This window comes from Acomys russatus, chromosome 28 (assembly GCF_903995435.1).
Source record: "Acomys russatus chromosome 28, mAcoRus1.1, whole genome shotgun sequence".
NCBI classification, from domain to species: Eukaryota; Metazoa; Chordata; class Mammalia; order Rodentia; family Muridae; genus Acomys; species Acomys russatus.
The window spans coordinates 4,526,619-4,670,797 of NC_067164.1; the positions used below are offsets into that span (position 1 = coordinate 4,526,619).

General features: G+C 43.3%; 2 protein-coding genes across 2 annotated transcripts; both read left to right on the forward strand.

The window, feature by feature from the left end:
- Window positions 1–2,003: 2,003 nt before the first annotated feature.
- Exoc1 (exocyst complex component 1) lies at window positions 2,004–51,489 on the forward strand. The gene is made up of 21 exons (XM_051170174.1): window positions 2,004–2,152; window positions 6,950–7,083; window positions 10,153–10,283; window positions 13,913–14,072; window positions 16,922–16,942; window positions 18,431–18,618; window positions 19,498–19,725; window positions 19,924–20,056; window positions 21,232–21,341; window positions 22,025–22,078; window positions 25,506–25,655; window positions 33,102–33,207; window positions 37,007–37,051; window positions 38,432–38,595; window positions 39,126–39,233; window positions 42,572–42,648; window positions 43,482–43,710; window positions 45,798–45,981; window positions 47,970–48,169; window positions 49,386–49,580; window positions 51,214–51,489. The coding sequence occupies exons 2-21, from the start codon at window positions 6,960–6,962 to the stop codon at window positions 51,364–51,366; spliced, it is 2,760 nt and encodes a 919-aa protein (XP_051026131.1). The 5' UTR covers window positions 2,004–2,152; window positions 6,950–6,959; the 3' UTR covers window positions 51,367–51,489.
- Window positions 51,490–64,803: 13,314 nt separating this feature from the next.
- Cep135 (centrosomal protein 135) lies at window positions 64,804–118,794 on the forward strand. Its single transcript, XM_051170302.1, has 25 exons — window positions 64,804–64,902; window positions 68,112–68,269; window positions 69,787–69,977; window positions 70,633–70,800; window positions 72,236–72,377; window positions 74,284–74,368; window positions 76,906–77,034; window positions 79,374–79,589; window positions 82,480–82,545; window positions 85,201–85,339; window positions 86,653–86,876; window positions 91,464–91,616; window positions 92,692–92,841; window positions 95,853–95,930; window positions 99,370–99,521; window positions 104,873–104,988; window positions 105,062–105,216; window positions 105,624–105,679; window positions 106,486–106,654; window positions 107,869–107,979; window positions 108,310–108,495; window positions 114,262–114,471; window positions 115,230–115,432; window positions 116,145–116,249; window positions 118,682–118,794. The coding sequence occupies exons 2-25, from the start codon at window positions 68,157–68,159 to the stop codon at window positions 118,782–118,784; spliced, it is 3,420 nt and encodes a 1,139-aa protein (XP_051026259.1). The 5' UTR covers window positions 64,804–64,902; window positions 68,112–68,156; the 3' UTR covers window positions 118,785–118,794.
- The last annotated feature ends 25,385 nt before the right edge of the window (window positions 118,795–144,179 follow it).

The window sequence follows — 144,179 nt, forward strand, 5'->3', positions numbered from 1 at the left end:
CCCTCTGGGGTCAAATCCTCAAACAGATTATAGCACATGAAAAAATACAGAGGGGAGGAGAGGAAGGAGAATCAGTATAATAACAATGATTAAATATGATTAACAGATATAAATTTTATTTTACATAAATATTTTTATATAAAATAATTTATAATTTATACAAATATATTATCAAATTAATTATTAACATAATATGTTATTATCATTATTATTATTGCCTTTCAGTTATCCAAACAGAAATATCAGAAGTGGAGAAGTGAATACACAAATCTGGTGTTCAGAAGAAGACCCTGAGGAGAACTATAATAATATGTATATACATGTATATGTAATATATACATACATATACGCATGTACACACACACACACACACACACACACACACACACACACACAAAAGGACAACAAAACACACCCACATGCAATTGCCAGGTAAGGTGTCCAAGGCAAACATTCTGGAGCTCAGAAGGAGAGACCTAAGAAGTTTTTCATGCTGGGAACAAGCAAAAGAAACTTATTCTAAATACTACCATTTTGTTTTCAGACTGCCATTTAATCCGAGGGAGAAACTAAATTCAAGTTCCCAGGCCAGGGGAGCTGGGGACTTCCCAATAGCTGAACAGCACCTGTTGTAAGAAAACATATGTCTGATTGCAGCCATGTCAGAGACAGTTCTCCGTCTTTCTGGCAGGGTCAACTAAGTTCATGTTCCCAGGCCCAGGATGCTACAGCCCACTTTGCCCTCCTCGCTTTCCGGTTTCATCCTTTAAATATGCTGTACAACGTCCCTTCAGGGTTGTAGCTTAGCTCCAGGGAGTCTGTTCAGCAGCCCTGATTGATCAGTAGCGGCTTGCTTACAATAATTTTTGTCACCTCATTGACCTGGTGTTTGAGTTATGTTAGATTTAAGTGGACCCCACAACACTCCCAAATATAGAACTAGATACCGTGAAATTCATCCCAAGTAGTGTGACAATAATCTCAGCAGCAAACAGGTCCCTATTTATTATTTCTCCTAATCTTTACAACGTTCTGTCTTCAGATAAATGGTGCAATATGCTTTGCTTAAGTATCTGTCGTTTTCTTAACAAATCCATCCTGGCAGTATATGCTTTCCTGTCGCAATCACCCTGTCCAGTTCTACTTCACCGTGAACTTCTTCAGAATAGGCTTTAAGTTCCTAGCCCTCAAATCCTGTAAGAGATGTGGCCTAAATTATTCCCTTGTTACAGCGCCAAATCTTGGTATCATTCATGCCTCTCACACTGAGACAAGCATCATCTTAAAACGAAGATTCTGATTCGGTATCTGATGTGAGCCGGTGAGGGTGTACTTTCTAATAAGGCGCCCAAGAAGAAAGCCTGCGCAGTCCGGGAAGAGTGTGAAGTTCAGAAGTGTTTGTGGGAATTAAGTGGGAAGAAACTAAGAAAACTAATGATGTCTAGGTTCCTCTTCCAGAGATCCTGACTTAATTCACTGAAGTGCTCTCACAGGTCTAGAGTTTACAGGGTTTTGCAAAGGAGAAAACATTTAATGAGCTCTCAAATTAATTGCTGCAAGTACCAGAATGGGCAGTTCTAGAAAAAGGAGATAACACCATATCAGCTCCTCCAATCAAGCCTACGTCAGTGGTTCTCAACTTTCCTAATGCTGTGACCCTGTAATGCCTTCCTCAGGTTGCAGTGAGCCCAAGCATAAAATTATTTTCGATGCTACTTCCCAATTGTAATTTCACTACTGTTATGAATCGTAGTGTAAAATACCTGATATGCAGCATATCTCATATGTTACCGGCAACGGAAGTGTCGTTTGACCCACAAAGACCCACAGGTTGTGAACCACCAGCCCCTACGCATATAGGCCCCGCCCCTGACCTTTCCACGCCCACAATGTGGCCACGCCCACCCTCCAAGGGCGACGTCCCGCCTCCTCCACATCCATTGGCCAGTCCCTTTTTCTTCACCGCCTCCATTTCCTTCCCCACAGGGTCAACTTCCGGCGCAGAGCGGTCACGTGACTGGATACGGGAAGTGGCGGGTTCTGGCTGCTGCTTTTTCTTGCTCAATGAGAAGAGCTTCTTAGCGTCTTTCGCTGCCGGTTCCCTTCCATTGTCGGTTTCGGCGCACCCTCCTCGGCCTGGCCCGGCCTCGCGGTAAGCATCTGACCCGGGGCCTGCGGTAATGGAGGTGGTGGCCTAAGTGGAGGCTGTGCTCTGTCTTCCCCGGGTCGGCCACTTCCAGGTGACCCAACCCACCCACCCGGCTCTGTTCCCCCCTACACACCCGACACACACACACACACACACACCCCGGGTCTGTGGATCCGGCCCTTACCCTTCGGCTGTCCTCGGTGCTGGGAGAAGGCGGAGCTGGGAGACTCTCTCCCCACGGTTCCGTCCATCCCGGACAGATTTCATTTTGCCAAATTAGCGTGGCCTGGGAGAGGAGGACGTGACATGGCTTCCCCCGGTCCAAATCAACATAACATGCCCTTATAAATCTCATAAGTGTCCTGCCCAGCCTCTGAGCAGTTTTCTCCTCTGAATGACATCTCTCCCTCCGTTCTGAGATCTCTGCAGTAGATGGGCCCAACCCACTAACGCACTTGCATTGACAGTTTAATGATAGCCCTGCTGAGCTGAAGGAAACGAGACCCACTGTGAACGCTGGTTAGCTGCCTCTGTAACAGGCAGGCTTGAGGTTTTAGAAGGTGAAGATCCAAAGAGAACCCAAAGTGTGGGCATGGATTTTAGACTTGGGGAATAGCTGAGAAGGCGTCTATTGATTTAGTTGTTGGCATAATGAAAAGTTCTGGAGCGTTCATTACTAGCCCCAGAGATGACTGGCTGTCACGTAGCTACATCATCCCGTTCACGTCTGTCAGATTATCTACTATACCCCAGAGTGCTGCCTCACACTTAGCACATAGCAATATTTGTTGAATTATGTCTAATTCCTTTAGGACTTAATGAACAACCCTCTCCAGTTTTACCATGCACTGAGTCTTCAATATGCTGAACATTGGCCATTGTTAATTTTTTTTTTTTTTGGCCAGCTGTTATTGTTGCAGTAAAACAGGTTATTTGAAGAGGTTGTTGATAAGTACCCAACACACAAACCTATGATAGAGCACCCCTCTCCTCCTCCTCCTCCTCCTCCTTCCCCTCAGAGATGGCAATGGAGATCCAGGTGATGACACATACATCCCAATTAGATAGCAAGCCCTTGTGTAGTAAATGTAAGTGCTCTAGAAATTGAGATGAAAGATCAATGTGGATTGTGATCTTTATTGGATCAGCTTCATATGTCTTGCATGGCAAAGTGCTTGAGTGAAGGGAGCAAGCCAGAAATGGCAAGGTGCTTTGAATGAAAGGCTTGGCTTGAGAGCGTCGGACTACTCTTGAACAGGTGTGTGGTGTAGTGAGAAGTGCTCTAAAGTTATTTGCTAGTTTTTCAGGGTTGTGGAAGCCTAAAAAGAGATAACAGATGCTATTACTTAAAGGTAGTAGGTCTTGGCCGATGTGTTGGCAGCAAAGCAGAGGAAAAGTAAGTTGTCGATGGAGAAGTCGAAGAATATGTTAACAGATTTCACACTGACGTGGAGGAAGTGACTAATTATGACAGATTTTGAACCTGAGTAGTTGCTTACAGATGTGAAAGTTGGAAAGAGGCAACTTTGAGGGAACTATCCATGGTCTGTTACTGAGTGCTACATTGCTCCCTTAAATGTTCACTAAGCACCTACTATGTGCCTCTTGCCAATGCTAGGAACATAGACGGCTAGGATAAGGTCCTTGCCAACAGAGAACTACTTTTAATAAGGGCTAGAGTGCACTAGCTAAAAAACAAAATGTGGAAGGGCTGTTATCAAAGTAGAGGCGAGATTTTGAACAACAGAAAAGGAGTTTTTCTAGGAGAAAAGGCTTCAAAAAGAGGCAGTGTGTTTTATCAGTATCTTTGGTGGTGAGTTGGAATTTGATACAGTGACAAGAATTTCAGAAAAAGGAAAAAAGTGAACAAAAGCCCAGAGACAGAACAGTAAACTGGACAGTGTCCAGTTTGGATTGAGGATAAGATGGAATAGAGGTTTAATGTCACATCCAGGCCCTAGGACACATTAAGGGGAGTCCTGGCTGGTTTCATGTCAATGTGACAGAAGCTGGAATAGTCTGAAAGGAGGGGACCTCAGTTGAGAAGATGTCTCCGGAAGATTGGGCATTTTCTTAATTAGTGATTGGTGGGGGAGGGCCCAGCACATTGTGGGTGGTGTCATCCCTAGGCTGGTGGTCATAAGTTCTATAAGAAAGCAGGCTGAGCAAGTCAGTAAGCAACACTCCTTCCTCCATGGCCTCTGCATCAGCTCCTGCCTCCAGCTTCCTGCCTTGTTTGAGCTTCTGTCTTGACTTCTTCTGACGAACTGTGATGTAGAAGCACGAGCCAAATAAGCTCTTGCCTCTTCGTGTTGCTTTTGTGTTTCATCACAGGAATAGCCCTAGTGTGGGCAAGGAGTTAGGAGCATAGACACTCTGTGCTAGAGCGGAGGGTAGGACAGGCGAGTGTGCAGAGATGGAGAAGAGAGCACCAGGGAGAGAGTGAACTTCCTGTTTCCTCTCTGTGGGACAGGGGATGCCCTCCACAAAGGGAGGAGACTGATTCTAGAGTTGAGAATAGGAGAGCAGGAAGAAGGCCAACAGGAGTGATGGGACCGGGAAGGGTCGTCAGGGGTGGAGGTAAAGAACTGCTGGGCAGCTCGGACTGGGCTTAGGTGTCTGCAAGGATTGAGATTGATGTGGCTCTTTTAACTGCCTAGTGGCCATAGAGAAGTAGAAAACAAACCCAGTTTGTGAGATTGATAAACACGTGAGGTTAAACTGGCCTGCGTGTATGGTGAAATAATCAAGGCGGTGGGTTCTGTGGGTGAAGGGAAGGGAGCATTGCCTCCCGGCTAGGCTGGAGAAGAAGTTACGGCTAAGACTCAAACTGAGGGGAACGAGGGTGGAAATGAAAGGTGTCAGAGTACAGACAGAAGCTTCAGGAGTTAGTAAAATGTTGCAGAGACACAGTTTGTTAAGTTCTATAAAGAAGTCATTGTTCTAACAAAATATACTTAATTAAAGTTTGTTTCCTTCCTTTCCCATTAAAATAAGTGGTACTAGAAGAAATTAATGCCATAGGCATATTTTCCTTGGAAAACAGTAATAGATAAATACAGGAAACTATTTAAATTATTTTCATAAAAATTTGAAGGTTTTCACAAATTAATGTTTGAAGAAAGACTGAGTTAGATGAGAAGAAAGGAGAAGGAAAGCTCCCTTTGTTAAGGTTTGATGTGTAATTCACTTATAACACCCCCATCTCAAGCATCTCTTCATCAGTTAGTGTACTCACAACTGTTAGTGTACACACCGTCCCAGTGACTGCAGAACGTGGTCCTCCCCCCTTAGCAGCTGTTTGTATCCTTTATCTCCATCTCCTCACAACTCCTCATCTGTCTGGCCTCATGGAATTTTCCCTTTCTAGGCATTTGTTATCAATGTAATCTGATCGTATATGGTCTCTTGTACCTGATTGCTTTTGCTTAGCACAGTGTTTTACAGTTTGTCCATGTTGTGCCTGTATCCAGACTCCATCCCTGTTATTTTTCTCAGCCTAACTGTGTCACATTTCCCTTACCTCTCCATTGATGAACGTTTGGGTTGTTCCTGAACAAATGTAGTTCGCCTTCTGTGTCTGCTGGTTCTAGGTGCTTCCAACCAGCCACCAACTGAAGAAAATGGTTTTTGAATAACTATATAGCATTTGCATTGCACTTGGAATCAAAAGTAATCTCGATATTATACAAGTCTGTGTATCATATTTTATTAACAAAACTATAGCATCCTGTGTAGGGGGCTTGGACACTGTAGGTTTTGGTATCTAGGAAGCCTGGAGCTGGTGCCTTGCCACATAAACTGAAGTGTTATGTTTCTGTGAACACTCTCATGGGAGTTATTTATTTATTTGTTTTGTTTTGAGACAGGTTTAGCCGTGGGTGTCTTGGATTCGCTTTGTAGACCAGGTTGCCCTTGAACTCAGAGATCTGTCTGCCTCTGCCTCCCTAATTATGGGATTACAGGAGTGCACCACTGCGCCTGGCTACATGCAAGTTTTTTTGTGGCAATCTTTTTGTTTCTTTTGGGAGTAATATGCTGGATCATAATGGTAGTTGACTTTTTGAAGAAACTGCGGAACTGTTTCCTAAAGCAACTACCAGCTGTAATTCCACCAGCCATGTGGGAGAGTCTCCTCCGTTGGTGCTTGAGGCTGTGTGTCCTTTGGATGTGTAGCCTTCCTAGCAGGTGAAAGTAGTAGCTCTCTCACTGTGGATTTCATTTGCACTTCCCAAGTAGTTAATAATACGGAAAGCTTTTGGTTTTGATGTAAGTCTTTGCAAAAGCCAAAAGGCAGCTGCACATGTGTTTTCCTCAAGGCACCAGTCACACTCCTCCCTCTTTCCTTGGACACGGTCTCTCCCCAGACCAGCACTCCACAGATAGGTGAGGCTATCTGGTCAGTGAGCCTCTGCCACCCCAGCACTAGGGTAAAAGCAGGCCCCACCATGTGCTGCTTGTTATGTGAGCTCTCGAGCTTAACCGAGACTGGACTTGTGTCCTCGTGCCTACAGGGGAGTGCCTTACTACAGCCAGTGATCGCCCCAGCCCAGCACTGACTGAATGAACGAACTTTCTTTTTTGTATATTTATTGGCAGTTTGTACATGTCTGTATGGGCATGCATGTATGTGTATATGTGTGTGTGTGTGTGTTGTTGTTGTTGAACAATTAGAAAAATTTTGACTTTGGCAACACTGATTTCTCTGATTTTATTTCCAAACTTGAAGCCCCATGCTTTTATGATGTAGATATATTAATATATATTTTGACAATGAGCTTTATCACAAATTTTTTTCAGCTGAGGAAAGATGACAGCAATCAAGCATGCATTGCAGAGAGACATCTTCACACCAAATGATGAACGCCTGCTGAGCATTGTGAACGTCTGCAAAGCAGGCAAAAAGAAAAAGAACTGTTTTCTGTGTGCCACAGGTAGGTGTTTATTAAGCAAAAACACTTGTTTGATACTTCTTCATTCCTTAGGGTCACATTCTCTTTGTTTCTATAACTGGGAAAATTATTAAGTTAATTTTTAATTGTTATAAAATCGACAAGTTAATTTTAATTGTTTTATTGACTGTTGAGTGGGTATAAGAGAATTTTTATAACCTGTGTCTAAGGTGGATGACAAGTCAGGGAGAGCACCCTGCACACATTTGATTGCACCGTTGTTATCTTTGAGATATCATAGTGTCTTCCTCACCCCATTCCTGTCTGCTCGCCAGTAGCAGGCATCTGGTACCCTGAGTCTTACTGCTCCCCATGTGTAACTCAAACTATACTATTTAGTTTTACTTGACTGTAAACTTTTAATAAACTGATTTATAACTTTTTGTGACTCCCTCCTCCCATTTATCAGTATGTTCATGAGAATTTTGTTTTATTTTGGTGCTTTTTATTGTTTTGTTTTTGAGCTTGTGGTTTCAAATGCACTTTCCTAATTAAAGCTGAGGTTGTGCATCTGCTCATGAACTTTTTGGCCTCTTTTGTTCCTTATGAAATTTATCGTTTAAGTTTTTTGCTCATTTTCCTTTTGGGTCGGTTGTCCTTACACAGATTTTTACCATTTTTTAAAAAGAATATTATTATCTGTATAGATATTATCTATTAGCTGCATAGATATTTCTCTTATGTAGTTGTATACTTTCTGGTTTGTGGCTTTATCTTTGTACTTTTCATAGTTAGTTTTAATGAAATTTAATTGTCATTAAATAAAAATAATTTGATGCCTTATGGCTTCTACAGCATTGTTTTGTAAAGGTTTTGATTCACTGTGTCTTAAAGAGAGTGGTGTATTTGTATGTGTCTGTGTGTCTGTCTGTGCACGAACACGTGTGTATTTCATGATTTTTCTCTTACATCTCATTGTTGTTTTGTTTTGTTCCTTACTCTTTCACCCTAATTTTAGGATCAATTTCTTTTTTTTTAAAGATGTATTTATGTATTATGTATACAGTGCTCTGCCTGCATGTACACCTGCACACTAGAAGAGGGCACCAGATCCCATTATAGATGGTTATGAGCAGTACGTGGGTGCTGGGATTTGAACTCAGGACCTTTGGAAGAGCAGATGGCGCTCTTAACCTCTGAGCCATCGCTCCAGCTCTAGGACCAACTTCTTAAGTTCCAGATTTTGTTGCAGTTTTGATTGGAATTGTTTTTAAGCTATTGTTCAAGTTGTGGGGAACTTGCATTTTTAATGGTATGTTTATGTTCGTGACCATGCTGATGTTCTGTTTTTATACGCCTCACTGTTCTCTCTAATAGTTTTGCATGTTATATTTGCTACAAGTTATTTTTTCTTAGATCTCTGTGCTGTTACCAGTAATAGTGTAAGATTTGACAAAACAAAACGCAGTCTTTTGTAAATACCCTGTTTGCCAGTGTACTGGTTTATTGTCTGTGTGATTTTCCTCTTGTTACCTTGGGCTTGTTAACCAGTTATTAAAGAAATCAAGGCCCACCCCTTGCTTCTCACTAGAATACTTGTGTATTTGGAGTTATTCTTTCCTAGAACACTTGGCAGGAGATGCAGGTAGCACTCCTGGACTAGTGGGGGAGCAGAGATGATAACAGATTTTGCTTAGCAAATGCAGTTTAGTAGGTGTGTTTTCTGTCCAGTAGTTCTCAACTGTTTCAGGGTCTAATAAATGTTTATTATTAGCCCTATAATTATTATTACGGCAGTATTTTTTAACCCACTAGCAATCAATGAAAGCACAGACACTTGCTATATTTTAAAGTAGCCTTGGTTCACCTGGAGCAGGGCAGATACTAATCCCCTAAACTCCCTCCTATCTCTTCTATGTGCCCCAATCCCATGCCATCTGCTTCTAATAATTTCTCTTGAGCTGCCTCCCATCCAGAATCCTAAATACTTGCTAATTATTGTCATCTGGTCCAAATCTCCATCCACGTCGGCCATGTGCTTCTTACTGCACCTCACCCGTAGCTCCAGCTTTCCCTCCTCCTCTTCTTCTTTCTCTTCCTCCTCCTCCTCTTTTTCCTCCTCCTCCTCCTTCTCCTCCTCCTCAAGTCTCCTCCCAAAAACCTGAGAACCTTAGCGATGCCTATCCCATTTGCCCTGCCCAGGTGTGTTGGCTTGTATTGGTCCAACAGAAATAAGTTCTTAGGCAAGGTTACAAACATTTTGGAATACATGAGCCTGCTCATTTGGGTAGCAACCAGACCAATCCCCCAACACTCAACTTTTCCAAACAATAATAATGAACAAACACCTTCGACCATTTAAAATAATTCTTCGTATTGTGGTGACCACCATCCATAAAATTATATTTGTTGCTACTTCATAACTATAATTTTGCTACTGTTAAGAATCATTATGTAAATATCTCTGTTTTCTCGTCGTCGTTGATGACCCCGGTGAAAGGGCCGTTCAGCTCCCAGGTTGAGGACCTCTGTTCTACTCTGCTTGGTATATAAGATTCTGAAGAGTGTATTTAGGGGTTTGTTGTTGTTTTTTGTTTGTTCATTATTGCTGTTTGGAAAGCCATTTGCTTTTGAAATGTATCAGCATTCATTTCAAATCCAAACTCCACTCTGTTGCCAGTCATGTTTTGAAACTGGAGCATGCCACTTGTCCAGTTGCAGGCCTCTGCCTCGGCGTGCACCCTTGAAGAGCTGAGCACCCGGCCCTGGTGGTGGCTTCCTTTCCACCCACCTTGGATTACACTGTGCCTCCATGTTGAATCACTTACTGTTGCCCTGTGTGAAGACATTAGGCTCTGTCGGGACTCTCCGCACATGTATGTCAGTCACTAGATTTTTCTTCCAGCACCGTGTAAAAGAGGCCTGAAGCTTTCCCTCTCAGGGCCTCCAAGCCTTTAGGATTCTATGAACTCTTCAGGTGACTTATTACAAAACATTGCAATTATTTTAGTGTCACCATATCAGGCACCTAAAAGCCACATTTACAGTGAGAGAATGAAGAATGAGCAGGTGACTGGTATTGCTAACAGTCGTGTGTGCTCTGTTCAACAGTGACAACTGAACGCCCCGTGCAGGTGAAGGTGGTCAAAGTCAAGAAGTCTGACAAGGGAGATTTCTACAAAAGGCAGATTGCTTGGGCCCTCCGAGACCTTGCTGTGGTAGATGCTAAAGACGCCATCAAAGTAGGTTCCCCGTGGTCCTCTGACTTGATTCAGGAAGTGTCTTTCTTGTTATATAATCAGACTTGTTGTGTGGCTGTCGGTCGGCCATCTGTTAGTCTAAAATGCGTTAATCTCCACTTCTTCAGCCCTACTATTAGACTACCTAAAATAACTACATGCATAAGTCTGTCTCCGTTTTTTACTTTGTTCAAGTTATATTTGTGTTCAAGCTATAAACTAGAGCAAATTAACCTTAATACATGTAGTTCTTTATTGAAATTCTATAAACTAGTATGGACTTTAATATGTTGTATGAGTTAACTCTAAAACATAGTCATTGCTGTGGTAAGAGTTGGTTCAGAGGCATGTGTGACATACGTAGGGAGCGGTCCTTCTGTAACCATCCTGAATGAAGCGAAGGCTCAGCAGCCACCGCAGCCAATCTGGACATTTGATGTTTGCGGATCAAATAAAGGAAGTGATAGTGGTCACATACCTCACTTTGAGGTGATGAAATAACATTTTTATGGATGTAAATTTTTATACCTTTGAGTGCGCTCAAACTTGGACGACATAGAACAATTCAGAAATCACATTAAAGGACCATCTGTATTCCTGGCAGCTCATGGCGGTGCCCTGTGAGAGCAAGTAGAGCTCCCTCCCTTAGTTAATGGGTACTTCCTCCACCTCCCCTCCCGCCTTGTCGTCTGAGTGCCTCCAGAGCACAGCCACTGTATAGCCGGGACTCAGAGCAAGGCGTGCACTGACGCAGCTGTCAGACCTCTCCGGCAACTCTGGGAGTTGTGTCTGTTTATCAGGAAGATATGAGGAAGAACAAATGGCTTAGACATTTGTAAATTAGTCTGGTGAGAGAAAAGTCCAGGGCTTTGTTTGTTACTTTGAGACAGGACTTCCTGAAACCCATGTCGGCATCTAACTTACTGTGGTAGCCGCAGCTGTCTATAAACTCCTGCTTGTTACCCTCCGGCTCCCAAACACTTCACTTCAGCAGGCACCACCGCACCTGGCTGACACTCCGCTTTTACTCTTTCTGTGGCATAAACCTAGGCATTACAAAGCTGAGTAAAATGGAAGGCAATTGAGGCATGTACTAAGAAATAAAAGCAAGGGTAATTTTAGAAAATCCTTGCCAATCTATGTCAGATTTCTCCTAAATCAATCAATCCCCCCCCATCCCTGTGTGTGTGTGGGGGGTGGGTAGTATATTTTTGTAAGCTAGACTTTTCCTTTATTCCTAACAAGCACACAGGATTTAGGAAAATGTATAAAGTGGTTTGACAAATGTGGGGAGAGAGGGAGGAATATTTGGGAAAAGTAAAAGGTTTTTGGTTTTGTGGGGGATTTTTTTTGTTTTTATTTTTTTATTTTTTAGCTTCATTAAATAATTTCTGATACTGGGGTAGCAAGAGAAGGAAGCCTTTTGGAAAGTTTTAAGAGGAAGGATGTTGGCAGCTTTTCAGAAATACACAGGAGCAGGAGCATGGCCTTTGAAGTTCACACACACAGCCCAGTGCTTTCTCAGACAGACTCCCCTATGCTGACTTGCTTAATGGGTGGGGTTTTTTTTACTTTTTTTTTTTGGTTGTTTCATTTTGTGTAGGCACCTTGGTGTGTGTTTACTATAGATGGATATAAAATATGAAGATTTTCATTTAGTACCATGCATTGATTGCTGCTGCTGCTGGAGCACTCAGCCCATTATTGGCGTAATAGGAAGCACTCCCAGGGAAGTGACCATTTCCCATCAAGCTCGCACGCATTGCCAGTGCTCTAAGATGTGTTTATAAGTAGGAAAGAGATTACTTTTCAATCATAAATGCAAGTTTTCAATTAAAGTTAGTTATTATATTAATGAGGGGTTTCACATGTGCCATAGCATGCATGCGGTGTTTGGAGGACAGTTTGTGCATCTTTTCTCTCCTCCCATCGTGTGCAGGGCAGCTTGTTAGATTGGCAGCAGGTGCCTTTAACTGCTGAGCTGTCTCACCAGCTGAGGTTTTCAGTTTCTTGAGTGATTAGGCTCGGTTTATTTAAGATGTGAATTGAGCCAGGTTTGGTGGCGCACGCCTTCAATCCCAGCACTCAGGAGGCAGAGGCAGGTGGATCACTGTGAGTTTGAGGCCAGCCTGATCTTCAAAGTGAGTCCAGGACAGCCAAGGCTACACAGAGAAACCCTGTTTTGAAAAGCCAAAAAAAAGAGAAGATGTAAGTTGAACAAATTACTAATTGTATCCTACTGTTCTATGACTATCAAGGTAAAACTCAAGTGTTGCTCCTTAAAATACCCTGCTCTTCAAATAACTTCATCTAACTTTTCTTGCCTTGAAGGTCTACTAACATTTTGTTCCCCCTAACGAGTGCTTTAAATGAATAGACTTACTCTATACCCTGTAGAAGATTAATGTTTTGGAATGTATTACTACCCTATGCTGTGGTACATTTGAGTCTATTTTTTAATTATTTGGAAGTGGACAATAGTACATTCATATGATTTCATTTCAACATAAGAGTCAAGTAGTCCTATAGTCAAGAAAGAAATATTGCTATATGATGGAACTTCCATGAGGAAATGTGTCCCGCCATCAGATTGGCCTATAGGCGTGAGGAAATGTCTCCCGCCATCAGATTGGCCTATAGGCGTATCTCTATGGCATTTTCTTGGTTGTTGGCTCATGTGGGAAGGCCCAACCCAGTGTGGGCGGTGCCATCCCTGGGCAGGCCCTTGGAGGTATAATAAATGTAGGAGAGCATGGGAGCAGGCCAGCAAGCAGCTTTCCTTCATGGCTTCTGCCCTGACTTCCCTCTGCGATGCACAGTTACCCGGAAGTATAAGATGAAATAAACCCTTTCCTTCCCCAAGTTGGTTTGGTCGGTGTTTTATCACAGCCACAGAGAAGCAGACTAAGCACTGACCTGGAGACCTGTAGAAGACATAATGTGATCAGATTGCCTCAGTTTCTTAAATGCTTTGAAGGGTTACCGACATTTTTGTCTTTTGAGATGCCTGTAACAATTCTACATTTTCAAAACAGGGAACAGTAAGTGCATCCCTTATTTCTCACTTTGCTTGGTCTTAGAAAGTATACGAGGGTTTAGATTAAATTTTTCCCTCGTGATTTAATTAGGTATATTCCTTAGTAGGGTGTTAGTATCAAACCCCACATTGTCAAAGAAATATGTAACCAAAACCTCATAAGAAAATTAAAAAGAGAAAACGAGAGCCACATTAAAGCTAGACGCCATTGTCATGTTGCTGCAGGGAAGGAAGCTGAACGTAAAGCTGTCAGGTGTGTAGTGTGACCTGTCCTTTCACTCCTGGGTTTCAAGGCACAGAGGAGGTTGTTGCCTGCCCAGTTTCTCCTATACATTGTGTTCTCTAAGCACTTCCAATCATTTGGTTGGTGTTTGTGTGTGGTAATTGAAGACAGGCCCCTGAACATGTGGCGCAAGTGTAGACCTAGCCATTTATACTATTTTTAATGGTTTTGTTTTTGGTTTTGTTTGTTTGTTTGTTTGGTTTTGCCTCTCAAGAACAACTTCCATTCTTAATTTTTAAGAAGATTTTTATATTGGCAATGAAAAGTGATAGGATCAAAACCTATTTCTATATTTTTTTGTTGTTGTTCTAGGAAAATCCTGAATTTGATTTACATTTTGAGAAAATCTATAAGTGGGTTGCCAGCAGCACTGCTGAAAAGAATGCTTTCATTTGCTGCATTTGGAAATTGAATCAGCGTTATCTCCGCAAGAAAATCGATTTTGTTAATGTTAGCTCACAGCTTTTGGAAGGTAAAGCAAATGAAAATGTGTATGCATGATCATTTGTATCCTTAAATGACTTGGCATTATATAAACCATATATATTATGTAAACTATATATATTCTATATATAAAACTTGGCATTATTTAAAGTAATTAGGATACTGAATTTACCTTGCAATATATCATAAAAAACTTCAAAATAATTTTTCTTCTTGAAGGCATTATATGTGTATATTGTAAAATACTGGTATATTAAGTTTAAAAGTAAAATTGCTCATTATTCTGGGCTTAGTGGCACAGGCCAGTGGCTTCAGCTCCCTGGGAGGGTAAGGCATAAGGAGGACCACAAGTTCCAGACCCTGCTTCAGTTCCAGAGTGAGTTGCTTGGGCAACTTAGTGAGATCTGTCTAAAAATAAGCAGTGATGGCCTAGAGAGACAACTCATTGGTAGAGCACTTGCCTGGCATGTGCAGGGATACTGGATTCAATCTCAGAAGTTAAAAATATTCACATACAAATATTTTTACATGTGAAAATAACTTAGAGCTATTACTGTTGTAGATAGCTACTGTTAACATTTGGACATATACTCAAGGCCTTGTTTCTATGAATACTTAAATAGAGCAACTTACACTTTTGTTTCCTAATATTCTTTTTTTATATAATGAATTCAACACAAAATTTTTTTTTTAATGTTACTAAATACTTACTCCAAAATTTTATTAGCACCATAGTATTCCATTATCTGGCTATACTATTATTTATTTGTTTGTTAAATTTCTGTTCTTTCTTGTCTTAAACGGCTGTGGGATAAATGACCGTAGAGCCGTACTTTTATGCCTAAGACAGTTCTGATGTTAGGCTTTGCCAGCTACTGCCTGCCTTTATATAGTTAATGGCAGCCTCAGTTTCCCTTATTTCCAAAATAGAAGATGATGATAGTATCTCCCTATGGTTATTATAAACATCCCATTTCTTAGTATGTAAACATGATGCAAAGGATGTCAAGTTTATAGTAAATGTTCCACAAATCTCATCTCTTCTTGCTAGTAGAACCCTTGGACAAGAGGCTGTCGAGGGCATCTGTGATTTGTCTGCCTTTGCAAATGTTACTGTGGACTGTTTTGTGGGGCAAGACAACCTCTGCTCTGAAGTACTAAATGTTGAATGAGAGCTCTTTCTCTGGAAGTGTTTCCCTAAGGGTGAAGCGAAGCATGGGAATGGTTGGGAATGCCCTATGGATGCCATTTCTCTAGTTTCCTTTGTCTCAGAAGAAGAAGCCAACTGCCTATGAATCCCAGGTCAGCTCAGGCTGACTTTGAACTCATGGCAGGCCTCCTGCGCCTAACTTTCCTAGTGAGCCATCAAATCTGCCTTAAAACTTTATTCATGTGTTTCCTGGGAGGAGAACATGTGCATCCATGGCACCCGTGTGGGGGTCAGAGACAATGTTGGACTGTTGGTTCTTCCTTCCATCTTTATATGACTTTCAGGGATTGAATTTGGGTCGCCAGGCAAGCACCTGTACCCACCAAGCCAGTGCCTTCACTGTGGGGTGTGTGGAGGATATGACTCCCTAGAAATGTGCACTAATTTTTCTTGCCTTCAACTGCAGATTCATTTACTTTGAATGACTCTGGGGATTGTTGTTTTACCAATTGAGGCAAGAGTATTCTGATTAATTAGTCATTCATTGAAAAGCTTGCTATTCTGTTTTCAATATTATGTGTTTCTACATGTTATTTATTCCTAATATATATTTTAAGCTGATGTATTTCATTAGGCACACCATATTGAAAAATGCATACTTTATCTTTCACTAAAAAACAGTACCAAAAGAATGCAAAGACCATTGCTGATTTTAAGGATAGCATTGGCATTCTTTTATAGTACTTATTTTTTCAGGACATACAACAAAAGTGTAGATGTTTCAATGTTTATAAAGATTAACTCCAATTGAGATCAATCTTAAGGATGTTAAATCCTTCAGGATATCATTTTGGAAAGCATTTTCTGTTGATCAATAACCATTGGTTTAGTTTAGTATTCAGGGAAAAGCTTTATAAATATCTAAAAACTAGTTTTAATGGGCCCTAAAGTCACAGCCATTTATTCTCCCCCCCCCTTTTTTTTTAAAGAAGTAAATGTCTCTAGGCTTTGCATAATGTTAGAGGAAGGAAAAACAAAAAACAGAAAACAGGCAAACAGAAAACCTTCATTACTGCCTCATTTGAAGAGCTCAGTAATCACCTGAGTAAGCTGACACTGTTGCAGCGGCAGTTTTTGTAGTTTTATAAATGACAGTGAGATGTTGGCGTTTTAGAAATGGAACTTTTTTTTCCCCCTTCTTTTCTTTTTCATCCTTTGACTTGCAGCCAGATTTTTAAACAATCTTGCACTTGAATCTTTGAATGCCTGCTTGCACTGCTCTCTCCTGTGTTTGTTTCTTGCCTCAGCCTTATTCTTTGAAACAGTGTTTGTGACTAATCCTTTGTGAGGGAGTGTCCTGGCAAAGCTTTGGGCCTTGAGTGAAAATAACAACATTAAACGCATGAGTCACAACTGACCTAAAAATAATCCCCAGGAAATGATTTTGATTCCAGCTTTTTTTCTTCAAGGACTAGTCGGTACTGTTTCTGTGAGAGAAAATAGGGAAATACACTTTTAGACAATGAACAAACAACAAGCATGGAAGTTAGCGTCTTAGGGACCTTCCAACTGCGTAGTTGGCTTCGATGAGCCAGCTGAGAGCCCAAGTCTATCATAAAGTTCAAATGAGATACGGGTCATAGTTAAAGTTTTACATCTGTGACTTTTCTACCCAGCTAATATTCTGTGCTTACTTTCCTCTGCTTTTCTCATACCTTTCACTCCAGAACTGCCTAAAGTTACAGAAGGTGCGTAACACCTTTTCTTCTTTTTCTATTCCATGTGTATGTATTACTTGCCTCTGTTATATACCGTTGGTTGCATATATTATGGAGTTGTGTGCAAGGATACATTTATTACAAAATCCATATAGTAATAAAAGTAATAGTACTATTCATTAGTGGCTTCCAAAGTACTGTTTCAGGGAAAGAAAATACAACTAATAGAGTATGGATACCTAAAGCGCTTGTTTATTTGAAATGTTTACAGTAAGGCAGTGGTGGGTTATTTAGGCCGCCACTGCCCTCTAGTGGTTAATACGGAGTCACACCTGCTAGTTTAGCATTTTCACAATGACCCGGCATCATTGAAAAGACAAGGAACACGGCAGTGCCTCTCTAGAGACATTTCTAGAGTGTGAACTGCCTGAACCAGAAATTTTCATCTCCTTTTCCTCCTGGGATATAACAAAAGCTGCCTAACTTACTATCTTCTTTAGAACAAATCCCGTCTCACTTGGAATTACCAGGTTTTTGTTCTGAAACAAATAAATATATTTCAAGTCATGCTGACCGAAAATACTCATTTTCATGTAAAATAACAAACAGTAAGAGCATCCAGGCTTTGTGATTTAGTTCCCGTTACTGGCAGACTAGAAAAATCAGTAGATTGTTTTTTAGAGCTGTCATCAGAGCTAACAGTGGTTTTCATCTCACCTCTGCCAAACTCAGTCTTGTATAAAATGCTCGCGTTCTATGTGTGTTCTTTCCCCAAAGTGGATCGAGATGTTGACCTAGAAAGCACCTCAGACCTGACCTCTTACATTTGTTAGGCAGCATGGAAACTATCCGATTTTACATCAGATTGCCACACTGCTGTTCTCTCAGTAGAATTACTAAGGACACTTCTTTAGCTGTTTTATCTATACATGCGAAAAATTTAAAAAACAAAACAAAAAAATAGAAAATGCAGTTAATATTTTCATTATTCTCAATTTCTTATGAATAATACTCTCACTTCAATTACAAGTTATTTGCAAGGTGTTTGTCGGGGGTGGGTGGGTAGCAAAATCAGCAAGGGGAAATGTGGCCTGTAAAGAAATAAAAGAGCTGTTTTCCATGCTCACAGTTCAATGCTGTTGTGTTAGGGCAGCAGCCACCCCAGTGGGGAAAGAGGGATCAGGTCCACTTCCTCATGCTTTCTAGGTCAGTGGAATTCTGTCTTGAGAGACTGTGACTAAAGCCCATTTTAACACCCGGGAGTCAGGGAGCGTACTAGACTGCATGCTTTCTGTGGCTCTTAGGCCCTCACTTCAGTAGCATTGTTTATTCTGTATGAAAATAAGGTTTGAGGCTTTTTTTTTTTCATATATTTTGAATCGTTTTTTTCTACCCTTCAGCCACTAAGTGTGCCCTGTGCTTACCATCAGTCTTAACTGGCTGTCACTTCAAGTTCCATGTTACATTTCTTCCCATTTTTTGACAACGTTCTTTCCTTACGTTTTTACCTTCTTTAAGAGTCTGTTCCAAGTGGAGAGACTCAGAGTGTAACAGGCGGGGATGAGGAGGCAGGAGATGAGTACCAAGAGCTAAACGCAAGAGAAGAGCAGGATATTGAAACAATGATGGAAGGCTGCGAATGTGCCATCTCTAATGCTGAAGCCTTTGCCGAGAAGCTGTCCCGAGAGCTGCAGGTGCTCGACGGGGTAAGGATTCCTCATGAGCTGGCCTGAGCGGCACAGTGGATGGCAGAGGCTGGTGACGCTCATGTGTACTGCTGTCTTTGTAAGCTTGTTGTCAGCTGTTCCAAAGATAGAGCCAGGTGCTGAGGAGATGGTCTCCTGCAAGCTTGAGGACCAGAGTTCAGATCCCCACAACCCAAGTAAATACTGGGTGGGCATAGCAGCTCATCTGTTCCCAGTGCTTATAAGTTAGAGATGGCAGGTCCCTGGGGCAAGCTGACTGGACAAATCTGGGAGCTCTGGTTTAAATGACTGTCTCAAAAATAAGAGAGAGAGCAATTAAGGACGACACCTTACATTAAGTGTCCATGCTCGCTCACACACCTGCCCGTAGGTATTCACATGCACGCACGCGCCCCTCTCACACAAACCATTTCCAGTGAAGACATCTGCCTAAGATTTTAGATTTTGGAATGTTCTTAGTATGCAATGGTGGAAGAAAATTTTATACAACCAGGTGCTGTCTTAGGGCTAACTCCCCTAGGCTCTGAATAGTCCATTTCCAAAGAATAAGCATTTTTATTGTTTGTAAAATAATAACAAGTACAAATTAAAATAAGAGAAATGCAGCTGAAATAACCAAATCATTTACCAAGGAGAGAAGGATATGTGTGGAAGGAACAGGAAAGGATGTAGGGCTTGCTGCTGACCGGTTTTGGAACAGAGCCCTCTGATGATAGTCTCAAACCTTAATATAGAGGCAAGTAAGCCTTGCAAGACACTACATAGAAAGTGACCCAGAAACTAATTGAATAGCTGCAGAGAGCACTGGCAGCGTTTCACCTCTTTGCTCCTGCTCCCTTTATGCATTTAAAGGGCATGAACTTTTTCTTCACGCTGTAGGCCAACATCCAGTCAATCATGGCCTCGGAGAAGCAAGTGAACATCCTGATGCAGTTGCTGGATGAGGCCCTGAAGGAGGTGGATCAGATCGAACTGAAGCTGAGCAGTTACGAGGAAATGCTCCAGAGTGTGAAAGAGCAAATGGACCAGATCTCGGAAAGCAACCACCTGATTCACCTCAGCAACACGAACAACGTGAAGCTGCTGTCAGAGATAGAGTTCCTCGTGGTGAGTGGTCCCTAGATTACCAGCACAGCCCGGGCAGGGATCCTCTCGATGCTACGTAAAGTCATGTATAAGCCAACTTCCTTGTGAGGTCAGGATTTAAAGTAATTACAAGACGGAGTGATGGGATTGAATAGGTAGGTCCTGCCTGTATTTTCCCCACAATTACACGTGCAAGTGGTGTGTTTGAATGTGTTCCAGAACCACATGGACCTGGCCAAAGGTCACATAAAGGCCCTTCAGGAAGGAGACCTCGCTTCTTCCAGAGGCATTGAGGCCTGCACCAATGCTGCTGACGCCCTTCTGCAGTGCATGAGTGTCGCTCTTCGACCAGGTGTGTTCAGTAGCTGTGGTAAAATCTGACCAAGGGCTGAGACGAACACTGGAATTTTTGACAAGAAATAGCTCAGGCTCAGTGACTTAGGGTCACTTCCTTAGCTCTATGAGTGAGCTTCACAGATTCTCTGTAACTCCAAGACCCTTTGCATGTCAGTTCCTGCTAATGAATGGTATGTCATGGATTCTAACAGCTTTACCTTCACAAACTTATTACTATGGTTTGTCTAGTTTTTATTTCATTTAGTTTGGGTTTAGCATCTCACTGCATAGTCTAGGCTGGCCTCAATCCCACAATGCTCCTGCTTCCCAAGTGCTAAGAGTACAGGCAGACATCACAATGCAGTGCTTTCACCATAATCTTGTTCCAAAGTATAATTTTATGTATTATTGTATGTGTGTGCGCACATATGTGCACGTGCACACTGTGTATAACAGTGTACATGTTGAGGTCAGAGGACATCTTTGTAGATTCAGTTCTGTTCTTCCACCTTTCTGTGGGTCCCAGGGGTTGACCTCAGGCCACCGGGTTTGTGTGTGTGGCAAGCACTTCACCTGCGGAGCCATCTCGCTGCCCTGCCACAGTCCTTCAGTGTTTCCTTAGTAGAAGCCAGCACAAGTAAACATTAAGCTAGGGCAGCAGAGATAAGGTTTCTCCAGGCCATGACTCCAAGGCTTGAGCATGCATTCACATAACCTAGGGGGCTCATTAAAACAGAGCACCAGGCATGCCCACGTTCCATAGGTCTGAGCTAAGGCCCTGAAAGCCACATTTCTAGTGGTTGACATGTGATACTGAAGAAGAACTAGCGTATTGTATTATTTTTCCTCCTCCTTAAATTTTATAAAGCAAATAAATAAGCCATTGCAGCCTTGGATTCTTATCGGTCGGATTGTATAGATCTGAGCTGCAGCTCAGTGGGAGACTGTTTGCCTAGGTGCCTCGCGGAGTAGGGGGCAAATGGGTTTATTAAGTATGGAGGGAAGGCAAGCGAGACGGTCCACCCAGAAGAGGTGTTTGCTGTACCACTTGGTGCCCTGAGTTGGATCACTGGATGCCATGTAAAGATGGAGGCTGAGAACAGTCCCCACAGAATTGTCCTCTGACCTGCACACGCACACTGTGGCATGGTGTTCCTTGTTGGAACACGGAGGGCCTGTGTTCTGATGCAGGCCACGACATGCTCCTGGCCGTCAAGCAGCAGCAGCAGCGTTTCCGTGACCTGAGGGAGCACTTCGCCCGGAGACTGGCCAGCCATCTCAACAATGTTTTTGTTCAACAGGTAATTTTAATTTACTATTAAATATTGACATGTTTCCACAGGTCATTTATATGTTGCCCTAAACTTAAATTACCACAAAAAATTTATTTTCCTCATTTGGGGCTATATTCTTTCACACATTTCTGTGATTTTAAGATTTTGAAATATGTGCATAGTTCCTGTAGAAGTGCCTTGGATTTCTGGTAACCCTTTACACAGACAGCAAGGTCCTTGTAGCTGACACTGACACTAGGGATCAATCCGTAGCTACATTCATTAGTTAGAGGCACAATTGGCAGATGAGTGTTACGTGCTGTCGAGCCTCTTGTGTGTTTCAGTGCTCCCTAGGTTCTGTGTAGTCCAGTACATGGTGTCCGTGTAAGGAGACAACTAGCTCAACTGTGCATTTTAGTTGATTGGGTCCCCGTGTTACAAACTTGCCTTGTTTTTATGGAGAGAGATGCTATAATTAACGATATGATAGCAATATTTTAATAATGCCAAGGGCACCTTATAGGATTTGAACAGAAGATATTTTAATAGTTAATTATGTTCTCATGGGGGTTTTGTCTTTTACTTTATTACATATACTGAACAGAAAAATAATGAGAAATCTTAATAATCAGCAGATGCTCTCTGAAAACATTGGATTCTCTTTGCAGTGTTCTAAATGGCTGTCTTTGTTATGTCTTATTCCCGGCTAGTTTACTCAAGCCCTCCTACAGCTCTATAACAGGTCCTACTTTCTTTCGGTTCCTGTGAGTACATCCAATTGGCTCAAGCTTCTCTGATTTTTTTTTTAACATGTCTATAAAGTTAGCAATATTTATGCTTCCAGCTTAACTTACTGACTTGAGTTACCCGTTGACTATATTTATAATAGTTTTTAAATGTCCCATTTGGCCAAAAGGCCGTTCACCTCACTCTGCTTGCCTTTCTCCCTGTTTCCTCTCACCCTGATTGCTTAGCTACGCTCATCTGTGCTTGAGGTGCGTAGTAGGCGGTGCTTTGGGATAAAGGGGCAGACCCTGTCCAGGAGAAGCTCAGAGTCTGGGGAGGGAGACGGACAGATACACTTGGGAGTGCAGCTATGAAGGTGCCGTGAGCATTAAAGAAGAGGCCACCTCACTAATAAGCATGGGTGGTGTGATCAGGGCAGACGCCCTGAACATTTCACTGGGCCCGAAAAGCACAAAGAAGTCAACTGAAAAGTCACATGGAAACTCCCATTTTTCTTAGCTTATTAGTTTTAATGTTGGCTATGATGCTAGCCACATGTGGAGATGCTATCAAAAATATTAGTCAATGGTGGTCTTTTTGTATCCTTAACTACTGGTTATAATGCACAGTTATTCCTACTGTTTGCTTCTTTGCCTTATAAACTAATGGCTTCGTTTAAAATGAATGCCTCCCATTTCTGAAAATCTAATATGTACTGTTAACATGTGAATGATGCATGTTAAAAACCAGAATGTTGCATCAGCTTGCCATGTGTTGCCAAAGATGGAAAAGGATGTCTCAAGTATAAGAAAGAGAATGTCGCTGTTGAACTTAGTCATCAGGTCCGAGATTTGCACTCCAGATGAAGGGGAAATGCTGAGAGGTTTGACTACCACATGATGGTGAGCCTCTGCCAAGTCCCATCGTAGTTGCCTAATTTAATAATGGAGATAAGAAAAGTATCTAGTTCGCTTAGACAGAATTCTGTTATCAAACTGGATGTGGGGCACATGACTTTAATTCTGGTACTTGGGAAACAGAGACAGGCAGATTACTATGACTTTGAGGCTCACCTGCTCTACATAGAGAGTTCCAAGCTAGCCAAGGCTGCATAGTGAAACCCTGTTTCAAAAACAAAAATTACAGTATTTAATATATATATGCTGGTACAATCTTGTGGTTCACCAAGATTTTATATAATGTTTTTTAATTTGAATACCCTGTGAATTATGATAATCATAGAGTTGCCATTTTCGCAGATAGAGAAGTACATTGCAAGGTTATTTTAAAAATTCAAATTTATATATAAAAAGTAGCTAGGCAGTGAGCATTCAGTAATTCTGTAGTTGTTGGTAATCTGTTATTATGTATAATATAAACTTTTAAAATGCTTAATGTTTTTAAGCATATAAAGAAAAAATTCACATGTTTTGCATGTGATAATTTTTATACTATTAATCAAATTAAGCAACTTAAACAATTTTACAATTTGTTATCCTTATTATTGAACCATTTTATGTAAAAAGTAAATGTTTTCGTAACATTCAGGCTGTCTTGACAGTGATGGTTAAAGGTAATGATAATCAGCATGTGAAACACCACTTTCTCAGGTGTTTGTGACATGGAAATGCTAAGAAAATTTAGCATCATATCAGTGCAAGGAACTTTGTAAACTGAAAGGTCCTCCACACAATTGTTATTGATTAACTCTTCCACTTCCCTGAAGAGATTTTTTTCTTAATGATTTAAAAGCTTTCTCAACTTGAAATAATGCAACTTAACACATTAATAGACTGAATAAATAGTTGTACAAAACATACTTTTGTGTCTTGAGTCACTGAGAAAAGCTAATGGAGAAGAGTATTTTGGGTGATGAAAGCACTTGTGATGTTGCTCACTGGCACAGTATTTGGAACATTTGTGAAGCAGGAGACCTTCTTCCCTCTATCAGCACAGCTGGGTAAGAGACACCTGAAAGTGCAGCGTTTATCAACACCTGTGTGTCATGGGTGCGATTATGTAGAACCTTTGAGAAATGTGATGTTTTATGAACCTTGGAAAGGGTAGAGGTGGAGAGAGAGCGGAGATACACATAATAGAGCATGTAAACTGAAAGTGTAAGTCTTTCAACTTAAAATAATGTTCAGTCCTTAAACTCGGGTGCTCACTAGACTATTGATTTTCAACTAATATTATATACATTTAAGTGACTTTACCAGGAAATTACCCAACTCCCCTCCCCAATTCAGCAGCCTTTGTAAATTTAATAATTTCTATAAGATACTGAAACAGCCTCTGACTAGGCATCTCAAATGAATGAAAGTGACTTGAAGTAAAAGGGCTTGTGTTGGCTTTGCTTGCTCCTTGGGAACTTGTTTCAAGTGAGATCTGATCTGGCAGCTCCTCATCTCTGGGGCACTGACTTTAACTTCCATCACAGATGTTGACTGAAGAGCAAGAAAGCCAGATAGTTCAACAGAAGCCAGAGATGCGCGCGCGCACACACACACACACACACGCACACACACACTCATAATACATTTACGGAGAGATGCATGCACACACGTACACACACACTGAATCATGATACATTTATAGAGAGAGATGTGTGCACACACACACTCATTCACTCATGATACACTTATGGAGAGATGCACGCATGCACACACTCTTCTCCACACACTGTGAGCTAGTTGGCAGTTGCAGTTTTTAGTTCAAATGTTTTTAAAGGAAGACAGAAGGTAGAATCTTGGCTGAACATGATTCCAAATATAGCTCTCCTTCTGTGTGACCTGAGTAAGTCACTTAGCACCTGAGCCTGGGGTTCTTGTAGAAAATAGGGTTAATAGGTCAATAAGCCAGCAGTCTGTATTTTTCTAAAGCAAAAGTCAAGACATATGATCTAACTAAGACTATTTATTATTAATTTACTTACATAAATTGTCAAAATTTAAAATAGTCATAAATAAGTTTGACTAGCATATCACTTTAATGGAAAAAGTGGAATTGCATTGTTATTAGGGATTATCATGGAAAGCTAACTTTAAATCTTGTACATTTTTGTCTGTTGAAAAAAATATAGCTTCTAATGGAAATCCCTTTAAAGTGGGCAGTTTGTTTTGAAATGACTTCCCTCCAGTATGTTTCCTAACACAGTCTGTATGAAGAAGTCAATCTGCTTAGTAAGTTGTAGAGGGATGTAGAGAGACAGCTTATGCAGACTCTCTCAACTCTGCAAAGATGGAGTCAGTGCCGCTTTGTCAGTGCCACCTATGCGTGTTTGTGAGTAGTAATGGTGGTGTATTCCTTGGCTGTGCAGGATGATAAAATAGACAAGTACTCAGTTTTATTTTTCTGTATTAGGTTGGTGTTGCTTGATGACATTTGGTCATTGTCTAGAATTTCCTGTTGTAACTGTTCCCTTGAACATTCCATCATATTTATTTCCTTACTTACTCACCCTAGGGTCATGACCAGAGTTCAACTCTTGCGCAGCACTCTGTTGAGCTTACACTACCCAATCACCACCCATTTCATAGAGACCTGCTCCGCTATGCCAAGCTGATGGAGTGGCTAAAGAGCACAGATTACGGGAAATACGAGGGACTAACAAAGGTATGGATTTGATTTCAGCTACTCACTGGGCCAACAGTAGAGTCTTAAATTGTGTGTTTAGTTCCTTAAGTTTGAAATACTAAAGTATGTTTTTGACAAAGCAAAAGATAATTGAATTTCTGAGTGCTCATTTATTTACTTGGATAGAAGGAACTAAATTTTGAACTTCAGTGTAAAAATAAGATTAAGCCATACTGTAACTTGACATATTTGTCTGTTTAGTCAAATGCTCTCATGAGCACTGCTTTTTTCTTTTGTATGTGTCTGTATGTCTGTGTATGCACTTGTGTAGAGGCCAAGGAGGACATTGAGAGTCTTCCTCTGTTGCTGTCTGCCTTGTTCTGTTTAAATAGAGTCTCTCCCTGAACCTGGGACTTATTTTTAACCAGGCATGCTGGACAGCAGGTCCCAGAGATCCTCCTGTCTCTACTTGCCCCTTCCACTGGGTTACTTGGCCACACCTAGTTTTTTATGTAAAGATTTACTTTTAGCTCTGTGTTTGTGTGTGAGTATGTGTCCATGAGTGCCAGTGCCTATGGAGGTGAGAAGTGCTGGCTCCTAGTTGGAGTGCAAGCATTATGAGTCACCTGACATGTGTGCTGGGAACCAACCCCGCTTCCCTGGAAGAGCGGAGCATGCTCTGAACTGTTGAGCCATCTCTCCGTAGCATGGTGCTCGGATCGGACTTGGGTCCTTTTGCCTACATAGCAAGCACTTTACCCACTGAGCTATCTCCTGAGTCTCTCCTGGGTGATTCTTTATGTGCAGTAGAGACGATATAAATGTGTGTGAGCCGAGTATTACCTTCCTCGGAACTTATAACCTGTTGGGGTTTTTGTTTGTTCTAAAGAAGAGGGCCTGGGAACAAAGCTCCACACTGAAGAGCACTTGTCTCTCTTGCAAGGGGGCCCAGGTTCACTTTCCAGCACACACATGTTGGGTTAGAATCACCCATAACTCTAGTTCAGGGAAATCCAAGCACCTCTGCACCCTATACCACCCTCCCACACATGTGTGCCTCTAATTTCCTTGGATACCAGGCATGTACATGATACACAGACACACAGACAGGAAAAATACACATAAAATAATCTATTTTTAATAAAAATGAAGTTATCTGTTTATTAAGCAAACATTCTACTCACAGGCACCTGGAATGTAACATGCAAATCTCTATCTCCAAAGAGCTTTAAGAATGACTAGGAAGACATATTAAATAAACACTCAGCAAAAACCTAAGTACTGACCTGGAAATTGTTTACTACATGACAGTTTGGAGAAGCCAAGTCCAAGTTCTGGAGCTGTAGGGGAGACTTCTTGGGAGGTACCTACCAAGATTGAGTTTTAAAGAGTGAATGAACATGCCTGCCAGTGGGCCCGCTGCCCCTTACAATGAGCATTGTAACCTGTTCCCTTTAAATAAATAACAAGTAAGATTAGATAAACCGGAAATAAGAGGAAGGGCACATGGGGGTGTGCGCACAGTATGTACAGACAAAAGTGGTGACCATATATGTCCCTGTCACATGACAGCAGGGAAGATTAGCAGGACCAGAGTAGAGATCTCAGTCTCCAGGGCAGTGAGGAATGAGACTGAAGCAGATGAGTCACTGTACCCAGCAGCACTGCTCAGACACAGGCAACAGTGAGATGGGAATGGCCAACTGTGGCTGCTCACGCCCTCAGTCCCAGCACATAGGAGGCTTATGCAGGTGGGTTTCTCTGAGTTCCAGGCCAGCCAGGGCTACATGTGAGACACTTGTCTCAAACAAATTAATTATATGAATAAGAATAATAGGAGCCTTCCTTTGAGGCTGCCTGATACACATACCCTAAATAAAACATGGGAAAACCTATTCTGGATATAATATGATGATTCCGAGGAATGAAGGCTTCACTCGGGACGGTGATGGTGAAAATGTAACGTGAAAGCGTGGCTCCGGAGGCAGAGGAACTGGGATGACTCTAACTTGCCAGCATTGGTCATTACAACAGTGATGCACACAGCGACCCAGGTGTCTGAGTCATTGACAGCACATTTGGTACATTCTGTGCCAAGCGCTGGTGGTTTGGCAGTGAAGGACACAGGCAAGCACTTGCCAAGTCAGTGTGTGTCTTAAGAAAGACAAAGGAAGTTAGCTATATGTGTGAAAGAAGTGCTGTGAGTGCTCTGGAGAAATTCGGGGGAGGGGGAAGCCAGTGTTTGGAGAAGGGTTGGGTTTTAACTACCGTAGTGAGGCACAGAGTCATGAGAAAGTGGGGCGGGGGCACTTATCATAGAGCTAAGTGAGGAGTGAACAGTGAGAATTTCCTGTTGCAGTACAGGCCCGTGAACTGAGCATGCCCAATGTTCTTGAGAATCCACCAGGAGGCCACTGTGGTCCCAGCACTATGAACTGTGGGCGGGCAGATGTAGAGCACCAGAAGGGGGCAGTCTGTGTGACAGTGGAGAGGGAAGAGCCTTGGGTGTTAAGGAACAGAGTGATGTAATCCACCGTGGCCTTCATACTATCAGGGAGTGTAGCAAAAGCCAGTGGCATTTATGCATCACCGTTAGAAACTGAACACCAATGTCCATTTAAAAAGACAGAAAGAATTGTCACTCACCTATCTCAGACATAAATAGCTCATATACTCTGGATAGGCCAGGCTGAGAGAGCAGTTTAAATTATGAGAAACATTACAATTGTTCTGTCTTTAAGATTTTGTGAATTGAGAGCTGAAAATAAACTATTCAAATAATATATTAAATTCTTCTAGTAATTTAATAATTATGTATATAGTAGGGCACTAAAAGATACTGTGGAATTGAAATGAGAGGTTGTGTCTTTGTAGAGTAAGAATACTAAAATTGTTCATTAAACAAAACAAAACAGCAACTCCTAGCAGCTGCCTTAAATTTCTGCTTCAGAGGAGGCAGAGGGACAGGTGTGGATTCAAGAAAGAGGCGGACGGTGTACCTGGCTTGTGTTAGCTTACTATTTGATGGCAGCACATCTGTTTACATCAGTCCACACACACTTTCTCTTTGAAGTACCTTTGCTGATGTAAAGTAAATCTGGCTCCCTCGGCTCCTGACCTGCGGTGGGCTTTTTGTTTGCTTGCTCCTCCACCCCGCACACACCCCCAGCACACTCCTCTCATTAGTTTACTTTCTGGCTTTCGGTAGTTCTGTCTCTTCCTATTTCACTTCCCTCATGAATTGGCAAAGCACCCACTGCACCCCACCCTGGTGTGCTCTCATCAGACCCTCCTCTTCGCTCGGTGTTAGGTGGTTTTGCAGCTACTACAGCTAGGTGGGTTTTACTGGAGAAAAGGCATGTGATTAAATGGAGTCTGCTACGCTTCTTGTTGCAATTCATCTGGACTTACGTGCCATTTCTTTCTTTGTTTCTTTTTTTAATATAAGTATTTTCACTTGGTGGTGAACCATTTAAAACTTGTCCTGTAACTCAACCCTCTTTTGTTAATTGAAAAAGTTATTTGTCATACATTATATTTTGATCATGGTTTTCACTTTCCCAGCTCCTTCCAGGCCCTCCACACTTCACCACCCATCCTTACCCTTTCTGTCTCTCTTTAGAAACCAAACAGGAAAAAAAAAAAAAAAACACAACCCAGAATTATAAAGAGAGAGAGAAAACAAAAGAAACAGACCCCATACACACACACATTCAACTTATAAAAACACAAAATTAAAAACCATAATATACAAGCAAAAGACCAGGAGAACAACAACAACAAAAAAATGCTTAAGAGAAAACAATAGGACACAAATACCTTGTGACTTCATTGTATATTAGCCGTCTTCTGCTGGGCCTAGGGCCCACCCTTAAGGTGGTTAATAGAGTCACTGAGACTCAACTGGAGAAAACTAATTTTTCCATTGCAAATGGCTCACCATTTGGAGATAGCTTCTGGGTTAGGGCTGGGAACTCATCTCCTCTTGGGACCCATCTGGCTTGGACCTGTGCAGTCCCTACACATGCTGCCACCGTCTCTGTGAGTTCATTTGTGTGGCAGTCCTATTGTGTCTAGAAGACTTTGTTTCCTTGGAGTTTTCCATCGTCTCTGGCTCTTACCATCTTTCTTCCTCCCTTTCCCCACACTTCCCTTAGCCCTGAGGAGAGTGGTTTGATGAAGACATCCATTGAGGGCTGAGTGTTCTCTAGTCTATCCCTCTGTGTACACTGTTCAGTTGTGGGGCTCTGAGTTAGTCCTGCTCTGCTGTAAGAGGAAACTGATAAGGGCTGATAAAGGCAGAATATCATCAAAAGTCATTTTATTGCTATGTTCCTTTGGAAGAACAATAGTATTTGTCTTTTCCCTAAGCCCATGGCCTGTAGTCTCAGATTCTTCACCACCCAAACAGTGTCATGCATGGGTTCCGTTTTGTGGAGTGGACCTCAAGCCCAAGTAGAGCGTGGTTGATTACTCTCACACCGTTTGTGCCACTGTTGCACTGGCATCTCATGCAGGCAGGTCACCATTGTGACCGCAGCGTTGACCCTCCTCCTCTGGTAGTGTGCAGAGTATCTTCCTGCACTGTGAACACTAGTCAGTAAGGTGAAGGCTCCAGTTAGGCGCCAGCTTGACTTCTCCATAGTCAGTGAGATTTGGAAGTATTGTCTTCAGCAATAGGGCCTTACCATCATAAACTGAGATTTTAAGAAGGAGAAGATAATTAAAAGTGCCTCCTAAGGCCTGGTGAGATGGTTTAGCTAGTAAAGGTAACTGTTGCCAATCCCCAGGACCCACACAGTAGAAGGAGAAGACCAGTTCTCACAAGTTGTCTTCTAACACTTTCACCTGCTTTTGCATTCTCAACTTTTTGTCCACCCCGATCCCATACAAACACACACACACACACACACACACACACACACACACACACACACACACTACACATATACACACAGTGTGAGTGCACAAAATTTTTTTAAATGTTCTTCAGAACAAATTTTTATCCCCTGAAGTGTCTGTGTGACTCTTACCTGGCTTGCTAGTGTAGAGAAGGTTATTTTTGCTCCTAAGAATGAATCTATTGAGTGTTATAAAAATGCAGTTCTTCTGTTGTGTTATTCTGTTTTATTTCATTCAACAGAATTCTGATTTGGAGGTATGTTAAGTAAAAATATTTATAATACTCAAATTCTTTCCTTTTTGAAATTTTAGGATATCAATATTTTAAATAATCAAGTCTTCTTAATAGTCCCATGCCAACAAGTGCTTTGTCCCCTAGTGACTATTCAAATCGGTAATCAATAAGCTTTTTGCCTAATTGTGTTCTCAGAGTATTATTATCTTGTCTTTATATATTATGCAGTATTCGTGACTATAATCTAAAGTGAAGAAATAAGATGAGCACCAGCCTAGTGGTGACTTATGCATCATTCTCTGCTCAGAGAGTATTTGAATGACACTACTAATGAATGAATTAAATGAAATTGACATTTCCTAGGAATGTTACTTGATTCTTTGTTTTGAGCTTTTGGTACACACACACCTTATATAGCCAATAGTTGCTAAAATACTGTGGAAAATCAGGAATTATGCTTTAAAAGGTAGGAAAAATGACATAAAAACAAAAAGAACTCGAATAAACAAGCAACCCCATGTTTCTCTAAGCACCTGGTTGGGTGTACCCTGCTCACTCTTACGGAATGAATAGGAAAAGCCTGTTGTAGAACCCCGAGGCATGAGAAATTAGTCTTCGCCATCTCTCCCAGCTGTACTCGGGCTGAATGTACACAGAATCCTTATTTCTGTTTACATAATTAGAGCCCTTGGAAGGCAGGGGCTTTGGGTGTGTCTTCCATCTGCTCAGATCCCACCTCTCCCAGGACTCCAGCGGCTACCCGTGTTTCTGGGTTGTGCATATAGAAGATGATTGACTGATGATAAGGAGAGCCTTGAGCTTTCCTGTGCAGTAGCTGTCTGAGGCTGGCAGTCCTGAGGAGTCTCAAGCACATCTCCATCTTTGTTCCAGTGTCCAGTCCAGCAGAACATGCACTAAGATTGCAACAGCACCGCCCTATGTGGGTGCATAAGGCTCCGTGTTTGTGAAGTAGTCCATGTTTTTATGATGGAGAATCCTCCCATACTCAAAGATAGGCAGATTAACACTGTGAAAGTAGCTGTATTACTCCCAGTCTTAGCTCCACATCTGAGGACTGTGCCTGAGTGTGTAAGAAGAGGTGAAAGCATTAAAAGGTCTCTGGAAGACACCGTACAGCCAACAGGAAGCAAATGTGAAAAACCACCTAGGACAGCAGTATTTAAACACAAGATAAATTTCAAGTCAGATGTTAAAGGAATTAATTGTGTGGTGCATTTTCATTTTTAAGTCCTTTTGAGTTTATGCAGGGACCATCGAAAATAACCACTCAGTTGAGTGGGAGCTGTTCTTACAGATCTGCTCTACGCTGAAAAGGGGTGGCCCTAAAGTATGTGTAACCCAGCTCCTGTTTGTTATAGAGCCTGCTCTACAAAGTGATAGATTAATTTGAGATAAGAATCTTGAAGATAAAATTCCATCCCAAGTTTAAGAGAATGACTGTAATAATTTTCCTGCTGTCAGTTTCCTTAAATTAAGCTAAATTCTCTACTGCCATTTAACTCAGGACCTGGAAAGATAGGGGACTCTGACTAGTGAGGAGTCCTTACTGGGACCCTGAGTATTTCATGGAAGGATAAACAGGTGTGATTTAAAAATCAGTCTTTATGCTAAATAATAGATATCTTCATTTAAGGCTTAATTAATCAAATCTGTTTTAAGACAAATAATTTTGAATATTGTGCTGTATGTCTATTAATTCAATTCTGACCTCTGGGACTGTACCCAAGGCTGACAAGGGTTCAGAAATCAGAAGACCTCCTCCACTGGAACTGGCATTGTGCATTCCATTGGCACTGTTGGGTAACATGGCAGAGTGGAGGAAGAGGTGGTCTTCCAAGTGCAGCAGCATCAGCCTCATAAAGATTCTGTAATTCGCCCATAGGAAAGTCCCCAAGGACCCAGAAAGCTCACTGGGACATTGTCATAGCAAACACTGGACCAGCTTCAGTGTCCTTTGTTAGGGAATTCACTTGCAGGCCTGTGGGACACCCACTCACCCACACACTGCCATTACAGCAATACAGGAGAAGCACAGCTGCTCTTGTTCACATATCCTAGTCAGTGTGGTTGCAACCATAGTTACAATGTGCCAAGGTAACACTTAAAAGTGCAAATATAAGTGTGATTGTTTAACATGACATATGTAAAGTATAATGATACGTTACCTATTCATTTTGCTTTGTTTCTTTTTCAAAGAGAAAATAGCCCAACTTTTTATATTCTCTGAAATATACTAAGGTTTTACAAGCATGAAGGATTTAAGGGGAAGGTTAAGGAGAAAATTGTTAATTAGTTTACCAATAACTGCATGTTCCATTTATTTTAAGAATTACATGGATTATTTATCTCGACTATATGAAAGAGAAATCAAAGATTTCTTTGAAGTTGCAAAGATCAAGATGACTGGCACCACTAAAGAAAGCAAGAAGTTTGGTAAGCCTTGCTGTGGCTCAGCGCCTCCTACTAAGAGGGGTCTTACTCGCTGACAAGTAACTCTGAGGCCTTTAACAAGGTGGTAGAAAACACAAGACAAAGGAAGGCTAGCTAATATATTTAATTTACAGATGTTTCAAAGAAAATGTGCTTGAAAAGAAATGTGTATCTCTCTGTGTGTGTTTTTTACAAGCTAGGGTTATGTAGTGTATGAGTCTAGCAACAGTGGACACTCGTGCTGTGGTTTGGATGCCTCTGTTGATAGGGAAACGTAGCTGGGCAAGTACAGTGTAGCCTGGTAGGGAAGGGTTAGGCAGAGACTGCCGAGGGTCTGCTTTCTGACCCCAGAAGACTGTTTTGCAGGTGGGGGCAAGTCAACGCTCTCTACAGAGAAAGAGCGCACAGTCGCTCCTGGCTTTTTAACTTCTCACCGGCTACTTTGAACTCTAGGGGAAAGGTGATTCTCTTCTCTCTTGCCAATGGCATATAAAAATGTCACCAGAATCCCCAGTTGTACATGATTGTTGTAAAGCAATATATTTGGTGCATATTGCTTTTTATTTCCTAATATTTAAAGACATACATAAAACATTATTTGAAAGAAGAGCCAGTGAAAGTATCAAGCTAAGAAAGGATGTGCTGAGGCCACGTTCTGCTCTTGCATGTACCCATCTCTGGAGTTCTCTTTGGATGGAGTGTTGTGCCACTCAAGTCCAAACCTGGCCTTTAAGGGCTACAGTGTGCACTCCTCAGTGTGCCTGTGGAGTCCCTTGAGAGTACTGAGTTCAGCATTTACTGTTGAAAGGAGCCTGTGCCCTAAGTGAGTAAAGGAAGCAGACAGCAGCATTGACAATTGCTGGCTCCGGGGGCGTTCTTGTCTTTAGGACAGAGAACACTGGCCTATGTGTCTAATTGATGAATTGGAAGTGGTTTGGATTTGTCTATTAATGTGCTACACTTTGTAAAACACTGTCTTGGGGCAGTAGGCTTTTGAAAACAGAAATGCTAACTCATCCTAAAGGCTAATTGTTCTTAAACAGCAGTGTGTTTATATCTTTGTTGATGTTTCACTGTGGTTATGTTATGCCTATTTTGGGCAAAAAGCATAGTATTAATGCAGTTACATGTTTAATGTTTTCATTAAGTATATTTGTCATCACTTGTTAGTGTACCACTTAATGCTGAGAAATCTTTTTTGGTATATGAAAACAATGTTGGATACACATTAAGATAAATGAAATAAAAATACAACTTAAATAAAATACAATAGCACCTTTATATTATCATCAGATTAACCTCAAGCTTAATCCTTTTCTTTTCCTACTCTAAATTCTTAAATTATCTTGTTAAAAATCTTAATTTACATATTATAGGTTTAAAATGTATTTTATAATTTTAAAATAATGTCATAATAGGCCAGGCGTGGTGACGCACGCCTTTAATCCCAGCACTCAGGAGGCAGAGGCAGGCGGATCTCTGTGAGTTCGAGACCAACCTGGTCTACAAAGTGAGTCCAGGACAGCCACGGCTACACAGAGAAACCCTGTCTCAAAAAACCGAAAACAAAAACTAAAACAATGTCATAACAAAATGATAAATTTTCTATATCTGCTAAATATTGATGGATAGGAGTAATTTGTGCTAATCCATCACAGAAAATTACAGTATCACTTATTTTGTTATCAAATACAAGAGAAGAAAAACTCAATTCAGAAAATAACAGCAATTTGTTCATCTCTTAAGATTTGACTTGTTAACATTTTAAAAGTAAAATTCAAGTTAAACGTACATGACTTCAGAAATTCTGAATCGAGTAGGATAGAAAATTTTTCCCAAGAGAATTTTTTTCAATAATCCAGATTTTGTTTAAATTAATTTTAATAGTAATTATAATGAAAACTGAAACTCCCAAATTTGGAAAGTTAGCTTTTCAATGACTCAAGAATTGATTGTTTTAAATACAAGCTTCTGCTCTGAACTTGCTCTAGAAATCCTGTGTCACAGATCTCACAAAGGAAGAGCATGATGTTATGGACGTCATCAGGGCTTGTCTCTTTCTTCTTGAGAACTTGATTTTATCTTTATCATCACTGACTTCAAGAAAGTCAGGTTAAAGATGCCAAGAGGATATCTGTTCTTTGTGATAAGGTCTCTATGTAAATTATTTCATTTTTTGATGAATAGTTTTACCTTGATATTCTCAGGGCATAGGATTTCCTCCTGGGATTGGTACTTCAATGGAGTCCTCCATGGACTTAATGTGATGGAGGCAAAGGAAACAATGACTACTTTTACAATTATTATATTTACTGGTTTTTTCTTCCTCACTTAAAGACAGATGTGTCACTGGGTTGACGAGGTAGTGCTAACAGTTGAACTTTAGCCTTGGGTTTGGCATATAATATATGATATCATCTATATTATAGAAAAACAATTAAGTTATTTATAAAATATACATGAACTTTAGTTCATTCATATATATAGTTTTATAATTATAATGTTCCTGTTTAATATTGTAAAGCCTTTAAAGTATACCTGAAACCATCTTAATATTTCTTAATTAAACTAAGTAAGCTTTTGGTTCCAAAGGTAGTTGAATACAAGGCTGGATTCAAGGCTTGGTGGAAGACTAAGTTGTTTTATAAATGCTTATAAATCTCCACTATACACATAAACACAGTTCTGCACTGAAACGGCGCAGTGAACAAAGGCCCTATCCACACTTTACAGGAGAGTCTGCTGCTGAGAACGAATCTAGAATGTTCTGTAGTACGCAGGCAGTACTGGTGACTAGGCATGACCGGCTGCTGGAGGAAAAAAAACAAACACACACACACACAAAACCCTATGAATTAGACTTTACTGAGGGCAGGTGAGCAGACAGAATGACTGCCTTGGCTGAACTGCTAACTGCACTGCGGCCTTTGCTTCCTGTCCCACGTCCTCTTGAGCTTCAGCGGCTGAAGCTGGCAAGGTGCAGTAGCACTGGAGTGACCCATTTAGAGCTCTTCTCGGGCTCCTGCCTGGCTCCTGCCAATTGACACAGTGCTCTCTGCAGGATGCTCTTAGGTTGTAGTTTGTTCTTTAGTTCCAAGATATGATTAGTTCTTGTCTTTCACCTTAACTTCTGACTTTGAGTTCAGAATATTTCATAGCATAAGCTCTAAAACTGATCTATAGATATTATGTGGAGCAGAGTTTGAGAATAAAAGAAAGCCAGTGACCATGATAGAGTTCAGACTTGCCTAGCTGATCTGTCCTCAGCATTGCTCTGCCACACAGCTCCTGATTGCTGTTGACCTGCCTTTCAGTCTTGTATTCCTAGGCTAGTTACCAAGTAATGCAGTGTGATACTTGATTTTCACTTTAAAGTTATCTTAAGAGCCCCGCTTACATAATCTTAACAAAGTGGAAGTAGTGTGGCGGGGCTCCCCTCAGGGCCTCAGGAGATACAAGGTTGCTAGTGTCTGATCTTCGCTGAATGAAAGTGTACCAACTTCCTAAACCAAAACAACAAACCCCTACACTTAAAAGGTTGAGCGAGAAGGTTCAACACATATTTTATTTCTGAATATATAAGTAGAAACCCTACATTAAAGAACCGTAAAACTTCTCTTGCACTTTCTCAACAGTTGCTGACAACTACACGTGTGTTTGCGCCTCTTGTTAGTCAGTGCTCGTAGCTCTTTGCATGTGTCTTTTAAACTAGAGCTTTAACTGCCTCTTGTGCATGGTTTGTGCAAATTGCAGTTTATTAACTTGTCTTTGTCTTTGATGCTTGCAACCTAATCCATCACAGCTACACTGCCTCGAAAAGAAAGTGCTGTCAAACAGGAAACCGAGAGTGAGTATGCTTCTGTGCTAGCAGGCACCCTCAGTGCATGTTTGTTAATGTCTAGATGTTAGTTACTTGTCTTGAAAAACCTTAATACAGATATGTTGATTGCACCGAATCGCCAGGTATTGGAAAAAGAAACCCAGCATGGTGGTTGTGTGTACATCCAAGAAATAAGAGACGTGGTTACAGTTACACTGCAGGGAGAGAAAGCGTTGTTATCAGAAATTATGGGAAACCTTAACATCGTGCTTCTGTTACAGGCTGTGTTTAGAGGAGCCGTAGCTCTTACTGTAGGGCACTGGAGGGATGGCTCAGCAATTAAGGGCATGTACTACTCTTTGAGGGGCGTGAATACAGCTCCCAGCACCCACCCCAGGCAGCTCACAGCCACCTGTAACTCCAGCTCCAGTGGGGTACCATACCTCTGCCTTCTGCTGACACCTGCACTCACATGCACATACCCACATGTGCACACACACGTTTAAACTAATAAAAAAATTCACTCTTGAAAAAAAGTCTTAGAGGTCTGATAGTGGTTTGTATAATGAGGCCAAAGCTTGAATTGTCCCTGTTATGACTTTATTTTAACTTTCTGCCCATTAGTAAGTAGTGCAAGTTTGCGGAGCAGTATTCAAAAAGTGTAGGGTTTTTAAAAAATGTTTTATTGTTTATATTCTGAATCTAAATATTATATGTTCTAAGAGTGAACCATTAATTCTTCATGTATGGGAACTGTTGCCTTATGTTCTCATTGTCCCCATATCCATGGTGAATTTCTAAATTTTACCTAAGCACAAATGTCTTTTACTAGTATGGCTAGTGAAATGTTACATTTCTCTTATGTTTTTAAAGATACCAGATGCTCAGGATGTTTTCACTCATGTCTCTATTGTTAGCCAAGTCACCTACTCAGAAACACAAGAATTTCTAGACCCAGGAACATACTAAGTTTAATCATAAGTGATTGAGTTGTATGGGAAAATTTGTTACTAAGTGATAGTTGGATGTGGTTCAGCTTAACAGATTGGTGTTCAGAGATGATTAATACTCAGCTAAAGGTTTTCTTTAGGAATATCACCAAGCTGTGTCAGCTGTGCTGTTAGCGCAGTACTCAGTGACCCTCATCTGCTTTAGCTTAGAGAGCAGCAGATGGCTTTACCTCTAGGAAGAGAGCATCCTTTCCATCCTCGTCCACACACAGGTGTGGGGTTCCTTCCCCTATAGCAGTCTCTGCAGTAAGACCCAAGCGCTAATGAATGGCAAGGGCTCTGCAGACCAGGTAGTGGTGTACGAGTCCTGGAAGACCAGGACACACAAGGTAGCTCTGGGCAGACCGCAGGCCTTCCGCTCGTGAGACACAGCTTTCAACGTGCTCTTGTTTCTTAGGTCTCCATGGAAGCTCTGGGAAACTCACAGGATCGACGTCTAGTCTGAATAAACTGAGTGTGCAGAGCTCGGGCAACCGCAGGTCCCAGTCATCCTCCCTGCTGGACATGGGGAACATGTCCGCCTCTGACCTCGATGTTGCCGACAGAACCAAATTTGATAAGGTAAAATAGCAGCGGTTCTTAACATTAGCACTGTGGCTGCCTTAAACGTTTCCAGAGATGCGGGCTCTCGGGATGCCTTTTACAGTCATTACCACAACCTTCCAGTTCTGGCTGAAATCTGAAAAAAAATCCCAGTCAAAGGGGCAACTAAAACATGACGTGTCAGTTAAGTAATAGAAATGATTCATTAACATTTACTTGTTAGAAATATGATGTGCAAGTAAAATCACATGTAACTTGTTTGAGGAAAGACAGACTCGACAGGGAGTAACAGCTTCATTGTGGCTGCAGCGCCTCAAGTTTCAAAGTTTCTCTTCCTCCTTCCAGATCTGAAGTGAGGAACCGTGCCGTGGTACTGCATTACTCTCTCAGTCTTAGGAGCGTCTGTCTTCGGCATACTGGGGGAGTGTAGACTTAGGAGATTGTTCATACTACGATGTGTGTCCTTGCTGAAAAGTGAACTAACCATGCAGTGTTGTTTCAGTGATCCCTGTGGTGTTTTAATCCTTGGGTCATTTGGTTTCCTTCAGATCTTTGAACAGGTACTAAGTGAGCTGGAGCCGCTGTGTCTGGCAGAACAGGACTTCATCAGTAAATTTTTCAAACTACAGCAGCATCAGAACATGTCTGCGTCAATGGTATGGCTAGCATTTATTTGGTCAGTACTTACAGTTGGTGACATAATTAACCTCTTTACTATTCTAGCACAGTATGGGCAGTTTCAGTGTCCACACGGAAAAGGGAAGGACTTGCAGTGAGTCAGTGCTTAAGTGTTCTTGTTATTCACAACAAACTAACAGGAACGTGCTTGGCTTTGCATTTCTAGTATTCCAGAATGTTTTAAGCTCACAACCTCTAAATTAATACAAGACGAAATGTCTATGTTTATTATGTGGGGAGCATCATTCAAAAGGCAAGTTTAAGCAGGATGTGGTAGCTCATGTCTGTAATTCAAGCATTTGGGAAACTTAGGTGGGAAGGTTACATGAGTTTCAGGCCAGCCTGGGATACAGAGTATCAGATCTAAAAACCAGAAATGCTACCAATTTTAATATTTCAATGTTCTCAAAGAAAAAAAATCCAACCTAAAGGATAGTAATATACAGAGGAGAATTTGAGTCTGATTTTGTCTTGTGAACACTAGCTGCTACCCTGGTCCCCAGTCCCCCCGTGTAGTGTGAATATAGCCATTCCTCAGCATGCCTCAGGGCATAAGGGTAAAAGAATGAAATGATAGAATTTCTAGACTATTTTGAAGAACTCAAAACCACAGTTCAAATGAGAGTCATCTCAAAATGTTATGCCTCAGGCAACTAACGTAGAAAGCCATCATAAGATGAGTTAGAAGTTCATGATTGTTGAGTCTGCCGTTCTTGATAGTAAGACTGGTGGTAAACTTGCTTGCTCAGCTCCAGAAAGAATCCATAACAGCATTTATATGTTTATTATTTTATTTGTCTCCATGTTTTGTCTGCATGTTTGTCTGTGTCCCACATGTGGGCCTTGCCCAGGGAAGGCAGAAGAGGCTGTAGGATGCTCAGGAACCGGAGTTGCCGGTGGTTGTGAGCTATCCTGGGGTAGTTGCGGTTGGTTGTGAGCTATCCTGGGGTAGTTGCGGGTGGTTGTGAGCTATCATGGGGTAGTTGCGGGTGGTTGTGAGCTATCATGGGGTAGTTGCGGGTGGTTGTGAGCTATCATGGGGTAGTTGCGGGTAGTTGCGGCTATCATGGGGTAGTTGCGGGTGGTTGTGAGCTATCATGGGGGAGTTGCGGGTGGTTGTGAGCTATCATGGGGGAGTTGCGGGTGGTTGTGAGCTATCATGGGGGAGTTGCAGGTGGTTGTGAGCTATCATGGGGGAGTTGCAGGTGGTTGTGAGCTATCATGGGGTAGTTGTGGGTGGTTGTGAGCTATCCTGGGGTAGTTGCGGGTGGTTGTGAGCTATCATGGGGTAGTTGCGGGTAGTTGCGAGCTATCATGGGGTAGTTGCGGGTAGTTGCGAGCTATCATGGGGGAGTTGCAGGTGGTTGTGAGCTATCATGGGGTAGTTGCAGGTGGTTGTGAGCTATCATGGGGTAGTTGCGGGTAGTTGCGAGCTATCATGGGGTAGTTGCGGGTAGTTGCGAGCTATCATGGGGGAGTTGCAGGTGGTTGTGAGCTATCATGGGGTAGTTGCAGGTGGTTGTGAGCTATCATGGGGTAGTTGCGGGTAGTTGCGAGCTATCATGGGGTAGTTGCGGGTAGTTGCGAGCTATCATGGGGGAGTTGCAGGTGGTTGTGAGCTATCATGGGGTAGTTGCGGGTGGTTGTGAGCTATCATGGGGTAGTTGCAGGTGGTTGTGAGCTATCATGGGGTAGTTGCAGGTGGTTGTGAGCTATCATGGGGTAGTTGCAGGTGGTTGTGAGCTATCATGGGGTAGTTGCGGGTAGTTGCGAGCTATCATGGGGTAGTTGCAGGTGGTTGTGAGCTATCATGGGGTAGTTGCAGGTGGTTGTGAGCTATCATGGGGTAGTTGCGGGTGGTTGTGAGCTATCATGGGGTAGTTGCAGGTGGTTGTGAGCTATCATGGGGTAGTTGCAGGTGGTTGTGAGCTATCATGGGGTAGTTGCAGGTGGTTGTGAGCTATCATGGGGGAGTTGCGGGTGGTTGTGAGCTATCATGGGGGAGTTGCAGGTGGTTGTGAGCTATCATGGGGTAGTTGCGGGTGGTTGTGAGCTATCATGGGGTAGTTGCGGGTAGTTGCGAGCTATCATGGGGTAGTTGCGGGTGGTTGTGAGCTATCATGAGGGTGTTGCTGGTGGTTGTGAGCTATCATGGGGGAGTTGCGGGTGGTTGTGAGCTATCATGGGGGAGTTGCAGGTGGTTGTGAGCTATCATGGGGGAGTTGCAGGTGGTTGTGAGCTATCATGGGGTAGTTGTGGGTGGTTGTGAGCTATCCTGGGGTAGTTGCGGGTGGTTGTGAGCTATCATGAGGGTGTTGCTGGTGGTTGTGAGCTATCATGGGGGAGTTGCGGGTGGTTGTGAGCTATCATGGGGGAGTTGCGGGTGGTTGTGAGCTATCATGGGGGAGTTGTGGGTGGTTGTGAGCTATCATGGGGGAGTTGTGGGTGGTTGTGAGCTATCATGGGGGAGTTGTGGGTGGTTGTGAGCTATCATGGGGGTGTTGCGGGTGGTTGTGAGCTGTCATGGGGTAGTTGCGGGTGGTTGTGAGCTCTCATGGGGGAGTTGCGGGTGGTTGTGAGCTCTCATGGGGGAGTTGCGGGTGGTTGTGAGCTATCGTGGGTGGTTGTGAGCTATCATGGGGGTGTTGCGGGTGGTTGTGAGCTATCATGGGGGTGTTGGAAATCCAACCTGAGCCCTCTGGAAGAACAGCCTCTGCTCCAAACTGCTGAGCCATCTTCAGGCCTGACAGCATTTTTCAATGCTGAATTTTTCATTCTGGAATTGTGAGATGTTTTCGTGTGTGTGTGTGTGTGTGTGTGTGTGTGTGTGTACGTACACACATATGCACATGCACTAAACTCTGTTTACATTTGGCCTTGAGCATTCTCTCTTCCCCTTACAACCATTACCACAGTACACATACACAAATACAACTTTTTACGTTGCAGTAATTCTCAGGTGGTGGTTTGGGAGTGTTTAAAAACAGGCTGGTAGGATGGGTCAGTTGGTAGAGGTGCTTGCTGAGCAAACCTCATGACCTGACTTCAGTTCCTGGAGCCCAGGTAGGAGTGGAATGAAGAACAGACTCCCCAGTGGTCTCCTCTGCCCACCACACATGCGCCAGGGCACTTCTTTGTACACACACTTAGCAAATCAGTTTTTAAAAATCTAAGAACAATGCATATAATATTGTTGCTTTAATAATAATAAAAACTCTATTTTCCATTATGTATTTTTAAAGTAGCAGGCTTTTGATGTATAAACTTGTCACTATGTTGGTCTTTTATTATATAAAGTATGAGAATATCTTTTCAGACTGAATCCGAAGACCCGGATGGAGGTTTATTATCACGGCAGCATAGTTCTGGAACACTGCTGCCTGTCTCGTCTGAGTATGTATTTATTACTATCTATTGTTTGTTCTGGAAAAAATAAACTTTAAGTGAGACAAGGAGGTGTTTCTCGTTGAAACATCCGCCTGATTCTCAGTAGCCTTCTGGTACCCACACAGACCTGATGCTCTCCTACTTATGTTCCTGTTGCTATGATGGTGAAAAACCCTGATAAAAGCAAAGGGTGTGTTTTGGCTCTCAGTTCAGGTGGGGAAGTCAAGGCAGCAAGAACTTGAAGCATGTGGTCATGTTCCATCAGTTGTCAGGAAGAGGAGAGCAATGGACGCTTGTGCTTAGCTCACTTTCTCCTATAGACAGTCCAGAATCCAGCCCAGGGCATGGTGCCCACCACAGTAGGCAGATCTTCCCACCCTCCACTGACGTAATCAAGACAATCCCCACAGGTGTGTCCAGAGCAATATGGAGTCTTGCCTACTGTGTGTGACTCTGCATCCTGTCAAGGTGACACTTAGCACTAATCCATGTGCTCACTCTCTCACTAGGAACTGTACTGGTCCTGTTCTAGGACTCGTGAACTCTTCTGCATTTGCTGCTAGAAAGTAGCCTTCAAACTGGTGGATTTCTTAGATGGGAGAGCACAGTTCAGTGCCCAGCTTTATAAATGAAGCAAAGCTAATTGGAACGATGAACCTCACTGTCACTTGTCCATTTTTTATATTCAAAACTGCTATAGAATAGTTCAGCATAGTTTGACACTTTTAGTTGCAGTACCAATTTTAGCTATATTTTTATGTAGTAAATTACAGTTAAGTTAAACGTGAATTCACTTGAAGTTTATACTAACTATATATTTTTTCTTGGTTTCCCAACAGGAAAGATATGATTCGCCAAATGATGATCAAAATATTTCGTTGCATTGAACCAGAATTGAACAACCTAATTGCATTGGGAGACAAAATTGATAGCTTTAACTCTCTTTACATGCTAGTCAAAATGAGCCATCACGTGTGGACTGCGCAGAATGTAGACCCTGCCTCTTTCCTAAGTACTACATTGGGAAACGTTTTGGTGACCGTGAAGAGGAACTTTGACAAATGCATTGTAAGTTGTAAAACTTAACTCAAGAACAAGTTATTATGTAAAATGGCTAATTTATTTAACCCAGGGTCTAGGGTTCATGATCCCCCCCCCCCAAAATTGTGAAGTAGGGAGTTGGCATTCGCTCATTTGAACAGACTCAGCTGGAGGGTTCGTTGAGACAGACAAATTCTGCAGCATACAGCATAAGGACAGCTGCTGCCTCAGTGGCCTGCTGGGTTCCCGATGACTCGGTTTACTGATCTGTGACTTCTGATTTAATGAAACAATTGAAAGGTATTTGGATTTATTGTTATTTTCATATAGTCTAGTAAATTAACTTTCTTTAATTGATAGTTTGCATTGTTATAATTCATTTTAATTAATAGTATACGAAGTCTAGTAATCATACTTCTTTAAAAATCACTTGCTGCAGGGCATGATGGCGATGGCTTTAGTCCCAGCACTCCAAGGCAGAAGCCGGCAGATCTCTTGAGTTCGAGGCCAGCCTGGTCTTCCTATAGCGTTCCAGGACAGCCTGGATGACTTCTAGCAGTCATCATGTGTTGTGTGTCCCCTCCCTGCCCCCATAGAAGCAGTGTGAGCAGCTTTATTGCTTCCTGTTAGGGAGGGATGAATTGTGCAAGGCCTGGTTCTTTAAAACACTTTCATTTGTACTTTTGGAGTTTTGTTATTTGAATGTTTCTCCAATATAGCCTATAAATTATATCTAATTCTTAAATATCCATAGAATAACGGCAGGGGAAAATATTAAGGACAATTAAAGCCCGTGCCTTTTTTTTTTTTTTTTTTTTTTTTTTTTTAATTTAAGAAAATAGCACTCTCCGGGTTGGGGCATATTTCAGTGGCGCTTGGCTTGCCTGGCTCCTGCCCACCATCACACAAACAACACTTCTTACTACAGGAGGACACTAGATAAGAGAGAGCTGACAAAGGCTGGGATAACTAGTGAGCATCACGGCTGAAAGTCGTGGAGGCTCTGTTCACTCTGTCAGCACGTTCCCTGGCAGGGAACACCTAAGTGCTTCGGACTTGTGTAATTCACAGCAGTGTGGCATGGGCCTGAGCAGTTCACACAGTCCATCTGGTCAAGAGGCAGCAGATAAAAAGTGACCCAGGAGGCCGCTGGCAACTCTGTGTCCTCTACTACCCTCTGCATCTGACCTAACGCCACAGGCTTATTATGCTGATGAGGCAGAGCATTCGAAGGCTAAGCCCAAGTTGTTGACACGGTTCGCAGAGCTTTTTTTTTTTTTTTTTTTAAACAAAATGTTTATTCCAGTGAAATATAAAGCACATATTTCAAAATAGTACGTGTTTATCATCAACTGCTTCTGTTACAGAGCTTTCTACCCTAATATTTGCAGTCTAGAAACTACTATCTGATCCTCTGATCCGTATAGCATGTGGTTTTTCAGCTTATAGTCCCCAAACCTCAAGACTGAACTTTTAGGTAGAAATGGAAGGGATTTGACTGTGAAATTCTTTGTGAGTAGGCCTCGACCCCCTGAGAAGCAACGTAGAGCCATACTTGAGTCTGTAGATCTTTCTGGATGCTGAAGGCCGCTTTCTCAGGATGTACTGCACTCCATGGTAGAGCTTTGTGTCTTCCTCCTCTGCTCTTGTCTTGCTAACCCCCCACTCCAAGAATTTGTTTGTCTAAATAAAAGTTTTAGATAAGTAGGAATTAGAAGTGGTTACACTCTTCAACTTAGCCACATGGGCACCAAACAGAAATAAACTAGGGACATCCTACATGCCTTGGCCTCGGCTCTGCTCCAGCGCTAATGGGTCCCTGCCTTGTCCCTGACTTTCTGAAAAATAGAAATATGTACTGCTTCTAGTTTGAACACAGACTTGAAGTTCAAAATCCTTGATTGAAACAGCTTTTAAATAAATGTAATTGTCCTTTTCTAAATAAAGTACAGTATGGAGTGTTTGTCTAGAGGGTTGGTTTTCTTCGGTGCCCTTTTGTTGGCTGCAGTTCTGAGCAAGCACCCTCAGTGCTCTAGACACTGATGTGGCCATTTGGACATGTGTGGTTTCTAAGTCACTTGGCTTTTTCTCCCTTGCTTTCTCCCTAACTTTAGAGTAACCAAATAAGACAAATGGAAGAAGTAAAGATCTCGAAGAAGAGTAAAGTAGGAATTCTTCCATTTGTTGCCGAATTTGAAGAATTCGCTGGATTAGCAGAGTCAATCTTCAAAAACGCCGAACGCCGCGGTGATCTGGACAAAGCATACACCAAACTAATCAGAGGAGTGTTTGTTAACGGTGAGGTCATGTGGGTTTGTTCTAAAGCATGCTAGGACTCTTTCCTTTTTTCTGGGTGATGAAGCTGGGAGCAGACATGCTTGCTGTTTTCAGTAGTCTGCAGTCTTGTTGGGCTGTCTGAAAGTGAGCATCTCTCAATGTGAAGACTAAGCTGGTCCTAAGAAGACTGTTGGCCATTGAGAGCCGCTCCTGCCCCGGGCTCCCAGAGCTTTATTACAATGCAGACGTGAAAGGCATTTTTTAATTGTAGACCTCAGGGGGGAGGGGTACATTTGCATTTTAACAGGGGTCTTCTGAAGGGCCTAGGCAGGCCTGTGTGGGAGCCCACTCAATTAGAAACATCGAGACATTATTTAATTAAAATGTGTCTGATGCTTATACTCAATGATATCAAAAGCAACAATTGAATAGGAAGGGTGAATAGTGTCATATTGCGCATAACTTTTTTTTGTGAAAGCCAGCCTAGAGAAAGAATAGATAAATTTCATGACAGGGTGCTTGATATTTAAGTTTTAAATAGTTTAGTTGGAGGCTGGCAAGATGGCGTAGTGGTTCAGAGCATGTGCTGCCTTTGCAGGTTCAATTTCCAGTACCCACATCAGGTGGCTTTCAACTGTAACTCTAACTCAGGGTCTGATGCCCTCTTTTTGCCTACACAGGTGCTGTTACCTGTAGAAAACTGTACAATAGACAGAGACACATACATACACTTAATAAAAATAATTTTGTTTGTTTTATTTGATTCTAAAATTTTTAAAATGCTATTATACATTCACAAAGCTAGAAAATAGGCTATTTTAAATTGAGGGGGAAAGATAAAATTATTTGTAGCATTTAATGTTTCTACGTATATACTTTTCCATGCTCTTCTGTGTCTCTCATGAATACACATTTCATGTATATGGCTTTATAGTAGAAAAATTTTAGTTTGATTTTTCACTGGAACTGTTTAACTCCATAATCCTGTTGTCTTTCCCTGTCAGCTGATATAGATTTCTTAGTTTAGTTTTTCCTGCTGCTTTGATAAAATACTCTGATTAAAAGGCAACTTGAGAGAAATATTAAATTTTAGCTCACAGTTCAAGGTACAGTGCATCATGGCAGAGAAGTCAGGTCATGGGAAGCTGGAAGCAGGTGGTCACATTTACCCACAGTCAGAAGCAGGCAGCAATGAACGCATGCACATTAGTGTTCAGTTTCCTTTCTCTGTGCTTGTGCAGTCCAAGATCCCCTGCCCAGGGAATGGTGCCGCCTGCAGCGGGCAGTTCTGCCCACCTCAGCTAATGTAGTCAAGATACCCACAGCCAAGCTCCAAGGCCTGCTCTCTCATTATTCTGGACTCTCTCAAGCTGACAATACTAACATTTCTGTAACTATAATCATTTTAATGACCACATGGTCTTCCATATGTCACTGTTTACTTACTGAATATGCCATTAGTATCTTTCCAGCTACAGTCCAACTGGTGGTTTGAAGGTTTATGTATATATCAAGGTTTTGCTAAATCATGGTGCATAGAGCTTATGCCAGTTTAGTGCTCTGAGCATTTGGTGAAAATTTAATTGCTCTGTATATTCTACCATGCTGCAAATGACGACCTATTGTTAGTCTTTTTACCCCTCGGCAGAGCAGCAGGCCCTAGATGTCCTCCCTCGATACGCTGCACGGTGTGATTTTGCTCAGGGTGTCCTGTAGTTTTCAGATTGTGTCATTTTTTTTCAACTCGTGTGTTTGAGTCATTCTTCAGAAAATCAAGTCTATCCATGATGTGAATTATCTGGCTGTCCTCGCATACCAGTTATAATTCATAATTTCTCCACTGATTTGAAAATTCACCTTTACTCTATACTGAATTTCCATGTGTGCATGGTGTTTGAAGATGGCTTACTGTTTTGGGAGGCCATGAGGACCTTGTGATGCAGAATATTGTATTTAGTCCTAAACTATTTGACTCATATCCGAGAAGTTTTTTTCTGCTTTGATTTTAGTGGAGAAAGTAGCAAATGAGAGCCAGAAGACCCCGAGGGATGTGGTTATGATGGAAAACTTTCACCATATTTTTGCAACTCTTTCTCGTTTGAAAATCTCATGTCTGGAAGCTGAGAAAAAAGAAGCCAAGCAGAAGTACACTGATCACCTTCAGTCTTACGTCATCTACTCTCTAGGACAGCCGCTTGAGAAACTAAACGTAAATATGCTTTCATCCAGTGTTTTCTGGTCCTGACTCCATATGCACCAGTGTACATAAGAATAACACACAGATGCTTATCACAAATTTCTTGTGTAGTGGCACAGGGGCATGAGGATTAAGGACTTGCCTGACGAAGCTGCTAACGTGCCAGACCCTCATAGATGTTGTACGCCCCCAGTTTCTTTTAATTCCTGTAAACAGCGATGTACCAGGTGTGGGCGGCACTCCTGTTACCCTCACCACCTGGAAGGCTGAAGAAGGGGCCATCAGTGTGTTCAGTGCCTGCATGGGCAGCTGAGCAAAACTCTGTCTCAAAGTAAATAAATAATATATAAATTGTATTTATAAAATAAGATAAAAGAACAGGGGAAATAGTTCAGGGAGGAAGTGCTTGCTGAGTTTCTTTGTTTTACTAAGTTTTTCGAGACAGGGTTTCTCTGTGTAGCCTTGGCTGTCCTGGACTCACTTTGTAGACCAGGCTGGCCTCGAACTCACAGCAATCTGCCTGCCTTTGCCTACCAACTGTTGGGATTAAAGGCGTGCGCCACCATACTTGGCTTGCTTCTGAGTTTCTAATGCCCTCATAAAAGCATACCCTAGCCCCAGTTTGGGGACATACAGACAGGCAGATCCCAAGTGCTCACTGGCCAGCAAATATAGCCCAAACAGTGAGTTCCAGACTCAGTGAGAAATCTTCCTTCAAAAGGTAGAGAAGCAATTGAAGAAAGCATCCTGATGTCGACCTCTGGCATCTACACCCATACACACACACACACACACACACACACACACACACACACACACACACACACACACACACACACACACAGTTATTTTGCACATTGCCTTTCCTTTCTTTCCTGACTTGAGTTATCCTCCTGCATAAATGGTAAATAATAAAATTAAGACATGATGGTTTTGCCAGGTATAATGGTTTGTATTTGTAATCCCAATATGCAGGAGGCTGAAAGAGACAGAAACTCTGAGTCTGTAAGCATATTAAATGGAAAATGCAGGAAATACAGCATACGAGATTAAAGTTTTATATACCCACATTGGAGAAATAGAAGGAAGTCCAAAAGATTAGCAATAGCTGTCACTGAGTAGCCCGGAAATAAATGGCGTGTCAGCTCCCGTTCACTTCCATACTTCTGAACCTGGTTTTTAGGATATTCAAGTGTTAATAAAAGTGTTCATTTTCATTTCCCTGAAGCATTTCTTTGAAGGCGTTGAAGCCCGAGTAGCCCAGGGCATTCGGGAGGAGGAAGTGAGCTACCAGCTCGCATTCAACAAACAAGAGCTCCGCAAAGTCATTAAGGAGTACCCTGGCAAGGAGGTGAAGAAGGGTCTGGACAACCTCTACAAGAAGGTTGACAAGCACCTGTGTGAAGAGGAGAACCTGCTGCAGGTGGGCGCGGCCTCTTGACCACCTGGCTCGGAGGCGCCTGCCTCTCGCAACAGATGCTGCTGCGCGCGCTCTAGTCTTGGGGCCTGAGAAAAGTTCCCTAGCCAAGTGGTGTGCACGCCTGCAGCCCCAGCACTCGGGAGGCTGAGACACAAGGATGAAGAGATCATGGTCATCCTAGAGTATATAGTAAGCTTATGGCTAGCCTGGGCTACAGGAGACCCCGTCTCACAAAAGCAAAACAAAAGTAAAGACAAATGAAAATTCTATAAAGTACAGACTAGGGTGATGAGTTGTAAGGAGAAAAGGTGTCACTCTATAACTGTGATTATTTCTCCTTTAATTTTGTGTTCTCCTAAGGTGAGACATTGCTTTTCTGACTGAGTTTTTGTCCTATTGTTTTTGTATTTCTGGTGACTGTGAACGCAGTGTTGTTTCTGATGGTGCAGTGCCTCTGAGTGCAGGTTGGAGCTAGGAATGGGTCTGCAATCTAGAGCCACACTAAGCTGTGCAATTCAGGCCAAGCTACTTGAGTTCTGAGCTTCAAATGCCCGGATGTGACAGTTGATGCCTCTGTGGGCCCTACTATTGCGTCGTTTCATAGATGAGAAGAGTGAGCGTGGAGAGGTGGTAGTGAGCCTGCCTCATGTGCAGTGGGGCCAGGTCTGATGGACTAAAGCTGTCTTCTTTATAAACTATGTTGAAAGGCCCAGAGGTGAAGGAGAATAGTTCTAATGTAAGCATCATAGGAGCACTCACCGTGATGCTACATTTGTGTTTTCTTCCAAAGGACAACACCTGCTAGTGGGTGGCAGGTGTGATGCCTGGTGGAAGAAACAACACAAGCTAATGATGAGAAGAAAAAGTGTAATACTGTGGGAAGGGACTGGTCTTAAACGGACGGAGCAGAGAACGGGGAAGGGTCACAAAAAAAACTCCAGAAGAACACAGTCCCTTGGTTGACATGCTGGGATATGATCAAAGTTCCTGCCCTCACCAAGTCCTCAGGAGACTGTGCTGATGCAGCATATCGGCGAATTTAAGCCCTCGCATCATTGTGTGTATAGAAGTCTGTCTTGAGATTATCTACATGCCCGCCACCCCCTTCTGGTGGCCAGGTTATTACTCACATAGTTGCAGGCAGTGAGCCTGGATCATCTTGGGCTCCCTCCACAGCATCAAGCAATGTACAGAAGATATAAGTATGTCTGAAACAGAACTGAAATGTTAAGTATTGCACTTCCTGAATGGTGGTCTTGGTTCCACACATAATTCTGCAAAGCTGCACCTGTTAGTAGAGTTCATGAAATAACAGCTAACACATAATGGGGACGTGCTCGTGCCAGGCCTGTCCTAGTTAGTGTTCTACCTTAGTCCCTTGTTTAAACTAGGAGGACAGAGTATTACTCTCCACTCCCAGCTACAGACGGGAGCTTGCAGCGCACAGTACCAGGGGCATATTCTAGAGGCCATAAGTCTTTTAAGTAGGACTGAGGGTCCCGGCTTCAGAACGCATGCTCTTAACTACCAAGTTATACCAAATTCTTAGATTCTGCCTTGTACTGTGCTGTGCATGTGCGAGCATGTCGTCATTTCCGCTCACGGCTCCTGGCTTTCCCTTTGTGTTTTGTAACAGGTGGTGTGGCACTCCATGCAGGATGAATTCATACGTCAGTACAAGCACTTCGAGGGGTTGATAGCTCGCTGTTACCCTGGCTCTGGGGTCACAATGGAGTTCACTATTCAGGACATTCTGGATTACTGCTCCAGCATCGCACAGTCCCACTAAGTCTTACGACAGAGAGAAAGGAAGTGAGCAGGCATTCTCAGTGCACCAAGCACTACCTTTTAACAGTGAGGCGAGTGCTCTGAGAAGCCAGACTCAAGCGCTTGTGTCTAAGTGTCAAGTAATTGAGTGGCGCTCCGCTCAGGTGTTTGGGGCAGCAGCAGCCTGTGACTCGGTTTTCTGTGGCGCCAGGTGATGTACTTACTTACTTTAGCATTTATCGCATCGTGAAATGCCTTCAGCACTTCTCCGTGACAGGGCAGGACATTTTCCGCTACCACCAGCTTCTTGTGTTTGCGAGTGGCTGTCCTGAGGAGAGCAGTGGGAGTTCGTCAGCACTCACTATGTGCCAGTTGCTCACAAACGAGGGAACTATGAAAACATTGCACAGTGTTGTTTGTCCCCTTGTCCAACAGGTGTACGGATGGGAAAGGGAGCTGACATGGTAATCAGCTACCCGCCTGGATGCTGAGGGCTATGTGGCTCCGTATACTGAATAAAGAACATTTTTAAAGTTGCTGTTTGATCAAGGGCCTTCTACTGCTCCTCCTGGTCAGGCAAGCTGGGAGAGAGCTGCCTGTTTTCCTTCTTGAGACATCCCAGCTGCGTCCTCTTTCCCTAAGCTTGCAGGACTAACTTCTCCATTTCTCTGTAGACTTGACAGCTAACGTTCCCGTCCGTTAGCTCCTGTTGTTTCTTCCTCTCAGTAGTTTCCTTCTCCATCTTTTCCAAGGTCTGCTCAAGCATAGCTGAACAGAAAAGCAGCAGAAGACGCCTGAGCAGACCTTGGAAAAGATGGAGAAGGAAACTACTGAGAGGAAGAAACAACAGGAGCCAAAGGACAAGAGCCTGGAGCTGTCAAGGAAGCTAAGTGACAGCAACATCGACCCTGATGCTATGCAAAGCGAGAAAGAGAAACTAGAATGAGAACTCCTTCATGAGGAATGAGAACAGGTGAGCTACCTGGCTGCCAAAGATGCGCCTTCACACGCTCAGCGCCCTGGAGATGAACGAGCGGCTCGGCAGAGCTCAGGCCTTCACTATGGAAGCCCATGGTCTTGTACCCAAAAAAGTGCTCAAGAAAGTGACCAAGAAACTTTCAGAACGGCCCTGACTCTAGTCAGAAACAACAGAGTAGAAGATGTGTGCTGCAAATTACAAGCGCTGGAATCAAACATTTGCAACTACCACTACCACACCTGTCAAAATGTGTTTTATTTACTTGAAAAAGTCATTCATTTTTAGCTTCTATTTCTAGTAATATGTGTCAACAGTTGAGGATGTGGCAGGAGGATTGAGCTCAAAGCCTCTCGTAGGGAAAGGGGGAGGGAGCAGGGAAGAGGGATTATTTCTATCTAGATACTTCTCATTCACATTTTCTGTTCCTTTCTAGACACATAAAATGTATTATGTCTGGCCAGGTTGGTTGGTGGCGCACACCTTTATCCCAGCACTTGGGAGGCAGAGGCAGGCGGATCACTGTGAGTTCGAGGCCAGCCTGGTCTGCAAAGCCAGTCCAGGACAGCCAGGGCTACACAGAGAGACCCTGTCTTGAAAATATGTGGAGGATTTGTTGTTGTTGTTGTTTGTTTTCTTCCTCTAGCTAACCTGGAAATCCAGGTTGGCCTGGAACTAAGAGATCCTGCTGACTGACCTTTTCAAGTGCTGAGACTATGGGCCTGATGCGCTGTTTCCAGTCTATAAGTCTCTTAGTGACTACTTAGGAATTGTTGGGAAATATATGAGCTTGCAACTTTCTGACTTTTCAACTGAGTTTGTGTAACTGTAATAATAATAAGACTATTGTTAATCTCTTTAATATTTAAAAATAAAGTACTTTTTAAAGGAAAAAAGTTAATATTTGGTAATATTCTTAGGTTTTATATATCTTGCATATGAAAGCAAACTCTTACAAAATCTATGTATCAAAATTAATTGTAAGACTTCATACTACAAAACATGTAGAATTTTAACAGTAAGAAAGCTAATAGAATAATAAGAAAAAGCTATTTATAGTATCATCAAAGATATTTAATGTTTAGGCCTATTCTACTGCAACATGTACTCTGGACAGTGATATCAGCATGAAAATGGAGGTAAATGCCAGGAAAATACTGTCAGGTAAAAAGGCATTACCAGGAACATCTGTATGTGCTGGGATTTTTTTTTTTTTTTAATATAACATTTTAAAAACAAGACATTTTGGCTTAGGGTTCCAAGTAGATAACTGCACATTTCTGGTGTAATCATCAGTGAATCTGGCAGGAGCATAGAGGATTACAACGTCATGTGGTAGTGCGTGCCAGTCATCCCAGCACTTAAGAGGCTGAGGCAGAAGCATTGCTGAAAGCTCAAGGCCAACCTGAGCCTCATAGCAAGTCCCAGGCCAGCCAGGAGTGGATACACTGTCACACAGGTAGGGGTGAGGGGGGTCCACATGGTAGGGTTATTTTACTTACTCTGAGCAGAAGGAGCATACACGTATATGTATCCGCTTGTATCCTTTAGGTCTTCTGTCAGCTCAGCACTTAAAATTTTAAACATATTAATTTATGTGTATATCCACACACATACTTATTAATACAAAACTTGGACATGGAAGGATTAAAAATTTAGAGCCAATGGAGACTTAGTGATTTGAAGTGAAGTTCCTTATACCAAACTCTGCTTTCTCTACTGGTAGCAAGAATACGCAATACACATATATTATCAAACACAGCTAAAGACAAAACAGTATCTGAAAACCATATTAATGGGCAAAAGGGTAACTTTAACAGGTAGTTTGGCTTTTCTTTAAGTTAAAGCTCCCATCTGCTTGCTCTTTTTCCAGACCTTAAAGAACAGTACTATTATTTACCGGAAGGATATGGAGAAAGGAAAATAGAACTTTTAGACATGCACTTCAAAATCATGAGAGAATACTTGTATATGGATGAAAAAAATGAGTCAAAATAGCTGAGGAAGTTGCTATCTTATTTTATAAATTAATACATAATATCAGATTGACGTAAATGAGATGAGATTATGTGTCCCTCACTTTAGATCCTGGATACCAGTGCCTCAGCACATGGGGGCCATGATGAGCCAGCTGGGCATCCTTAGGCAGTAGGCTTTGTGTGGCCTAGGTCTGCAGTTCTAACCATCTCCTAAGCCATTTCAGGACTGCTGCTGCACTGCCCTCAGTCTGAGGGCACAGCTTTACTGGGCAGTGACCGTCTACCCCTACACAAGTCAGGACTACTTGCCCTTTCTTGAGGGACAGCTGGGTTTTTTTTACATGCAGTTTAAACAAGGTCCCCTTGTTATTTTTGACAAATTGTGATGATAGTGTTCATTTATCTAAATTCCTGAGTAAACATACTTCTAAGTGTATTTGGAGCAATCTTCATTTTTAAGAGGGGAGTCAGAAGGTGTTGGGGTAGGTGGAAATAGGTACTAGAGGCTACAACAGGCTGGCGAGCAGAAGAAAGCAGGACCAGTCTGTGAGCAGTGGATATGTCTGAGAAGGCAGCTTGAGAGCATCTCCGCAGCATCCCTGCCCATCTGGAACTCGTGCAACGTGGAGCCTTGAAGATAGGTCTTGTTCCTAAATGCCTAGAGGAGAAAGGAATTAGGAAGGAATTGGGAAACTGATGGGCTGGGCTCTAGTCTGCATTTTGTACTAATCTCCATTTGATTTCCCACAGCTTTTCCAGGTCCCTTTTCAATTTACATTGCCCCACCCCCTTCTCATAAGTAACTGTTGTCAACCTGCATGACTTGTCATTTTGAGACACGCTCATTTGGGATTCTTGCTCAGTTTACTTGTCATCTCTGCTGATGAGCTTGGCAGCAAGGGCCAAGGCTGCCCCATGAACTCTTGTCTCTAGCACTTAACTGCTTATTAACTCCTGAGGTAAAGAGCGAAAAGCAAACAGATACTAGTTCTTGGAGGGAAGAAAGCGTAATTGCGGATATCCTTAGTAGCCTGTGGGGTTGGACACAGCCACATCCACCACTGAGGTGCCAGGAGGCTCTAGGCCAACCCTGGCCTGCCAAAAATGCCATGCTTAATGAAGTATACGCTGAGCACTGTGGCATGTTCTCTCTCCCTCTCCATCTCTTTCTCCTCTTCCCTCCTTCCCTTTCCCTATCCCATACACAATGGTTCTCAACCTGTGGGTCAAGACCCCTTTGGCAAAAAATATTTGCATTGTGATTCAGAACAGTAGTAAAATGACATTTATGAAGTGGCAGTGAAACTAATTTTATGATTGGGGGTCACCACAGTACATGAGGAACTAACTGTATTAAAGGATGACAGCATTAGGAAGGCTGAGAACCACAGAGCTAGGAATTTTTGTAAAAAAATTGCCCTCAAGGAAAATAAGGTGGATCCATGTATTACAAATAAAGCTGCTATGAACATAGTTGAGCAAGTGTCCTTGTATGGTGGAGTGTCTTTTGGGTATATGCCCAGGAGTGGTATAGCTGGGTCTTGAGGTAGCACTATTCGCAGTTTTCTGAGAAAGCACCAGATTTGTTTCCAAAGTTGTACAAGCTTGCACTCCCAGCAGCAGGGGAGGAGTTCCCCTTGTTTCATGTCCTCACCAGCATGTGCTGCCACTTGAGTTTTTGTTCTTAGCCATTCTGACTTGTGAAGACTAAGGACTTGAGGGGGTTTTGTTGTTTTTTGGTTTTGGGGGTTTGGAGTTTTTTGTTTGGTTGGTTTTGTTTTTTGGTTTTGTTTTTTGTTTTTATATGGTTTTTTGCATTTTGTTTTTTTTTGGGGGGGGGGAGGTTATTTTTGTTTTGTTTTGTTTTTTAAGGCAGGGTTTCTCTTTGTAATAGGCTCTTTCTAGAGCAGGCTGGCCTGAACTCCAGAGATCATCTGCCTCTGCCTCTGCCTCTGCCTCCAGAGTGCTGGATTAAAGGCATGCACCACCACACCCGGCGCTTGAGCATTTCTTTAAGTGCCTCTCAGCCATTTGAGATTCCTCTGTTGAGAAGTCTCTGTTTAGCTCTGTATCCCATTTTTTATTGTATTATTTTGTTTGTTGGTATTTAATTTCTTGAGTTCTTTATATATTTTGGATATTAGCTCTCTGTTGGATTTAGGGTTGGTGAAGATCTTTTCCCAGTCTGTAGGCTGCCATTTTGCTCTATTGACTGTGACATTTGCCTTACAAAGCTTTTCAGTTTAATGAAGTTCAATTTATTAAATGTTGATCTTAGAGCCTGAGCTGTGGGTTCAGGAAGTTGTCTCCTATGTCAATGAGTTCAAAGCTATTTCCCACTTTCTCTTCTATTAGATTTAGTGTATCTGGTTTTAGGTTTTGATCCACATGGACTTGAGTTTTGTGCAGGGTGGTAAATATGGATCTATTTGCATTCTTCTACATGTAGACATCCAGTTAGGCCAACACCATATGTTGAAGATGATATCCTTTTTCCATTGTATAGTTTTGGCTTCTTTGTCAGAGACCAAATGTCTGTAGGTATGAATGGATGCAGAAAATGTAGTCTTGGCTGTCCTGGACTCATTTTGTTGACCAGGCTGGCCTCGAACTCACAGCGATCCGCCCGCCTCCGCCTCGCAAGGGCTAGGATTAAAGGCGTGCACCATGACGCCTGGTCCAAAGGCTTGGTTATTAAAGGGTTAGTTTCCAGGTGATGGGCTTTTAAGGAGTGATCAGCTCAGGAGGCTGCTGACCTAGGAAAATATCCCCTGATGGATTCATGTGACGGCATCACTGAGACGGGATGGGATGGAGCCCTTCCAAGACAGAGGAAGGAGGAAGTTGGCTACTGAGCTGTGTTCTTGAGGCCTCTAGCTTGTCCTGGACTCCTTCTGTTTCTGTCTGCTTTCTGGACACCATATGTGAGCATCGTCTTCTGCCACATGTGCCCACTGCCATCACAGTCTGAGGCTTCTGGAATTTCAAGTCAAAAATCAGTCTTCCCTCCTTGAAAGTGTTCCTCTCACGTATCTGTCACAGTGATGAAAAATGACAGACATGCATGGCCATCATTTTCAGGGGTTGAGTCTCTTGATATAATAGGCATTTTGCAAATTGTATTTTCATATTTTTGCCTATATTAAAATTATTTTTCTAATATATTCTGTTGTCATTTTATTATCAATTTGCAGAAATGAAATGTGTTTCAGTCTATGGTATTAGTTTTAAATATTTTTCTAGCTTGTTCTTTGTCATTTGGCATGAAATGTTCGACATTTGGCATTGCTCTTTTGTTAATTTTTTAATTCAGTAATATTTCTTGAGTTTTTCATTCCCTCAGAGCTTCCATACCTACCTCTATTCCTTCTCAATTCAAAAGGTGAAGAAAGACTGATTCTTGCACAAAAAAATTGAAATTAAAACATCCCAAGACTTTGAGGACATAAAATGAAATCACTATATCAAAGAGATGCTCTGGCCCTGAGCTCTTTAAGGTGATCATTTCCTGAGAGGAAGTTCCCACTGTCTTCTGCTAGAGAATAGTTTCTTGCAACACCTATTCATTTACACAGCGAAGACATCTTTTTGTTGCCAGGTCACTACAAATCCTGTCACTGGGCCCTAGATGGACTGGAACCACCACAACCATGTTCTTTGTCTGACAGTGATAATCATGTTGCCAGCCAAAGTATATAGCTTCAGCAACAGGACAATTGAGTCTCTGCTGTTTAAATAAAAGGAATTCAAGTAGCTGGCAGTATTGACATTTTAGCAGTATGTCTTACTCAGTGTTTTATTGCTGTGAAGAGGCACCATGACCACATCAACTCTTATAAACAGAAACATTTAGCTGGGGCTGGATTACAATTCAGAGGTTCAGTCCATTATCAGGGCATGAAGGCAGACATGGTGCAGGAGAGGGAGCTGATGGTTCTACATCTGCATCCGCAGGAAGAGAGAGTGACACTGGGCTTGGCTTGAGCATCTGAAATCTCAGAGTCTACCCCCAGGGACACACCTCCTCCAATAAAGCCAGTCCTACTCCAACAAGGCCACGCCCCCTAATAGTGCCACTCCCTATGAGCGTAAGGGGGGCCGTTTTCATTCAAACTACTGCGTGGTTTGGGATGCCAGAAGGAACATCCCCTGAAAGACCTGGACCAATCAATTCAATTCATATACCCCATCTTCTGTCAGGTGCCTGTCGCTTCACTTGGATTATACCTACAGAGAAAGGCACATTAGTCTCCTAAGGAGAGATACAGGGCAACCAGTGACTATACTGACCACAGCAAACACCCAAAGCCACATGTAAAGGTTTACTGGCTTCCGGTGATGCAGTGAATAAAATCTGACTCTGCAATCTCACATGCCGTGGGTCCTTTACAAACTCTTCTCTATCGGGATGCTTGCGCCTCACCCTGTCCAGGTCCTACCAGACAACCACGTTATCACCGACAGAAGTGTTTCTTCTCTATCTGTATCTTCCCGGTCACGTCGTCTTCTCTCTCCCCTTCCCTAGAGCTCCGTTCTTCATGAACTTGTGTGCGAGCTCTAGTTGTCTCAAGGTCCAAACCAAGTCCCGTGTGTTGAGGAACCTTGAAAAGCTACGCTAGTCCCTGCGTTTTCTTCCATCTCTGATTCCTGTTACTTATTCTGGGTAGCATCAGTTGATACTCGGACCCATCTGGAAGGCATGCAACTGACAACTGCCTGGCTTAAGCAACAGAGAGGCATCCCCTTACCATTCTGGAAGGTCAGACTCTAGGCCAAGGAGCCCACAGTGTTGTTTCCTTCTGAGGATCACCAGGAACCATCTTTTCTGTGCCTCTCTCCTACTGGCTCATGGTTTTCGGCAGCGATAATGTCATCCAGGGTGGTAGGAATATATTCCTTTCCCCATTGGTTTAAAGAATGAAAAGGCAAGAAAAGGTCTGAGCATTCAGATACACACACACACACACACACACACACACACACACACACACACACACCACTAACTGTAAAGCACTTAAAGAGACAGATTTCCAAAGTGGGAAGAGGATCTGGACTCAGAAACCAGGGTTAGTCTAATAGAGCCAAGACTTTTGTGTGTCTGGGCGTGAGGTGAGTTCACTTCGTCTCGCTGAATTGGCTGGTTGGGCTACCCCCAGAGGATTCAATAATCCAGTCAAAGAGAGGGCAGCTTGGCCTTCCACCACAGAAGTCCCTTTCCCCTTTGTGGGAGATTAGAAAGTCCTGTTCAACATGTCCCTCCAGTAGGTAAAAAGGCCACCAAGTCCTTGTCTTGGGAGGGTGAAGAAAGGGTTAAGTGAAAGTACACTAGCCCAATGCAGTTCCTCTTCCAGGCCTGCTTGCCTCCTAGCGCAGGGCCTCAGTGTGTTTGAACCTGGTCCCAGCTGTTGGAGCTGTTTCGGGAGTTGGTGAACATTTAGGAAGCAAGGGCTGCATGGCAGAGCTGGGTCACATGGGTAGGTCTGGGACTACTTCCTTTCCTGTCCTGGTTCTGCCTCCAGGCCCAGGCACTATGTGAAGAGCTCCCCTCCTGCTACTCCATCAAGCCTCCTAAGGTGGGTGGACTGCATACTCTGTGACATGGAAGCCAGGGCCGGCAAGATGGGCCAGAGAAAAAGAGCAGTTGTCACCACCAGCATGTCCTCTTCTGAATAATACAAGTTTAAAAATAAAAATAAAATAGTGAGTTGTTTCTGACAGGTATTTTGTTCAAGCAATGAAAACATAACTAATATAAACTGATTCACAAGCGCCACAGTTGGAAGCGGAGGCCATCTAGACAGGGCTATTCTGCCTACCATAATGCTAGTCTCTCCAATGCGGTCTTTTTAAAATATGAATTCTTGGAAAATATCATACAATCTATCTTATTTACCTTCCTCCCCCCCCTCAAACACATTCTTAGAAACTGTAAAATTATTATCTATATTTCTTAATGACTTTTTCATAGTTTATTTCTGTGCCGGTACTGAGATTCAAGTAAATTATATACATTCTTTTAATTGCATCAATTCCACAGTTTATCCCAGCTGATATTTTAATTGTCTGTCATGGTTATCCGTTTAGTTGTTTTGTGTGTGCATGGGTGTGTCGCAGAACAAGTGTGGTGGTCAGAGGAAAATTTTCAGGAGTTGGTTCCCTCATATCATGTGGAGCCCAAGGCTTGAACTCAGGTTGTCAGCCTTGGAGGCAAATGGCTTTACCTGTTAAGACATCTTGCCGGCCCGATATTTTAAAATTTTATAATTTAAAAAATATCCCTCTTCATAGACAATGGTTCTTATTTCATTCAGCAATTCTTATCCTTTTTATTGAGTTATTCCTTCGTCTATTTTAACCAATGATTCTCAAACAGGAGTGGTTTTGCCTCAAAGGACATTTGGAACGTCCTGAAGGCACTGTGTCATCTGGAGGGGAGGCTTCTGCAGTGTCCAATGTGGAGAGGCCAGGAAGGGTGCTAAACATTCCATAATATTCAGGCCAGGCTCCCCTCAGAAAAGAACTGCCCATACAAGTGTCAGAAGGGGCGAGCCTGAGAAACCCTGGTCTAGATCATTTAAAATATATCCACTAGACTCATTTCACCTGAAGAAAATTCAGGCTTTCATTTCAGATGGTTCGCTGTCTTTGCGAACATTAATCTTCACTGGGCTGGCATCTTGACTTGCAACCTCACAGCGTTAACTTCCCAAAATACTTTAAATTATCAGATCAAAGGGGAGGAAATGTTTACTTTGGAAGCTCCCACCTGTGGCTGGTTGGCTCTGTTGCTTTTAGACCTGTGGCCAAGCAGAACATCGTGGCTGGAGTGCACAGTACAATACAACTGTTTGCCTCATGATGGCCAAGGAGCAAAGAGACTGAAAGAGGCAGCGGGCACAATGCCCCCTTCTATGGCAGATGCTCGGTGAGCTAGCTTCCTAACCCATTTCTTAAAGCATCCACAGCTTCCCAGTAGTGCCATACTACCGAGCAGTCTAACACATTCACCTCTGGAGGACATCTGGCTTACCATGACCAAGATAACGTGCGACTCATGGTCCCAGGGAGTTAGAATCTGTGACCATCATGCCTGAATTTTAATTCAGAACATGGCTGCTTTAGCAAGAGATTGCATCCAAAGACCTTCTAGGTCTGTGTGATCCAGTAGGAATACAAACACGCTTTTAATCCAGGAGACAAAGGCAAACATCTGAGTTCAAGGCCAGCCTGGTATAGAGCAAGTATACCAGTAAAGAAAAGTTTAGGTCCAGGCGTGGTAGTACATGCCTTTCATCCCAAACAAAAATTAGTTTGTAGAAGGAAGCACCCATGTTTGAAAATAATTTCTAGTTGAATGGCAAAAAAAAAAAAAAAAAAAGGAAGTGATGAATCAGAGATTTGACAAAATAGGACATGCCCAACTCTCACAGGAAGAGGAAAGGGGAGCTACTTAAGGGGCAATGCAGAGCGAGAGAGAGAAGAGGCAGTTTTGCTGTGAGAGTTTTACAGAGAGAGAGAGAGTGAAAGAGAAAACAAGCTAGACACAGGTGAAGATGGAACAAGACAGAGAATTAGAAGGACCCAGAAGATTAGAAAAGATTGCTAGATTAGTTTGAGGGCAAACAGAGCAATTCAGAAGCTGAGAGAAAAGCCAGATTGAGGAAATCAGCTGAGAAAGTAGTTTGAGGCAGAATAGCTGAATTGAACTAGCCAGCTCAGTAAAAACAAGAAAGGATGAGCTAAGCTGGGCTTGGTGATACGAACTTTTAAGGGGGATTGCTTTGAGTTCAAGATCAGCCTGGTCTAAAAATTGAGTCTAGAACAGCCAGGGTGACACAGAGAAACTTTGTGTCAAAAAACAAACAAAACAGAAAGAAAGAAAGAGTGAGCTTATCAGCAGTAGTCTCAGAAGCTAAAAACATTCTAGGCCTAGATTAGATTATACAGAGGCTAGAAGCTTCCAGGACTAGGCCTAGCTTAGCAAATAGAGGGAGTAATCCTCCGAGACAACTATTGGAAAAGGCAAATAAAAGTTCCTTTTACAGGGAGCATGTCAGCAGGCAGGCAGGCATGGTGTTGGGTCAGTAGCTGAGAGCTCACATCTTGATCCACAAGCTCCAGGTAGAGAGAGCTAACTGGGAATGGCATGGGCTTTTGAAACCTCAAAGCCTGCCCCTGTTATGGGTCCGAAGTCATTTAGGGAGTCACCAATTTGACCGTTAATACATTCAACAAAGAAGAGGCTTTTATTCATATGGTGGCATGGAAACTCCACCTAGGCCTCCTGAACGCAGCCCAGTACCCACCCACCTCAGCAGGAGCACTTACATTCTGTCTATGTGCGTGCCGAAGGTCGTCTTGTGCAAAGCAAGCTTTTGCCTCCAGAAACAGAAACAACAATTTTGTTGACAAGACCAGACAATTTCAAAAATCAAGCCTTAAGCAGCCCTTCACATTTGGAAGGTCATTTTGGCTTTATATTTATGCACAGAAAGTTTAAACTTTGAAACATAAAGTTAGACACCAACATAATGTTAGCCATCACACCCCCAGTGACCACACCTCTTCCAACAAGGCCACACCTTCTAATCCTTCCCAAACAGTTCTCCAACTGCAGACCATGTTATTTAAATATATGAGCCTCTGGGGCCCATTCTCAGTCAGAGCACCACAGCATCCCAGCCCGGAGCTAAACTACAGCACCAGTTCTCAGGGAAGCTGACTCTTTCATCTTTACATCTGGCTTTCTTCCTCCCCACGTTCAGGATTCCCCCCTCATCCTAACTAAATCCCACTGGAGTACTTTGGGATTCCTGTTTGTGGTGATATTAGAAGTCTACAAAACCCAGAAAGCAGGCCCATCTTCTCCTACGAAGGTATTTCTGCCCCGCGGTTCACTTAGAGCTCTAGGGGTTGAGCTCAGACCTTGGAGGTCAGCAGTGAAATTGACTCTGGGTTATCAACGCCACTTGGAACAAAGCTTAATTGTGGCTTTCAGTCCCATTTGTCCCTTTGCATTTCTTCATTGAATTTTGTTGCTGTGTTTTGGGGTAAGGGAAGCCAACAATTCATCTTAACTAGATAGATATTGTTCAACCAACTTTTGATATTAATGGCTAGTGTGTGTGTGTGTGTGTGTGTGTGTGTGTGTGTGTGTGTGTGCAAGATGGTATAAAAAAAACTATACAGAATTCATTAGCTCCTTAAAAATCCCATTTAAGTCAGGTAGTGGTGGTGCAGGCCTTTAATCCCAGCACTTGGGAGACAGTGAGGTGGATCTCTGTGAGTTCGAGGCCAGCCTGGTCTACAGAGCAAATTCCAGGACAGCCAGAGCTGTTAAACTGAGAAATCCTGTCTTGAAAAACAAAACGAAAAATTCCATTTAAAAACGAACGAAGCATAAAACCATGAAAGCAATGAATGAATGGGCACAAAGTGATCCATACCCCACATTTACATGCTGAGCAACAACAAAGTACATTTTCAGAGGAAATCTGGCTTTGTAAGGAACAGAAGCAGAAAAAAAAACAAAAAACAAAAACACAAAACAAAACAAAAACCGAACAACAAAACCTTAGCTCTTAACCATCTAAAAAGTTTTTAGGGGAGTGATAGACTTCGGGTATTTGACCATGGTCTTTCCATCCGTGAGCAGGCTATTTATAAGCAATTTTCTTCAACTTAACATTTTCAAGTACTGTGGTAGATGCTTGAGAGTATAGCTGAACAAAATAATATTCCATGCATGAAGCCCACAGTTGGAGGCGGGAGGTGAGGTAGGTACATAAACAAGTATGTTTTGATGGTCAGATTCTATTCTGGGGGGTTTACATGGTTATGGGCAGTACGTGTCAGGTGGTAGCCACGAGAAGCTCCAAGGACAGTGATGTCCGGAGGGATTGCTGGGGGCTGCGCGGGAATTCACCGGGGAAAGGTCATCCCCTGGGGGCCGACTGGGTCAAGGGCACAGGACCATCAAAGCGGCCTGCTGAGTTGACAAGTCCCTTGGCCTCGCAAAGGCTCAGATTTTCCGCCAGGGGGCGCCGTGGCCACCGACCAGCCAGTCCGTTACGTTTCCGGGCACGGAGGCCGAGAGGCGCCATCACTGCCCCGCGCGCCCGCGCGCGCTCGCCGCCACTGTGGGCCGCTCCGGTTACCGGGGCAACTGCGGCGCTTCCTCCTTGTGGGCAGCTAGCATCTCTCCGCGCCATTTTCAAACTGCGCTAGTGCCCGAGCTTTTGGCCGCAGCGGGAGGAGCCACCGGGGACGGCGGGTCCCGAGGGCGATGCGCCCCGCGAGGGAGCGGCGGTGGCGGGAGCGGCGGTGAGGCGCGCCGAGGGGGGGAAGGCCGCGGGGGGCGGGCGGCGTCGCGAGGCCTCCGGGGCGCTCCTTACCTCCCCCACCCCGGGAGGGAGGCCCGGGCGCTGCCGGGAGGAAGTGGGGGAGGGCGGCGCGGGGACAGTCCCACTGTCCCACCGTCCGTCTGTCCGTCCTTCCGTCTGTCTCTCCTGCCCGGGAGAGCTGTGGCTCCACCTTCCAGGCTGAGCGGGGGAAGGACGGCGAGGCCTCCCTGGGCCACCCGCTTTGTGGTGCCCGCACCCCGGTGTATGTTTGTTTGTTTAAAACGCTTCTGCATCCACGCGTTGGATATTTCCGTAAAAGTAAGAAGTGCTCGCTGTAAGATAACAACGCCCCGGGGTTTAGTAGACCGCTGAGTTCTAAACGCGGAGCCCACCCTTTTATGTTGCTTTGATTTAAAAGTTGTCTTCCGGAACACAGGAAAAACTTAATACGCACATATTTTTTGTTTTGTTTTGTTTTGTTTTCCTGGGAGGACTTTACTTTTTTTGTGTGTGGCCCAGAGTGTTTTGATTCGTATTCTCATTCTGTTTTCATCATGAAGGATGGAGAGAGATGGTTTCCAGGTACCTGGAGTTGGCAGCTGTCAAGGAGGGCTTTGTCCTCTAGTTTATCTTGCCAGGCGTTTTTCTCGTGACTAGAAGAGTTTCTGTAAAACACTGGACATCAGTCAAGTCCCTCTTGTGGAAGGAACTAGAAGCTCCTAGGGGGAAGCCTCTCAAAGAAGAGCTTAGATTTGTAACCGGGAGTAATCAAGAGGAGGCACTAATTCAGAAGCAGCCCTGTGGTTTGGGAAGTAATTTTCTGGGTGCGGCCTTTATGCCCTTTATCCCTTAGCCGGTGTTCAGAGCATCAGGTTTTGCACAATTTGTGTGCACTTACATTTCCCGAGTGGTGAAAACCATAAGTTTTATTTGATTTAGAAATATGGGTCCTATGGCTACATTTATTTGGCAAAGATTAGAAAGGAGCACGTTTCTAAAAAGAGGACCTTTGCTTGCATGGTTCGATTTTAGGGCAGATTGAAAGAGAAAATAGTTGTAGATGTTTAAAAAGACAGGTACATATTATAGCTGGAGGCCTAGCCCAGTTGCAGAGTGCTTGCCTAGCATGCCAGAGGCTCTGCGTTTGATCCCCAACACTGTAAACAACAAAATAGACAAGTATAAAAATGTATACAGGAGTGCTTATATGTGTGTGTTACTTTTTTTAAAAATGGAAAAAGCTGTGTGTAGTGGTTCATACCTTTGTTCCCAGCACTTGGGAAGCAGAGGCAGGCAGATCTTCGTGAGTTCGAGACCAGCCTGGTCTACAAAATGAGTTCACGACAGCTAGGGCTATTACACAGAGAAACCCTGTCTCGAAAACAACAGCAAACCCCAAAACGAACGAACAAACAAACAACAACAACAAAAAGGAAGTAAAAGTGGGCATAGCATGCCAAAAGTAGAGAGAGAAGAAAAATTTGAGGGCACCTGCTCTACAGAGTAAGTTCTGGGACAGTTAGGACTTTATCAGGAGACTTCGTCTCAAAATGATAAAAAGAACAAAAATGGGAGTGAAATTTTTGCCACGAAATGCACAGACTCATTTGAAAACTTTCCATAAATGTCTGTGCCTGGTAACTTGCCCCAGTCAATATTTTTATCGCTCTGGGAAGAAAGCTTTTATCCTTTGCAGTCACTCCAGTTCTCTGTGAAGCTGCTTCTAGCCCCACGGTTTGATTTTTACCGATTGCTGAGCTTTCGTGAATGTAGTCACACATTCTGGCTTCTTTTGCCCAGATAGTATTTTGGGAGTCCTGCGTGTTGTCGATATGTAAGGACAGCTTCTTGCCTCCCTTATCTGAGTCCTGCTACCTGGTATAGGGTATGAGAGCTTGTTCATCCCTTTTCCTGCTATAAACACTTGTAGTTCCCTCGTGGACATTTGTGCCTGCCTGTTTTCTTTTGTAAATATGCAGGAATAGAATTAGTGGTATTGGCTAGGAGTGTGTTTAACTTTGTAAGAAACTGCCAAACTTGTTCCAAGATGGTTTTCTACTCGCTCGGTGTTGTGTGGGTTTCATTTGTTGGCAGCCTTTGCTGACACTGGCTATTGGCAGTCCTTTTAGTTTTTCTGTATAGGCAAAGTTGCACTGCGTTGTGCTTGCAATTTGTGTTTTCCTGGTAGCTAATGTTAAGCACATTTTCATATATTTCTCTTCAGATATCATTTGCAAGGTGCCTTTTCAAGTTTTTGTATAACTACAATTTCAGTTTTTAACACAGTTTGGTGAGATAATTAAGATTGGGTCTTGCTATGTAGCCCTGGCTGGCCCTGGACCTACTGTATACACCAGGCTGGTTTCAAATTGAGGGCAGTCTCCCTGTGTTTGCCTCCTGAGTGCTGGACTTTAGAAGCGTGTACGTCCCTGCCAGGTCAAGCCCCAATTTTCTTACTGGATTGTTGTATTATTAAGCGCCAAGAGCTTATTTTCTGTTCTATATGTAAATATTTTCTTAGCTCCTGTGAGTATTCCTGGGCACTGTTTTCATTTGTTCTCCCCACACCCCTCTCCTCTTTCTTGGTGTGACAGAGATCAAACCCAGGTTTCCCAATCCTAGGCAAGACCCACCATTGAGCCACACCCCAGTGCTGCCGTTCATTTTCCTTAACGGAGTGTTTTGATGAGTTGATGGTTTCCGCTTTCATGAGGTCCTACTTACCATGTTTTCTTTTATGTTTACTGCCTCTAAGGGGTTCCCTGTGGGTTGTGGACACATCCCAATGTAGGGCACATGCCTAGCACGAGCAAGACACCTCCTGCCACCCACAGTTCTCTCAGAAAGTGTAGTTTTTAGAGGATCCCCTGACTGCCTCTAGGAAATCTTTATTTTCTTCTAGAATCTTCATTGTTTTAACTTTCTTTGCGGGGGGGGGGGGGGGGGTTGGTGGTTTTGTTTTTGTTTTTTTTTTTTTTTTTTTTTTTTGGTTTTTGAGACAGGGTTTCTCTGTGTAGCCTTGGCCATCCTGGACTCACTTTGTAGACCAGGCTGGCCTCGAACTCACAGCGATCCTCCTGCCTCTGCCTCCCGAGTGCTGGGATTAAAGGCGTGCGCCACCACGCCCGGCTTTTGTTTTTGTTTTTTCAAGACAGGGTTTCTTTGTGTAGCCTTGACTGTCCTGAACTTGCTTTGCAGACCAGGCTGGCCGCGAACTGACAGCAATCCTCCTGCTTCTGCCTCCCAAGTGCTGGGATTACAGGCATGTGCCACCACGCCTGGCCCATTGTTTTAACTTTCACATTCAGGTTTATGAAGAAGTACATGTTTTAATGTAGCAATATAGAGATCATATGTATTGGGTTTAAATCAATGTTAATATTATAGAATACGGACTACCTGAAAGGAAACAAAATAATTCTTTCATATTAAAGGAAATTTTCTTACCGTGAACTTCCCTCTCTTTCAGGTCTTTTATTTTGGAGAGTGAATAAAACTGGTTGTGGAAGACAAGATGACTACGGCTGCAGAAAGAAAGTATGGTAACATTAGGAAAAGGCTGGACCAGCTGGGCTACCGCCAGACTCTGACAGTAGAGAGTCTGCCTCTGGTGGAGAAACTTTTCAGGTAAAGATAAAAATATAGTTACAAATGTGTATAATCCTTAATGCACTTACTGAGTTTGTGGCTGCTTTTCCCGCTTTGGGAAATCAGCAAGTGGACTTTGTGGACTCTGGAGAAGCCCCTGAGTCAGCTAAAGCGAGCCTGGTCAGTCCTAAGCCTGACACTCAGCACAGGCCCTTCCCAGTCACTGCGTCTGAGTTTCCCCGAATGGAATTACACTCTGAGGTTTCTGACAAAGGTCAGCGGTGCTTTCCCCTCCCTGTCTGGCCTGTTGTTCGTTTTTTTCCTTTTGCAGTGGTGAGGGCTGAACACCGCCTTTAGTATCCTGGGCAAGCGCTCTGTCATTGAGCTGTACTGCCCCCAACTGTCCCCTTAAGTTCTGTGTCTGCCAGGCTGGTCTTTAATTCTGTTAGTCAAGAAAGGCTCTAACTTGTTACTGTCACATGTCACCTAACTGAAAGGCTCTTTGTGGTGTCCCCTTCTTTCCAGTAGAGCTCTAGTGGGGAGGTTTGAGATTGGTGTAGGCTGCTTAGATTAGTAGGGCTACAGGTGCTGCTGGTGGAAAGCAGAGAATGCATGAAGATAACTTGTGGTCTTTGGTACAAGCCCCCAAACCTCTCATGGCCCGGGCCCTTCATTTGTTTTGAAGCTTCGTCTCTCACGTGTTGAATCACGCAACTCTCTTAGCCTTGCTGGCTTGTAACTATTCCTCTGCCTGTGGAGTGCCCTTTCTGTTCCTGCCCTGTGCCTTACCTTCTCCCTTTCTGTGCAGTGTAGGGCAGTCACATCTGTTACATTTTACAAACACTGTGCCTTGTCAGTGTCATCTTGGTTTTGTCCTCCTTCCATTGAAAATTTCATAAGACTGATGAGATCACTTTCAGCTACCGTCAATTGCTCACATAGTAAGCACAGAGATGTTTGGTTATCATGTACTATGATGCTTTTTAATAATTGTCAGCAGAATATGAGTTCTTCAGAAGTGCATTTGTGTGTATGTTTTCTCCTCACTAACTATTTAGTGAGTGAGTGTTGCGCTGATCTCTGTTCTTAGAGGTAAGAACACGATTCTGCTTTGTTGTCTCCCTGGCATCCCAGACAGTCAGAACTTATTTACTCAGTGAAAAGCCAGTTTCACAGGGTCCACGGACCTAGAGAGTGGCAGAGGCGGGAGACTGGATAGCGATTTGGTGTGGTGACTCCTTTTGTTGAGGCCCTAATTGCTTGTTTCTGAACAATGGGATTTTTAAACTAAAGGTAAACGTAGCAATGAAGGTGCTTTCAAAACTGAGGGCAGAAACAACCAATCAACAGTTTGGTGTGTTTATATTTTATAATTTATAGTTAGGCTTGTTTTGAGGACCTTTTGGTACCTTGGAAGAGCCCTACTGTTCATTCTTCTTACATTTTGATATTTAACATTGACATTATATTCAAGCCTTTTTAGAGCTGAATTTTAAGTTACTAAAAGACTAAGAGAATGATTCCTTATATTTGTCTTTTCTGTCTTTTAACTTTAGTGACTTAGTTCATACAACAGAAAGCCTGCGGCAGTGCAGGTTGTCCTCGGTAAAGGCGGAAAAGGAAAGTGCCAATTTTGATTTCGTTCTTGAACCTTATAAACTTGAAAATGCAAGACTGAGTAGGGAGAATAATGAGTTGTATTTGGAGTTAATGAAGCTGAGAGAATACTCAGACAAGCACATTAAAGGTACATGAAATTTTGATGATTTGTTTTTAATGCAGGATCCGTGCTCTCTTTGTTTTATAAGTGGAAAAGGCTAAAATCTCATTTTAAAATCCTTAATAAGAAAAATGGTAGTCCTACTAACAGTTTCCTACATACAGTACGGTATATTGAAGAATACCTGAGAGTGAAAATAAATGTTCATTCCATAGCCATGATAGTCTTCACTGTATATGGATTATGCCTTTTGGGTTTAAATTAGAATAGAGAATACTAAATGGCAGAACAGAAGGTATATTCTCGAAATAACTATTGTTTTTCTTACTGAAAAGTATGAATAAATGAAAGTCATGTACCACTTATTAAGTAGAGTTTGAACCAGGAAGTAGATTTCAGAGATGGAGGTAATTATTTGGTTATCTTACTATAAATTTTATATTCAGTAATTCTTTAGCTTAAACCTGACGTCCTGGATCAAAGCTATGGTACACATTGGGCATATGCAATAATAACAAAAAATAAAGTTCCCTTTGTGCTTAGTGAGTCATTTGCTGATTTGTTAGTGGTGGGAAGTGTATTTGGCTTCACAGCGCGCGTGTGTGAGGCTCAGGTGGCGCCTCTCAAATTGGTGTGGATGCTGTGACCCTTATAAGTGTGTTTTCATCTTTCTCACTTTAAGAGTTGAAAATGACATTGAAGAAAAATTCACGTGAGACAGCTGATCTGAAATTCCTGAATAACCAGTATGTTCATAAGCTCAAACTCCTGGAGAAAGAGAGCAAAGCTAAGAATGAAAAAATCCAACAGCTTCAAGAAAAGAATTTGCACGCTGTAGTACAGACTCCTGGTAACTCTTTGCTTTCCTTCTCAAACCAGCCAGCAGCTGAGAAAGTAAATGAGCTATGAGTTTTATACCACTTCGAGATCAGTCTGTCCATTTAAAATGTGTCTGCTACCAGCAAAGATAATTACAGAGGTGTTCACTGCCAGTTGAGATTACGCATGACCGTGTCACAGGTGGGAGGTGTTCACTGCCAGGTGAGATTATGCATGACCGTGTCACAGGTGGGAGGTGTTCACTGCCAGGTGAGATTACGCATGACCGTGTCACAGGTGGGAGGTGTTCACTGCCAGGTGAGATTACGCATGACCGTGTCAGAGGTGGGAGGTGTTCACTGCCAGGTGAGATTACGCGTGACCGTGTCACAGGTGGGAGGTGTTCACTGCCACTTGAGATTACGCGTGACTGTGTCACAGGTGGGAGGTGTTCACTGCCAGTTGAGATTACGCATGACCGTGTCACAGGTGGGAGGTGTTCACTGCCAGGTGAGATTACGCATGACCGTGTCACAGGTGGGAGGTGTTCACTGCCAGGTGAGATTACGCATGACCGTGTCAGAGGTGGGAGGTGTTCAGTGCCAGGTGAGATTACGCATGACCGTGTCAGAGGTGGGAGGTGTTCATTGCCAGGTGAGATTACGCGTGACTGTGTCACAGGTGGGAGGTGTTCACTGCCACTTGAGATTACGCGTGACTGTGTCACAGGTGGTGTCCATTACATTCTGCTGCACTCCTTACGAGTCCCAGCGCTCCCCTGTCTGTGTGCACAGTTGCTCTTTGTATGTTTGTGCAGCACGGTGTGCATGTGCATGTGTAGGCCAGGGGTAAGCTTCTGATTCCGTCCTCTGTTGCTTTCCCCCAGATAGTTTTAAGACAAGATTTTCACTGAATCTTGAGCTGGCCTATTAGGCCAGATAGACTCTGCCCAAGCCCCAGGAACCTTCCTGTCCCCTCCTCTCCAGCGCTGGGATTACAGGCATGGCACCAATACGAGGTCGCTAGGGATTGAATGACAAGCGCTTTACCATTTGTGCCATTTTCCAGCCCCCAGCTATCTGCTCTTTTGACATTGCTTAGTAAGCATGTGTATTGTGGTTCTTGCTGTCAGTGCTCCTCGTGGGACAGTTGTCTGATAGTGATACTTTAACTCAGGACATTGACCAGTGCAAGGCACCTCGGGTTTTAACCCTGGTGAATCTAATCTAGCCGAGGACAGCTTAAACCTGTGTGCACTCGCCAAGCTTACAGGCATAAAAAACTTGGATTATAGCCTTGTATTATTAAATGTTTCCGAAATGCGTTGTTTAGTCAGAGCTCGGGTGGGTAGTCACAGAGGTGCCTACTTCATATTAGAACGTTAGCCTGTGCTGTTTAGTGCTTAGGGAAGTGTTCTGCTTCTCTTTGGTTTTTAAGCTATACATCATCTGATTTTGCTTTCTTAGGTGGCAGGAAAAGAAACATTGCATTTAGGCGCCAGCGGATGCAAATTGATGAGCCAGCGCCACCCTCTGAAGTCAGTTCGTACCCAGTTCCACAGCCAGAAGACCCGTATGTCGCAGACCTGCTGCAAGTGGCTGACAACAGGTGTGTTGTGCACGTCCATTGCTGAGGCGGGTGTGGTAGAGGTGTGCCGAGAACCTCAGTTCAATTCCCAGCACCCAAATCATGGTTGTCGTCTTCATCTTTGTTGGCTTGATTAATCACTGGATGCATTGTAGGGTGTTTAGTGGGGCGCTTTGGGCTTGCTAACTGTTGTGTCCCCATGTCTAGTGCAGAACTTTGCACAGGCACCCAATAGGTATTTTTAGAATGATACAGAAATCTTTTTACTTGTTTAAAAACTTTGACTTCAAAAAACAAAAAACTTTGACTTCAGATAAGTCATGTAGCTGAGGTTTCTGACCATCTTGCTGTAAAGTAACTCATTGCTATTAAGAACCTACTTCAATAGAGCCACTGTAACATTTGGTTTCCTCTTTAAGTAGATTTATCTTTTACTGGAATCTCTGCTGCTTCAGATATAGCAAAATGCCAGCTGGACATGAGTAGATTCCTAACTTGATCTGAAATTCTTATCTCATGAATTCCTTAGCCCTGTATTTCTATAGGACTAAGGACTGTATGTGTGCATGTACACTATATGTGTATATGTGTATGTACTATATGTGTGTATGTGTGTATATGTAGTCGGATATAGATTCTGTTTAATTAAGCATTCATTAGGCCGGCAGGGCAAGGCCCTGAGCAAGTGCTCTGAGACCATCTGAGTAAGGTGCTGCTGCTGCTTGAAGATGCTTGCAGTCCAGCTGTCACTAAGAGAGTTACAGGGGTTAAGGGAAGAGAGACAGCTCCAGTGACACCATAGTGACATTGGGTGAGACATCCATACTGTGGGGCACACGGAGAGACAGTGCAGGTGAGGACTTTGTGGTTCATGTAGAGAATATGAGATTATCAGCCGATCGTATTATCTAGAAGAGCGCTGCCTGAGGTGTGCCTAAGATCACTTCAGTCATTTACTCTCTCCTGATCTCTTGTGCCTGTATTTATATGGCTACCTTGAGCTTTTGTGGTTTGCTCATCTGTAAAGTTATGGCCAGGTCTCCTGGTGGGTACTATTTAAAAATCCTTTACACTGTAGAAGTGCCGCTGGCCGCTTGTCTGCTTGCTTTGGTGTGCACCCACACTGTTTGCATACTGTTTTTTCTGCATTGATCTTAGAGTGCTTGCCTGCATGCTCTTGTTTGTAGCCTAGATTAGCAGAAACTTAGAGCTGCGGTAAGAGTTGGGGTGAGCTCTCTGCAACCTACTTATTGCAGCTCATGGAAAATTTCTCTTCCAAGCAAACCTGCTTCAGGCCTTTCCAGTCAAAAGTAGGTTATATGCCATACCAAGACCATAGAGTCCATGTAGAGTTCAGATGATCCGGACAGAGTCTGATTCGGTTAGAACTTACAGGTTCTAGGAAAAGTAGGCTTTTCTCAGTTTTCTCTCCAGGAGTATAAAGTAGTTTATTAGGCAACACAGGGTTGGTTAGGTTCAGAAGACACCCTTATTTCACTTAGTGATGCTGTGGACTTTGAGCTAGATCTTCAGTGTCCTGAACCTAAAAATTGGTAGCTGTCCCTCAGAGTTGTCCTAAGGACTCAACAGAACCATGGTGTGTTTTACTGCGTGGTGTATGTGAGTTTTAAATTACTTGCCTCTCAGTCTTGATGTGTGTGTCCGTGTCCGTGTGTGTGTGTGTGTGTGTGTGTGTGTGTGTCTTATATATCCTACATCTCCTATATATTTAGCTCTCTGAGGTGATGTGCTGCATTTATGCTGAGGCTCTAGGACCCTTCCTTCCCACACACTGCATCCCTCCCCCAGCAGGCAGCAGTGAGATTTTACGTAGCAACAATCATTTTCACGTTCTGTTATGTCGTCTTGTGTCTCTCTTAACTGAAGCCTCTGATCCATATGCTGACGTTAGTTATGCATATTTCAGGATCCAGGAACTGCAGGAGGAGGTCCACCAGCTGCAAGAGAAGTTAGCACTGATGGAGAACGGAGTGAGAGATTACAGCAAGCAGGTAGGTCTTCTGGGTATGTTCTAGAATTGTCTTATGCATTGACTTTACAGAATCATTTTAAGTGTGTGCAGTCTTTTTCTTTTCCAAAAAGCTTGTTAGTTGAGTTAATAAGTACAGTAGTTCTAGAGTGCCTGGTTTATTCCTTTATTTGTTGAGGTGAGCAGTAGTTACAGTTTTAGTCTTTCTTTTATTTGAAGCATCAATCTCCCTAAATCAAAAAAAAAAAAATTTTTTCCCAAAATAAAAATTATAAGTTGGTTACTATAGTTCATTTCAAGAACCATAGTATAACAGCATACTTTGATAATTATATTTGTTAGGAGGGCCAACCAGATGCCTCAGCAGGTAGAGGTGCTTGTGACCAGGCCTGACAAGCTGAGTTCGCTCTCTCGGACCCACATGGTGGTGGGAGAGAACAGACTACCCAAAGGTGCCCTCTGATGTCCACTTATGAGGCACACACACAGTATTTATTAGTAAATAACTTTTAAATCACAAAATAATCGCAGTGTGTTATTTTATTCATTTCTTTTTTCCTTTAATATAACCTTTGGAAGTCCGTCTTCTGGGTTGCTGTCTTCAGTGTGGTTCCTCTGGAAGCATTGCTGCAGCATGTACAGTTGTCTAAGAAGCAAGGGCTCGCAGATGCACAGTCAGGTCATAAGTATGGCAAGCCATAGCTCTTGCTCTGTGTTGTGTCTTGGCCAAACAGCACACTTGGTTTCCTACTGTGCTCACTGAAGTTTAAGTTGGGTAACATGGTTTTCATGTTCATGGCTGCATTTTTTTTTGCATGATCGGTACCTATAATTCTATATGTACCTTATATGTTGGTATAACTCTTAGTTTGTAAAGTACTCTGAAAATTATTTGTATTAGAAAGGAGTTAAAGGAAATTTTAATATTGTCAAATCAAAAACCCAAAACACCTTTATGAAGACACTAAAACCAGTGGTTCTCAACCTGTGGGTTACAACCCCTTTGGGGTCAGATATTTACAATTCATAACAGTAGCAATATTACAGTTATGAGATAGCAACAAAATAGTCTTGCAGCTGGGTCACCACAGCACGAGGATCTTATTGAAGGGTCCAGCATTAAGAAGGTTGAGATCCACTGCTCTGACGGTATCAGGTATTTACACTGGGATGGAGCTCAGAGGTAAGGAGCTTCCTAGCATAAGACTGGGTTCAGTTCTCAGAGTAGCAGAAAAAGAAAAAAAAGCAAAAATTGAATGTCATTGTTATTTTTTCAGTTTATAACGGCATATCTCCCAAGTACTTTATAAGCATAAACTGCCTCATCCTTGCCGTCTCTGGAGGACATTTTAACCAGTTGACTCTCCATCCTTCTTAGCTGAGTCCTCTGTGTTATTGGTTCTCTTGGCTTGAGTTTGTTTTTCTCAGAAGGTATCCAGGGTGTGAGGGGTAGGGGCATCTCAGTGTAGGCTGAACTGACAGCACTAACAGCACCCAGAGTTTGCCGATCCCAGCCTCTCCTGACACGGTCCCCACTTCCTCAGGGTGTTTCTACTCGGGGTCTCCTCCAAGGGTTGTTCTGGTTCAGTGCTCAACCCTTCACACTCCTCTCCAGCAATGCGCTTGCTTGTTGCACGTTACAGTGCGATCATGCCAAACCCTGTTTGCTGCCCTGGGCATTTCCTATGACTTTGTGCCTGGTGTCACTGCCTGGGCACATCTTTTCTTGATACAACATTGCTTTACCTTCTATGGACATTGTATATTTAGCATGGCCTTTGGTGAGTTTATAGGCATAGACAGAGGGGTCAGTTTATCCCTTAACTACTGCTATACAACATTTCCTTCGCTCTTCTCTTGACGCCCCTGTTAGCCAGTTTTCGCTTCCTGAAAGTCAGAGTCCATTGTTTTAATTCACCCTTAAACGGATCAGTGTGCGTTCAGTGTTTATTGTATTAAATCTTTGGGTTTTAAAAAAATTTTTTCTTTTTCTCTGTTTTGGGGGAAAAGAAAACAAAACAAAAAAAAAGGGTGTGTGTGTGTGTGTGCATTTTTCCAATTCTTGCATGTGAATTGGTGTCAATATATGGCTAATACTGGTCTTTTGGCTATATATGAAAAATAATTAATTAAATTCACCCTATTTTCATACCTTTTTAAAACTGAGTTAGATACCAACTCAGTTTCTACTCTTTTCCATTCATTCACTTACTCACTCTTTCCGTCCAGCACTGAAGTGTGTCAGCATTAGTCCAGTACTTGAACATGTGTATAATCTGTCAAGACATTTCTCTTCATATAAACAATTGCCTAATTTAAGAAGAGAAAAACAAACAAAAATTCAGTTAGAATCAATTCCATAGAAGTGCCGATGAGCTCTATGGCGGTGCTGTTGAGGTTGGTATGCTCTGTGTTTTGTACATGTGTGGGCTCCAGTGTAACCAGGAGCTGCTTGTGTGTGTTGTTGGGATGTAAGAAAGAGCATGTCTAAGGAAATATGTTACGGCTTTGCTTCACAACCTGATTTTACTAACTGAAAGCACAACTTTATGTCCTCAGATAGAGCTAAGAGAACGAGAAATAGAGCGAATGTCCCTTGCTTTGGATGGTGGTCGTTCCTGTGATGTCCTGTCTCTGGAGACTAAAAATAAAAGCAATGAGAAGCTTATTGCTCACCTAAATATTCAGGTAATGTCTCGTAGGGCTGTTTTGTTGAGTATATAAAAACCTGAGGTTTTATAATGTCTGTGGGCTTATAAAAGTGACAGGCTTGTTTACTGAAGTATTATTTATAAGGGATTTGTTTTGTTTTGTTTTTGAGGCAGGGTCTCACTGTGTAGCCTTGGCTGGCCTGAAACCATCTCTAAAGAACAATCTGGCCTTGAACTCACAGAGATCCCCCTGCTTGCGCCTCTCTAGAGCTTGGCTAAAGGTGTGTGTTGCCGTGCCTGGCTCTGGGGAGCTCTGATGGAAGGAAGGGCAGCTTTTGAGAAATGAGATGCTCGCTGGTACTGTAGGTCTTTGATACCATTGTGAACTGCAAGCCTCTGCTGCTTGTAGTTGAGCCCTAACACGTCTTTAATTCAAGGACTTCCTGTTTATTGTAAACAGGTAATTAAGGTGTTCAGCCAGCCTTATACACATTTTAATCTAAGAGCTTTTTGTACACAGGATTTAATAAAGTTAACCCTAGGTCAAGAGGCAGAGCAAGAAACTAGCTGACAGGGATTAAGGAGTAGGAGGGACTTTGAGTTGAGGGGTGTTTAAGGCAGTGTGGAGAAGAAGAAGGCCCTCCTGGGTCTTTAGTTCTTAGCTCTTCAGCTCCTTGGCCTTTGACCTCTTGGGCTTTTTGAGGTTTGAGCTAGCAAGCCTTTGGCCTTGGGTTTTTTGGCCTTTTCATCCTGGGCTGTCAGCTGAGCTATTGAGCCTTTTGGGCTTTTCCCTTTTGGGACATCAGCTGAGGAAGAAAGTCAGCTGGGTGCTTTCTCTGCCTCTCTGAGCCGGTCGGCTTTCGCTCCAGCATCTGGCTCCTGAGTCTGTTGCTAAAATAGAAAGATACTGGATTTGCATTTAGAATAACATCCTGAGGCAGGTAAGATAGATAGTTCTAATGTCACAAGCTTATGAGAAGACCATAAACCTCGGCAGTGCCTTCAGTTTCCTCTTAAAAACCCATGAATGAGTCAAGTGTGGTAGCATGGCACTGTAATCATGCACTTGGGAAGAAAAGAGGCAGGAAGATCAGTTTATAGCCAGCTCAGCCCCATAGTAAATTCCAGACTGCCATGCGTTACATGAGACCCTATCGCAAAAGAATAAGGAATATTTTTAAATATACTAACACAGCCTATTTTTGTATATTGGGGAATTATTTATGGCTCTGCATTAATGACTATTTTATTGTGTAAAAGATGGTTTTAAGGTATATATGTGTGTGTGTGTGTGTGTGTATACATGCTTATATAAACTATGTTATAGATTATATATACTGTCTATAATATATGCTATATGATTCACAGTATTATCCACTGTATACTTTACACACATATTATATCACATATATTAATATGTAATATATTAATGCAGTGAGAGTATAGTTTGGTAGTAAAAGGCTTGTGTAGCATATAAAGCCCAAGTCCAGTCTTTGCCACTGTTAAGCAATAGTAACATAAATAAAGCATGTGGTTATGTCTGCTTGCACCATGCTTTGATCTAAGAGTGAAAAAGCAGAAGAGCTCTGTAAAGTGTGACTCATGAACTTAGAAGTTTAAATATGCTAGTACACAGTGCATAAGCAGCTACCATTTATATCTGTGTCTGTACGTAGTCAGGTGAGGTTTATTCAAAGATAGAGGCAGTATTCAGATATCTCTGTCCAATGGAAATGTGAATCCAGACAGGTGGAATTAATTATAAATAATGTATTTATCCCAATATATCCAAAACCTCATTTCAACATCTAATATTTTTACTTTCCTAAAAAACAAAAAACAAACAAAACCCCCGGATTTTGAAACCTCAGGTGTTCTACATTTATAGCTGTTGTCATTGTGACAGTCTTGTTATATTTTTAGAACTCGGTTGGGAACAAGTTCACACAAATTTCTTATCCTTTCCTTCTGCATTTGAAAATCTATGCCAGGGGACTTATATGTTTTCATTCAAGTACACACTGTCAGTCGTGTCCCCCCCCCCCCCCCCCCCCCCCCCCCGCCAAAAGTATTTAGGATTGCACATACAAAAATAGCTGGATTTAACTTTTGTTTTTTTCTGAGACAGGGTTTCTGTGTAGCCCTGGCTCTCTTGGACTTGCTTTGTAGACCTGCTGGCCTCGAACTCAGAGATCTACCTGCTTCTGCCTCCCCAGCTGCTGGGACTACAGGCGTGCACCACCGTGCCCAGCGCTGCACTTAACTTTAGAGCACCTTTTAAAATGCGATGTTTAGAACTTTCTATTTGAAATTTCAGAATTTTGGATACTTTTCCAGTTTATAGTCTTAATCACTGAGGCTGACAATCGCGTTTAGGTTGACTTCCTTCAGCAAGCTAATAAAGAACTGGAGACGCGTATTCAAGAGCTCATGGAGACCAAGGAAACAGTGACAACTGAAGTCGTGGACCTAAGTAACAGAAATGAGAAGCTCTGCCAGGAGTTGACAGAAATTGACCAGTTAGCGCAGCAGCTGGAAAGGCACAAAGAGGAAGTGCTGGAGACAGCAGACAAGGAGCTCGGGGAGGCAAAGGTGATGCTGGGGCTGCAATGGGCCCTCAGTAGGCCTGAGCACAGTGAGCTGGGCCATGGAGAGCCGTGCTCAGCTTTCAGTTTGCCCAGCTGTGACACCATTCTGCCTTAGCAATCCATGGTTTTCTTAAGCATTGTTTGCACCCTCTAAAACATTGGTTTAGCTTTCCTGAAGCACGCCTCTTCACAGAATAAATGTCTAACCTCTGTCCTGATTTCCTCTGTGGCTTCCATCTCTGTCCTTTTATCAGTAAAGCTTGTCCTCTTGTCAGGGTTAGCTCAAGAATCCTACAAAGATTATATTGCAAGTGTGCGTGTGTTTATATCATGTGCATGCATGCATGTTCACCTGTGCAGACATGCATATATGCATGCGTGATCATGCCCATCTAACCATAAGCAGCTGACGTTGGGTGTCTGCCTCAACACTCTTTACTTTGTTGGCACTGGTTCTGTTCCTGAACTCAGAGCTCCCTGACTCAGGGACCTCGTCTCTGATTCTAGTGCTGGGATGGCTGCCATTCCTGCCCAGCTTTCCCAGGGCTTCTCAGGTCCGAGCTCTGGCCATTAAACCTGTGCAGTTTGTATTTTGTCCTGAGCCATCTTTCCAGCCCCTAAATGCATTTTCAGAATGTTTTCCTTGCTGATTTTATAATTGGTACCTACCTTTCTTCATCTTTCTGCTACAAACGATGCTTAGGGTGAAATTTCCTGTTTATAGTATTAATCTCTTAAAGCAAGTCTTACTGTTATTTAAGATACAGTCAGTGAGTCCAAATGACCTTTTCTCCTTGAAAATCTCACAAAAGTTTCCCAATTTTGACATTTTCTACCTGATGCCTTTTTATGATCAGTCTATCATACTGGCCTAGAATAAAAACATGTATGAATTGAATTTCTTTTAGTTCTTTGATTGTAAGGTTCAAAGTGTTAAAATATTCCTTCACAAGGAGTTATCAGTACCATTGTTAGTACTTACTAACTAGGTCAGAGTGACTGTGCAGATAAGTAAGCTTGTATTTGAAATACATCTCAGGAAAATGCGATGGGAGAAAAATAAAGCCTTCAGCCAGCCCCAGGCTAGCCTTACATGATCTTTGTATCTGATGCTTCAGAAGGTTTTTTTTTTTTTAATCTTGAAATAGTGTGCTTTTAAAACACGAATGAGATTTCTTTGAAGCAGAGTGCTAAAGGCAGCTGTGAAAGGGAGAGTAAGCATAGTGAACTCACACTTAGCTAGGCCAGAAGCAGGGGAGATCATCTTTAAGGAGCACCATGTGCCAGCTACGTCCCTGTGTGCAGGGAAGGGGGGCTCGGTGACAGCGCACTTGCTTAGTGTGTGCGTGCGCCTGGCCTCCATCTGCAGCACTACAGAACAAAGCAAAAGTGCTGGACCCGTAGCTTATGTCACAGTTGGGAGCTCTTCCTGCTGAGAGTAGATGGAGCCTGGGGTGACGAGCACTGTTCTGCATCACTGCGTTCCTGTCAGGCAGCGCTAACTCCATAGTTAGTGAATCAGAAGAAAACTATATCAACATAATACAGCTATTAATAAAAAGTCCACAGCAAACACAGAGTGTTGAAAGATTACAGTCTTCTACTCTACAATCAGGAACAAGTCTAGAATACTTTTGTTTCCGTTTGGCATAGTACTGGCCAGAAGTGGTGGCACATGCCTGGAAACCTCAGCATTGTAGGGAGACTGAAGCGCAAAGGCTGTGTGCTGGGCTAGCCTGGGGTAGTATGGAAGCCATAGCTTAGTGAAATTAAACTAAACTAAAACATAGTACTGAAGTCCTCAGCAATTAGACACAAAAGATAAAACAATAAAGGGCATACAATTTTCAAAGAAAGAGTGAAAATTCTTTGCTTATATGTGACATGTAGAAAATCCAAAGATTTGTACACAACGTATTAGAATAAGCAAGTTAACAAAATTGCATGTTAAAACACACACACACACACACACACACACAAATCAGGTGCAGTTCTGTATACTACTACTACTACTACTACTACTACTAATAATAATAGAAATTAATACAATTTGCAGCTACATCAAAAAGAATAAACCAGTGAGGTCAGAACTTTAGATATAATAGAACACAGTGAAAACTAAAGGCTGCGTAAGTGGCAAGGCATCCTGTGTGCCTGGATTAGGAGACTTAGATTGTGAAACTACATAGTCTGTGAATTCAACTCAAGTCCCATCAGGATGCAGGGCAAGTTTCTGCAAAAGTAAAATATAGTCCTGAAGTGTATATGGACTCTCAAGGGACCCTGCATAGCCCAACAGCCTTGGAGTGTGGGGTGGATCTCCAGAACTGGAGGTGGGGCGGGGTGGAGGATATGTAATTCATGTAGTTTTGATTCTGCTCTTCTGGTTCTAGCATATAACATTACTCCTCTCTCTCTTTCTTCTCTTTCTCTTCTCCTTTTGCTTCTTCGGTGCTTTTGCGTGCAATGCACTGAACATGGCTCCTTATGGCCTGTTGGCAAGACACACAGATGTCAACTTGGTGCAGCAACAGGTTGCTTTTGGGTCACACTATTTCAGTGGCACTCTGCACTCTCAGTTGTAGCGTGAGCGACCCAGGTTGGTAACAGCAGGGCGAGAGCAGCGAAGAGGGCGGTGAGGAAGTGACTACCATCATTTCCCAAAGCTGAGGCCCAAGGAGGGAGAGTTGAGGTGGTGCCTTACTGGATAAGTGAGGCCACACGAGCATTCGGGACAGCGGCACAGTATAAGCACGTGTGTTCGTTGGAGCTCAGCATTAGATCCAAGTCCCAGCCCTTATGGAGAGGGAGAATGCAAACCAGCTGCTCTCGCTCTTTATGCCACAGTGACGTATTGTTTTAGGAACTTACCTAATAGGCTTTTTTATTCCTAGAAAGAGATTAAAAGAAACCTCTGTGAAATGCGGAACCTTGAAGAAAAAATGTCAAAACTTCAACTGGTAAGTTGATGTCGCATCATCGCCAGTGTTCAGCATGGAATTGATGTCTGATTTTATAGGTCTATTGAGATGCAATGTATATGGATAATATTCAGCCTTTTAGTGGACTGTGTGGTTTTACCACAGTACAACCGCTACTGCTAATACCAGAACATTCATCACTCCAGAAAGAAATCTTACACCCATCTGCGTCACCCCATTGCCTTCTGCCTCGCCCCGACAGCCGCTCGCCTTTCCTCAGGTTGTGAAGTTCTCCTTCTGGCTGTTTCGTATAAACGGATCATGAGTTCTGTGGCCTTTTGAAGCAGGCTTCTTTCATGTAGGTCTTTTCATTTAGGGTCTTTTCATGGCTTGTGAGGTCATAGCACCAATGGGGACTTCACTCCTTTCTGTAGCTGAGCGATAAACACCGCACAATATGATTATGACATTTCATCGTTTTGTCATTCTCTAACTTTTATAGCGTAGTTTGTAGGCAACAATTTGAAAATTTGAGACCGTGTAAGGAATTGTATACTCCTCTAACTACCTTATGGTGTGGCTGCTAACTAATAGCAGTAACGCCAAAACTGGTGGCTGTTTATAGAAGTGTAATTCAAGCAGTTTTCCTAGGCACAGTGCTGTCCCTGTGGCCTTTTTGTGAGAAAGGCAGGCTTCATTCCAGACCCCCTGGATACAGGCACTCGGTGTGTGATGAGCAGAGTGCTTTACAAGGTGAAACTGGTGCTCATGCCAAGGTGCAGAGCTCTCTTCTCTGTCGCAGCCTGCTGTGTGGGAAGGGTTCCTGTAAGATTAGAAACCAAGACCAACAGTAATTGGCATCTCTTCATTATGTACAGTCGCTGCTCTGGATTCAGGTTACAAGCCATGTCTGTGTCATGGCGGCGTGTAGTCACTATCTGTAGATTTTTGCACACATACTATGCGCAGCACATGATGAGGCTTCCTTTGGCGCTGATCTTTGCAAGTCTTGAGTCTGGCATCGAATAGCTGTTAAGGAAGCCTGCTGGAGAAGCTCGCTCTCGAGTCTCCCAAAGCTCCCTCTCGGTCATAGCTGTGAAGGGGATGTGCTGAGGAAATTTTCTTTGGAACATGGCCTCTGAGTGTGCAAGACTGTTTGCTGCTGCTTCCTATTCTGGGAGTGCTGGAGATGATTGGCAGTGCTTGTCTCGGATCTGTGATCGATTTTCAATACTGTTGGCTGGCACTCACTTTCAGGACCCTCTTATATTCCCGTTAGGATGCTTGTGTTTTATGTATTTCTGAGATACTAATGATACTGATAGCTGGTGTTCACAAAGCACTTGCCATGGTAGAAGCGGTGACTGTGTCCCTGGGTCTGCTCTGCTGCCCTCTTTAAACATAGGTATTAAAAGTTTGTCTTGTGCTTATTCATCTAGAGAGAAGTAGGATAAATGCTGGACAAATGAGTAGCAAATAAAATGTTCCATTTCCCACAAAAGAACATTTTAGCATTTGGGCTTCATGGTATGTTTGGGTTTTGTTTGTTTTCCTTAGAATTTTTTTTAACATGAAAAAAGAAATATATATATATATATATTTTTTTTTTGGGGGGGGGGTTTTGAGACAAGGTTTCTCTGTGTAGCCTTAGCTGTCCTGGACTCACTTTGTAGACCAAGCTGGCCTCGAACTCTCAGCGATCCACCTGCCTCTGCCTACTGAGTGCTAGGATTAAAGGCATGCGCCACCATGCCCAGCCCTACATGCAATATATTTTGATCATATTTTCCCCTAACTCCTCCAAGATCTTCCCTACCCATCCAACTTTCATCCCCCACCCCCCGAAAATAAAAGCAAAGGTCAAAACAAACAAAACACCAGTAAGACAAAAACCACCAAAACAAAACAAAAAGCGCACATAAAAAACATGGAGTCCTTCTAGTGTTGGCCAACTTCTGGGGCTGCCCTGGAGTGTGGTTAATATACAGAGTGGTAAGCTATTGTAGAAAACTGCTTTTCCCTTTCCCAGCAGACGGCAAATGCATCTTGGCTAGGAGTGGGAGACATTTCCCTCTCTGGCACCCTGTCTGCCTTGACCCTGTGCTCGCCCTGTGCATGCTGCCACAGTCTTTGTGGGATGATCTGTGCCTCGGTCCTGCTGGGCCTTGAAGACGCTGTTTCCTGGGAGTCATCTACCATCTTTGGCTCTTGCAATCTTTCCAGATGCTCTACCACGTAGATCTTGAGGGGCGGGTATGATAAAGACATACCACTTAGAACTGAGCACTCAGGGCTCTCACTCCCTGCGCGTTGTCCTGTTATTGGTCTCAGTATCGCTTCCCGTCTCCCATGAGAAGAGACGTCTCCAGTGAGGCCTGAGTGTGCCAGTGACCTGAGCCCCAGCCCAGGCTGGCAGGCAGCTGTAGGTCCTTGGTAGAGAGCTGGTCTTTTAGAGTATGTCTGTCACAACTGAAGTGATTAAAAGTATATGCACACATGCGCACCAGTATGTACACACACACACATACACACACGAATTGCTGTGTGTGTGTATGTGTGTGTGTGTGTATATATATATATTTATAATATATATTATATATATATATGCCTACACAAGTATCCATTTTACCTCTAAGTGCTATAATGTTTAATAAAGGTAAAAGTGTACTTAATTATAGAATTATAATTTTTCAGGAATTAGACTTAAGTCATAAGGAAAAGGAAAGACTGAATGATGAACTCCTTCTAAAATCAGCCCTGGAGACTGTTGTCCAACAGCTTGAACAGGAGAAGCACAGACTTAGCAAAAAATTGGAAAGTTTTACAGTCACAGGTAAGATAAAAAAAGTGGTCTTGCTCTTGCTGTGCTGTTTGCGTTAGTAGATGACCACTCTTGTGTTTCTTTAATGACTATCTGTTGAGCATTTGCTGGGAGCCAGAAGCAACCAGGCAGTGTGGACATAGCAGGAACCCTCTCCTGGATTTCGACTGGCTGCTGCAGGAGACGCTGCTTGACTGTTTTGCAGTGGAATTGTATGCTTCTTAAAATATATTTATTTTTATTTTGTGTACATTGGTGTTTTGACTACATGTATGTCCGTGTTATGGTGTTGGATCCCCTGGAGCAGGAGTTCCAGATAGATGTGAGCTGCCTGGTGGATGCTGGGACTTGAACCTGGGTCCTCTAGGAGAGCAACCAGTGGTTTTAACCTCTGAGCCATCTCTCCAGCCCAAAAGTGTATGCTTCTTTGACACAGACTGAGAAGACCATTCTGAAATGGCAGAACACTGAAGCTGTTACATTGCCTTAACGTCTGCCCACAGTGTCTCTGTGTGATTGCCCTCTATCTGCAGCTCCGCATTCCGTGCAGGCAGCTTCTGTCCCCAGCTCACCCAAGAGCTGCCCTTCCAGTGCATTCCCTCCTGCGGCTGAACGTGGTCAGTTCTCTTCCCTCGTTAGCTTGTTACTTTCTAACAGTGAGCACAGCTGCTCAGTCCTTCTCACTTTCCTGTTTTCTTCTGGCCTCCCTGGTCATATTTCTTGGGGTGAAGTGGCCGCTCATGCGTTTTCTAACGTCAGAGATGAACCGGCTCCGTCTGGTGGGCTGTGTGTGATGAATGAAGAGGAGGGTGGCTGTGCACTGCATACCCCGTGCAAAGGACTCTTACGTCAGGGTCACGGCTCTCTGCTCTACGAGGCTGAACTCTGTGAAGTTACCAGTATAACAGCAGAAAAGTAACACTTGCGCTGAGTGGAAGAAAACTGTGAGCTGTTCAGTTTCTCTGTGCACATGTTGAATTCAGAGTCAGTGAAGTAGGCACCGCTGACACTGTGCTCTTTTAGCGTCCCCTGGAAGTCCTGCACCTAAATGCAGTGCTTTTGTTTATAGTATGAAATGGTATCCAGTGTGATGACACCAACAGAGGGTGACCTTCGCTTATTGGACAGTACTTAATCCTAACGCTTCGTGTGTGTTTTCTTCTCATTCTTCCTCAATATATACCCAGTATATCTGTTCCTTGTGGTTGACACACAGACCAGCTCATGATTGCTAATTGTTTGTCTTCTGTAAAAGTACTTATTTACTTGAGAAATTCACATTATATACGCAGCATTACTTTAAGGCTAACCACCGTAATTTGCAGAAAGGAAGCTGATTTTGGAGGTTGAGAGCATGAGGCTGGAGCACGGGATAAAGCGGCGGGACAAGTCGCCCTCTCGGTTAGACACGTTCCTAAAAGGCATCGAGGAAGAGCGCGATTACTACAGGAGAGAGCTGGAGAAACTGCAGCACCTCGTCCAGCGCAGATCTTGTCCTGTAAATCACTGTGCACGGGAAAAGTCCTCAATATTCAAAGGCTCAGAAAAAGTAAGACCCTTCATAAGTGTAATCAAAAGGGTGTGTGTTTGTGTGTGTGTGTGCGCGCGTGCGTGCTTGTGCTATAAACCTTTTTGTTTTATTGCTGTATTAAATATAACATCATTAATACATGCTTTAAAAGGCCCTAATCTTGACTTTTGTTTTATTCTGTTTCTGTAATGTGGGATCCTTCATTATTAGGAAAACTACCAGACAAGAAAGAGTAGCGTTTTGATTCCTGTAACTTTAGGTTGAGTAAGCTGAGTCAGGCGAGAGTCGTGTTGGCTTTTAGAAACTTGGACTCAGAGACTCCCAATACTGTACATGTCTGCTCTGTCCAGGATTTGTTGTGTGACAGTTGCACTTTGCCTCTGCTGATGGAGCAGCTCTGTGCTTGTGGCACACACAAGCCTTTGTGCCCTTCCCGGCTTTGTTGGTCCAGTCGGGAGCAGCATCACTTTCAACTGCCCAGGTCTTCTCTAGGCCTTTGCTGGGCTGGGGAGCACATCCGCAGTGCATGCTGAGTGGACTGTTCTGTTACCCGGCTGCAGCGAGTGGGTTGACAGTGCTCATTTGTAAGATTGTTCAAGGCAGTAATGAAGCACATGCGTGGCTGTGTTACCTTTGCCATGAAGAGCTTGTTTCCATTGTCTGCTAGTTCCGTGCCTTTGCTTTACTCTGCCTTTCAACCTCATTGGCTAATGGCTATAGTTTGCTGGCCAAATGAATCGGTGGAAACGACAGTGCAAGTTCATTTATGTTTCATTATGCTCTTATTTCTCAAGAAAAATAAGTCACTGGATTGTTCATTTTTATTATGTAAAAGAATCATAATGTGGCTGGGTGCGCTAGTGCACACCTGTAATCCCGGTACTCAGCGAGGCAGAGGCAGGTGGAGCTCCGTGAGTTCGAGGCCAGCCTGGTCTACAAAGTGAGACCAGGACAGCCGGGGCTACAGAGAAACCCTGTCTCCAAAAACAAACATACAAAAAAACCAAATAAATAAAAACCAAACCTAATAGAATCACAAAATGTATTAAATGGTATTGAATGTTGAGTAACTAAGTATCGATTCAGTTGCTTGGGTCACTGTGGGAAGACAAGCGAGATATTGCTGAGGTCATGGTATAGTTAGGAGATACTGTCCCTTCTTCAATTCATCTGCATTTTTAAGTGTTATGTTACCTGGCATAGAAAAGAATTCATTTTGTATACTTCAAAACTTTAGGATGTTCAGAATGTTTTATAGCGCCAATAATAAGCTTCAGGCATGGTGGGCAGCTGTGGGTAAGCATGAGTGAATGAGTGTGTGTGAGACAGTGGTGAGCCCCGAGACCTGTGTGTGAGACAGTGGTGAGCCCCGACACCTGTGTGTGAGACAGTGGTGAGCCCCGAGACCTGTGTGTGAGACAGTGGTGAGCCCTGAGACCTGTGTGTGAGACAGTGGTGAGCCCTGAGACCTGTGTGTGAGACAGTGGTGAGCCCCGAGACCTGTGTGTGAGACAGTGGTGAGCCCCGAGACCTGTGTGTGAGACAGTGGTGAGCCCCGAGACCTGTGTGTGAGACAGTGGTGAGCCCCGAGACCTGTGTGTGAGACAGTGGTGAGCCCCGACACCTGTGTGTGAGACAGTGGTGAGCCCCGACACCTGTGTGTGAGACAGTGGTGAGCCCCGAGACCTGAGTGTGAGACAGTGGTGAGCCCCGAGACCTGTGTGTGAGACAGTGGTGAGCCCCGACACCTGTGTGTGAGACAGTGGTGAGCCCCGACACCTGTGTGTGAGACAGTGGTGAGCCCCGAGACCTGAGTGTAGACAGTGGTGAGCCCCGAGACCTGTGTGTGAGACAGTGGTGAGCCCCGAGACCTGTGTGTGAGACAGTGGTGAGCCCCGACACCTGTGTGTGAGACAGTGGTGAGTCCCGACACCTGTGTGTGAGACAGTGGTGAGCCCCGAGACCTGTGTGTGAGACAGTGGTGAGTCCCGACACCTGTGTGTGAGACAGTGGTGAGCCCTGAGACCTGTGTGTGAGACAGTGGTGAGCCCTGAGACCCGGGGAGTTCATTTCCCACATAAGAGTAGGTATTTTAAACATTTAGTTGGCAGACAGCAAAGACTTCTCTCAAGCTGGACTTGGTACTTGGTGTGGCTGTCAGCTTCCTGCTTTATGGTAAGCTGTCAGACATAGTTTCTAGCGATTACAATAAATCAGAAAAAACTGGGCACTTGTATTATTAGTGATCTTCACTATTACAGCCCCACTGAGTTTCTCTTGTCTTTGCGGGGAGCATTTCCCCTTTGACCTTATATTTACTGTGTTTCCCAAACTGAGTTTGAGGTCAGCACAAAGCTTTGGAAGTGGAGGCTGGACACAAGTCCCAGCTTCTTGCACCAGCATCTGATAGACTCAGAGAAGCTGGCTTCATGCAGAGCTCACTCCTCGTGTGCAGACCCAGAAACCTAAGGGCCCTCCAGCATAGGGCTTAGTTCCCTCTAGGAAACAGTGTGTTTCTTATTGCTTGCTGCTTTAAAGCATCTCTGATCTGTGCAGAGGATTCAGTCCAGCAGATTGTGTGTGTGTGTGTGTGTGTGTGTGTGTGTGTGTGTGTGTTGTATGTTTTCTAGGAATGAAGCATGTACTGTAGAGATTATGGCAAGAAGATTGCCACAAATTCAAGGTCAGCTTGGCTACAAACAAGTTCCAGAGCAGTTGGGGCTCTGTAGTGAGACCCTGTCTCAAAACAAGAAAGGAGTTGTTGATGTTGCACCTTCAGCGCTGTGCATGCTGCTTGTTAATGTGTGTTTCAGAATAATAAACTGGAGAAAGGGAGGTAATTGTCATGCATCACAGCAATGCTAACTTAAGCATTACGTGTAAGGCATAGATACAGAAAAGGGTAGAATTCCAGGTCAAGCAGACTAGCCAGGAAACGTTCAGACATCATACCAGGTACTGAACACAGAATTACAGAAACAGGCCCCTCTTGTGTCTCTCACAGGAATTCAATTTAGTGACTTCCTGTTGCATTAAAAGCATCATGCAAATTTGAGGGATATATCTACCATTGAGCCATATCTACGACTGTTGTGTAACCTTTAAGAGCTCAATTCCATTAAGTGTTAATGAAGACCGACTAGAACAATTCAGAGCAGTTAAAGAGTTTTGCATACTCTGAAGTACATGAAGAATCTGGAAGGATTCCTTGTAGAAAATGACATTTAAGCTGAGGCATAGACCGTAATGACAACAGACTTGAATCTTTATTCATTACACTCCTTTTCTAGGATCTGTGCAGACTCCCTTCTGTAAGATGTTTTAAATGGTAGAGTTAGGTCACAGGTTTTCCAATATGGTCTTAAGCCTGTATTATCTTGAAATCCTGATCTGTTCTTGTGTAAACATCTTGCCCTTTAGTGTGTCCATGATACCCAATCTTGCCCATGCTTGTTTAACAAAAAGGATGTCTTTTTCCTAAGTGGAAGCACCTCACACATGTCTAGCGTTTACTGAGTCTTCACTGGTATTGTATATGCTCAGCAGATAGCAAATAATGCAAGCAAGCATAGCAGCAGGAACAACCGAGAGCTCACCTTTGGGTCCACACGCAGGAGACAGAGAGCACACTGGGAAAGGGACTCTTGACATTGTAAAGCCTGCCCCCAGTGACACTCCTCCAACAAGGCCACATACCCCTACTCTTCCCACGCAGTTCCACGAACTTGGGACCAACTATTCAGACATGTGAGCCTACAGGGGCCATTCTCGCTCTCACCGCCACAACAGTACAGCAGCTTACCAGAGTTTCTGTCTTTAGTTCCTTGACATTGACATGCTGTAAATTTACCATCCTCATTTTCATGATGGCAGCGAAGACTAAACCTACTGAATCATACTGTGATAGTAGATATATTCTTTAAAACATTGGCGTTGATTGCTTAGTCAGTGACTGTCCTAATACATAGTGCCTGGTAGCAATATCTGTGTCTGTGACATGGCAGATAGCCCTTGTGTGGGTATGCAGCTGGGGCAGTTGGGACTGCTGTACCTGAGAAGCTGACCTTAATGGTCAGTCATAGAAAGCGGGCACACACATACTTCCTGGACTCCTCCTTGGCAGAGTTATGAAGTAATGACTCTGCAGGCTTACCATGCATCAAGATAGCAGGGAAGGCCTGACAAAATGTCTTAATACCTTGCTCCCAAAGACTCTAGCATGGACCCTCAACTTCGTGTGTAGAACAGGTTTCAGGGTGCTGCTGATGTCCTGGTCTAGAGGTTATAGTTTAGGTGCCACTACCATGTTACAGGAACAGCTAAGCACAGCAGCTATGAAGCAGCTGTGCAGCTATGGTCTGCACAGGTGGTACTGTCGGTCGCCATGTGCCTTCCTGGGAACCTAAAAGCCAGGGAATTGGCATCGTCATTGCCAGTGCTTTCCTCTGCTCGCAAGAGTTGTTTAATTACGTTAAGAGAACTTCTGTTCCTTTGTCTGTTAGTCTGCTCCACCAGCCTCATCGCGAGTATGTTTGCGACAACCACACATAATTAATTTGTCATAATTACAACAAATGATAATGTGCATCTTGGTAATTGTTTCAGGGTGACTACAATTCAGACATTCACCTGATCACAAGAGAAAGGGATGAGCTCCAGCGCATGCTAGAAAGATTTGAAAAATACATGGAGGATATACAGTCCAACGTGAAACTGCTGACCGCAGAAAGGGATAGACTAAGTGCCTTGTATAAAGAAGTAAGAAGTTGCTTCTGATTCATCCAGCAGGCCATTTAGAATCTGTTACCTATAGCAGAATCACTGTGTCCTACAAGTTTTCATAGCACCTGCGACTCACGACTTTCCTTCCTAATTAAAATGATAAGTAGTGGTATTGACTGTCATCTTGTTCTCAAAACTGATATTTCTGTCTTTTTTGTTTTCATGGCTATTCCCTGTCATTTCTAGCTTATCAGCATGCCAGGTCAATTAGAGATAGCCTCTTTGTTCTGAACGTAACTAACAGATCTTAGCTGGCTCTGAGCCAAACTTTATCTTGGATTTAGATATGCAGTCACATGTCTGGGCCCCAGGGATGAGCTGGATGTGCACCCACTGTTTGAAATTGCCTGTCCATTAGCCTGAGTTAGAGTGCCTGCCGCACTGGCATGAGGATGAGGTCAGGTCCCTAACACCTAAAGCCAGCCATATGGCCCATCTGTGACCTCAGCACAGGGGTCAAGACGAGTAGGTCTCCAGGGCTTCCTGTTTGCTCAGTGTAGCCAGCCAATGGGAGCCGGTGGCACACTCTAAGTTAGCTCCTGGTGCAAAGCTGCCCTGGGAGGCCAGCAGCCTGGCCTGTTACAGAGTGTGACTTAGCGGAGGGTGAGTTACTCTACAGATCCTGGAGTCTGTGGCTGGTTTGCTCCAGGCCCACCCTCCTAAAGTCCCTTACTGCTTCGACAGGAGAGGAGGACACATCAGCTAAAAGAGACAGCTTTACTTCTGTGAGCTTCTCCAGAACTTGGCAGTGCACTAATTAAATGTATCCACTTCTGGAGTTTCCCCACAGTAGACGTAGCTCTCAGCTCCCATGTGTCAGCCTAGTTAAATCTTTTCAGTCAGTCTGCTTCTAGTTTCCAGTGTTTGGTGGCCACAGCCTCTCAATCTTCTAGTCTTTGAGACTTTAGTACCTAATTTTAATCTTTTCACTCTTATTTTTTTGGGGATTTGGGAAGAAAGGGAAAGTAACATGTATTCAGTATATCACTGTCCCACCCCTTTAAAAAATGGATTATAACATAAGGGTTTGCATACCTTGTAATTCTCCAAGGCAAAGGAAGAGCTATCTGCACTGAGACAGGAGTCCACGAATACAAAAGCCCCCAGCAATCTTGACTGTATAGAGAAGGAGAAAGAGCATGCATTATCTGAGTTAAGAAGAATCACAGCAGAAAAGGAAGTTCTGAAAGAAAAGCTGAAAGTAAGTGATACAGTTTACAACCTTTTGAAATGTAAGTTATTAGGTATTTGGGGGGAAAGTGAAAGTCGCGTGCATTCATTACACCCATCCCCACTGCCTCCCTTAATAACCGCGCTTTCTTGGGAAGTTACTATTCAGTGAAGTGGAGCTGGCATAGCAGCGTGCCAGCCCACCTGAACCTCCTTGTGTGTGTGGCAGCTGCTGAGATAGTCCACCATTGATGGTGTGGTCCACAGCTGTTTTCATACCACGGTGGCTGAGTTAGGAAGTCCACATTTGGGTCCCAAAGCCTAGGATATTCCTTATCGGTCCTTACAGAAACAGCCCACCACACCCTGAACTCAGTATTATTTTAGCTCAAGTGGCATCCTTTTCTTCTGTGTTAATGACTTTATAGATATTTTTCACCTAGCATAAAATTTACTCCCTTTTCTCCCTGTGTTTTATAATCTTCACCATAATTTATCTTAAGAAAACGCCTCACCACAGTAAGGAACCATGTATCCATTGTAACAGCTTCAGTTGAAGTTTTACATGCAAAGGCAGTGTAAGAATATTTTTGATTGGAGTCTTTTGGAATGTTGCCTTCTAAAAATTAAAAAAAAAAAAAAAGTTAAATTACCATAGAGAAAGCACCTGTGCAATATGGCACCGCTCAGCACACGTGTCTCACTTCCCTTTTCCCTTTTCCATATCTGTTGCAATGACCAGAAATGTAAAAATACAATTTTAGAACTCAGAAAGGCTGCGTTCAGATTACCAGAACCCTTCTGGGTTGTAGGAGGTGGGTTTTTGTGATTTTACAAGAGAACTTTTCCTTAAAAAACAGAATTACTCCTGTGCCACCTCCAACCTTCTGGAGTGTTTGCTGTTGGTCCCCTGGCTACCTCCTCTCCTGAGCAGCCATTATGACTAAGCTCTCCTTGAAAGCTCCTAGTCACAGCTGTCTGTCAGTGCTGCCTGTTGAACAAGAGCAACACACACACACACACACACACACACACACACACACACACACACACGTGAGAGCACTGTTCTGAGTGTGTTTGAAATATGAGCCATCACAGAAATCTTCAAAAAAGTCTTTTCTTATAGTTGCTGTTCACAGATGAGAGCCCTGGACTATAATTTACATAACTTGTCTAGCCTCCCCCGCCTGTGGCATACAGTCTCCCTGAGCTCCTTTCTTTCCAAGTGTGTACTCCTTTCTCTCCTGCCCCCATCCTGCTGTGGTGGTTATTCTCTCACGTGCCTCATTATAGTGGGGACCTCTGTGCTCTGATATGTGCTTAGTATTGATTACAGACTCATTTTTCAGAGATGTAAATGTCATGTTAACTCTAATAAAGCTTATTAGCTGTTTACAAGACCATTAGTGATAGCCCTCGCCTATTTTAAGGTCTGTCCTCATCTACCCACACTCCTTTTTGCTATTTATCACTCTTTTTTTTTTCTCAAGGCTCCTGGCTTAAGGGACCTCTCTTGCCACCAGTCTCTGCACAGACGGCTGTAAGAGTCCCTCACCTCTTCAAATGCCCTGCCTACTTATCCTTTAGTTCCACCTTAAACATCAGCTAGTGGACACAAGGCTCTAGATTCCTTCTGACGTATAGAAATAAAGCTCCTTGCCTAGAAAATATTCACGTATTTATATTAATTTGTTTTCCTTTATGCTTGAGAATTTCATACATGTATATAAAGAAAAGTGATCATATATATTCCTCTTAGCCCCTCCCAGCTCCCCTCATGTTCCAGTTTCTTTTGGTGGGGGTATCCACTCGGGCATAGGAATCCTATCAGGGACCATGTCTTTAAAATAGAGTGCTTTTCACTCAAATCCTAGGTCTGGCTCATTCCTCCTGGCACTTCTCAGTTGTCCTCTCCATGTGACTCCCTCCTTCTCTTCCTGCTGTTTCTCCTCCGTCACTGGACGAGAATGTCCCACCCTATTCTCTGTATTGCCTGGCATTGGCTAGTTGGCTTTTATTGGCACAGCAGAGAACAAATGGTGGCATGTTTACATGAACTTGAGACAGGAGATACTTAGAATAAACATCACAATTCAATGTCTGGATTGACACCAGATAGTAGGGTAGAGAGATTAGCATTTGAATGAACAAGGGTAAACTGTACACAGTCCACAAAAACATTATGCCAACACTAGAAAAACTCAGTGACTATTACATTTTGTATTTTTGGCTTGGCAACAGCTGAGACTTGAGAGAGGTAATATAGGCAGAAACTGGTTCTATTCTGACAAGCTAGTTCTTTTTTTTTTTTTTACTTTTTAAAAATTAATTTATTCATATTACATCTCGGTTGTTATCCCATCCCTTGTATCCTCCTGTTCCTCCCTCCCTCCCGCTTTCACCCTATTCTCCCCCCCTATGTCTGTGACTGAGGGGGACCTCCTCCCCCTCTATGTGATCATAGGCTATCAAGTCTCTTCTTGACAACCTGCTGTCCTTCCTCTGTGTGCCGCTGGGCCTCCCCATCCAGGGCACGTGTTGACCGCTAGTTGTTAAAACTGGTCTTGTACTTGTGTTACCTGTGTCTGATCATGTGTTTTCTTCTTTGTATCCTGTTCTTCTTGCCTCTGAGTTGTAGCTCAGCAATAGAGAACTAACCTAGCGTGAGGCTCCCAGTTCAGTCAGCAGCACTGTAAAAAAATAAGTGGGAAGGTGGGGCGGGGGTGGGGGGTCCTGACATCTGTTCTTGTGAACACACATTTGTGAACTTGTAACTTGGTGTGCTGTTCTCTCAGTGATGCCCTGTGTTAGCAAGGATCAATCTATGTAATCTTTATAAATGAGTCCACTCCATTTTCTCTTCTGTGTGACAAATGAAGGTAGAAATGTAACTTTTCTAACTGAATGTTTTTATAAAATATCTGACCTTTCTATAACATTCATAGATTCTATGAAATAGGAAACATAGCTCTGCAAACTTGCATTACTTACTTTTATGATTATTTGATACACATGAATGTTTTTTATAAATTTCTTTTTCAGAGTATCCAAGAAATAGATGTTTTTGAAAAATCAGAATTAGAGAAAACTATTGAACATTTGACATATATTAATCACCAGGTAATTATCAGAGGATTTGGGGAGTATTGCATTTGGGGAGTGACTGTGCTAGTTGTGATTTTAGAATACTGTATGGCTTTGAAAACTGCGCTGCGGAGAAGAGCAGTGTGTGCTTGGAGGCTTGGTACTTGCTTTGAATCCAGCTTCCTGTCTAGACCAATTTCTTGGCTCTTCTGTCTTTTAGCTTTTTCATTTATGATATGGTAGTGGTGTTTCTGTTTCTCGGAGTTTCTATGATAATGTAATAGATGACCAACACACAGGCCACGCCTAAGAAAGTCCTGGTATGTTACAGGCTTCGGTAGTGGCGAGCAGTGATTATTGTGGTCTGGTCTTAGAAAAGTAATTATATAATATAAACAGACCAAAAAGTGAGACTCACTGTTCATTTTCTTCATAGTTAGCCTCAGTGTATCTAGGCAATGCTTGCAGGATGCCTCAGATGGCTAATTCTCAAGAATCACGTTTATGTGTAAAATGGTATAATATTGCATATAACCTATACATTCTTTAAATCATATTTAGGCTTTTTATGGGACTTTTTATAATTACATAATACTTTATACAATGTAAATGTTTTATAAGCAGTTGTTATGCTGTGTTGTTTAGGAAATAATGACAAGAAAAACATTTGTATGTTCAATACAGATGCAACCTTTCTAGGCTAACTAGATATTATACATTTTATACACTTGGCTACTCTGAAATTCCAGAATTTATGCAGAAACAGCCAAAACTCAGATAAAAGTTTAAGGAACATGATACTGGGTTTTAGGACCATTATAATTAAGATAAGGACTAATAAAGACTGATGACACCAAATATAACAAACATAAAAAGAACTTAACATATGCAGAAACCCAGATCAGTGAGTAAATAATGATTATTTAGTAATTCTTTTCTGGATGAATGACAAAATATATTAAGATATAAAGAACAAGAATTTGGCCCCTCGTTGATTGCCTTTAAGTTACCTCTCCCAGGTTAATTAGTCCATCACCTCTTATCTCCAAGTGTGTGACATAGTCACAAGTCTCAGGGAACGACAGCATTTACATGTTTTGCCACAGTGTAACTAACACACTTGGCTTTTGGTCCTTTCCCCAGCATCCTTGTTCCCATCTGACACCTATGAGCCTGCGCCTTAGCCATCCACACTCCTGTCAGCATGGGATCTTCTCTCCTCCCATCCAACTAGCCTAAGCCCCTCACATGGTAACATTCTTAGTTTCGGTAGGTCACTTCTCCAAACTCTTTGAAACCACTTCTAGCAGCTAGTCCCAAAGATTTCTAAACTACATGGTCAAGGAGTCATCGCAGCCCACTTCTTTTTTGTTGATTTTTAGTGTTTGTCAGCCTTCAGTTTGTGTGAGAAGACGGCTTAAGGAAAGGTTTATCTGGGCTTACAGTTTCAGGGGTTGAACCCATGGCCACCTCCATTGCCTGGCTCTGAAGCAAAGCAGAACTTTGTAGTGGAGAGAGTCTAGCAGACTAGCACTGCTCACACAGCAGCCAGAAAGCAGAGACGATGAGAAGAGCAGGGCACACAAAGCATTATCCTCAGGCCATACCCCAGCAACCCCCTGGCTTTTACTAGGTCCTGCTTCCTACAGAGCCTACCACCTCCCCAAGAGTGCAGCCCAAGCCTTCAGTACTCGAGACTGTCCTGGACATTTCGTGTTCAGACCACAGCAGGCATGATCATAGCAACTGCATGCTTCAGCAGTTCATGTCTAGGTAGTTACTCTATGTTTAAGATCAGCAGACTACAGTTCCTGGGCCAGATACACCCATGGCTCTGTAGGTTGGGTTTTAGTGAAGGTGTTGACTGGCTCATTTGTTTGTGTTTGGTCTGCACCTGCTGTTTCAGTGGAGTGGTGGTGACTGACAAGAGGTTCCCACAGAGCCTAAACTATTTATTGGCACCAATATGTGATCATTAATCATAGAGTGAAGTGCTATTGAGCAGAAAAATGAAAGTTCTTAGCATCAACATGTATGACTGGTATAAATGCATGTTGTAAGTTGCTGAGGAAAGCGCATAGTGTGATTCTACTTATGAAAAGTTCAGAAACAAGGGAAAGTAAGCAGTGCATGACTCAGGAAGCAATGCTACTGCATGCACTGAGGAAAGCAAGATGCTTGGTGCCATGGTGCATACCTGCAGGTTCAGCCACATGGGAGGCTGAGGCAGGAGCATCATTTGAGCATAGGAATTCAAGGATAGCCCATGGAACACAGCAAGATCCCATCTAAATGACAAAACAGAAAAGAAATGAGGAACAGGATTCAGGATTGTGAGTCTGTGTGGCAGAAACAGGCTATGACTAAGGACTGCCCAAGGAGGGTAGATAATACTTTTTAAACCACAGAGGAGACACTCTTCCTGTGTTAGGACTTCCTCATATTGTAGGGAAGGTGGGTGTATTGATTGTCCGTTTCCACATGAAGCCCAGTTTTAGTTACAGGAGCTTTACTGTTTACTCTTATGGTAAGTTTATTTGCTTTCTCTAGGCCCCAGTTTTTGGGGTTTTTTGTTTGTTTGTTTTTCTCTTTTAAGTGAAGTTTAAGACTCCATCCTTATTAAAAGTAATTTTCTTAGGATTTGATTTTATTGGCATTTCATTGAATTTATACTTTAGTGAATTTTTGAATTTAAATTTATTTTATTTATTTGGTTTTTTGAGACATGTCCTGGACTCACTTGTAGACCAGGCTAGCCTCAAACTCACAGAGATCCACCTGCCTCTGCCTTCCAAGTGCTGTGATTAAAGGTGTGTGCCACCATGCCCAGTAATTTGGTGAAATTTTAACAAATTTAAAGTCTTATGTTCCTACCCAGAGAAGCATGGCAGTGTTTATTAAGTGAGGTCTTACTTTATGCATTCAAGGAGAGCTTCTACTTTGCTTCTCATATAACTCTTGACCATTTTGTGGTTACATTCTTTGCTCCCCTTTTTGTATAATTCCTGTCTACTCACTGCAGCTTTCAACGTGTTGTGCTTTTGTTTGTTTGTTTGTGGTGGTGGGGGTTGTTATCATCGATGTTGTTTGGGGATCGGGGGAGTCTGTTGGTTCTAAAACCTGGAAATGAACCATGCCGTGTGGGGTGGGTGGGGTGGAGTTTGAGTTTTAGGAAGTTCCTCAGATTTTTCATCCTGCTTATAGTTTCTCTGTTTCATTGCTGTTTTGGATTTATTCTTTTGTTTTGTTTTGTTTTGTTTTGTTTTGTTTACATGTCTTCTTTCATTGTGGTGATAGTGAGGAAAGGCAAATGGAAATACCACCCTGACATATAGGTGCTAGGTACCAATGACATTCACTGTTTTAGGAATCTAATATATTTCCTTAATTGTCTTCGAGAATATTATTAAAGAGTAGCTATGAAAAATAAGACATTACCATGTATGCTTATTAATTTTTTAAATTTAAATTATAGCTTGAAAATGAAAAATATGAATTGCAATCTAAAATATTAATAATGAAAGAAACAATGGAGTCATTAGAGAACAAATCCAAACTCCAAGCTCAAAAGCTTAACCATGTGACTGGCGACTCATGCCATCAGAAAACAGAGATGAACTCTCTCAGGTAAGTCTCCTAAAGCTGTCATTGTTTGACCTCTGGGACATGCTGCTGGTTATGCCAGATTCGTAACCATGGTGTTTTGGTCTGTGCCCTTGAACTGTGGTTTCTCAAGTTGGCCTCATGGCACGGTCCCCTGGGAGCTTCTAGGAAGGATGAGGGAGGCCTTTAGGAGCTCTGATTTCCTGAGTGAATCTAGAGAGATCTGGGCATCCATAGTTTTGAAACGTTCACAGGTTGACATGGTCATCAGGAAGCTCTCTGACCTATCTGTTTGTAAACTACACCTCAGATCATTGAGACGCTGTGCTCCGTAGGGATGCAGGGATCTTAGCACTGTCGCCATGTGGGCCATTTCTTTCTTTCTTTTTTTTTTCTCATCTTACTTATTATATATAAATCTCATATCTTTAAAAATAACATATAGTCCAAATGTTTTATGTCCTATGTTTAAGCCTTTCTGATTTAGAAACAGAAAAATTACCCGAGGAGTAGTGAAGCCAACTGACAGTACATAGCGCATGGGTTTAACGGGTCAGAAAGAAATCTTCAAATGTCAACAAAATCTCTATGCAACTCAGTCATGAAGCAGAAACATGTTGCGGTCAGGAAGGATGGTAGTGATAATGATTTTTTTAAGTGATAAGTTACAACTGAAAAGTTGTTGAGCAATAGATTGTCTACTCTAGAAACTGAGTTTGTAAAACAACAAATAAGTTCAAGAGTTTTCACCTGTAATTCAGAAGGCCAAAGAGAGGTGGTGAGACTAAAAGACACAGACCTCATTACAAAACCCAGGGGTCGCAAACAGAAGCAGCTGGGAAAAGGAAGGCCCAAGGGAAGATCCGCAGGGGCTCCTGGGTTATCGAGTGGCTTCAAGAAACAAGACCAAGAAACAAGACCAAGAATGCCCTTGCTGACTCGTCATTCAGCTTCGCTCCCCGATGCCTTCCTGCCATCTTTATCAGGAGGGCTTTAGAAAAGCTAAAAGGGCGCAGCTCTATCAAATCCATGTTTCTATGGAGGAGAGCAGTGTGAGCCTGCCCCTCTTCTGCTCTGTCCTCAGCGCCAAAGTCCTGGCAGGCACACTGCTGCATTTTGTCTTCAGAATTGCCACTTTACCCTTTGGTTTTGTATCCAGCTGAATGGAGCTGGCATTTAACCTCCTTCAGATCATAACCACACTACCACTTTATTTTTCTCACCGAAGACTCTGGAAACAACTGCTGTTGGCCTCTTTTGGGTGCCATAGACTGGTCTATAGCTCCTTTGCAGTTTTTGTTCTGATACTAATATCATTTTCTCTTTATGAGTTCAACCTGCTTCTGCCTTCACATATGTGCCATTCAATCACTGTGCAGTAGGAGAGGATTATGGGAATTGTTCTACCTTGCATATTGCGTCATCTTAGGACTGTTCATTGCACTGACCAAACCCCCCACCTCTGCCTTTCTCTCCCTCCCAGTGTGTGTGTGTGTCTGTGTGTGTAAGGGGGAGCTTATCCCTAAGGCCAGTGTATCTTCGAGATTCTGTTGGTAAACATTGGTAAAAACTTGAGTTCAAGCTCTCAGGTCTAAATTCAACACTAAACCTCGTACAAACCAAACCACAGCACACACCTTTTCTGAGCAGAAGATCATTGTCCAAACCTTATGCCATTTTCAGTGTGGTTCACAGAGCTCTGATCACGTGACAATACAAGAAGCTGCTTCTCGGAGGTGAGGTCACTCCTTCCTACCCCCAGGCCATCTTCTCTTTCTCTTCCTGTGTTACACATTTTTTCCACCAAATTTCCACACCTCCAAACAGGCCTTCTGGATCAGGCACAGCCCCTAGGTGTAGAAATAAAGGGTCTTGGTCTGGTCTCTCGGTCAGCATCAGAGCACAGTGTGAAAGCAGCCGTTGTGAAATGTTAATGACTCGTGTCTCTTAGGCCACATCATTTAATGATGTCTAGCAGCGCGCACCCTAACTCAGACCTTCACGATAGAATACAGAGATGTCTGTCCACAGGATGATGGCTTTTGATGCCTCTGCCTCTCTAGAACTGGGGTCAGCAAACTCACTGTCAGTACTCACTGTTAAAGACTATGTGGGCAGTTTCTGTCACACTTTTAAAAACCAACCTCTGAAATGCAGAAGTCATTGTGGGCAGTGTGAAGTGAACGAGTGTGGGGTGAACGGGCGTGAAGTGAACGAGTGTGGAGTGAACGAGTGTGGAGTGAACGGGTGTGGAGTGAATGCGTGTGGGGTGAACGCGTGTGGGGTGAACGGGTGTGGGGTGAACGCGTGTGGGGTGAATGGGTGTGGAGTGAACGTGTGTGGAGTGAATGAGTGTGGAGTGAACGCGTGGGGGTGAACGCGTGTGAGGTGAACGAGTGTGGAGTGAACGCGTGTGGGGTGAACGGGTGTGGGGTGAACGCGTGTGGGGTGAACGCGTGTGGGGTGAACGCGTGTGAGGTGAACGGGTGTGGGGTGAACGCGCGTGGGGTGAACGCATGTGGGGTGAACGGGCATGGGGTGAACGCGTGTGGGGTGAACGCGTGTGAGGTGAACGAATGTGGGGTGAACGCGTGTGGGGTGAACGCGTGTGAGGTGAACGAATGTGGGGTGAACGCGTGTGAGGTGAACGGGTGTGGGGTGAACGCGCGTGGGGTGAACGGGCGTGGGGTGAACGCGTATGGGGTGAACGCGTGTGGGGTGAACGCGTGTGGGGTGAACGTGTGTGGGGTGAATGGGCGTGGGTCTGCTCCACTACAGTTTTATTGATGGATACTGAATTTGGATTTCATTTAATTTTTATGTCACAGAATGTTTTCCTGTGGATTTTTTTCACTCAAGCATAAAAACTCTTTGCAGCTAGAAAGAAATAAACGATCAGCCATGGCTTTTCAACCCTTGTTCAAGGATAGCTGTTTCCCAGACCACTTAGATAACTGGCTTTGCGAATCGCTCTGTGGCAGACAGCTTTAATCTTTGTCACTGCTGGCAGTGAGGCTCCAAACGATGGCGCATCAGGTCACTTTAACTGCTTTTGTGGGGTTTCACTGTTGCCCAGACTTGACCTCAAATCTCTGCTCAAGAAAGTGGTCTTCCTCACTTAACATCTAGACTCCTGTGTGCACAGCCCTCTGCTAACTTAGTCTGCAGAACACCAATCAAAGCTGGGAGTGTTACAGATTAAAAATATTAGCTATATTCAGAAGTGTTAGCTATATCCAGCTATATCCAGCTAGTTTCTCTTGAAAACTATTTGCTAAGGCACCAGAACCCGTTTTGGATAAGGGAAAGAAGGCTCATAGAGTGCCCGGGGTGCCCGAGACTGCTTGGGCATCGCTACCGTAGTTCTTAGCGATAAGAACGAGAATGTTGCCGTGGAGGGACGCCAGCCGAGCTTATGGTGCTAGCGTTGAAACCGTCCCTGTCCTCTTTCTTTTTCTGGTGTACCACGTAATGTTATTTCTAGTCTTCAGAGTTAGTAATGGGCTCGGACCATGGGCTATTAGGAGAAGCTCCAAGAAAGCGATTACATTTCCAAGCCTGCCTCTCTTAGGTAGAACTTCATTTTAGGACTTGAAACATATTATGACTGAAAGAACCATTAAGAGATGTTTTTAAGGTGTTGTAGATACACTTTGCCATAAAAGGAAAGAATAATTTTGCCCCATAAAATGAGAGTATGCACCAGCCAGTGTAATGTAATGTAACAATGGACTTTGAGGCTGAGAGATGATTTGAGCCAGGCTCAGGTCTGTTAGCTGGAGAGCCAGAATTAAGTTCAATTTTATTCTTTTTTCTTTTTTTTCCCTCTGCTGGGAAGTCATCATCTCTATCCTCTGAAAGCTAAGACATTGGTTCATTTTTATTGACAACATGGTTTGCAAACTTCCCTTTCAAGTTTAGTGAGCAAAGTGGCGGTCAGTCAGGCTTTCCCTCCTAGCCAACGCCAAGAAGACTCTGGGCAGCAGTCAGTCAGGCTGTCTCTGGTCCCTGTCCTCTCTATACTGGAACAGAAGGGGCAGCACCTTTTCAGGACTCACCTAAGGGCTTCCTTGTATCAGTCGCAATGTTACCCTGGCTGCTTTTGTCAGCTCCACCCCAAGCATCAGCATGTCACCGTTCATAAAATTGCATGCAAAGAAGATGCTATTTCTGCCTAGATTTTGAAGCACGGCCAACCATTTGCTCCTCAGAAAGGCCTCTATGGGTCATTCCGTTTTCCTGTCACTTAAAGCAATGATTATAGACATGTGGGTTGCGACCCCTTTGTGGAGTCCAATGAACTTTTCACAGGGTTGCCTAAGACCATCCGAAAACACAGGTGCTTACAGTTCATAACAATAGCAATTACGGTTATGAAGTAGCAACAAAAATAATTTTATGGTTGGGGTCACCACAGCATGAGGAACTGTAGTGAGGGGTTACAGCATCAGGAAAGGTGAGAACCACTGCCTTTGACTTCGTGGCTTTATTGACTTTATTGGCGTTGTTCACAGAAAGCCGTATGAGACAGCCTAGGGTTGCGCCTTTGCCTCTGCCCTGGTAGTTTTGTGTGAACTAATGTGTATACAGTCCCTCCCCCTTATGCTGTCCTTGCACACTGTGGCTCTGGGTTTCAGGAGCAGCCACCTGGACTACAGATGCTTTTCTCAAGTCAAATTGTCCGAACCCGGCATCCTTCTGACTTGGTTCAGTGTAGAGTGCTAAGAAGTCAGTGCATCTCTGTGTCCTTCCTGCCTCTCAGGAGCCATCATTCACTTGCTGCGAGGAATCTCAGTGCCAGTGTCTTGTCTTTCAGATGCCCTAGTGTTCCTACAAAGCTTTGTTTCTATACAAGTGTCTTGTTTTACTCATCACTTTGGGAACTGTGGAGATTTAAAACTACCGAGAACCTTCTAGAAGAGAATATACAATTCATTTCATTTTTGTTTTAAAGATTTATTTATTTATTTATTATGTATGTATGCAGTACTCCACCTGTATGTACACCTACACTACATGCCAGAAGAGGGCACCAGATCTCACTATGTATGGCTGTGAGCCACCATGTGGCTACTGGGAATTGAACTCAGGACCTCTGGAAGTGTAGCCAGTGCTCTTAACCGCTGAGCCATCTCTCCAGCCCTTAATTTCGTTTTTATACCATGTTATTTTTAGGAAGATGGAACCATTTAGGAGACAAATGGTGGACAGCAAGAATAATTTGAATAATAGAGTGCCATTGAGTATACTGGAAGAGCTTTATAATAAGAAATAAAAGAAACTTAAATAAGAAATCAAAGTCTTTAGGCTCACTCATTTAACAGAGCTCTTTCTGTGAGAGATAAAGAATGCCGTTTGTCTGTCCACTAATCTAGGATAGTGAAAGAGCAGCTGCAGCGCTCACTTGATGACTCTCAGCACCGACTTGCCGTAAAAAGAGGTGAACTTGAATCAGCCCAAGAACAAATTAAAATTCTGGAGGAAAAACTAGGTGAGCCTTTTGAAAATTTGCTTTTGTGAACCTTAATTGCCTCCACCTGACAGACAGTCCCCTCTCTCTGTAGAGAAACTGACCCACAAGATGACGTCACAGAATGAAGAAGCGCACTCGATGAAGAAGACCATCGGGGTGATTGACAAGGAGAAGGACTTTCTCCAGGAGACTGTGGACGAGAAGACGGAGCAGATCGCCAGCCTGCAGGAGAGCCTCCTCAGTAAAGTATGTATGTGTCCTGTGTTGTCCCGAGTCTCTGCAGGGAGCTTAGTTTTCCTCCACTTAAAATACGCGCTTGCCCAGAGGGAATTCCTTAGACCCAGGGCTCTGTCTTTGACGTCGCTAGATTTCCTTCCATCCTAGTGATGGAATCGTTACGATGGGATTTTACCTATTTCTAAATGTGATTTTGTCTCACTAAAACACACTTTAAAGAAAGCACTGCAGTTCTTAGGCAGGTAGAGTCATGCTGAGATGTGACCTAGCGATGGGGATAGAGCTATGTTTACTTAGAGCTTCCTTTTATGTACAGTGTATGTACTGAACTGTGTATTTAACTGCTTTCTACCAAAATTTAGTTAGAGATGATTCGCTGTGAATGACAGATTCTTTTGTTTCTGCAATTTCTCCAGGAGAAAGTTATTGCCCAAATGAAGGTCACAGTCACGGAGTATGAAACATCTTTGAAGTAAGTAATCAATGAAATGGGGTTCTGAATTTGAGGAATTTCCAGCAAATAAGACCTTCCCTACTCAGCAGAATCTCCTGTGACACCCCTGGCTTTGCCGGTGGCAGGCTTGCTTCCTCAGCCCCTGCTCTGACTTGCCCCCTGTGCTGCTGTAGCCTCTGGCCTGTGCTTTTATCTGCTTGCTCTTTATACTTACGTAATCATCTCTTCAGTCCTGGTCATCCCAACTTAGATCGCTTTAGTGGCTAGCTTTTGCATTTGTTCTTGACTTAAGCCTAACAATTTTTATATTTTGTGACTGGAAGATTTTAAGCCATTTTTTTTAAAGTCACTAATTATATTTTACATGCCTTTATGTTTTATATAATGATGGAAATATAAACACTAAATAACCAAGTGTAGTAGCACACACCTTTAATCTCAGCACTCAGGAGGCAGAGATAGGTGGATCGCTGTGAGTTCGAGGCCAACCTGGTCTACAAAGTGAATCCAGAACAGCCAAGGCTACACAGAGAAACCCTGTCTCAAAAACCAAAAAAAAAAAAAAACAAAAACAAAAACCCACTTAATATTTAAAGTAGTTTTATATTGTATTTTATTTTGAACACTTGGGAATGTTACGTTTGCTTAACTTACGGAGTAATGTTTATTGTATGGCTTTATTTAAATACAATGACTGAGGGAAATCTAAAGCACCTGAGTATTTTTAGTTAGTGTCCAAAGGCAGCAGTTTTATCCTCTACTCATTCACTTACTGGGTGCTAAAGCCTCATTTTCAGTGAACGAGAGTTTCCCCTCTTCCACAGACAGCTTAAGGAAGTCTTGGCTAATCGGGACCGAGAGATAAGCAGCCTCCGACGCCAGCTTGACGCAGCTCACAAGGAGCTTGACGAAGTTGGGAAATCCAGAGAGATCTCTTTTAAGGAAAACAGGAGGTTACAAGATGACCTCGCCACCATGGCGAGGGAAAACCAGGTATGAAACCAGGCAGGGCTTCTTCATGAACTTACTTGTTTTCTAAGTATTAAACTTCTAAATATTTTCTTCTAAAAGGCAACAGTATTGAACGTATGCAGTGCACTTCCTTGAGGGGAGTGGCGCCTGTGAGGGCATTGGCACGGCTGGTCCTCAGAGTGCAGCCACCACAGGAGGGCTGACCAGCGCAGCTGCAGCCTCCCTTTCTGTCCGTCTGGAATTGCGCTTCCTCCTAGGATTTTGTATGTTTTAACACATAGCCCTAGCTGGCCTTGAACTCCCTGTGTAGCCAAGGCTGACCTGATCTTCTTTAGCCTCCTGAGTGTGGGAATGGCAGGTCGTTTCACCAGCCTGATAGCATTTGGCTTTTGTTGCTAGAGAGCATGGCTTTCCTTGTGCTAGCAGTCATGGTCACAGGATTGGGTAAGGACAGCAGCACCACTCTTAGGGCAAGTCTTCTTTATTTATAAGGGACCTGTGATAAGCAGCAGTGATACCTGCTTCCTTCTGTGGTCTTAGGTAAATGCCTGTCAGTCGAGACAAGGACATTTTAAATGGCAGATATTATAAGGTTTTATTTGTACTGGGTTATTTCAGGCTTATGATTTCTTTTATGTGTAAAGAATTACTTCAGTATTATTCAGTAGCAATTGTATTGTAGTTATCTCAACTTTTTAATGTCATCTACTAACCATAACTGGCCCTGATGTAAAATCAAATACAAGGTCAGACCTGTCATGGAAGTTTTATGGTAAAGTTGGCTAAAAAGTCAACATCAGAACTGGGTAAGAAAGAGTGCGTGGTGTGAGATGAAACTAGGGTGTTCTGAGTTCAAGTCCTTAGCACCTACGTGAAGCCTGGCATGGCTGCCTGGGACCCTAGACTTGGAGGTCACAGACGAGCAGATCCCAGGAGCGTGTCGGCCAGCCAGAAAGACCTGACTCAGGGGGGCGGGGCAGAGTGGTAGAGGAGGACAGCTGTGCACACCAGCCTGGGCACCCATACACATATGTGTATGCATGCACGCGCACGCGCGCACACACACACACATACACACGTGCATATACATACATGCACACATGTGCACATACACAGTGCACACGTACTGCATCACCAACCCCCAAAGGTCAGTCATAGAAAACTAACACGATAGAGGTTTTTCCGTTTTTCTTCTTCACTTCCAAAGGGGCTCTTTCTGCTTTGCTGACTTACAGGAAATCTCAATCGAATTGGAAGCAGCAGTGCAAGAGAAAGACGAAATGAAGAGCAGAGTCCACAAGTACATCACTGAGGTGTCGCGGTGGGAGACCCTAATGGCATCTAAGGTGAGGAGAACAGGGGTTAGCTCGCGTCTAAGACTGGCTTTCTCAGAACTCTCCTGTGCCTTTAATCCTGCCTGCAGCATTAGATAGCGGACATTTGAGATTAGATGGTAGGCATTTGACAGTAGAGGTCTTTCCTACTAACGTTGTATTTCCCCATGGATATTAGTAGGGTACTTGTACGCATATTCATGTTTCCTAAATTCACGCAGTTCCGTGTGTGTGTGTGTGTGTGTGTGTGTGTGTGTGTGTGTGTGTGTGTGTGTGTGTGTGTGATATAAATGTTCCATTGACAGTACTGACTTAGAAGTAATGTGATTGTTTGTAAACCAGGAACAAGAAAACAAAGACTTGCTGGATAGATTCCAGATGCTGCACAACCGTGCTGAGGACTGGGAGATCAAAGCCCAGCAGGCTGAAGGGGAGAACAGCTCGGTCCGCCTGGAGCTGCTGTCCATCGACACAGAGCGAAGACACCTGCGCGAGCGCGTGGAGCTCCTGGAGAAGGAGATCCAGGAGGTAATGGGCTGCCGGGCAGCAGCGGCGCCGCTCAGGAACTGGCACACTCAGAGGCTCCGCGTGCGGTGCGGCCGTGGCCACTGCCGAGCACCAGCTCAGAGCTAACTCTTTGCTACTGATCCCATAACTCACTGGTGCCCGCTGCCTTTCTCACAGTAATTAGAGACGGTGGCATAAGAGTTGCCGTTGAGCCACTCATAAGCGTGTGGTCCTGTGGCGTTAAGTACATTCTTAACACTGCACTGATCTCCACTTGTGGCGTGCTCTCATCTTCCTCAGGCTCACTTAATCTCAAAACATGTCTAAAAGCATGTTTTGTCCTTTTCCAAGGATGCACAGTACTACATTAACATGCCGTTTAGCCATTCACCTTTTGGTGAACTTTGTTTGTTTCTACATTTTGGATATTGACATGTATAACATGGTGTGCTACTTACTTTCATGGTTGCCGTGACAAAATGACTACCAAAGGGCTAAAGGAACGGCTCAGGAGTAGAGTTGAGAGCAATATACCTGGCCCAGCATTTAGACATAAATGAGCTTCCATCATAATGACAGGTGAAAACAATTTTTATTAATACAGTTTTGAGTTCAGTTAAATTAATAAGACCTATCAGTTTGATATAGATTGCCCGTTTGTTTTCTTGGTATAATTTTCTAATTCTCATCTTTCAGGAGAAAGTAATGACTGTACTGTATAGAGTTAGACTCTCCAGAAAAGATATGTATATATTTAGATCCTAAACTTTAGCCTCTTCTTTTGCAGTAGTGTCTTTGCAGATATAATCAAGTAAAATGAGGCTATGCCTGAGACTAAAACCCATATAAAACAAAGGTGATCTAGACAAGTACAGACAGTGAAGACGCCATGCAAAGATGGAGGCAGACATTGTTGGTGGCCGCTAGGCTGCAGGCAGGTGGTGGATTCTGAAGCAGAATCCCCAGAGGGACCCGACTCTGCTGTCATTTGCCATTTGCATTTCCAGCCTCTGGATCTGTGAGGAGGACGTTTCTGTCTTAAGCTACTAAAGTTGTGGCCACTTGTGTCGCAGCCTCAGAATACTGACCAGGTCTGGGCATTAAGCAGAGGTCACTGCTGTAGTCAGCACTGGAAAGTACAGACCTCTCAGGATTGGGGAATGAACAAAACTAGAACAGTGTTGAGGTGTGCGGTGGGAAAGGCCTGGATTGTCTTGAAGAGATATTTACAGAAGTATTAGCTCTGCTGGCGTCACAGATGGGAGAAGCTGACCTGTGATACAGCTCAGTTGGTAGAGAGGCTGCCCAGCATGCAGAAAGCTGGGACGTTGCACCCCACAACCACACAACCAGGGGTGGTGGCACATGCCTACTCTCCCAGCACCTGGAAGAGTGTAAGATCATCCTGATTTCCTTAGTGAATTCTAGGCCAGCATGAGCTGTAGGCGATGCTGTCTCTGAGAAGGTAAACTTGGGGTCTGGAGAGATGGCTCAGAGGTTAAGAGCACTGCGTGCTCTTCTAGAGGTCCTGAGTTCAATTCACAGCAACCACATGGTGAGATCTGGTGCCCTCTTCTGGAGTGCAGGTGTACATGCAGGCAGAACACTGTATACATAATAAATAAATAAATTAATTAAAAAAAAAAGAGAGAAGGTAAACTTTAAAAAGAGGAGATACAAGTTCTTTAGGTACAGAATGCATATGTTATTGTAAATGGAATGCTTCTAACAAGGTCTCAAATACAATTGAAGAGCGTATTACAGGACACTGGAAAAGAGCGACCCTGTGGCGAAATGATGGATAGTTTTGGGAAGTCAATAGAACATGTAAGGGAGGATGTTTAGCATTTGACTGAGTGTGAGAGGGAAGCCTCGTTTAAGAGAGGAAGCAGAAGGGCCTGTCCAGCAGAGGAACCTGAACCGAGTGGCTTTCAAAAGCATTTCAGCATGCCCACACAATGTCCCCTTAGGCAGGGTCAGTAGTGGGCTAGATTACCTTAAGGCGGAGATCACAGATGCAGGCAGCCATCTCAGCAGACACTGCGGCTTTGATTGAAAGACACATAAAATGCAAGGAAGACTTTTGGGCTTCTGGGGTCTTACTAGAGGAAGATGGGCCACTGTGGCTCCCTGTCACCGTTAAGAAAAGGGAAGAGCGACTCTAAGAGTGGCCCAGAAGCCACAGAGGAGCTCCACAGGGCAGTTCAGAGGCTGGTGGCTCTTCCACTGCCGTGAGAAGCCAGAAGACATGGACCTAGGCTTGGGGTAGAGATAGTGCTGCTGTCTGAGGATTAAGAATGTGAACATCCTGGTAGGCCAGGGGACAGTCACTAGCCACAGACAATTACCCGTAAGACTGAAATTGAATAGACATTGTTTTGGCTGATTCCAGATTTGCTTTGGACTAGGGTTATGGTTTGAATCTCACACGTCTCCTAAAGACTCGGTCACCAGCCTGTGATGTTACCTCAGGGAGTTGGAATCTAACAAGTGGAGCCTCACTGAGGAAGTTAGCTCACTGGGTGGATCTGAGGGGATACTGGGACCTTGGTCTTTCCTTTCCCCCTTTTTGCTTCCTGGCTGCAATGAGATGCGTGGACTCCCCTGGACAGATTTGCCCATGCACATCTGTCATGATGTATTTGCTGCCTCACCTCAACCCAGGAGCAGTGGGGCCAGGTGATTGTGAAATCTCTAGAGCTCTGAGCCAGAATCATCTTCTCCTTCTAGATGGTTCTTCAGTATTTTGTCATAGTAAGTGAAAGCCGACAAGCACCGCTGTTAGCCAGCTTCATTCCTCCTGCCCTCCTGTTGAGAATGAAGCCGTCTCCTCTGCTAACATACTGTTGTTTACTGGTAGCAGATAACTTGTTTTCTAGTATTAGAGGTTGGTAGGTAGGGAAAAATGTTACCCCAAAGTGTGCCAGAGTCGCATTTAGTTGGTGCACTGGTTAAAGGTACTTGTAAAGCTGGATATTTGACTTTTATTCCTAGATCCCACATGGTGGGAAGACAACACTGACTGCTGCAAGGTGTTCTTTGATCCCCACACATACTCCTCCAACCAGTAAACATATATTCAAAACATTAAACCCTATTTAATAAAAGACTTTGGCCACAGTGGAGGTGTTTCATGTTTGAGAAGGACCTAAACTTTGCAGGGTTCAGAGTTAGTAAAATTATGACTGCCGAAAAATGTCCTGGAATGCCTCACTACTTGTGACTGTGACCTGTCTGCAGACATGGTTAAGATTAGCTCAGGCTGGGTAAGTCAGTGAACAGCCCATGTGTCTCTAAGGTGGGGGCAGTTTGGGACACAGGAGAGTACTGTGAAATTGGAGGTAGAGATGTCTACAAGGCAAGCTGATTGCTACAACCAGCAAAGAGAGTTAGGAGAGGCACAGAGACTGTCTGCTTCAGTCTCCAGAAAGAGCTGGTCTAGAGAAATGGCTCAGTAATTGTTGAAGGATGATTAACATTTATGAATTATTTTAGTGAAATCAGCAGTTACTCCTTAACCAGCTCTATACCCAAATAACCACACAGAGAGACCAGGGTCTGTTTAATCAGCCTATAGCGCGGTGCTGTGCAGCAGTGACGCCATCCTAACCCTCCATGCTAGTAGAGTTTCTCCCGTTCAGACTTCCCACATTATACTTGCTTTTAAATCGTCTCCCGGGCCCAGGTCATTTCTCCTGATGTTTCCTGGTCTCCCCTCATGGCTCCATCCTCTCTTTCCTCCTCTTTCTCCACCCCCCACTCCCACTGGATCAGTATGTCCCACCCTATTCTCTGCTATTGCTCAGCATTGGCTAATTTGTTTTTATTGACCACACAAAGAACAAATGGTGACATGTTTACACAAACAGGAAAGGGTAAACTGAACACAGTCCACAGGAACATTATGCCACCCGTGGTTAAAAGCTCTGGCCGCTCTTAGAGAGGTCTTGGGCTTGATTCCTAGCACCTACATGGTGGCACACACAGCCAGTAGCTTCTGTTTTAGGGGATCTGATGCCCTCTTCTGGCCTCTGTGGGCACTGTATGCACATGGTGTATAGACTTGCAGGCAAAATACCCCTAACACATAAAAAGAAAATCTTTTTTTTAAAAAAAGGAATATTGGCTTGCAGCCTCCAGATCTGAAGGGGAAGTGATGACACTTGGTGTTATTAGTTATTTTTGTTGTTGTGATAAGGCACCGTGACCAAAAAGGACTTAGGGAAGAAAAAGTTTATTTTGCTTTCCGGATTCAGAGGGCAAATCCATAATAAGGGTTGAGAGAAACATGGCAGCTGGAGGCCGGAACAGGAAGCTGAGATCACACCTTCAGTCACACATAAGATACCACTAATTAGTTGAGCTACATGAGCCTATGGAGGACATTACTCAGTCAGACCACCACACACAATCTGCAGCAATCTAACTAGTAATGGCAGCTCCAAACTAGTAGAATAAGCCCACAGATGCTCTACTAAACACGTGCTTCTCTGCTTCTGATAGCTTCTTAGAGGCAACTTGTAAAAGTAAGTTTTACTCTTCTGATTTGATTGTCATCTCCGAGGCTTGCTACCTTCTTCTGCTTACCTAGGCCTAGTCCTGGAAGCTTCTAGCCTCAGTAAAATCTAATCTAGGCCTAGAATGTTATAGCCTCTGAGACTTACTGCTGAATAAGCTCACTCTTTCTGGCTCTTTCTGAGCTCTGGCTGGCTGTGAACGCAGAGACCTGCTTGCTCTGTCTCCTGGGATTGAAGGCGTGTCCGTATTCCAGCCAGACCACACAGATCAAGACAGTCATGTTCTGAATTAAAATTCCTCTACAGTGATTCCTTACTTTTTTATTCTTTATTATTGCTAATATTCTTATGTGATATATAAAATTAGTTTTTATATGTTTTTTGGTTTGTTTTGTAATGCTAAGGCTGGAGTGCTGGGCCTTGTTCTAGGGAAGTGTCCCACCAGTGAGCTACACTGTTAGCCTGGCTTTAGGTATTTATATTTAATTTATTTGGGGCAACTGCTGTTTGCTGAAGGTACTAACATTGGAAAATTCAAGTGTTTACTTTTCTGGAGCTATGATATCTAATAATCTTTATTGCACTATATATATATATATATATATATATATATATATATTTTTTTTTTTTTTTTTAATGATTGATTTCCGTGAACTCTGTTAAAGTCAATTTGCTTTTTAAAAGTGACTGTCTTCCTGAAACCCCAAAGTACAGTTTATGTAAATTCACAATTATCACATAAAATTTAAATAATAACTTTAAGATATGGTTTATTTAGGAAAATATTATATTATTTCAAATTTTGCTCATTATTTCAAAATTATTAGAATCTAATAAGGTTAGATAATAAACTAGACTAAATTTAAATGTAAATTCAGGTGCTTATTTTTGAGATTTAGAATTTAAAAGAATGATTTGTAAATATATACACATATATTTACATATTATTATTTATAACTATTTGATGAGAAAAAGCAGAATTATAACAGGGGACATTTATGAAGAAAAAACTTTAAAGATTACTCATTCACAACATTTTAGTATCGTTTTCATCTTTGTGTCTTCTAAATATATACATGAGATATTTAGTTGTTATGATTAATAGCTATATGCTACTTATTTTATGCATTAAGTAGGCCATCTTAAAATAGCAAGTTACTTCCTGAGAATATTTTAGCATGTGCAAAAATTGGCACTTGGTTTTCTGAAGTTCCTGAAGCCATCTTTGAAGGCTTGCACTTAAAAGACTGGGTTACTTTTCTTCTCTCAGCACATAAATGCGCATCATGCTTATGAGTCTCAGATCTCATCAATGGCAAAAGCCATGTCTCAGTTAGAAGAAGAGCTGCGACATCACGAAAGCGAGAAAGCAACAGTGTTAGGTGATCTGTCGTCTCTCCGAGAACTTTGCATCAAGCTTGACTCGGGCAAAGACCTCATGACCCAGCAGCTGACTTCCAAAAGCCTGGAGCTGGAGCGGGTAGGTGCTGCGAGGCTGCCGCGCACGCTGCTTTATGAGACCCTGCACGCGGGGGCTTTTTTTTACTTTACATTCTTTCGTGTGTTCCCTGTTAGTTCCCTCCTACTGCAAGATTTTATGAACTGGATTAGACTGCAGGCTCTGCCGGGACTTGTCTGCGGAGCCTGAAGATGAGGGGGTTGTAGTTAGAGACAGAATTCTTGCTTTCGTGCAAGAACCCTGGGTTTGGTCTCAGTTCTGCGAGAAAACAAAAAGAGGATACAGTTGCGTTGGGAAGAGATGGTACTTTGGAGATTAGGCATTTTCCAGCTGTGGATCAGGAACATTCATTATTTTTCTACTTAAAAGTAAAATTTGATTGAAAGATAAGCAGACTGAGCCATTCCTAAGTCAAGACATTACCTTGAACAAGCTGGTGCGCGCTCTCACATGAGCACGTCTCTACGTTTCTCTCGTCAGGTCATGTACTGGGGGGCGGGGGGGTTAGGACTATATTCTGTTGTCCTCTTGACGAGGAGGATGGCTGCTGGTCACTGCTGAGGCAGAGGATGCCTTAAAGCCAAGGAAGCCCTTGTAGAAGTAGCAAAGATGACATTTAAATTGTGATGCTTTTCTTACAACTAAAGAAATGTTTTGAAGTCTTCAGTTAGTACTCAAAAATGAAGTAATTGATGAGTCAATATCCATTATATTTGAGATAAGTAATTTCTTAGGCTAAGCCTAAATTTTCACTAAATTAATCTCTGTTTTTCCTGTAGGCGGTAGCAGAATTAGAGAATGTGAAATCGGAATCAGAACTATTAAAAAAGCAGCTGGCAGGGGAGAGACAGACAATTAAAAACCTTGAGTCCTTGCTGGCTACAAACAGAGATAAAGAGTTCCATTCGCACTTGACCTCCCATGAGAAGGAAGCGGAGATCCAACTGCTGAAGGAGAAGTTAAACCTCTCCGAGAGCAAACTGTAAGTGTCACGGAGCGCCCGGGGGGCCGAAGTGTTTTTGACAAAGTGGTTTTCACCTTTTGGGTAGCGAGGGCAGTATGGGAGTGTGATACAAAATCACGGTACCTGATTTTGTTCCTGCTGCATCTGGATGTCCAGAGGCATAGCTCAGGAGACCTGTCATTTAAAGCCCAGCTGTGCGCATCTTCACCCCAAGGTGCTGCCATGGGAGTGAGCAGCGAGGAGTGAGCTTCTGGGAGAAGGCAGCATCAAGGGAGAGTGTGAGGCGTGAACAGTGTTTTATTGGGGAGGCATGTCAGGATAAGATGTGCCATCAGTGGGACAGGCTTAGAGCAAGGGTGTTCATCCCCATCGAGGAGATTGGTGATGACGTCATCTCAGAAGAGAAGAGCCTGGGTTTTCGAGCATGCAGAAGAATGGGCTTTTTACAGGGCTATGGGGAGTTAAAACTGCTCTTTGTGAGGCAGAGGCAAGGAAGGCAATGTCTTATATCCTGTGTTTCTAGCTGATTGGTGCTGCTGCACGTACAACACACGCTACCAGCTCCATAAATCAAAAAATGTGAAAGAAACTCCGGCTCTGAGAGGGCTACTGTTGAAAACCTGTGGCCTCTGTTCTTAAACCTCACTTCCACTTGTGTTTGCACTTGATTCTACAAAAGTAGCCATTCTTTTTTTTTTAACTACTGAGATCTCTAAATTTGTTTTTTAAGAACTAGCCAAAGCCGAGAAACCTCCATGCTTCGAACTAAAGTGACACAGTTGCAGACAGATTATGATACTCTGAAAAGGCAGTTTTCAAATGAGCGATATGAACGGTAAGACACTTCTTTTCAGCATTAAACAGTATTTCTACATATCTTGTATCCTACTCAAAGAGTATTTAATATGGCTTACAAATAGCGAGCTGCTTTACTATTAATATGTAAAATAAATTTCTTGGGCAATTCTTAGCTGGGTGTGGTGGTGCATGCCTGTAGTCCCAGCACTCGGAAGACAGAGGCGGTAGATCACTTTGAGTTCGAGGTCAGCCTGCTCTACAAGCAAGTCCAGGATAGCTAGCCAAGGCTACACAAAGAAACCCTGTCTCGAAAAACAAAACAAAACAAAAATTTAAATAAATAAAAAATAAAATAAATGTCTTGGGCAATTCCCCAATAGAGAGATTCTGTAAGAGACCGGATCCCTGTAGTAAGGAAAACAGCACTATGTAGAAGTGCTTCTGGGAGCATTCTGCAGGGGTCAGTACGGTACAGAGGGGAAACAGCAAAGGTCCCTGCAAGAGCCCCCAAATATAGTGCAATTGGAGGCTCTGAATGCACGTCATCATGAGGTAACAATAGCGATCCTCTCAGGAGAGTAGCTGGCAGTCACGAGCTGGGCACGCAGCATGTCTGGCTATCCCAGCCTCTCATGCCCACATGTGGGACCCTGAGGTCACTTGTAAGTGGTATGGCCACTGCTGAGACACAAGCCCCTGCTCCTGACCTCTACAGCGATCTCCTGCTCCTTAGTCATGCCCACACTCAGAGTTCAGTGCAGGTGCACCGAGTCCCTGGTGTTGCAGAGAGGAGACCTGTTTAACAATTAAACCAAGCCAGACATGCCGTACACCTGCGTCCCACCGTTCAGGAGGCTGAGGCAGAGAGATCGTGAGCTTAAGGCCAGCCTGGGAGACCAGTGTCCAAAGGGAAATGACTTCAAATCAAATTTCCAAATCAACAGCCAACTTACATTTTTCCTGCTGCTCTTTCCTTAGATACCTGAGATTAGTTCTTGAGTAGGCTAAAACTGCCTATGGATCATTTAAATTTTTTATCCTTCCCTGTTTACATCGAAACTTGAGTGAGATGGTGCATGAAGTACAGAGGGGATTGCCTGTGACGTCAGTGGTTGTGACTTCAACTAGAAACGTTTTATTGCAGCAGTGGTATGAAAGCTGTGGTGGTTTTTGAAATTTGGAAGAAGGAATGCTAAGCTGTATATAATGACTTCTCTTTCTTAATGATAACCACACTTTCCCGTAATCTCAAGACCCTCAGTGATGCTCTCTACGGCCCAGAGTTAAAGACCCACCCCCTTTCCTTAGCCCTGGGCCTCATGAATACATCTTCCCTGCTCTCCACCATCAAACTAAGTGGCGCCATCACCCCATCCTCAAGGCAAAACGTGGTTCTTGTGGGTCGAAAGAGGCAGCAAAGCAATCTCGTTACCGCAGTGCTTGATGGCCTCAGAGGCCGCAGTACTGCAGTGTGCCATGCATTCATTCAGATTTTTGGAGTGAGGAAGAAATCTGGAGAGAAAAATGTCTTTTAGAGGTCTCTTTGACAGGGTAATACTGAAAAAAAGGAAAGGTTTGAGCAATTACACTAGGAAGAAAAGCTGAGTGCTGAGTGACTCAAGAAAATGCCAGAGAGTGGGGAGCCACAGAGGGGACAGCCAGGCGCAGGCAGACCCCTGACACTGGGAAGGAAGGGGGGATGAAGAAAGGGAGGTTAGAGACACAGAGAAAGCTAGATTTGTGTGCAAACAGATGAGAAAGGAAGAGGCAGAGGAGGGGAGTGTGCAACTTGGGTGCACTGGGGCTACAGTGACAGGTTAGCACAGTACAAATGACTGACTTTGAGTTGATATACACCACACCCACACACACACACACACACACAAACACACACACACACACACAGTGCGTGAGAGGCTTGATGGTGCATATTCTTTTAATTGAAATGTTTCATCCACTCCTGAAAATAAACTACAAACTGGGGCTGGAGATATGGCCCAGTGGTTAAGAGCACTGGCTGCTTTTGCAGAGGACCTGGTACCTACGTAGTGGCTCACAGCCATTGGTAACTAACCCTCTTCCTCCCATCACAGGCACCAGGCACATGTGTTGTGCACAGACATGCTTGCAGGCAAAGCACCCATACTAATAAAATACAGTTAATAAACCTTTTGTTTTAGCCCTGCAGATTTGGTAAAAGCATATAAGGCTATGCCAGGCATCCTATCCACTTGCAGTTCCAGCTGCTTGGGAAGACCAAGGCAAGAGAATCACTTGAGCCTCTGAGTCCAGGATAGCCTGGGTAACATAGGAAGGCCCCATTTCAAAGGCAAAACAAACTGAAAGAGTTTTGGTGGCAGAAATGCTAAGCATTAGTAGGTGTTACATAATTGACTAATAACTGCAGTAGCCACTTTTTAGGTTTTCATGCTTCTTATATATTATCTCTCCTGTGATCTTCACCAACAGAGAGCGAGCAGTGCAAGAGATGCGCCGACATGGCATTCCTACATCACCTCTGAGTTCCACTCTGAGATCTCCTTTACAGTCTCCTGAACACGTAAATACATAGTTATCAGAAGGGTATGTATCAACTCCCAAGGACAGCTAAAGCTAATCGGTAGCTGTACAAATGTGGAAATCACTGTCCCTATCAAGGAAAGAGAGATGATTTGGAGCGGAGTTTGGGGGGAACTTCCTGGAGCAGTGGGAATGTTCTGTGTGTTGGTGGCATGGCAACAGTTACATGGTATGTGCAGTTGTAAATGTTCATCAGCTGCCATGCATTTCACTGTGCGTCAACTCTACCTAAAAAAAAAAAAAAAAGGAAAAGGCTAGGATTGTGGGTCTGTGGAGGAGCTCTCGCCTTGCATGCAGGAACCCTGGGTTCATTCTTAGTCCTGCAGAGGAGTTGGGGCATTTTAATCACCAGCCATGGCAAACTGCTAAGAAATATGGGATGCCACAGGATGATATTAACCAAGTACCAAATTCAGTGTACAAATACTAGCTGATGAAATGGGAATGGCTTAGAGGCAGAGCGTGTGAGGCGCAGTGTACTCAGTTTGCTGGGAATGGAGGACTGTGTATGGGGAATAGTCTGGGAGAAATGTTTGAAGGCCAGGGTGGGCTATACAAAGTACGTGGAGGCATGCAGATACAGACTCTAGCTCAGAAGGGCCTTGTGTCTTCCTGACTGTAGGGTGGATACAGAGAGGTTGAGTAAAGCCTTGTCTGTAGTGGATCTGCCTCATAGCCGTGTCTGGGCCACACAAGAAATGTAAGAATCAGACATAGAGTATACGAGTTTGCAATGGACCCCAAAATGAGTTCAGAAAGCTGTGTTTCCAGCTCTTACGAGGTGGAGACAGGAAGATCAGGAGTTCAAAGCCATCCTCAGCTGTATAGTGAGTTTGAGGCCAGCCTAGGTTTCGTGAGTTCCTGCCTCAAAGAGGCAGATAGTCAAGAAAGGTGCCAAAGAACAGGTGCACAGCCCCCTGGGATCACACTAACACATCCAGTTGACAAGCACCAAACCAAGCATACTGCCTCCCTTGCTTCTAGCTGCAAGCTCTCCTCTCAAAGCAGCTGTTCTCACCCATTAAAGCACAGGTTCTTTCTTGTTTGTTTCTGGATTTTCTCAGTGAAATTGTACATTTCTGGCTTCTTAGGGTCGGTGGTGCTTTTATGAGATCCAGCCACTGATGTGTGTGCTTATGGACGGTTATTTTTGATGCATAGTAGACAACCCTGATGTAAACTTAACCATTAGTTTGTGCTCTGCGGTTGACTGGCATTGGTATTTGTTGGCGGGGGGGGGGGGGGGGGGGCAGGTGTCCTGACTATAGCCTGAGGACTGAAATTGCTGAGGTCACTTATACCCAGTCTTCCCTGGATGTGAGGATCAGTTCCCAAGCAGTTGATGTTTGGCTTCCTTCGACTGAGGCGGAGATGGAGGGATGTACTAACTTCTTGGAGCTAGGAAAGAAGCCTGAGTCAGCCGCTGGCTTTGACAGATAGTGACTGAAGAGTGCAGACTCACTGGCAGAAATGGTTGAGTCAGTCTCTTTAAAGTGCTGCATCTCTTTGCCTCTTTTAATAGAAGTGCTGTGTGTGAAAGATAATTAGCATTTCCTCAGAGGCTCAGAGGCCCCATTACAAACAGTGGTTACCCTGTGCTTTCACACAGTGAGGCCAGTGTCTAGGGCCCCCAGTCAATCAACGTCTGATTGCTGCTTTTGCCTGAATGTTTACATTCCTAAAACACTGATTTTCCTCTTTCACCTTGAGTCGCTGTGTCCTTACATCCAGTTAAGTACTGGGTTATTTTGAGGGTACTTTGGTGACAGTTTACCTTTTATTACGAAACCTCAGAACAAGGTACCAGACAGGTTTGCGTACTTGACTCTCAGGCAGTTTAATTCTGGAGTTGGCTAAGTATAATGTGGAGCCAGTAGCCTCTTCCTGTCCACATAAAATTAAACTGTATTGGAGCATCATTCAACTTCACATATTGTCCAGGGCAGCCTGTTATCTGTACCAGCAATGCTGGGTGGAGATGACACACCCCATGGCCTGGCACATCTAAAAGATCTCCATGCTGGTCCCTCACGTCAGGCAGTCTCTAAAAACTCAGCTCAGCTGTAGCCCTGAGAAAGAAAAAGGACATGAAGTGGCAGATAATGTATTGGTTTGGGGGAGGGACTTGACTTTGTAGAGTCCCTAAGACAGTCTCGCAACTCAGGGACTCTGAGGCCTCCCAAGGGTCACCGAGAACTGGGTTGGGGACCTCCACTGTGGAGAGCGTCACCAAGCATCAACAAGGTGACTCCCAGTATCTCCAAGTAAGTGTGTCCATGCATGTGTGATCTGCCGGCCTGCATGTGGCCACGGGGAGGCCGGGACCCATTGCTGCGTGCCTTCCTCTGTTGCTCGCCACCTTATTCCTTTAGGCCTAGCCTCGCGTTGACCCTAGAGCCCAGTATTTGAGTTAGAGGGTTAGCCAGCGAGCCCCTGGAGTCCTCCTTCACCTGCCCCAGCTCTGGCCTTACTCATGGGCCGGCTCTTGTGCGGGTGCTAGAGACCTGAGCTGAGGCCCTCCGTGAGCCAACAGCCCCCCTCTGCAGACTGTGCCCCACATAACTGCCCTCACACCACCAGCTCTGCTCTAGGCCCCGCCTCTCCACAGCCTCACCAGCACTTACGGCCCAACTGTGTGCGTTAGAAACCTTTACAGCTGTTAACAAATTCACAACTTCTAATTTTATAATAAATGACAATTCTCAAAGTATCGCAGCATGTTTATTAATCAGTAATCCTTTTTGTAGATGTTTTTAGGTAATGTCACTAAATATAATTTTAAAAGACTTCTCCAGTGAGCACTGAGAAACAAATTACACATACATGCAGTAGTTTCTCAGATTAGTGTCGCTCTAATAGTAAAAATATATAGCCTAATTTTTGCCCCTATTTTCTATTTATCAACACCACAGGATATAGGAAATGCCTGTTTTTCCTGCTGTCACACATTCAGCACAACCTTTCTGACAGTTACTGCTCCACCACATTCCAACGAGGTGTCCTGTAACGTAATTCTATTCTTTACTGCTCTACCTGAAGACAGAGCACATTGGTAAGGGGGTCAGTCGAAGAGACTGCTCCCCTCAATGGGGTAGTGGCCTGTGCTTCTGACCTACCTGCTATTAAGTCTAGGATCTCACAAGGTTTTCTTCCCAGGTTTGATTCAGTTTACCTGGACCCCCCCCCCCAGCACACCTTCCAAGTGTGCACCTCTCTGGAAGGTCTCCAACCCTAGTCCACATGGGTCTTTACAGAGACTTCAGTCTGTGACAGACAAGCTGACACGTTATTAGCCTTGGTAACTGGGCCTCCCTCCTCTACCCAGTGCCACCTTCCTGGTGAGCAGCCCCTCCCCCAAAGCCCTCAACGTCCCCAAATCACTCTTACTGCTGAGTACCTCCTGGGAGCCTTGTGCAGGCTACTAGCAGCAAAGACCAAATCTATACGTCTTCTTCAATCACAGTATCACACGGGCTCACTGAGGGAACCTGTGACCAAGCAAACCAGCATCTTGTTTCTGTTGCTTTTTCTTCACATGTCCAGCAAGAAGTAGGATGATGCTTTTTAAAAAGGATGAGATCTGGGAAACAAGTTTTTATTTATTTTAGACTGTAATTTAGAACATTATTGAAATTAAGGTTTTTTTTTTTAATAAACTGAGTAACTATGTAATTTTTGTCCTTATTCTCCTTTCAGATTATGGTTTTCAGTCAGTTCCTACGTGGAGTTTTATAAGAACACAAGAGTAATGAAATATTTGAAGTACTTGTTCCTGCAAATCATGAACATTGAGACAAATTCTACCTCTGTCAACTTTTATTTAAATCAGTGGATATTTATGTAAAAATGTTTAGTTTTTAAAAGAGCCTTATATGTATATTTTCATATATATGAAAAACAAAATATGTATTAATAGCTTAACTGATGTGATATGTGAATTTTTATTATTTCTAACTAAAATTACTCCTTAAGATGTGTTTATACTGTGAATTAACTTAATATGCTCACATTATGCTTCAATAATCTTTTCCTTAATGAGCCATAATATATGCATGTAAATGTTCTTCTGTTATTTAGGTGTGTTCGGTTTTCACCTGTGTTTATTATAGCCCATACATAGCATGAAAAATTAAGAGAATGATCCATTTGATGCTTCTCTCTTAAGTGTGACATCAATCTATATCTAGTCTATTATACAGGGGAATATATTTAAATCTAGTCTAGTAGTAGAACTCTTTTTTTGTTCTTGTTTAATAAAAGAATTTATCTGAGATTATGGTTCCAGAGAGATAGGAGTCCATCAGGGAAGCTTGGCAGCAAGCAGCAAGCATCGCACCAAGAGAAGGGACTGAGTGATCACATCTTGACCGCAAGCACAGGGCGGAGTGAGCAGGGGGTAGGAGGAGCTGTGCATGCTGAAAGCCCCTCCCCCAGGGATATACTGCCCTGCAGATCTGCACCTCCTAAAGCTCCCCAAACAGTACCCCACAACTGGGGGTCAAGTGTTAAAGTATCTGAGTCTATGGGGTACATTTCTCATTCGAACCGTAATTTGTAAAACCAAAAATTTAACTGATACTATTTTCCTTTTTCCTGAGGTACTTTTGTTATTTCTGAAAGTTTAGACCTGCTGGAGATCAATAAGCTCAGCTTCCTGTTTGAAAATTATTTATATTCCCATCAGCTGTGAAAGGTATTTCCCTGGAAGTAGAGTTCTAGCTCTAAAGAAATAGGATATTTCATTCATTGATTCTTTTAAAGAGATAACTTCCTTTTTTGTGTGCCTAGTCACCTCATTAGCAGAACTCCAGATAGGGTAGTTATCACCATGTGTAATTTATTATTGTAAGCTAGAAGAACTGCGCTGGGAAAGATACATTCATCTTTGCTCTGCCTTACTTTGGCTGTCCTGTGGGCTCTTCACATGATGCAATATTTTTTTTTTTAATTAAGCTTAAATATACTTAGAGTTTTGTAAAACAATAAAATGGAAATTTGGTACATTTTTTTACTAATTAAATTCTAAATTTAGAATATGAAAGTATATAAGGTAAATGTAGAAAAGTCCAATGTGCATCTGACAATACCTACTTGTGGCTTCTGACCCTGTATGACTCACCCAGTCTCTCAGAGTCATATGTAAACATCATCCCTGTGGCATATGAAGTGGAAACAGGGTTTTAACAAATTCACTTTCAAGGTTGTAACTTTAAAGAAGTTAGGTGTATGCAAACATTAAAAAGGAGCAGAAGTACAAAATAAAGTGACTGACACAAATAATAATCATGTCTCAACTGTTCACATTTGAAGAAAACTACATCTCATTATGATCAGGAAAGAATTTAAACATCAGCACAAACAAGTGAAAGATCAACTACTAACATGTTTTGTTTCCTCTTGGCTTAATAAACTGTGTGTGTGTGTGTGTGTGTGTGTGTGTGTCTGTCTGTCTGTCTGTCTGTCTCCCAAAGGTGGGTAGTCCTCTGTGTGTAACTAGTGTGCTTTCTGTGTTCATGGCGTGCCCTTTGCAATAAGTTGCTTCATATTTGAGTATAGGATGACTTTCCCACTGTCTTTGTAATTTTATTCATTCCATATCTTTTGAGTAAATTCATGTTCTGTAGCTAAATACATACAAAAAGGACCATTTGCAATGTCATTTGGAAAATCTTTTAATAAATAAACATAAATAAAATACTTGTTCCTACTTTTCCTCCTAAAGCAGCTGCAAGACACACTTTGTTAAATGTTCATTTTTAATGTTTTCTGTAATTATAAATGTGTTGCTTTTATACTTATTATTTTATAACCATTATAATAAAGTTTTTAAAATTATTTTAATTTAAAAGACAGAATGCTCTTTTGTAGATGTTTTTACTTTTGTTTTAAATAATTTTAAATCATGGAGCTTGACTATAGCTTTACCAATAAATATACCTGTCAATTTATTTTCTCTTTCTTTCCAACATGTTTTATAATTTTATATTAGTAATACTCTTAATTCTAAAGTTAAGCAAAATTAACCCAAATCAACTTTTATCTTGATGGGACTTGGTAATAAAAATAAACAAAAATTTTAAGAAAAGGAAATCCTTCAGCTTAAATGCCAGAAAAATATTTAGATAGATCATTTATTTTCAGTTAGTTCAAAATATAAGAATTTAAATCAAATTTCCTATTGGGTACACTGTGAATAAAATGTACTAACATGTATTTATAGTTATGCATTCTTCGCACTGTCCTTTGAATTGACAGTCACTATTACCCTGTGCCACCTGAACTCCCACCTTGTTGCAGTTTGTCACACACATCTTACACCCTTCTCCCAATTTAAAGTATTCTAACACATGGCTTACTGTCCATCTTTCTACCATTAGCTCTACCTAACATTTGCCCTTTTATGTCAGTGTCTTTTGGATCAGCACATTGTAGTTACCTAGAGAACTTCAAGGTAAACCTACACATGAGTTCCTACACTGCACCAAATAGCTGAAAATTTCTATGAATGAGGCAGAGTCGTGCACTTGACCAGACAAAGCATGGGTTACCTCCTGTGAAGTGGGCCTGAAATATGACCAGAAAGTGATTGGTTACCCCCACAACAGCCATGCTGCTGCTGTTGTATCTGTGGGCACAGCCTGCCGGGTTGAGTCAGACCATTGATGGCAGTTCTCAGTCAGGAGCCTGCGCAGCACCTTTCACTATATGTAGCCTATAGATTTGGGCATCATGCTGTTACTGTCCTTTTCATTTTCATTAGTTCTAGGAATTTTTTTTCTTCCCTTGAGTTGTGCATGTAATTTCTCTTGCTGCTGATTTGTAGTGTTATTCCATTGTGATCAGCTATACTTTAAGGGCTTATTTTAATTTCCTATATTTATTTATTTATTTATTAAATATCTATTAATTTATTAGGCATACAGTGTTCTGCCTGCATGTACACCTGCAGGCCAGAAGACAAGAGTCAGATCATATTATAGATTGTTGTGAGCCACCATGTGGTTGCTGGAAATTGAACTCAGGACCTTTGGAGGAGCAATCAGTGCCCTTAACCTCTGAGCCATCTCTCCAACCCAAATTGCCTATATTTATTAAGTCATACTTTGTGTCCCAAATATATGCTCTGTTTTGAAATGTTAGACTCTATATGTTGTGAAATGAGATATTAGACTCTGGAAGGCTTCTCTGCCCCCACTAGCTCCCAAATAATCCAGACAGAAACCTTTTGGAATTACAAAGGCAGCATCAAGGCACCATAATTGGCCAAGTATCAACCTGTAAACTATTTTGCTATTTCCCAGCTACATGCCCCACGTTACTTGGAATAATTGTTCCTGCCTGGACTGCCTCTGTTCCAGCAGACCACCCTCATGGCCATGTGCTCATGGTCCATACTCCCCATGGCAACTTCCTTCCCTCTGTCCATACTCCCCACGGCAACTTCCTCCCTCTGGCTTCCTTTCTGCCTGCTACATCTCCTGCCTCCTCTCTCTCCCTTTTCCCAGCCTTGGGGTCCCTCTCTAATCCCAAGCCTTTATTAACTCTTTAACTCTAAATTGGGTAGAGCAAGGTTTACACAACAAAAACAGGTGTATGTGAGAATGTGCATCCATATGGGGGGGGGGGCGGGGCAGTAATTAGCACATGAGTACAGAGCATCAGGGACTCCCAACTATGATCTATTTGAAAGAAAGCTCCATAGCTTGATCAGCCTCCTCTTGCAGCCTTGGTTTTCTGTACCAGTCAGTGCTAGGGATGGGGTGGAAGGAACCTGCTTGCAGAAGCCAGTCCTGCTCTCCTTCCTCCTATCCTGAGCTAAGCATCTGCAGCTTCATTCTTTTCTGGTAAAAATCTTCAGCGCGCTGAAAGAAGACACAGAGAAGCAGATCAATTCAATCCAGGAGCTAGAGAGAAAAGTCACTAATGTCAACAGATAGTGAAAAGGGGGAATTTCAGCAATATAGATGAAAAAGTAGCATAAAAGAAAATCTTAGTAAAGAAAAACATAAGCAGACATGACCACGATGTCTAGAAATCTGGGATACAGCCAAAAGGCCAGACTTAAGGGTCTGTGAGAAGACAAGAAGGGCCTGAGTTAAACAGCAAAGGCTTGGAGAGAGTGTAGTATCTGTGAAAACAAGAAAAAAGCAGAGGGCATAAGTAGTAGTGTGTCCTGCTTGAAAGCCTTAGCTGGAGCAATACCACACAGAAACAGGATACAGATAGGAAAGGAAGAAGTCAAAGTATCCTTGTTGCAAACAACACAATCCTATCTTTAAAAGAAACCCGGAAGACTCCGCCAGAGAACTTAGTCCTGATGAACATGTTCAGCAAAGCATCCCGGTACAGAATAACAAAATCAGTGGCTTCGGGCGCTTGTCTTAGTCTATGATGATATTCCTACTCTCCTTGGAAGAGAGATGGAATCAGTGGGACCCGTGAGTGGAATGGACGTAAACATGTTTTTGTTTTGATCCTAAGTGTGGGATGTCAAATATTTGTGAGAGGGCATGTGATGTTTGTCACTGGGGGCGGGGAACTACCTCGTGAGGGGGGCATAGTCTTTGCCAGCTGATAAATATCCTGGGACCAACTCTGAGGGGAGATAAATAGGCGCCCTAAAACAGTGTCTTGACTTTTGGCTTTTGGGTCATTTCACATCACGTGGTTTCAAGACGCTCCTTAGAAAGAAATGCTCCAGAGAACAGCTTTGAGATTCCGCAGCTGCTGTGGTTGCGGTAGCTTTTGCTGAATTTCTGGTTTGCTGTTGAACGGGGTTTCTGGAATCCTGACGATGAAGAGTGAGATCGCCCCAAGGAACTGAGCCTAAAAAAGGTCTGCTTCCGCCCCTATGCACCTTCTTTCACTCTTATCTAGGGTAGGTGGGTTGGAAGGGATGTAGAGTCATTAACAAACCCCCAAATAAAGTAGGTTTTTAAAAGATCAAACCCTGGGAGGGAGGGAGGGAGGGAGGGAGGGATGGGAGGATACAAGGGTTGGGCTAACAGTTGAGATGTAATATGAATAAATTAATAAAATATTTAAAAATAAAATAAAATAAAATAAAAGATCAAAGCCTACACATGAATGCCAGAGAGGCCAAGGAACCTGAAGGGATTACAGGAAAGGGTAGTGAGGAAATTGAAAAGGCAGCATTATAAAGAACTAAACATATTCAACACCCCAAACCAAACTCATCCACCATTAAATAGATAGTGAATTGAGTAGGCAGTTTGCAAAAAGAGGATGTATAAATAGCAATGCATCCTTGAAAAAGTGCTCAACATCCTTAGCCATCTGGGAAATGTGAAGTTAAAACTGCCTTGAAATTCCTGCTTGTCCCAGTCAGCATGGTTGTCATCAAGAGAACACGACAGTGCCGGCGAGGATGGGGGGAAGACAACTCTACGCACTGCTGGTAGGAACACTAGCTTATACAGCTGCTGTAGACATCAGCGCGGAGCTTCTCGGGAAACTAAAATGAGAGAACAACATTTGACCCAGCTGTACTCCTGGGCATAGAACTGAAGGACTCTCAGTTTTTAGCATAAAATGTGCTTCACGCTTATTACTGCACAATTTGCAATAGGCAGGAAGTGGAACCAGCCTAAATGTCCATCAGTAGATGAGTGGATAATGAAAACGTGGTGCGTAAACACGATGACCATAAGGGGAAATGACATCATAGCTGTAGGAAAATGGGGTGATCTAAAAATAAAATAAAAATCAAAGTAAGCAAGATTCAAAGAATTACTGTGCGTTTTCTTTCATGGGCAGAGCCTACATTTTAAATTACATACATATATTTCTATATAAATGTGTGGGTAAAAGTCACCGAAGAATGGATCTTCCAGGAGTTGGGAAAGGAGGAAGGAATGAAAGAGATGTGACACAGAAGCAGAAAGGGAAACTATTGGGGCTTAAGAACAGAACCATCCAGAATGAGGAAAAGAACAAAGAAGAGAGAGGAGAGGAGAATAAACTCTGTGTGTGTGTGTGTGTGTGTGTGTGTGTGTGTGTGTGTACATACATACACATATTACCATATATATAGATATATATACACATGTATGCCATAATGAAATGCCATAATGAAACCATTACTTTATAAATTAACCTAAAACATGTTTTAAATGTTTGTGTGGTAAAAGTAACAACAGGGCAAGAAGACAGCCATCACAATAGTATAGCTTTATAGGCATATACATATGTAAAACTCCACACACAACCCAAACTACACGCTTTCAATGAGACTGCTAACATTTAAAAGACAGATCATAGGCCTGAGTGTGCAGCCATTGGCCAGCTTGTATGAGGTCCTACACTCAACCTCAATGACAAACACACGTCTAAGGCCATTTATTAGCCACAACGGAAGTCTAGGGGTTAAAGGGGCTAACTCAAAATTTGTTTTTCTGACCACAATGACATCTTAAAATAAAATTAAAAGAAATTCTGGCATTTGTGAACTTAAAAAACATAAATGCTATGTCATAGATGACACACAATTTCAAATCTGCCAGACAAAAACCACTAACAAACATTTACCTCAAGTTTAGGAAAATGCACAGCAATCTCTACTGCCTGCTAAAAGGCAAGACAGAAAATAGGAAATCATAAAAATCAAACACAAAAAGTAAGCTTAACAAAACCAAGAATGGATCTTTAAAACAGGAAATAAGCTTAAAAGCAAAACTTGTCACAAAAAAATTCAAAACAAAAAGGAGGAAGTAACTACAAACGCATATGAGATATAAAAAATATGAGATATAAAAAACTAAAAAGTATGCTGGGTGGTAGTGGCGCACGCCTTTAATCCCAGCACTTGGGGAGGCAGAGGCAGGTGGATCTCTGTGAGTTCGAGGCCAGCCTGGTCTACAAAGTGAGTCCAGGACAGCCAGGGCTACACAGAGAAACCCTGTCTCGAAAAACCAAAGAACAAAAAACAAGCAAACAAAAAACCCCAAAATCTAAAAGTATGAAGAAAAGGAGGAGGAGGAGGAAGAGGAGGAGGAGGCAGTGGCAACAGCTAATATAATGGATGAGGTGGGTAAAGTTACAAGAAAATTTAAAATGCTAAAATTTATTGTAAGAAATAATAGGAATCCAGGAAGAGCAATATGCAATAAAAACATCGGCTCCAGGATTTGAGTTTATAGACAAAGTGATGAATTAGTCTCCAAATGTTTCACGGATGCTGGCAGGAAACACAGTTCTTGGGCCAGGGATTACTCATGGCCCACTGAGCATCATAAGCAGCATATCTGCACTGGCCTCTCTACTCCAAGCCCTTGAGGCAGGTAGAAAGGTCCAGATAAATATCAGTCACGCAGAGGTTCACAGCACAGCTTGACATCACTTAGCTTTCCAAATACATCTCTTTTGTTGTAGGTGCAAGTAAGCTTGCTCTTCATAGACAATGCCTCACCTCTCACGGTGGCTTACCCTAAACACAATGCTAAACATTGCCTGGGTAAGCAGCGGGAAGGGCCTTGCATTCTCGGAGCATGCATAAGGAAGTGCAGAGATGCTCAAAGTACACAGAAAACTCCCTTCTTGGAGGGCAAACTGCTTTTTGGCCCTACATTTGGAAGACAAACTCTGTGTGTGTGTGTGCGCGTGTGCATGTGCATGTGCGTGTGCGTGTGTGCGTGTGCATGTGTGTTTGAGTGTGAGCACATATACTTCATTGATCCCTTTGCCTTATATGACCACCAGAAGTTAAGAAAAACCTGTTCAATATTAAAGGCTTATCTCAACACGATTCCTAGAACCAGACAGGATCGACCTGCGTCATACCTCCCAAGATACCAGAAAAAAAACCCAGAGGTCATGGGGAGAGGTGGTGGGTGGGTACCATTTTTCACACAGCAAGGATGTGGCATAAACTCCTTCCATTTTGGGTTGTGTTGTCTAATGGCTCTGGGTCATCACTACATTGGGTAAGAAATGTCATTGGCCAAATTTAGCCTCGCCAGGCTAAATACATGACGTGACAGTTACGGTAATCTTGATGCAACTTAGAATCACCATGGAAACAAAACCTTTGGGTGTGTCTGTGAGGTGGGACCATTCACCCTAAATGTGAGTAGCACGGTTACATGGCCTAGGGTCCTGGACTGAATGGTAAGAGAGTGAACATTTTTCACTCTCTGCTTCCTGATTGTGGACGTCACGTAACCAGCTGCCTCTGGCTCCTGCCACTGTGCCTTCTCTGTCAAACCATGAGCCAAAGCCTTAATTCCTTATCTTGTCTTTGTCAGGCATCTTATCACAGAAATAAGAACAGTAACTAACATATCGGAGGATGCTCTGCAGCCGGGAGACGCCGATAAATTTGTGCCTAGTTAGAAAAAGGTTATGTCAGTCTGTGTTTGGATATGGACAAGGCTGAGCCCACATCTGGGAGGCTTCCACTTATAGCATGTAAGGGGAGCAAAATGGCTAAAGAGCATTCATGTTTTCAGGGCCAGAACAGTAGGAGGTTGCAGGTGGCAGCAGGTGGGGTGGCAAGCCTGTGCAGTTTCCTGATGCAGGCCAGCCACGGGATGAGCGAGGAAACGACAGCGTTGGATCTGGACCTAAACAGGGCGTTCATTGCTATAGAGTTGGACTCCGTCAAAGGATGCTGATTTGGGATCAAACAGAATGCTCAAATGTGGTCCATTCTGTCTCAACTTCGAAAAGGTCTGACAGAGATAACAGCCTCCTTTTTTGGTGGCTTCCTTCCTTAGGTACATCTTAAAGCTGCACACTCATTGTTCTCAGGAAACCTGGCCCAGCCAGCTGGCTTCTGCACATTCTGAATTACCAGCCACTTCTGCTGGTGGGGCAGTGAACACGCCTGAGCAGGGCACTGAGGCTAGCACTTCTCACCTGCCAGCTCACAGGACACTGCCTAAAGTCAGAGGACAGAAGCTGTCCTGCCAGATCTTGGCTCGCTCACTGATGATGACAGATGGGGTGGAGCTTGTCGCCTTGACCAGGCCCTTGCTTTTGGCTGGGACTGGGGTAACCCTCAATAGGACTTATGAAATAGAGAGACGAGGAGACGGAGAACTTCTTCCAACACTTAGAATGTCATTTTTTTTTTATTGTAATATACATGAAGTTTAGGTCTTGGAGAATCTTCAAAATCACTAATCTACTAAACCACTGACTATACTCTAAACAATTGTCTTTTTTGTTTTGTTTTTGTTTTTGTTTTTTGAGACAGGGCTTCTCTGTGTAGCCTTGGCTGTCTTGAACTCTCTTTGTAGACCAGGCTGGAGATCCGCCTCGCCTCTGCCTCCCGAGCGCCGGGATTACAGGTGTGAACCATCATGCCAGGCTTTAGCAATTATCTTTATACCCACTGAGAAGGGTGGTCCTCAACCCTCAATCAAAGAGTTTTTTTCTTTACAATAAAGGGAGACCGTTACAGAAAAATACAACCAATCAAAAGGCAGAGATGTGGAGCCCAGTCCTAGCAGAACACTCCTGCCCATAGGGAACATTTTGCAAGGGGGGGGGGGCGTAGAGGAGGAGGACAGACTGTAAAAGCTAGAGGAAGAGGGAGTTCTCTGTGAGACTGTATTTCCTAGAAATGTCAGAAGATACACCTGTGAAGTCTCACCAACATGGCCGCCGAAAAGCATGAGCCGTACAAGCCATACACTATTTATAATGTTATACAGCTGTAATGGAAGTTTTGGGTTCTTTGTAAACTCAGTTTTGTTAGGTAAATATGTTTTGTTCTAGCCCCAAACGTGGGATTTTAGTTCACGCTTTAGCTTGCCCACACCTGTTAATTGTCTCCTGAGGAGCACGTGGCTTTTGCCATCTGGTAATGGTCTTCCTCGTGCAAGCACGGAGAGGGGCGTGGTCTAGGGCTCAGAGGTTATAAATAAGAGCGCGGGGAGGGCGCGGTACGGTGTGCGGTGTTGGCCGGCAGCAGTTTGAAGAGACCAGAGACACAGAGAGAGAAACGCTTCAGGGCTTAGCGGCTTGGAGAAGATTGCTGCCTGCATCAGCTGTGGATAGAGAAGGTAGAGCCCCCAAAGAGCCCACTGGACCCTAAACAGCAGAAAGAATAAAGCGCCCCCCCTCTCCCCACTAACCTTCTTTCACCTATGTAGGGTTGGGAGGTTGAGGCCTAAACATCCCCATATAAAGTGGAGTTTAAAAGAAAGAGCGCTACATATAACTACCGTCACTTTCTATTTCCTGAACCGTTTTGTTCTTAAGTTACCACCGGGTTTGTTTTTAAGGGCTTTATTTAGGTCGTTTTAAAAAAGATTTACGCTCACCGGTGGAACTGGCTCAAAGTTTCCTTTCGTGTGTGAGGAGCGTTGTCTTGACTTTCCTTCAGAGTTCTCCAGCCTCCTAGGATTAGTTGCGCAACTGTTCTTTCCCACGCCCTGGAATGTTTCTGCGCGGCAAGGAAATGGCTGGTTCCTTTTGAGTTGGTAGGAACTGACGCGCAAGTCAACTGGGCAGCGTCTTTGTTAGAGAAAAACACCTGGCGCTCTCCTCAGTGTCTCCTACAGTCACGTTTCCATCACCTTCTTAAGTTTCGTGATTATTTCTTCCCGGAAATCTTGCATTTAATCTACATTTAGAAATGCTGGGCTGTTTCTCATTTCTTTGTGAAAGGCTTAAGTTTTGTGTCTCTTGGCTGACAGGCCAGAAATTAATTAGTCTGTGTAATCAGCTTTTGTATGCTTGTTTTCCAAGACTCATCTTATTCTGTTGTTCAAGTTTACTGTTTTCGATCTCACCAGCTTCTGCTAAACACACACACACACACACACACACACACACACACACGCACTCACGCACAAATGCAATGCATGTGCCTGGGTACACATAAAACAAATACGTCAAGACTGATGTGGGTGAACTTATTGTAAAGTATACTCATCTTTAATACAAAAGTGATGATGATGATGATGGTGATGTTTTTTCAAGATGGTTTCCCTGTGTAGCCTTGGCTGTCCGGGACTCACTTTGTAGACCAGCCTGGGCTCAAACTGACAGAAATCTGTCTACCTCTGCCTCCCCAAGTTTGGGATTACAGGCACGTGCCACCCAGACTGGCTACAAAAGTTACTTAAAAGGAAGTTTCAACTAAACAGGGTGCACAGGAGCTGAAGCAGCTATCAATCACGGAGCCTGCATGGATCTGCACTTTGCTTGTTTGTTTGTTTGTTGCTGTTGCTTTGATTCCTAACTATGGGAGTGGGGTATCTCTGACTCTTCTGCCCGTTCATGGGGACTGTTTTCCTCCTAGTAGGTCGCCTTGTCCTGCCTTGATATAAGGGTGGTATATGCCTAGTCTTAGGCCAAGTTCTGCTGATGTCACTGGAGCCTGCTCTTTTCTGAAGGAAAACAGCGGAGGAGGGGATCTGGGATAGAAGGGATGTGCACGTGTTGGGGCGGGGGGGGGGGACTGAAAGGAACGGAGGGAGGGGAGGCTGTGGTCTGGATGTCTTGTATGAGAGAAAGAAAAAAAAAAAAAAAAAAAAAAAAGATTTTAGAGACCCAGGATGTATGTGCCAGGGCCTGGCTTCAATTCTCAGCACTGAAAGAACAAAAACAAACAAACCAAAACGTAAACCATGTGGGTAGGATTTTGATTTTTGAATCCATTGACTTTTGGCCAAAGAATATAACATGCATGACTTTTGACCTTTGAAACCTGTTGAGTTTTGTATTTTTGTCTAAAACTTAATTTTTTATGAGTATTGTTTTAGTACAGGATGTAGGTTTTCTGTTCATTGGCTACACACCCCATAGCTTTTAGATCAAGTTTGTTAACTTCTGTGTAGGCCTCTGTCTACTTGATAGACCAGTTTCAAAGAAAACATAAAACCTACCCTGCTATGAACTAGATTTGCATGCGTTCTTTTTACTTTGGGTTTTGCCTTAAATCAAATTTTCTGTTGTTAGGTACTTAGGCTTTCAATATTTTATTTTGTCTTTTTTTTTTCGCCCCCAGAGCTGAGAACTGAGCCCAGAGGCTTGTGCTTGCTAGGCAAGCACTCTACCATTGAGCTTAATCCCTAACCCCGCCTTTCAATATTTTTATGTACTTTTGTTTGCACCTTTTACAACTTGGTCCATTTTACCCTGAAATCTCTACCATCATATGTCCATAAGTGCATCTTACGCTTTCTTCACCTTCAAAAACCGCTTTAGGTAGGGGTCTGCAGTGATGGCTCGGCTAGGAAACGACTCACCAGGCAAGCATGAGTTTGGGTCCGTGGAATCTTGTGTGGAAGTGCTGAGCATGGCAGCACATGCCTGTAACTCCAGCTCTGGGAAGGCAACGCTAGGAGGCTCAGTCTCTGGGGCTTGTGGCCGCACTGTCTAGCTCAAGTGATAAACCCAGGCTCACTGAGAGAGTGTCTCAAAAAATGAGATGGAGAATGACTGAGGAAGATGCCCAGTATCTACCTCTGGTCTCCATATACATGCATGTGAACCCGGACATACATGTGCACACATGAACACGTACAAACACACACAAAAATACTTAAAATAGCTTTAACAGTTTTATTGCTATGGCACTGACATACCATATAATTTGCCGTTGGGCTGCATGAGTCAATAATATCTAGTATATCCATAGTCACAGAGCCAGTTCCACAACTTGAGAACGCCCTCACCATTCCACATGTCCACGGTCTATTTTCCTCCAACTCGCCTTCCTCATGGCCTGTGGTTATTTCAGGAGACTTGCCTTGTCTGGATACCTGATAGAAGACGATCGTGCCATAGGCAGTCATTTGTGTCTGGTTTCTTTCCCTTACGGTGCAATGCTCTCAAGGTTCAGCCCTGATATGGACAAGGTTCAAGGTTCGTGTATGCGTTAATTACTACTCCATTCCTTTTATTGCAAACTAATGTCATGACATGCCTGTATTACTAGCTCAAATATGGCAATGTCCTTTCCAATCCTTCACTGTAAGGTCCCCCCCACCCCGCCCAGTTTGATATATTTAGTTCCTACCTTTATGCAGAGCATGTATTTTGAGTTAATTCTTACATAATTATTTTGCATATAGATATTCAGTTGTCCTTGCATGTTTTCTTTTGTTAGTACGAACCATGAACCACTATGCTTGAGTAGTGAGAAGAAGGACATTCTGTCAAATGTGGCATGCTCCAAGCAGGAAACTTTAATACAGAGTCACTTTGAAAGTTTCTGTTAGTCTTCAGCCATGCCACCCTGACCGTGCAGGGTTTGGTCTGAAATTTTCTGTTATTTATTGTGGTGTAAACTTAACAGTTCTCTGCTGACCAGTCCATGGCCTAAGCTGTTATCGGTATGATGCAGCAATCGGAAGCCAAGGCAAGTAGCTCCAATATAATCCAGGTTTCCTCCTAGCTTCTGATTTGAGGTCTGATGCATGAAGTCCGCCACTAGAACATTCTAAAGTGGGCGTCAGTCACCTCTCTAGAACGTTTAGCGGCATGTAAGTTGCCATATTTGTCTTACTAAGTGAAAAAGCCAATAGACCCACACTTAGGTAAATTTGAATTTTATAGAATGGTTCTTGTGCAGTTGGCAAGAACATCAACAGTATAATGTGTCAAGAAAAACAAAAACAAAAACCAGTTGCATGTTCTGCCCAGATTTGATTTTGAGCTTCTAGAAATTTCTAGTGCTATTCAACCAAAGTAAAAGGAACCTACTCAGCTCTTCCTAAAACTCATTATTCGTACTTGGAGTAAAGCAGGCGTAGCTTGGGATATGTGTAAGCAGTCATCAACGAAACAACACGTGTGCGCTCAAAAATCCACAACCAGATCCTTTGCTGACATTTAATTAAAATACTTATTCAAGCAAGGTGTGGTGGCCCACATCTTTAATTCCAGCACTCGGGAGGCAGAGGCTGGAGAATCTCTGTGAGTTCAAAGCCAGCCTAGCCTACAGAGTAAGTTTGAGGCTGTTACACAGAGAAACTCTATCTCGAAAACCAAACCAAAACAAAACAATCCAGAAAAGCAGTTGACTTCTCCATGCAACAGAACCTCAGGTATTAGTTTCTTCTGAGTCACACACGCTGCCAGCATTGAACTTACTGGTTCTGTTTTGGACACTGGGGCCTTTGATTTGTCATGGAATATATATTAGAGTTGGCTTTCTGCATCTTTTGTCACAGAAGATTGTTGCTTTGTTTGGCATTTAATTAGAAGGCTACATTAATTTTGGTCTTTGTATTCGTAGCAGAAAGGGGCTGGTAGGACTGATTTCCAACGCTTCCACTAAAACAGCCATGGCAAAAAGTATGACGTTAGGGCTGGAGGGATGGCTCTAGAAGTTAAGAACACTGGCTGCTCTTTCAGAGGACCTGGGTTCAATTCCCAGCACCCACATGGCAGCTCACACCTGTCTGTAACTCCAAGATCTGACACCTTCACACAGACATACATGCAGGCAAAACACAGATGCATATAAAATAAAAATAATTTTTTTTAGAAAGTATGAAGTTAAATCTCATTGCTTCCCATTAACCCTCGAAAGGAAGAGACAATCTTTCCCTGACATATAAAAATAATATTTAATTTCATTATGAATGGGTACAATCATGACCAATGTCACCGTGTTCAAATCCACTGAATCTTCATCAATGAAATCGCTAGTTTTTCTATCTCTGGATGGACATCTTTCCACTGGTACAACTGAAGAGTCCCAGATCTGATACATTAGACCATGCAGGGTGCGTCTGATGATCCAGGTCACTTGAGTTAGTGACGGGTTCATGCAAGTACCCTGGGACCTGACTTGGTATCCCGAAGGAGTGGTGACTGATGGTCGTGGCTTCTTGTCCCTTGCAAGGTGCGCCTCGACCATTGGGTTCAGCCCTCGGTCTGGTCACCCTGCAGCGATGGAGAGGGCACTGGGAAGTCCCACAAGGTGCCCTGGGCTAACTCCTGGTTTCAGGTCAGCTCGGCTGCGGAGCGGTCCCGAGAGCGCCACCCGTTCTCGGCCGGCAGCGCGGCCATCCCAGGGAGGGGCGGGCTCGGGTCCGAGGGGCCGAGGCGAGGCGCGGGCGGAGCATGTGACCGCTGCGCGCGGGGCTGGGCGCGCAGTGCCGCGCGGTGGCGGCGGCGGGGAGAGCAATGGAGGCCACGGGCTCCTGAGAGCCGGCCGCGCTGCTGGGGCTGCTGCAGCGGAGGCTCCGCGGACCAGGACGTCCCCGGGACGCACGTCGCTCGCCATCGTCCTCTCCACAGCGGCGCCCCGTGAAACCACAGGTGAGCGGCCTTCAGCCTCGGAAACAGACAATGGGTAGCGGGTGGCTTCTCCCTCCGGCCCGGCCCACGCGGGACTCCGTCCTTGTCCCGGGCATTGACTCCCACGGCCGGCGGAGGTCTTGGGGCGGCGACCCCCATGCTTGGCGCAACCCCTCTCTTCTGGACCTTTGCGGGGCGTGCACGCCCATGGGTCCCCGGGAGGAAACTGCGTGCAGGCTGCACCCCGGGAACTTGCTTGGAGCGTGGGTCCAGCTCACCCCCGCGCCTTGTCCGGTTCCCGGGTACCAGGCGCACAGCCGGACCTCGCTAGCTAGCCGGGAGCTGGGGCACGGACCTGCTCAGCCTCGTCCGCAGGCTTTGTTTAACCTCTGCCGAATCGATGCGCACAAACTCTTGTTGCCCCAGTTCTGATGAGCCACCAGTTTGATGGCAGAGGCAAACAAAGGTTTCCCTCCCAGAGCTGGAGCCCCGCACCGCACGTCTCCAGAGCAGTGAAATGGGCTTGCCTCATCTTCTCCCATCGAGATGGTTTTCCCGCAGCTATAACCGCCCTTTCTTGCAGAGCTCTGTGTTGGCGAGATTGGACCTCTAACCCCTTGGATGTGGTGGGTGGGGTATGGCTTTTTCTTTTCTTTTCTTTCTTTCTTTTTTTTAAGCACCGAGTATCAGCCAAAAACAGCCATGTGAATTTTATGTTCGATGTTTTCACACTCGAAATATCGTAATGCTTTTCTGAATTGTGGATTTCAAGGGAGGATGTCGATTTCAAGGCATTAATTCAGTGTAGGGGGAGGGTGGAGAAAACCTAGTAACTGTGACCATGTGTTGTCAAATTTTAATATGGTTTTACGAATAAAGGCCAGGAAGCTGATCTGGCACGGGGTGGAGATGGTGCGGGTGTGTGTGTGTGTGTGCGTGTGCGTGTGCGTGTGCGTGTGTGTGTGTGTGTGTAGGTGGCAGTAGTGGAGGGGAGTGTTTAGAATACAAAGGATAAGACAATTTTAGTAAAAGGTTTTAGTAGATATCCCTTGGCAAATAAGCAATTCATTAAGTTGTCAGTTAAATCAATGTTTCCCCGTAAAAATTACCTACAGTAGTTGTTGAATTATATATTAAAATGGCTAGCGGTCATTTGGCATTGTTTGTGACTCGAGATTCTGAACAGTTTTGAGTAATTTTTAGAGTCAACAAAGGGAGGGCACCTTCATGGCCACCGCCTTTATTACTTGGGAGAAGCCTGGCCTTTTTTCCCCCAAGAGAAAATTGTCTAAAAGAAAAAAAAAAAAAAAAAAAAAAAAAAAAAAAAAAAATTCAAGGACAATTTTTTAAAGAAACATTTGAAAATGTATTTGTATAGATTATACGATTGCATTATAGATTATAACTCACAAATGTGCGGAGTGGGGGTGGGGAGCCCTGCAATTAAATCCTATTTTTGAAACTATTGATTAGTTAAATTTTACTCCAAAGTTTTTGTTTAGAGTCACCTGTACCAACTGAGAAACTTTCAAGACTTTGCAGTATAGGCAGAGCGTTGAATTTGTAGCCAGGAAGATAGTGACGCTGACATGATTATCAGACTTAGGTAGTTGGTATGAAAAACAAACTATACAGTTCTTCATAAACTACAGCGCACCGTAACAGCATAAATTATAACTGCTAGGTGAAAAGGCTGCATTTTACATTTTTCCTTATACAATTTTGTAACTTTTTTTGGTCCTATTTTATGCTTGTGCGCGTTTGCGTGCCTGCGCGCGTTTGTGTGCCTGCGCGCGCGTGCCCAGTCACATGTGTGCCGCCTGTGGAGGCTAGTGGTTTGATGTTCTCCATCATTCTCCACCTTGTATTTTGAGACAGGGTCTCTCACTGAATTGAACCTGAAGCTCATCAATTTGGCTGGACCGGCAGGCCAATGTCCCCCTCGCCTGCACCTTCTTGAAACATCTGCCTTTTACACGTGTGTTGAGGATTAAACTCAGGTCCTCATGTTCACGATACAGGCGCTTTACCACCCACACTATCTGCTCAGTCCCATTGGTTGTCCATGTGTGCAATCTGTCCGTCTTTCTTTCTTTCTTTCTTTTTTTTTTTTTTTTTTTTTTTTGTCTGTTTTTGTTAGCTTCTTTTCTTTTGAGACAGTCTCCTTTGCCCCTGCTTGGCTTTGAACTCATTATGTAGCCAAGAATGGCCCCGAAGTCCTGATGCTCCTGCTTCCGCCTCAGGATGCTGGGATTGTGGATGTGTGCCTCCATGCTGAGCCACAGTCTAAGTTTCTATAATATGGCGCAGAGTGGCGTCAATAGTTAGTGCTGGAAATAATAAGTAATGATAAATAAAATGAAAGTGGATAAATTATTCATGCAAGTGCAGCTGCCTTAACTTTAATGAACATTTGCTGAAGACCTACTATGTACGGAGAACTGAAAAACATCTCCACATAGAGTTCCTGAAAGCCTAGTGCCTGCCTTTTATGGTCATAGTTGATTTGCATATTCATGAAGTGGTCCCAGCTCTCTTAGAGCTGGCTAGGACAGTAGGACATTTCTCTTAAGTATGCTTATTTTTCACAGTCTCCTTGGGCAGAGGCAGGACAGATGATATCATTCCGATTTGTAGGTAAGGAAATCCAGAAACAGTGGGATTAAATGACTTGCCAACTCTTGCCACCAAATCAACAGTGCTAGTGCCAGGGCAGAAGCAGATCGCAGGCCTGCTGCTGTGGCCCCTGAATCACAACCTCCTCTGAGACATGAGGCAACCCCAGAAAACAACATTCTAGTTAAAGCCACGTGAAAAGGCTACAACCTGGATAAATTTTATACAAGGAAGAGTGAGTAAATATGCCAAAGTCTTGAGTCGGGGAACTGCATTTGAAAATGGCTGTCCTTGTAACAAGCCCTTTGTTGTAGCATAGTTCCAAATTTTGGTTTCCTCCTCTGTAAGATTCCTTCTTCCTGAAGGAATTTTGTGAGGGTCAAATGGAATGATAGCGCACATGTCCTTGCACAATATCAAGCACAAGCTAAACACTCAAGGACAGCTTATTATTATCTCTGTTGTTGTTGTTGTTGTTGTTGTTGTTATTATTATTATTATTATTATTATTATTATTATTATTATTTTGGTTTTTCAAGACAGGGATTTTCTGTGTAGCCCTGACTGTCCTAGACTCACTTTGTAGACCAGGCTGGCTTAAAACTCACAGCAATCCACCTGCCTCTGCCTCCCAGAGTTCTGGGATTACAAGCATGCACCACTGTGCCCAGTTTAGTATTCTGATTATTAAAAGGTAAAAGGGTAGCTTTGAATTAAGGCATGTATTGTTCCCTGGCATACAGACACTGTGTGTGTGTGTGTGTGTGTGTGTGTGTGTGTGTGTGTGTGTATGTGTATGTGATTTTTTGATGTTTGTTTTTGTGCTTTGAGGCCTGAGTGTAGGACCCTAGAGATGCTAGGTGTGGTCTTTTGGGACAGAGTAGCTGTGTAGTGTAGTCTTCCATCTCAGTCTTTTACCTGCTAGAATTACTAGCACACACCACTGGGTCCAGCACCAATGATCCTTTTTTTTTATTTTTTGTTGTTTTTTTGAGACAGGGGTTCTCTGTGTAGCCTTAGCTGTCCTGGACTCGCCTTGTAGACCAGGCTGGCCTCGAACTCACAGCAATCCTCCTGCCTCTGCCTCCCGAGTGCTGGGATTAAAGGCGTGCACCACCACGCCCGGCCCAATGATCCATTTTTAAACTCTTGAAGTACTGTAGATTCCCCACATGTGTTTTCTATATCATTTTAAAGATACTGTTTGAGAGCCACTAAATGAGTCTGGTACTTACGAAAGCACCAACAGGGAGGATTGCCAGGCGAAGTGCACCTGGGGAAAATCTGTTGTTGAGTCTCTAAACCTTTCCTTCAAATCTTTATATCAGGTGAAATTTGAATATTAAATTATAAATAAAAATACATTCTTGTGGAGCAGTGGTGGCACACACCTTTAGTCCTAGCATTGAGAGGCAGAGGCAGTCAGATCTATGTGAATTCGAGGCTACTCTGCTCTACAAAGGGAGATCCAGTTCAGCCAGGAATACAGAGAAACCCTGTCTCAAAAAAAAAAAAAAAAAAAAAAAAATTCTTAGAGGATCAAATGGCAAAGTGCTTGCCTAGTATATATTAGGGAGCCAGCCTCCCCATCCCCACACATGAGGAGCCAGCCTTCCCATCCCCACACATGAGGAGCCAGCCTCCCCATCCCCACACATGAGGAGCCAGCCTCCCCATCCCCACACATGAGGAGCCAGCCTCCCCATCCCCACACATGAGGAGCCAGCCTCCCCATCCCCACACATGAGGAGCCAGCCTCCCCATCCCCACACATGAGGAGCCAGCCTCCCCATCCCCACACATGAGGAGCCAGCCTCCCCATCCCCACACATGAGGAGCCAGCCTCCCCCATCCCCACACATGAGGAGCCAGCCTCCCCATCCCCACACATGAGGTACGTGTTTCTTAAACCTTTCCTCCTCCTCTCCTCCTTCTTCCTCTTCTTCCTTTTCTTCCTCTTCCTCTTCCTCCTCTTCTTCTACTTCTCCCTCTTCTTCCTCTTCTTCCTGTTCCTCCTCCCCTTCCTCCTCTTTTTCGTCTTCTCCCTTTCCTCTTCCCTCCTCTTTGTTCTCCTCCTCCTCATTTTCCTCCCTCTTCTTCCTCTTCCTTTTCTTCTACTTCTTCTTCTTCTTCTTCTTCTTCTTCTTCTTCTTCTTCTTCTTCTTCCTCCTCCTCCTCCTCCTCCTCCTCCTCCTCCTCTTCTTCTTCTTCCTCTTTCTCCTTCTTCTTCAATTGACACTTATTGAGTATTTATCATGGTCAAGGTCCCAAGCTAAGCAGTCTATTTATATGTTATCTAGTTTAGCCCTCACAACTGTCCCAGCAGGAGGCCTTGTGTTTCCATTTGATAATTGAAGTTAGGACTCAATGAGACTTTTATGAAGTTGCCCAAGGTCCCAAAGTTAGTGAGGGACAACGTGGCGGTTCAGATTGAGTCCCGCTGGGCCCCAAAGCTGTCGCTACCCTTGACCCCCCCCCCCCTTTCATTCTGGAGTTCCTTCCAGTGACTGCTGCAGATACTCCATGCCTTAACTAAGACCATACATTTAGGCGAAAGCATTTTACATTCCCCTAATATAGCACATGTCCCATGGCTTCCTTTGAAAGGGCTCATTTGAAGTCCATTTCCAGCTTAGTTTACACATATGAAAGCGTACACAGGAAACCATGAATTCATTTGGACTTGGCTGGTCTTTAATATAAACATTTTGGAGTAGATGCTCAGGTTTTTATGATAGAGTCAATTAATTGGTCATTTTTATTGAGCGCTCAAAGGTTTAATATATCTTCAGAAGAGACACAATATAGCTCTGCAACTATAAAAAGACTTCATTATGAAGGAGTGTCGGCTGTTGTTAAGGCACAAATGAAGACTTAAAAGCCACAGAGGATACTTTATAGTGTATTGCTCGGTCTCAAAATCACAAGGCAGTAAAAGTAATCTTAGAAAGTACCTGTAGAAAACCGCCATCAACTATTATGCATGTATAGTACAATTTTTTAAATCAGCATTTCTTTTTTTCCTTTTTTGTTTTTTGAGACAGGGTTTCTCTGTGTAGCCTTGGCTGTCCTGAACTCACTTTGTAGACCAGGTTGGCCTCGACCTCACAGCGATCCACCTGCCTCTGCCTCCCGAGTGCTGGGATTAAAAGCATGCGCCACCACACCTGGCTTAAATTAGCATTTCTTATGTTTTAGTAATTATATAATTTTAATATGTATTTTTCCTGGGACTCTCCTGTTCTTTAAAATATTGGTAGGAGGGGCTGGAGAGATAGCTCAGAGGTTAAGAGCACTGTCTGCTCTTCCAGAGGTCTTGACTTCAATTCCCAGCATCCACATAGTAGCTCACAACCATCTATAATGAGATCTGGTACCCCTTTCTAGTGGGGAGGCATACATGCAGGCAGAACATTGTATACATAATAAATAAATCTTTAAAAAAAAATATTATTAGGAAGCAGCAAAGATGGCTTAAAAGATAAAGTTTTTGCTGTGCAGACATGGGGACCTGAGTTTGGATCCTTAATGGTTCCACTTAAATGGT

Excerpts from the sequence above, each read along its gene's own strand:
- Cep135 (XM_051170302.1), top strand. The coding sequence starts at position 68,157 with ATGACTACGGCTGCAGAAAGAAAGTATGGTAACATTAGGAAAAGGCTG. Across the intron at positions 107,980-108,309 it reads AGACCCTAATGGCATCTAAG|GAACAAGAAAACAAAGACTT; the intron begins GTGAGGAGAACA and ends TTTGTAAACCAG. Across the intron at positions 114,472-115,229 it reads AAAGCCTGGAGCTGGAGCGG|GCGGTAGCAGAATTAGAGAA; the intron begins GTAGGTGCTGCG and ends TTTTTCCTGTAG.
- Exoc1 (XM_051170174.1), top strand. The coding sequence starts at position 6,960 with ATGACAGCAATCAAGCATGCATTGCAGAGAGACATCTTCACACCAAAT. Across the intron at positions 14,073-16,921 it reads TAGCTCACAGCTTTTGGAAG|AACTGCCTAAAGTTACAGAA; the intron begins GTAAAGCAAATG and ends CTTTCACTCCAG. Across the intron at positions 16,943-18,430 it reads ACTGCCTAAAGTTACAGAAG|AGTCTGTTCCAAGTGGAGAG; the intron begins GTGCGTAACACC and ends ACCTTCTTTAAG.